The sequence below is a fragment of the Entelurus aequoreus genome, linkage group LG06 (genome assembly GCF_033978785.1).
Source record: "Entelurus aequoreus isolate RoL-2023_Sb linkage group LG06, RoL_Eaeq_v1.1, whole genome shotgun sequence".
Taxonomy (NCBI): Eukaryota; Metazoa; Chordata; class Actinopteri; order Syngnathiformes; family Syngnathidae; genus Entelurus; species Entelurus aequoreus.
In genome coordinates, this window is record NC_084736.1 from 61,948,557 (window position 1) to 62,068,398 (window position 119,842).

The 119,842-nt window shown below is 38.8% G+C and overlaps 3 protein-coding genes across 9 annotated transcripts; 2 read left to right on the top strand and 1 right to left on the bottom strand.

Annotated features, from left to right (window-relative positions):
- Window positions 1-22,467: 22,467 nt before the first annotated feature.
- Window positions 22,468-111,806, bottom strand: LOC133652415 (histone-lysine N-methyltransferase SETD1B-A-like). 7 transcript variants are annotated; one of them, XM_062051149.1, is made up of 23 exons: window positions 111,711-111,806; window positions 111,355-111,507; window positions 111,176-111,280; window positions 104,196-104,466; window positions 103,993-104,105; window positions 100,619-101,593; window positions 99,889-100,515; window positions 99,684-99,782; window positions 99,542-99,602; window positions 99,265-99,461; window positions 98,585-98,696; window positions 98,117-98,494; window positions 95,966-96,904; window positions 92,955-93,115; window positions 92,754-92,873; window positions 90,234-90,353; window positions 89,290-89,427; window positions 87,473-89,219; window positions 85,743-85,833; window positions 76,111-76,228; window positions 57,651-57,847; window positions 56,576-56,818; window positions 22,468-22,575 (listed from the first exon to the last, which is right to left on the bottom strand). In XM_062051149.1, exons 2-18 carry the CDS (start codon window positions 111,490-111,492, stop codon window positions 89,046-89,048), a joined length of 4,728 nt encoding a protein of 1,575 aa, XP_061907133.1. In that variant the 5' UTR covers window positions 111,493-111,507; window positions 111,711-111,806; the 3' UTR covers window positions 22,468-22,575; window positions 56,576-56,818; window positions 57,651-57,847; window positions 76,111-76,228; window positions 85,743-85,833; window positions 87,473-89,045. The 7 variants fall into 7 exon arrangements, with proteins under 7 accessions (XP_061907133.1, XP_061907138.1, XP_061907137.1 ...); XM_062051154.1 differs by lacking the exon at window positions 22,468-22,575 and having other exon boundaries at window positions 56,294-56,818; window positions 95,966-96,880; XM_062051153.1 differs by lacking the exon at window positions 22,468-22,575 and having other exon boundaries at window positions 56,294-56,818; window positions 92,754-92,870.
- Window positions 53,352-55,048, top strand: aplnra (apelin receptor a). Its single transcript, XM_062049596.1, has one exon. The coding sequence runs from the start codon at window positions 53,458-53,460 to the stop codon at window positions 54,541-54,543; it is 1,086 nt and encodes a 361-aa protein (XP_061905580.1). The 5' UTR covers window positions 53,352-53,457; the 3' UTR covers window positions 54,544-55,048.
- hpdb (4-hydroxyphenylpyruvate dioxygenase b) lies at window positions 85,103-88,909 on the top strand. Its single transcript, XM_062051161.1, has 14 exons — window positions 85,103-85,130; window positions 85,232-85,258; window positions 85,364-85,426; window positions 85,695-85,799; window positions 86,010-86,052; window positions 86,537-86,619; window positions 86,695-86,784; window positions 86,864-86,967; window positions 87,056-87,133; window positions 87,498-87,660; window positions 87,731-87,802; window positions 87,869-87,991; window positions 88,052-88,168; window positions 88,244-88,909. Exons 1-14 carry the CDS (start codon window positions 85,128-85,130, stop codon window positions 88,364-88,366), a joined length of 1,194 nt encoding a protein of 397 aa, XP_061907145.1. The 5' UTR covers window positions 85,103-85,127; the 3' UTR covers window positions 88,367-88,909.
- Window positions 111,807-119,842: the final 8,036 nt, after the last annotated feature.

Here is a 119,842-nt window from a genome sequence, read left to right on the forward strand (position 1 = left end):
AGACTTGGACTTTGGCGTGGTTTGTTTTCCCGGAATGCAAAGGAAAGTTGGCGCGGGCAAGACGTGAATGTAAGTACATATTTTATTTTAAACACTAACAGACTACAAAAAAGGAAGCAAACAAAGGGCGCGCACAATGGCGGAGAACAAACTTGACTAATGAAACAAAACTTGCACAAAGGCAGAAACTATGAACAATAAACAACAACTTACTTGGCATGGAACAATGGTAGCATGAAGACAAACAGAGGTAGCAGGGGTGTCAGAAGTAGCATGGTATGATAGGATAATGTCACCAGGACGATCAACTGAAACAGACAGGCTTAAATAGCAGTGACATGATCAGTGAAAACAGGTGCATGACTCAAAACGTGAAACAGGTGAAACTAATGGTTGCTATGGTCACAAAACAAGAGTAGCGTGACGTAGTCAGTTGAACATATACGCAAAGTTCCCTATTGTTTACAATGATGGCCGCATGAAGTGAGAGAGATTCGGACCGAGAAAGCGACAATTTCCCCATTAATTTGAGCGAGGATGAAAGATTTGTGGATGAGTAAAGTGCAAGTGAAGGACTAGTGGGGAGTTGAAGCTATTCAGATAGGGAAGATGCTGTGAGAGCCGGGGGTGACCTGATATTCAGCTGGGAATGACTACAACAGTAAATAAACACAAGACATATATATACTCTATTAGCCACAACACAACCAGGCTTATATTTAATATGCCACAAATTAATCCTGCATAAAAACACCTGTGTGTTTGTTATGCTAGCTCCTCTGCTAGCTCCTAGCTCCATAGAACACGCCAATACAATTCAAACACCTGATCAACACACACAATCACTCAGCCCAAAAGACCGTTCACCTAACCCAAGGTTCATAAAGCTCATATATTTTAAAAAAGTTACGTACGTGACGCGCACGTACGGTCAAGCTATCAAATGTTTAGCAGCCAAGGCTGCATACTCACGGTACCTGGTATTCAGCTGGGAATGACTAAAACAGTAAATAAACACAAGACATATATTTACTCTATTAGCCACAACACAACCAGGCTTATATTTAATATGACACAAATTAATCCTGCATAAAAACACCTACGTCTTTGTTATGCTAACTCCTAGCTCCTATGCTAGCTCCTAGCTCCATAGAACACGCCAATACAATTCAAACACCTGATCAACACACACAATCACTCAGCCCAAAAGACCGTTCACCTAACCCAAGGTTCATAAAGCTCATATATTTTTAAAAAGTTACGTACATACGCAAAAAAAAGTTGCGCACATACGGTCAAGCGATCAAATGTTTAGAAGCCAAAGCTGCATACTCACAGTAGCACGTCTGCGTCTTTGTCATCCAGATCAAAGTAATCCTGGTAAGAGTCTGTGTTGTCCCAGTTCTCTACAGGCGTCTGTGTATCGAAGTCAAAAGTCCTCCTGGTTAGAGTCTCTGTTATCCGAGTTCTTCCATCTTGACTGCATCTTTCGGGAATGTAAACAAAGAAGCGCCAGCTGTGTACTGTTGTTGCTGACTATGTTCGAAAAATACGTCCATTTCGCACCGACAACTTTCTTCTTTGCTTGCTCAGCTTCTTTCTCCATAATGCAATGAACATGATTGCAACAGATTCACGAACACAGATGTCCAGAATACTGTGGAATTATGAAATGAAAACAGAGCTTTTTCGTATTGGCTTCAATGTGGAAGGCATACCCGTGTTCCCCGGGCTACGTCACGCGCATACGTCATCCTCAGAGGCGTTTCGAACCGGAAGTTTAGCGGCAAATTTAAAATGTCACTTTATAAGTTAACCCGGCCGTATTGGCATGTGTTATAATGTTAAGATTTCATCATTGATATATAAACTATCAGACTGCGTGGTCGGTAGTAGTGGGTTTCAGTAGGCCTTTAAGGACAGATACTAGATGTCCATAAAATAAAAACAAAACAATCGCAGCTTACTGCAAGGTTCGTTCCCCAGGCATGCAAACGGACCACTCCGGACAGGACTTGCAGGTAGGAACATGATTTATTTTTGAAAATCAAAGAAGTACAAAACAGAAAACAAGCCGAAGGGACAACGTGCCGATCGCACTGGAAGCTAAGGCTACCACTTAGCATAGACTAAAGACAAGCAATACTCACGTAACAGGTGCATGAAGCAAACAATGAAGCTAGGCTGACTGACCGGCAAAGGAAGGATTAAATAGTCCCTCTGATTAGTGCTCGGGATACAGGTGAGCGTCCCGAGCACCAATCAGAGACAGGTGGAAACAATAAGCACCCATGGTAACTAAAAGCAAACAAGGGTGCACAAAAACAGGAACTTAGGGAGTCCAAAACTAACAGAATATAACAAAAACATGATCCGGGGCCACGGATCATGACAGTGACGGTCAGAAAGTGTTTTGAACGTGGTCCGTAAAAATAAATCTATGCACAATTTTGACCAGAGAACCACCATAACATGTTCTGTACACCGTAAAGTGTTTTAAATATAGACAAAAATCATATTATGACTCCTTTGTGTATGCGTTACACATCAAATCAAATCAAATCAAATCAAATCAACTTTATTTATAAAGCACATTTAAAATTTACCACAGGGGTAGCCAAAGTGCTGTACAATGGGCAGGTTAAAAGATAATACGAGCACCGAGCAAACACAACACAACACAAACAGAACACGATAAAAAATAAATAAATAAAATAAATAAAACATAAAAACAGGTTCACAGCAGGTGTATTATGGGGTGTCATTGCAGGATTGACATAACTCAGTGTTAAAAGCCATGGAATAAAAGTATGTTTTTAAGAGAGATTTAAAAACACGAAGAGAGGAGGCTTGTCTAACACTCAGAGGTAGGTTGTTCCAGAGCTTGGGAGCAGCAGCGGCGAAAGCTCTGTCACCTCTAAGCTTCAGCCTTGTGTCAGGGACCGTCAGTAGCAGCTGATCGGCTGATCTTAGGGATCGGGTGGGGCAGTAAGGCTGAAGGAGGTCGGAGAGATATGTTGGCGCGAGGTTGTTTAGACATTTAAAAACAAATAAAGGAGTTTAAAGTTGATTCTGTAACGCACAGGGAGCCAGGACGCTAATATAGGGGTGATGTGCTCACGTCTGCGGGTCTGTGTTAGCAGACGAGCAGCAGAGTGTATAAATGAAGTAACAAAGGTACTAATGCATATTAAATCAGACACAGATCACTTTCTATATTTTCTAAAAACGTTCTGTTCAACAATTTTGCTTCTTTCACTTGATCAATAGTCATCATCTGCCCTGTCAGGTGCTTTGTGTCTTGGCCCTTGGGGCTTTCTTACCATGACAGGTGAGGCTCCGTTTTTGAACCTCCACCCCCCCGCCAGCTTGTGTGAGTGAGGGCGATGAGTCGCCAGTCACTCTGCTTATGAATAGGCCGGCCTGCCTGTCTTGGTGGAATGTTGAAAGCTGTTTGCCTTTTCGGGTTGTGTGAAAGCATGTCACTCTATAGTGTGGAAGCTGGAGATTATCCTGGAGAAGAGATGGGGTGTCGTCCCTTCTTCATCCCCCATCATGTCAACCTTTGTAGCTTTGATCTTGCCTCATATACAGCCTCCTGTCTCCTGCACTCCAGCTCTGTCTATGCGTATTAAATACTTAATGTTCTGGTAGGAGATGTTTAATGTCTGCAACATGGCTGTGTGAGTACATGTGTGTTTGCAGGCTTGAGAACAGGAGGTAAGAGATCAGGTTTAGACTTGCCCTCTAAGCCCTAACGCTAAAAAGCCCTCAGGCTTGTAGCCTTCTGTTGAGAAAGCTGTCAGTTTCCATGGTTCTCCAAAAAAAATAAACCTCTTCCAGGTTCTGCTCAATTTACAAGTAAAATAGCTGACGGTACAATGCAAGGTAAAGGCTGACCTTTCTGGAGGAACCTGAAGAGCAGGGGGGTCACGCACAAGGCCGCCCCTGCTTGATGAAGATGTACCACCCTAAACAAAGCCCAACAAAGACAGGAAGGGCTGAGCCACTGAACCTTAGACCCAAGCTAAATCCTCACGACCACAGTGAGCGGGTCGAAGTCGTTGTGTGATGGGTAGGGAAGATTGTTTTTCCTGTCGTAGAAGTTATTCTCAGAGGACAGGACGTAAACAACCTGACTCGACACTCTTAAAAATGCACACACTTTTTAACACTTACTGGGTGGAGGAGGCTAATGTCAAAGGTTTTACGGTTCTGGAGAGACAACTTGGAAGAAATACTTAAGTGTCTCCTAACTTGCATTGACTTTTATCGTGGAAAACATTCACTTTTATTATTGACTTGTGATTTAGTGCCAGCCAAAGGTCAAAGTTTTATGATGTTGGACACTTGACTTTTTTTTGCATTAGTCTCAGTGGACATTTGGTGCTCTGTGCACGATCACTTTTTGGCATTGAAGGTTACTGCAAACCTTTTAATGGAGAATCATAGTTTTTTGGGAGTAGACTAAAGTAAAGGCAGTTTGACAAAATCTGCTTACAGAGAAAGTATCGGTTGAAAAAAAGTGTGAGGGGTGTCAGAAAAAGGTTCCAAGACTGGTATTAGAAAAGATGTACAGTAGAACCTCGGTTCTCGGACGCCCCACTTTTTCGGTTATCGACCAACAGTTTTGCCAAAGGTTTTCGTCCACCGTCCTGGTTATTGTGCAGCCAAACCTTTGTCTGGAATCAAAGAATTCCAAACATTGGTGTAGGGTTGTACGAGGCAATGATGAGAGATATAGCAGATTAGTCTCGCTTAACAAGTGGCTGTCTATCTTCTGTAGGCAACAGGGACTAACGTTTATTGATAACTGGCCCTCTTTCTGGGGCAAACCAGGCTTGCTGATGAGAGACGGCCTTCACCCTAACCAGGAAGGCGCCATCATCCTGTCTAGAAACATAGACTACTATTTAAGTCTCACTTGACTGACTACACTAGAGCAAGCCCGGTCACAGGCAATTACAATGTCTGTCAGTCCGGGTGAGGAGTCAGTTAAGCTAGAACTAGCCAGCGCCAGGCTGGATAATCCATGTACGCATAGCAATTCTCTTAGAATAATACACAATTCACATAATGTTTTTTCTGTTGTGTCTGTGTCAGAGGTGGACATGCATTCTACTGAGGTGGCAAATTATGATATGTCCAGTCTATTGCAGCACCAAGCAAACAATCGGAAAATTCCCGTCATATCAATTCCTAGATATGGTCGAAACTATTTAAAGTGCACTAAGCATAATAAACGCAACATTGTTAATATTGCCACTACGGATAATCTTAACAAAAACTCGTCAAAACAGCCCAATACCTATAATATGGGCTTTTTAAACATAAGATCATTGTCTCCCAAGGCGTTATTAGTTAATGAGGTCATTAGAGACAACAATCTTAACGTCATTGGTCTTAGCGAAACCTGGCTCAAACCAGACGAATTTTTTGCGCTCAATGAGGCATCTCCTCCTAACTATACGAATGCGAATGTTGCCCGTCCTCTTAAAAGGGGAGGGGGTGTCGCACTAATATACAATGAAAATTTCAACCTTACCCCTAACCTAAATAATAAATATAAATCGTTTGAGGTGCTTACTATGAGGTCTGTCACACCGCTACCTCTCGACCTGGCTGTTATCTACCGCCCCCCTGGGCCCTATTCGGACTTTATCAGTGAATTCTCAGAGTTCGTTGCTGATCTAGTGACGCACGCCGACAATATAATCATAATGGGGGACTTTAATATCCATATGAATACCCCATCGGACCCTCAGTGCGTGGCGCTCCAAACCATAATTGATAGCTGTGGTCTTACACAAATAATACATGAACCCACGCATCGCAACGGTAATACAATAGATCTAGTGCTTGTCAGGGGTGTCACCACCTCCAAAGTTATGATACTTCCATATACTAAAGTAATGTCCGATCATTACCTTATAAAATTTGAAGTTTTGACTCATTGTCAACAAGCTAATAATAATAATAACTGCTATAGCGGCCGCAACATTAATGCTGCCACAACGATGACTCTTGCTGACCTACTGCCTTCGGTAATGGCACCATTCCCAAATTATGTCGGCTCTATTGATAACCTCACTAACAACTTTGACGATGCCTTGCGCGAAATTATTGATAGTATAGCACCGCTAAAGCAAAAAAGGGCCCCTAAAAGGCGCACCCCATGGTTTACAGAAGAAATTAGAGCTCATAAATTATCATGTAGAAAACTGGAACGCAAATGGCGCGCGACTAAACTTGAGGTTTTCCATCAAGCATGGAGTGATAGTTTAATAACTTATAAACGCATGCTTACCTTAGCTAAAGCTAAATACTACTCAAATCTCATCCGCCTCAACAAAAACGATCCTAAATTTCTGTTTAGTACAGTAGCATCGCTAACCCAACAAGGGACTCCTCCCAGTAGCTCCACCCACTCGGCAGATGATTTTATGAATTTCTTTAATAAGAAAATTGAACTCATTAGAAAGGAGATTAAAGACAACGCATCCCAGCTACAACTGGGTTCTATTAACACAAATACGACTGTATATACGACGGACACTGCCCTCCAAAATAGTCTCTCTATTTTTGATGAAATAACATTAGAGGAATTATTACAGCGTGTAAGTGGGATAAAACAAACAACATGTTTACTTGACCCACTTCCTGGGAAACTTATCAAGGAACTGTTTGTATTATTAGGTCCATCAGTGTTAAATATTATAAACTTATCACTTTCCTCCGGCACTGTTCCCCTAGCATTCAAAAAAGCGGTTATTCATCATCTGCTCAAAACACCTAACCTCGATCCTGACCTCATGGTAAACTACCGACCGGTCTCCCACCTTCCGTTTATTTCCAAAATTCTCGAAAAAATTGTTGCACAGCAGCTAAATGAACACTTAGTGACTAACAATCTCTGTGACCTTTTCAATCCGGTTTCAGGGCAAATCACTCTACGGAGACAGCCCTCGCAAAAATGACTAACGATCTATTGCTAACGATGGATTCTGATGCGTCATCTATGTTGCTGCTTCTTGATCTTAGCGCCGCTTTCGATACCGTCGATCATAATATTTTATTAGAGCGTATCAAAACACGTATTGGTATGTCAGACTTAGCCTTGTCTTGGTTTAACTCTAATCTTACTGACAGGATGCAGTGTGTCTCCCATAACAATGTGACCTCGGACTATGTCAAGGTAACGTGCGGAGTTCCCCAGGGTTCGGTTCTTGGCCCTGCACTCTTTAGTATTTACATGCTGCCGCTGGGTGACATCATACGCAAGTACGGTGTTAGCTTTCACTGTTATGCTGATGACACTCAACTCTACATGCCCCTAAAGCTGACCAACACGCCGGACTGTAGTCAGCTGGAGGCGTGTCTTAATGAAATTAAACAATGGATGTCCGCTAACTTTTTGCAACTCAACGCTAAGAAAACGGAAATGCTGATTATCGGTCCTGCTAGACACCAACATCTATTTAATAATACCACCTTAACATTTGACAACCAAACAATTACACAAGGCGACTCGGTAAAGAATCTGGGTATTATCTTCGACCCAACTCTCTCGTTTGAGTCACACATTAAGAGTGTTACTAAAACGGCCTTCTTTCATCTCCGTAATATCGCTAAAATTCGTTCCATCTTGTCCACTAGCGACGCTGAGATCATTATTCATGCGTTCGTTACGTCTCGTCTCGATTACTGTAACATATTATTTTCGGGTCTCCCTATGTCTAGCATTAGAAGATTACAGTTGGTACAAAATGCGGCTGCAAGGCTTTTGACAAAAACAAGAAAGTTTGATCATATTACGCCTATACTGGCTCACTTGCACTGGCTTCCTGTGCACTTAAGATGCGACTTTAAGGTTTTACTACTTATGTATAAAATACTACACGGTTTAGCTCCAGCCTATCTCGCCGATTGTATTGTACCATATGTCCCGACAAGAAATCTGCGTTCAAAGAACTCCGGCTTATTAGTGATTCCCAGAGCCAAAAAAAAGTCTGCGGGCTATAGAGCGTTTTCTATTCGGGCTCCAGTACTCTGGAATGCCCTCCCGGTAACAGTTAGAGATGCTACCTCAGTAGAAGCATTTAAGTCCCATCTTACAACTCATTTGTATAATCTAGCCTTTAAATAGACCCCCCTTTTTTAGACCAGTTGATCTGCCGTTTCTTTTCTTCTCTCCTCTTCTCCCCTGTCCCTTGCAAGGGGGAGTTGCATAGGTCCGGTGGCCATGGATGAAGTGCTGGCTGTCCAGAGTCGGGACCCCGGGTGGACCACTAGCCTGTGCATCGGTTGGGGACATCTCTGCGCTGCTGACCCGTCTCCGCTCGGGATGGTTTCCTGTTGGCCCCGCTGTGGACTGGACTCCCGCTGATGTGTTGGATCCACTGTGGACTGGACTTTCACAATGTTATGTCAGACCCACTCGACATCCATTGCTTTCGGTCTCCCCTAGAGGGGGGGGGGGGGGGGGGTTTACCCACATATGCGGTCCTCTCCAAGGTTTCTCATAGTCATTCACCGACGTCCCACTGGGGTGAGTTTTTCCTTGCCCGTATGTGGGCTCTGTACCGAGGATGTCGTTGTGGCTTGTACAGCCCTTTGAGACACTTGTGATTTAGGGCTATATAAATAAACATTGATTGATTGATTGATGATACCAGTATTAGTATGGTACCGCGATAATAAGGAATCATATTCTGTACTATTCCGCCTCTGAAAAGTACCGGTACAGTACAGTAGCGTATCTGAACTATACTACTGTGATTACGTCAATATTTTTTAGCAAACATCTTCTTTCGTTTTTTTTTTAAATTTATATCATGTTAATAAACTAAGGAAATATGTCCCTGGACACATGAGGATTTTGAATATGACCAATGTATGATCGTGTAACGACTTGGTATCGGATTGATACCCAAATTTGTGGTATCATCCCAAACTAATGTAAAGTATCAAACAACAGAAGAATAAGTGATTATTACATTTTAACAGAAGTGTAGGTAGAACATGTTAAAAGAGAAAGTAAGCAGATATTAACAGTAAATGAACAAGTAGATTATTATTTGATTTTCTACCACTTGTCCATAGTAATTTTGACAAAATAATAGAATGGAAAATGACACAATATGTTACTGCATACGTCAGCAGACTAATTAGGAGACTTTGTTTGCTTACTTACTACTAAAAGACAAGTTGTCTTGTATGTTCACTATTTCATTTAAGGACAAACTTGCAATAAGAAAAATATGTTTAATGTACCGCAAGATTTTTTGTTAAAATAAAGCCAATAATGCAATTTTTTGTGGTCCCCTTTATTTAGAAAAGTACCGAAAAGTATCGAAATAATTTTGGTACCAATACTAAAATATTGGTATCGGGAGAACACTACATTGGTGACACAGTCTCTGTACACTTTTTATCGAATACAACTGCAAAATAAGCCACAATGAGAGCACTTTGATAAAAAAGGTGCGAAACACTCTTACAATGGTGTCCAAACTTTTTCCACTGAGGGCCGCACATGGGGCCAAGGAAGGGTCTAAGTCATAATTTTTTTTTCAATAAGTCATATATAACTATTAAAAATTGTATTTTATTCAACGCTTAAATCTGTTAATTAACTTATTGTCAATCTGTAGATATTAATTTTTTTTAATGTTTTATTCCCTTTTTGTCAAAACCATGTTTTTATGGCAAAACAAAATATACAATACAATTTTCCTCCCAAATTAGTTTTAAAGTGGAATATTTGATATGTAGTAATTAGAGCCTTATAAAAAGTCAATGATTTATAACACCATTGATTTTATTCATTATTATTTTTTGGGCAATGACCGTTTTTTTGTTTTTTTTTAAGTCGCACTAAAATTCTTGTGGCTCTAAAACGGCCCCACTCATAAACCTGTAAAAATAAGTCATACACTTTTTTTGGATTTTCCCTATCGTTCACAATCAATATGAGAGACAAAAACAAACATGTCTTTTTTTCTACGATTTTAAAGATGATAAAAAAAACACTTGAAAGATGTGGCTAATGGGAGTCACTGTTGTACCCTTCTTTCCTCTAACAAACTTCAGAACCCTGCATCAACGTTTTATATACACACTGCAAGTCTATATATAATGTAGTAACAGACACGTTCATAACAATATGTAATATGTTCAATATTTACCATATTTTGTTCATTTTAATCATTTCCGGGACTGATTTATTCCACGCACTGATTTCTGTTTCCATAGCAATGTCTGACTTCTGGGAACATGTGTGTTCCTATTTCCGGAATCAAACCCGAGTGTGTTTTCTAATCATGGCAGACTTGGTAACAAACAATGAAGACGACTATTTTTGGACAAATGAGGATTCACAACCTTATACTTTTGAAGCTAAATATACTGCTGCTTATAGAAGTGAGCACGAAGGAAGAGTGAGGCGTTAGAGCAGACGGAAGTCGGGAGAGTGTGGTGAAAGTAATGTTGACGCTAAAAATATGGAACTTGGAGCCAAGCTATTTCGACATAAATGGAGTGCTTACCCAAAATCAACAGGAAACATCCTTATAGTCGGAAAAATTCGGTACACAGGTTATGGCATGTAAATTAGGTATTGTTGATGTTTTTTGAATGCATTTTTAAAGTGATTTAGAGGTAGAATGGATTTCTCCTATTAGCTGCATTGCTAGCCACCAACACTGAGCCTATTTTTACATATTAGAAAGCGAAAGCAACAAAAACCATTTGTCTTCTTGTCTCTCATAATGATTGTGAACGATAGGCAAAATTCCCCAAAAAAGTATAGTTCCCCTCTGAGTCTCTAGATCACATTTTCATCAAGTTTTTATTATTTTTAATGTTTTTTGTTTGGCCCTGCGATGAGGTGGCGACTTGTCCAGGGTGTACCCCGCCTTCCGCCCGATTGTAGCTGAGATAGGCTCCAGCGCCCCCCGTGACCCCGAAGGGAATAAGCGGTAGGAAATGGATGGATGGGATGGATGGGTTTTTTGTTTGTTTTTTGCCCATTTTGTCAAAAAAAAACTTAGTTTTATAACTTACCCAAACAATATTTCAAAGTGGAATTTTTGATGTGATGTAAATGGAGCCTCAAATAGGTCAATAATTAACCACATTGATTTTGGTTGATTATTATTTTTTGAGTAATGATATGCAACTTTTTCTCTTTACATTTCACCTGTATGCTATTTTATTACACTTTTTAATGTTTTGTCTTTTTTTGTTTTTACCAATAGTATTTCTAGTTAAAAAGATTAGCTGCAGGCCGCAAATGGCCCCTGTGCCACACTTTAGATTTAAGAAAACACTCGTTATTACAGTTTTTACCAACAAGAGTCTTTAGTGAAGGTAAAAGAAGAACATTGACAAAAAGACATTTCAAAGACTATGTACAGAGGAAGGAATGATTTTCTTCAAGAAGGATCTGAGGAAACAAATTTGGGACAATGTATATAATGAAGATGATGTAGATGATGCATATGGGAATTTTGTCAACACCTTTCTAACACGCTATGATAAACATTGCCCATGGAAAGAACGTAGTAAGAAGCAAAAGAAAAACAACCAACCGTGGATGACAAAAGGACTGAAAAATGCTTGTCACAAAAAAAACACATTGTATCGAATATTTATAACACAAACATCTATAGAGGCAGAAAATAAGTATAAGAAATATAAAAACAAGCTAATTGGTATACTACGAACATGTAAGAAGGAATACTACAGTCAATTATTAAACAAGAACAAAAACAACATGAGAGCAACATGGGGCATCCTAAATAGCATCATTAAAAATGGTGCTAAGAAAGATTACCCCCAGTACTTTCTAGATGGACATACAAAAAATGACAATATGAACCAAATAGCTGAACGTTTCAATGATTATTTTGTTAATATCGGAACAAATCTGGATCAAAGAATTCCAAATGCAGATGATGGGTCAGTTGAGGACTTGAGTGAGCTCATAGACAGAAATCCCAATTCCATGTTTCTTAAAAGTGTAACAAAAGAAGAAATAATCAAAATTGTAAAAAATTGTAAATACAAGACTTCAACTGACTGTGATGGAATAGATATGGTAACGATAAAAAAGGTTATAGAAGACATTTCAGAACCTCTGACATATATCACCAATGTATCATTTTTAACCGGAAAATTCCCAGACAAAATGAAAATTGCAAAAGTCGTACCAATCTATAAGAATGGAGACGTACACCAGTTTACTAACTACAGACCAGTTTCATTACTTCCACAATTCTCCAAAATCATGGAAAAATTATTCAATAGTCGATTAGATTTATTTATTAACAAAAGTGGGACGCTCGTGGAGAACCAATATGGATTTTGAGCAAATATCTCAACATCAATACCATTAATTAAAATAACAGAGGAAATTACCAATGCAATAGATGGTAAAGAATGTGCGACAGCAGTATTCATGGACTTAACAAAAGCATTTGATACAATTAATCATGATATTTTAATACAAAAATTAGAACGATATGGCATCAGAGGTTTGGTATTGAACTGGGTAAGAAGCTATTTAACCAACAGGAAGCAATATGTGAAGATGGGTGAAAATATGTCAACACGGCTAGATATATCCTGTGGTGTGCCGCAGGGATCAATACTGGGACCAAAATTGTTTAATCTTTATATAAACGACATTTGTAAAGTTACAAAGGACTTAAAGTTAGTTTTATTTGCAGATGATACAACTGCTTTCTGTTCAGGAGAGAACACACAGAAGATAATACAAATAATAACAGAAGAAATTAACAAATTAAAAAGATGGTTTGACAAAAACAGACTATCTTTGAATCTCAGTAAAACTAAAATAATGCTATTTGGTAATCGTAGGAAAGAGCATCATACGCAAATACAAATAGACGGAGTAGACATCGAAAGGGTAAAAGAAACCAGATTTTTGGGAGTATTAATAGATGATAAAATGAACTGGAAATCTCATATACAAAACATACAACATAAGGTAGCAAAAAACATTTCAATAATGAATAAAACAAAACACGTCCTGGGCCAAAAATCACTTCATATTCTCTACTGCTCACCAGTGTTACCATATCTGAGTTATTGTGCAGAAATATGGGGAAATAACTACAAATGTGCGCTACATTCGTTAACCATGTTACAAAAAAGATCAGTTAGAATAATACATAATGTTGGATATAGAGAACATACAAACCCTTTATTTATTAAGTCAAAAATATTAAAGTTTGGTGATTTGGTAAAATTGCAAACAGCTAAAATGATGTACAAAGCAATCTATAACCTGCTACCAAAGAATGTACAACATTTCTTCTCAACTAAAGAGGAGAAATATAACCTTGGAGGAAAAAATAATTTAAAACATTTATATGCACGTACAACACTTAAAACTTTTAGCATAACAGTATGTGGAATTAAATTATGGAATGGATTAAGTAAAGAAGTTAAAAATTGTACTGACATGATCCGGTTTAAGAGGTTGTTTAAATTAATAGTGCTTACAAAGTACAAAGAAGAAGAATTATGAGAAAAACTTCCAACCTTATTGAAAATATTCTTCATCTCAGTATGTTAATAATGACTGAATTAATCAATTACATATTACAAACTGTTGTATATACTAATTCATAGATGTTATTTTATTATATAAAAAGGTCAGTAAATGATTTTATATAATTGTAAATGCTTTGAAGTGGGAAAGGGGTAGGATTAAATAAGCTTTGCTTCTTCCTACTCCTTTTCGGGCATGATGTAAATGAAATGATATGAAATTGTGTGATGTATTATGATGTAAATGTGTTCATGTTCGAAATAAACTAAAAGAAAGAAAGAAAGAAAGAAAGTCTTGCTAAATGTTAATTTATATGAAATATATATATATATATATATATATATATATATATATATATATATATATATATATATATATATATATATATATATATATATATATATACATATATTCACAATATGCATGTGTTATTTGTGCATGTAAAACTATAATTATTCTAGTTCGAGTGGGGCTGCAATGATTAGTTCTAGTGGGAAAAAAAAAATCCATTTATATTCTGTTGCTTTAAATTATTGGTTTAATAAGTGTAACTAATAAAAAACAATCAACTTCAGACCGCATAGAGTGCCTGAAACTTAAAACATGCAGATATAGTTTCTGCACAGCCGCTGTAATAGAGCGCACATTAGAGCAGTGGATTGTGGGTACTGTGAACAGCCAACAGTGGAGATTTTTTTTTATTTTTTATTATTAATGCACACATGTTAAAAGTACAATCTCAATGTTGATTATCTGCATTTTTTATTTAAAAAATGAAGTTTATGGGAAGCAAAAAAAGGTTTGTTTGATTCAACTATTTCCCCTAAAATATGCATTGAGGCTCTAACATGTTTTACCCAATTAACTGAACAAACTAATCATTACTAAAATAATCAATAGCTGCAGACCAAAAACCTGACATTTGATTCACACGTGGGTCGAAAGTGTTGCAATCAGTAGAAAATGGCATCCTAATAGGCCCATGCATCTTCTTTTAAAATGGTCTCCTGGAGGTCCATGATCATGACTTCAGTGTGTAAAGTGTGTATGACAAGTGGTTAAACATAGGTACTGCAACGTGTGTATTCGTCCCCAAATGGAAATTCCTGACTTGTGTTCATGTGTGGGGTGTGTGTGTGTGTTTGTGTTAATGTGTGTGTGCACGCAAAGCCAGGCTAAAGTGGCTGAATGCGATATACTGTAGCTCAGACGCACTAAACCCGGGTCTTAGTCTTAAGTTTGAACCCTGCAGGATTTGTCAGAGATAAAAGTAAAAGAAGTGAAACTGAACCGTTGCTGAGCTGTAGTGAATTTCCCTGCTCACAGCAGGAGATTGTCTTTGGAAATAGTTCCTCCAGACTTCTTCACAGTTCCCCGGCCATATGCTAAGCATATATTATGGGTCAGATATTTCATAGAAATAGTATAGGGTAGCACTGTATGACACAATTTATTTGCATCGTTCACTGTTCTATTCCAAAATAAATTTTCTTTTGAGGTGTTTTGTTTTAGTTCATGCTAAATATATTTAATGTGCTCAGGTCTCTTCCACACTAAACTCATCTACAGTAGTCATGATTGTATGGATAGGGGCACACTTTCAGTATGTACTGTGTAGATCAGGGTTATTCAACTGAATTGTTTTGGGGGCCAATTTTACAGAAACCTAAGGACCCTTCACTATTAGTCTTATTTTGTAAATGATGAAGAACCAGCGTCCTCTATAGTGGATTTCCTATCCCATCCTATCTTGCTGATTGTATTGAGTTTGAGTTTGAGTTTATTTCGAACATGCAAGCATACAACATGATACATCACAATTTCCAGTTTCTTTTCAACATGTTCGAAAAGGAGTAGGAAGAAGCAGAGCTTATTTAATCCTACTCCTTTTCTTTACATAACAGTTGCAAAACTTTTTGTTCACTTCCTGTTCACAATTTTTTCACAATAAACTCCATAAGTAATCACAATAAAAATAAATAAATAAATAAATAAATAAATAAATAATAGTAAGAATTTAATAATAATAATTAGTGAAGTAACTCATATTTCATATGATGAGATAAGTAAGATTACTTTAAGAATGAATGAATGGATGGATGAAATAAATTGAGAATGTTTGTCATGGTTCTTCTTCTTTGTACTTTGTAAACACTAAGTTTGAAGAGTTTCTTGAAGTGTATCATATTAGTACATTGTTTGATTGCTTTGCTTAATCCATTCCATAATTGAATTCCACATACTGATATACTGAAGGTCTTAAGTGTTGTACGTGCAAACAAATGTTTTAAATTACGTTTTTCTCTAAGATTATATTTCTCCTCTTTTTTTGAGAAGAATTGTTGTATATTCTTGGGTAGCAGGTTATAGTTTGCTTTGTGCATAATTTTAGCTGTTTGTAAATTCACTATGTCGTGGAATTTCAGTATTTTTGATTCAATAAATAAAGGGTTTGTTTGTTCTCTATATCCAACATTATGTATTATTCTAACTGATCTTTTTTGTAACACCGTTAATGAATGAAGTGTACTTTTGTAATTATTTCCCCATATTTCTACACAGTAGCTCAGATATGGTAACACTAGTGAGCAGTAGAGAATATGAAGGGATTTTTGGTCTAGAACATGTTTTGCTTTATTCATTATTGACGTGTTTCTTGCTACTTTATGTTGTATATTTTTTATGTGAGATTTCCAGTTCAATTTATCATCAATCATTATACCTAGAAATTTGGTTTCGTTTACTCTTTCAATTTCTATTCCGTCTATTTGTATTTGTGTTTGACTTTCTCTTCTACTGTTACCAAATAGCATTATTTTAGTTTTACCAAGATTCAACGATAGTCTGTTTTTGTCAAACCATCTTTTTAATTTGTTAATTTCTTCTGTTATTATTTGTATTATCTCCTGTGTGTTCTCTCCTGAACAAAACGCTGTTGTATCATCCGCAAATAATACTAACTTTAAATCTTTTGTAACTTTACAAATGTCATTTATATAGAGATTGAATAATTTAGGTCCTAGTATTGATCCCTGAGGTACACCACAGGATATATTTAGCGTTGTAGACGTGTGTTCGCCTAGCTTCACGTATTATTTCCTGTTCGTTAGATAACTTCTTATCCAGTTTAAGACTAACCCTCTGATGCCATATCGTTCTAGTTTTTTTATTAAAATATTGTGATTAATTGTGTCAAATGCTTTAGTTTAGTTAGATCCATAAAAACCGCTGCCGCACATTTCTTACTATCTATTGCATTGGTAATTTCTTCTGTAATTTCAATTAAAGCCATTATTGTACCATTATTGTACGTACCATATTGTACGTATTGTACCATACGTCCAGGCAAGAAATCTGTGTTCTAAGAAATCTGTGTTCTAAGAACTCCGGCTTAATAGTGATTCCCAGAGCCCTATAGAGCGTTTTCTATTCGGGCTCCAGTACTCTGGAATGCCCTCCCGGTAACAGTTAGAGATGCTACCTCAGTAGAAGCATTTAAGTCATACTTGCCAACCCTCCCGGTTTTACCGGGAGACTACCGGAATTCAGCGCCTCTCCCGATAACCTCCCGGAAGAAATTTTCTCCCGATAAACTCCCGGAATTCAGCCGGAGCCCTGTCCCCGCCCCGTCCCCGACCACCCCCCACACCCCACCTCCCGGAATCGGAGGTCTCAAGGTTGGCAAGTATGATTTAAGTCCCATCTTAAAGGCCTACTGAAATGATTTTTTTTTATTTAAACGGGAATAGCAGATCCATTCTATGTGTCATACTTGATCATTTCGCAAAATTGCCATATTTTTGCTGAAAGGATTTAGTAGAGAAAATCGACGATAAAGTTCGCAACTTTTGCTCGCTGATAAAAAAAAGCCTTGCCTGTACCGGAAGTAGCGTGACGTCACAGGAGCTAGTATTCCTCACAATTCCCCATTGTTTACAATGGAGCGAGAGAGATTCGGACCGAGAAAGTGATGATTACCCCATTAATTTGAGCGAGGATGAAAGATTCGTAGATGAGGAACGTTACAGTGAAGGACTTGAGAGACAGTGATGGACGTATCTTTTTTCGCTCTGACCATAACTTAGGTACAAGCTGGCTCATTGGATTCCACACTCCTTTTTTTATTGTGGATCACGGATTTGTATTTTAAACCACCTCGGATACTATATCCTCTTGAAAATGAGAGTCGAGAACGCGAAATGGACATTCAGTGCCTTTTATCTCCACGACAATACATTGGTGAAATTCTTTAGCTACGAGCTAACGTGATAGCATCGTGCTTTAACTGCATATAGAAACAAAAAAATAAACCCCTGACTGGAAGGATAGATAGAAAATCAACAATACTATTAAACCGTGGACATGTAAATACACGGTTAATGCTTTCCAGGCTGGCGAAGGTTAACAATGCTGTGCTAACAACGCCATTGAAGCTAACTTAGCAACTTAGCAACGGGACCTCACAGAGCTATGCTAAAAACATTAGCTCTCCACCTACGCCAGCCAGCCCTCATCTACTCATCAACACCCGTGCTCACCTGCGTTCCAGCGATCGGCAGAAGGACGAAGGACTTCACCCGATGCGTTTGGCGGCCCGGAGACGTAGGAAGTCAAGGTGAGGTCGGCGGCTAGCGCGGCTAGCGCGGCTAGCGCGGCTAGCGCGGCTAGCGCGGCTAGCGCTCCAACAAAGTCCTCCTGGTTGTGTTTCTGTAGTCCGCTGCTAATACACCGATCCCACCTACAACTGTCTTCTTTGCAGCCTTCATTGTTCATTAAACAAATTGCAAAAGATGTCCAGAATACTGTGGGATTATGAAATGAAAACAGAGCTTTTTGTATAGGATTCTACGGGTACCATAACTTCCGTTACTCTGACTTCGTCACGCGCATACGTCATCATACCGCGACGTTTCAGCCGGATATTTCCCGGGAAGTTTTAAATGTCACTTTATAAGTTAACCCGGCCGTATTGGCATGTGTTGCAATGTTAAGATTTCATCATTGATATATAAACTATCAGACTGCGTGGTCGGTAGTAGTGGGTTTCAGTAGGCCTTTAAAACTCATTTGTATACGCTAGCCTTTAAATAGACCCCCCTTTCAGACCAGTTGATCTGCCGTCTGTTTTCTGCTCTGCCCCCCCCCCTCCTGCGTGGAGAGGTTACCAGGTGACCACAGATGATGCGCGAGCTGTTCAAAGTCGGAAACCCGGGTTGGACCACTCATCTGTGCATCAGTTGGGGACGTCTCTGCGCTGCTGACTTGTCTCCACTCAAGATGATCCCCTGCTGACCCCACTATGGACTGGACTCTCACACTATTAACTAGATCCACTCGACGTCCATTGCACCGGTCAACCAGGGGGTGGGGTCCCCACATCTGCGACCCCAGTCCAAGGTTTAAAGTTAAAAGTACCAATGATTGTCACACACACACTAGGTGTGGTGAAATTATCCTCTGCATTTTGACCCATCACCCCCTGGGAGGTGAGGGGAGCAGTGAGCAGCAGCGGTGGCCGCACCCGGGAATCATTTTGGTGATTTAACCCCCAATTCCAACCTTTGATGCTGAGTGCCAAGCAGGGAGGTAATGGGTCCCATTTTTTATAGTCTTTCGTATGAACTCACGACCTACCGATCTCAAGGCGGACACGGGTTGAGTATTTTCTTGCCCTGATGTGGGATCTGAGCCGAGGATGTCGTTGAGGCTTGTGCAGCCCTTTGAGACACTTGGGATTAAGGGCTATATAAATAAACGTTGATTGATTGATTGATTGGTTTTGTCAGAGCTACAGGAGTGCTCTGCCATTTTTAAGGACCTTCTGCATAAAAGAAAGATCGCCAAAGATCATCTCTATGACAACACTCTGGTGTTTTTAAGAATCTGCTGCAAAAATGTGAGTCTTTCACAAGTTTTTTTTAACTGAAGTCATAGGCCACCATCTGAAGGGCCCAAATAATGAAAAAAGAGAGGACCTAAAATTGATCCTTGAGGAACACCACTAGTACACGGCAAAAACTGAAATCTAAGTAAGATTAAATATCTCAAATAAGGGTGATATTTGCTTATTTTCTGTCTGATAAGATAATTCTTCCCACTAAGCAGATTTTATGTTAGAGTGTTTTACTTGTTTTAAGGGTTTTGGTCCTAAATGATCTCAGTAAGATATTACAGCTTGTTGCTGAGATTTGATGACCTATATTGAGTAAAACATGCTTGAAACTAGAATATCAACTGTTGCAAAGCTGTGTCACCAACACTCACAAGTATAAAACTACTTTTTTAAAGTAACAATTTCTTACTTCAAGCATGAAAAAAAAAATCATGATGCTGAGAGCATATCATTATGTCAAGATAATGGCACTAGCATTTACTTAATTTAAGAATATTTTTCAACATATTGAGCAAAAAGGTCCCATTTGTTTTTCTACCAAGAAAAGTGCACTTGTTATCAGTGAGAATATACTTATTTTAAGGTATTTTTGGGTTCATTGAGGTTAGCTAATTTTACTTGTTTTGGAAAGTCTTGACAAGCCGAATTTTCTTGTTCTATTGGCAGATAATTTTGCTTAGTTCAAATAAAATACCCCTAATTTTTGTTTTGTTTTTTCTTGTTTTTGAACACTGACTTTTTGCAGTGTACAACTAAAGACATTGAATAAATGATTACTGACTTCATCTGAAAAAAAACCAAGAAAAACTACTGACTTCATCTGAGCTAAACACACTTCAGCAACACCTAAATTACATAAATCATATTGCAGAAAAAAAAATGTGTAACTGCCAAAAAGGAGAGGACTTAAAGTTCTTGTAAATCACAAGTTTGGACCCCAGTGTTCTACGTTTGCTCTCAAGGTTCAAATGTCAAAGCAGGGATCTGCCAATGTGTTCACAGTGGTCCAAGTTCCTCTATACGACAGGAACATTCAAGTATTTGTAGGACTTAGCTGCAAAAATGTTTGGAACTGAATCTGTGGTGTCATTCGCGGGCCAGATTTGCCCCCAGGCCGCCGGTGTGGATGATTTGTGCAGTATTAGAATTGCACATCCCAGTAGCTCAAGGATTAGAGTAAATACTGAATTAGTGTGTGGCCGCCCTTTAACAGTCTTCTCATAAGGTTTATTATTGATACAAGACGTCTCGCTAAATCCCCCCAGCTGTGTTTTCAAGTCTCTAAACGAGAGCGCACCGATGATGTGGATCAGTCCATTTCAGAGGCTGAAATAGCTCGGGGCTTTGTCCAAATATTTTCTTAGCGTCCCTGCTTCATTTTGGTGACAGCTAAGCGACTGACCCACGGCTTTGACATTGACTCTGGGCCTGTTTTGGGATCGTTAAAGGCCAATTTGTCAGCATTCACCACCAGGGAGACGCTGAGAAGTGTTTCAAGGGGCCTCACATCTGGACCTTTTTGGGTTTTAACAGTGTCCTGGTTCCTCCTTTTAGAAACCTGTGGTACTTGTGTGCGTTCTTTGGTCTGAGTGCATGCAGCACAATCCTACCCAAGAGTCACCTGGTCACATATTGTTATATTACTAATCCCAAATGGGAAGTTTAGTGCGTGTAATGTTGAACATGAGCTCGGTAAGAAGAGATGCGATGGGGCCAATCAGTCGTTGTGAGGACAGTGTGAGAGCAGGAATTGGACAGCGTGGAAAATTTGAATCTGTTTTTTAGTTAGTCTGGGTCTGGGGTCAGCAACCCACGGCTCTCGTTAAAAGTAAAGTTAAGTTAAGTTAAAGTTAAGTTAAAGTACCAATGATTGTCACACACACACTAGGTGTGGTGAAATTTGTCCTCTGCATTTGACCCATCCCCTTGTTCACCCCCCGGGAGGTGAGGGGAGCAGTGAGCAGCAGCGGTGGCCGCGCCCACGAATAATTTTTGGTGATTTAACCCCCAATTCCAACCCTTGATGTTGAGTGCCAAGCAGGGAGGTAATGGGTCCCATTTTTATAGTCTTTGGTATGACTCGACTCACAACCTACCGATCTCAGGGCGGACACTCTAACCGTGCGGCTCTTTAGCACCGCCCTAGTGGCTCCCTGGAGCTTTTTAAAAAATGGAAAAAGATGGGGAAAAAATATATTTTTTGTTTAAATAATGTTTCTGTAGGAGGACAAACTGTTACGTGTACAGGGGGGGAGACGGCACAGACAAGAGGGACGTCGTTTAAACTCTATTTATTTATATAATTATGCACAATATATATATGTATATATATAAATAATAAATGAAGTGTGTATTTTAATCAAAGATGGGTATGGTGTGCGACTATGTGTATTAATTAATTGAGTGTTACCGGGAGTGTTCAAAATCTACTTAGTAACTCACCAGTGCCTCCATGGAAATGCCCCCGTCTACCTTAAAGAACTGCTCACCCCCAAATCCTCCACACGACACCTCCGCTCCAAACAGGCTAACCTCCTCCAACCTCCAAGGACAAAGCTACGAACTATGGGAGATCGGGCTTTCTGCTCCGCTGCTCCCAGTCTGTGGAACGCTCTCCCTGACCACCTGAGGGCACCTCAGACTGTGGATGCTTTTAAAAAAGTCTTAAAAACCCATCTTTTAAAAAAATAATTTTTATAGATTTTTATAGATATGCATGCTGGTTCTAGCTATTGGGCTGTTTCTAGTATTATATTTTAATTATTTTTATTATCTTTTATTATTATTAATATTATTACTATTTTCTTTTTCTTTTTTTTAACACTGTGGCACTTTGAGGTTGTTTGCTCAATGTAAAGTGCTTTTATTTTTACAAATAAAATCTATTATTATTATTATTATTATTGTTGAGTGAGCGGTGCCGAAGTCCAAGGGGGGACAAGACAAGCTCGGAGGTCCGTGAGCAGGCAGGAAGTCGGGGGCTATAGCGAGGCGTCGAAGGTCCGTGTCCGGGCGGGAGGTCGAGATCCAAGAGGCAGTGAGGGAAGCAGAGGGAACAAGAGGAGGCGAGGCACACAGCTCGTCACGCGGGAACGGAGGTCTGCTGTTGGAACGACAAGGAGGACACGGGACTATAAACACGACGAGGGAAGAAAACACAGTCAGAGCAGGTTTGCATAAAGTATGATATACGGCTTACTGTACAGGACAGGTAGCTACGTTCTGGCGCGGGATAGCAGGTTGTGCAAGCTTATAAGGGCAGGTCCTTTGATCAGTGACAGGTGACTGCAGCTGCTTGCTGCAGCTGGACTGACACGCGCACACATGAATGCGCACTGGTGTGCGCTCGGGCCGTGACACAAACCTTCCTGATTGTTAGAAAGCCCACTTTTTAATATGTCTGTGTTTATGCTTCATTGATGACAGTATTTGGCCAGCACCGTTTTGTCCGACTAATTTCTCGGTCCTTGAACTAACCATAATTTGTTCACACATACAACTTTCTCCGTCGCTGCCACAGAAAGACGTATTTTAGGCCACTTCTTCTTTGTCTCATTTTGTCCACCAAACGTTTTATGCTGTGCGTGAATGCACAAAGGTGAGCTTTGTTGATGTTATTGCTAATAATCCATGCTAAAGTCCTATTTAGGCTAGCTGTGTGCACATATTGCAACATTATGGCTCGTTTGTAGGTATATTTGAGTTGAATTTAATTTCCTTTACTTATGTCCTCTGTGTATTTAAAGTTGAAGTTAAAAGTTGAAGTACCAATGATTGTCACACACACACACTTGGTGTGGTGAGATTATCGTCTGCATTTGACCCATCACCCTCACCCCCTGGGAGGTGAGGGGAGCAGTGAGCAGCAGCGGTGGCCGTGCCTGGGAATCATTTTGGTGATTTAACCCCCCAATTCCAACCCTTGATGATGAGTGCCAAGCAGGGAGTTAATGGGTCCCACTTTAGTATGGGGAACATATTCACCATTAATTAGTTGCTTATTAACATGCAAATTAGTAACATATTGGCTCTTAACTAGTCATTATTAAGTACCGTATTTTTCGGACTATAAGTCGCTCCGGAGTATAAGTCGCACCGGCCGAAAAAGCATAATAAAGAAGGAAAAAAACATATATAAGTCGCACTGGAGTATAAGTCGCATTCTTGGGGGAAATTTATTTGATAAAACCCAACAGCAAGAATAGACATTTGAAAGGCAATTTAAAATAAATAAAGAATAGTGAACAACAGGCTGAATAAGTGTACGTTATATGACGCATAAATAACCAACTGAGAACGTGCCTGGTATGTTAACGTAACATATTATGGTAAGAGTCATTCAAATAACTATAACATATAGAACATGCTATACGTTTACCAAACAATCTGTCACTCCTAATCGCTAAATCCCATGAAATCTTATACGTCTAGTCTCTTACGTGAATGAGCTAAATAATATTATTTGATATTTTATGGTAATGTGTTAATAATTTCACACATAAGTCGCTCCTGAGTATAAATCGCACCCCCCAAACTATGAAAAAAACTGCGACTTATAGTCCGAAAAATATGGTACTTATAAATGCCTTATTCGGCATGGCCTCATTATAACCCTAACCTTGTACCCCTGGCCCTAACCCTCTAACCCTAACCCTAACCAAATAACTCTGAATTAAGTCTTTGTTACTTAGAATATGTTCTCCATACTAAAGTGTCACCAAAAACATATAACTTTGTCTTGAATTAAAAAAAACAAAAAACATTTTATTTCACTAAAGAAGGGTTCGGTGAATGCGCATATGAAACTGGTGGGGTTCGGTACCTCCAACAAGGTTAAGAACCACTGCCATAGTGGATCCAACATATCAGCGAAAGTCCAGTCCATAGTGGATCCAACATAATAGTGAGAGTCCAGTCCATAGTGGATCTAACATAATAGTGATAGTCCAGTCCATAGTGGATCTAACATAATAGTGAGAGTCCAGTCCATAGTGGGGCCAGCAGGAGACCATCCCGAGCGGAGACGGGTCAGCAGAGCAGAGATGTCCCCAACCGATGCACAGACGAGCGGTCCACACCGGGTCCCGACTCTGGACAGCCAGCACTTCATCCATGGCCACCGGACCTGTGTGTCTCCCCCTCCACAAGGGAGAGGGGGGTGCAGAGGAGAAAAGAAAAGAAACGGCAGATCAACTGGTCTAAAAAGGGGGTCTATTTAAAGGCTAGAGTATACAAATGAGTTTTAAGATGGGACTTAAATGCTTCTACTGAGGTAGCATCTCTAACTGTTACCGGGAGGGCATTCCATAGTATTGGAGCCCGAATAGAAAACGGTCTGTAGCCCGCAGACTTTTTTGGGGCTCTGGGAATCACTAATAAGCCGGAGTTCTTTGAACGCAGATTTCTTGCCGGGACATATGGTACAATACAGTCAGCAAGATAGGATGGAGCTAGACCGTGTAGTATTTTATACGTAAGTAGTAAAACCTTAAAGTCACATTTTAAGTGCACAGGAAGCCAGTGCAGGTGAGCCAGTATAGGCGTAATATGATCAAACTTTCTTGTTCTTGTCAAAAGTCTAGCAGCCGCATTTTGTACCAACTGTAATCTTTTAATGCTAGACATAGGGAGACCCGAAAGTTATACGTTACAGTAAACGAGACGAGACGTAACGAACGCATGAATAATGATCTCAGCGTCACTAGTGGACAAGATGGAACGAATGTTAGCGATATTACGGAGATGAAAGAAGGCCGCTTTAGTAACACTCTTAATGTGTGACTCAAACGAGAGAGTTGGGTCGAAGATAATACCCAGCGTCTTTACCGAGTCGCCTTGTGTAATAATGTCAATAATTCATGTCTCATGACACATTGTCTGTATAGAATAGAATAGAATAGAATAGAAAGTACTTTATTGATCCCTGGGGGATATTCAGCAAGTAACTGTATGTAATATTGGCTGCATTTCTGATTATGTACCGTGTTGTTCCAGACCACAGCAAACGTTACTATGATGTTCCAGACCACAGCAAATGTTACCCAGCTTGCAAAGATTGTAATGAATCTATTAGAAGAAGGCAGCCTGTCCTTTCCTTTAACTTGGACCCACACATCTATACCTTTGGCAGTTTTAATCCAGTAATTTCCAGGAGTTATCTCACCTTCTGGTACACTTACAACACTTATTTAAGGCTTTTAACTTTTTCGGCTCCAGACATATTTGTTTTTTGTATTTTTGGTCCAATATGGCTCTTTCAACATGTTGGGATGCCGAACCCCCTGGTCTGGGTGAAAGCAAGAGCAAAACAGATGCCGAAACAATTAGAGGGAGTCAGGATGTTTTCACTTCCACGCTGCCCCCCAAAACATTGCCGTCCCACATCACACACACTGTGATTGCACATCAAAGCTGTCAACACGTGTAAAAGTTGATTTTATTGTTTACTCCCTGAAGCAGTTGTCAGGTGCCGGGGGGGCCACGGCCTCTGTCTGCCGACAAGCCTTACAATAGAGCGGACCCCGCCTCCTTCGCATCCCTTTGGGGCAGAGTGTCAAGGCGACTCAGCTCTTACAGTAAGACGCATGCTATAACACCATGACTAAACTTTCCTATTATCCCAAACATGTGGCGGCATCCGTAGATGAAGGAAGGAAGACGACACAACACAAACACGCACACACACTTTTTTTTTTTTTTTTGCTGGCGTGTGAGAGGGCCAGTCTAGTCTCAGAGGTGACTGATTTACAGTTTGTTGCTGTCTGTCAAAGAGCTGACAGATGGGAACCAGTGCAGCCTTTGACGCGGCGTCACCACCGTGAGACGCTTTGAGCTTCCGGCAGTGACAAAATAAACATTGCTGTGACTTTCCACCAGACGTTGCCATCAAAATGTTTGTCCACTCATCCAATTTTTATCATTTATTTAGAAAATCCATGCCGCTTTCATGCTGACTTCCCTCCGATCTCAAACTTTTTCCTGGAAAAGTGCGTATAAACACTTTTGAGGCCTTTTTTAAAATACATTTACATATACGTACAGGAAGATTCCCCATTACTATTTGTTGGCCTCCCAGTAGACTGGAATCCCACATCATCCACTCATTTAACAATTCAATACAGTGGAACCTCGATTTACGAACTTCATTGGTTCTTCAACATTGTTGTAAACCGAAAAGTTTGTATAGTAAAGTAGAGTTCCTCATCAGAATCAATGTAAACCTGGTTTTCGTCTTGACAAAAGTACCTGTTCTAGTAAAATAATGCACACTTTGAATACACTATATATATAAAAATAGCCCTGTTATGCCATATATATATATATATATATATATTAATATATATATATATATATATATATATAGACACTATATATATAAAAATAGCCCTGTTATGCCATATATATATACCGGTATACATATATATATTTATATATACATATGTATATATATATATATATATATATATATATATATATATATATATATATATATATATATATATATATATATATATATATATATATATATACAGTATATATACATACATACATATGTATATATATATATATATATATATATATATATATATATATATATATATATATATATATATATATATATATATATATATATATACAGTATATATACATACATACATACATACATACATACATACATACATACATACATACATACATACATACATATATATATATATATATATATATATATATATATATATATATATATATATATATATAAACCCCGGCCGAGTCATACCAAAGATATCTGATGATATCGGACTGCCGATTTTATCGGCCGATAAATGCTTTAAAATGTAATATCGGAAATTATCGGTATCGGTTTCAAAATTATCGGTATCGGTTTTAAAAAGTAAAATTTATGACTTTTTAAAACGCTGCTGTGTACACGGACTTAGGGAGAAGTACAGAGCGCCAATAAACCTTAAAGGCACTGCCTTTGCGTGCCGGCCCAGTCACATAATATCTACGGCTTTTCACACACACAAGTGAATGCAACGCATACTTGGTCAACAGCCATACAGGTCACACTGAGGGTAGCCGTATAAACAACTTTAACACTGTTACAAATGTGCACCACACTGTGAACCCATGCCAAACAAGAATGACAAACGCATTTCGGGAGAACATCCGCACCGTAACACAACATAAACACAACAGAACAAATACCCAGAACCCCTTGCAGCACTAACTCTTCCGGGACGCTACAATATACACCTACCCCTCCACCTCAATCCTGCCCCCCAACCCCGCCCACCTCAACTTCAGGGAGAGCATGTCCCAAATTCCAAGCTGCTGTTTTGAGACATGTTAAAAAAAATAATGCACTTTGTGACTTTAATAATAAATATGGCAGTGCCATGTTGGCACTTTTTTTCCATAACTTGAGTTGGAAAACTTTGTTACATTGTTTAATGCATCCAGCGGGGCATCACAACAAAATTAGGCATAATAATGTGTTAATTCTACGACTGTATATATCGGTATCGGTTGATACTGGTATCGGTAATTAAGAGTTGGACAATATCGGATATCGGCAAAAAAGCCATTATCGGACATCTCTACCAAAGACTATGAAAAATGGCACCCATTACCTCCCTGCTTGGCACTCAGCATCAAGGGTTGGAATTTGGAGTTAAATCACCAAAAATGATTCCCGGGCGCTGCCACCGCTGCTGCTCACTTCTCCCCTCACCTCCCAGGGGGTGATCAAGGGTGATGGGTCAAATGCAGAGAATAATTTCGCCACACCTAGTCTGTGTGTGACAATCATTGGTACTTTAACTTTTTTACATTTAGGTTCAGTCACCATCCAAGCACCAGCGCTATCTTCAAGTATCGTTTTGGTTCCAATGTAAACGATACCATCCCTATATAAGGCAATGGCTGTCAATGATTTTCTCTAAGGAGGAGAATTGTTCTCAGGAAGATATGAGATTCAGACCTAACCTCTGATTGGTTCATAAAAATATAAGTGCACTTAGTCCTTATCTGTCATCACATCCCCTGAGTGTAACTTGGACTCCACTTTTTTATAAATAGTCTGCAGTATTTCCAGCTTGTTGCGGGACTTGGTTTTTTAAAAAGTATTTTCCCTGGCAGAGCTCTGGCAGTTAAAACGCTATAAATTATTGGTGTGCTGCAAGAAAGCAGCTGTGAAAATCCTTCAGAATCGTCATTTTTGAGGGAAAACACTTTGCTTAAATTCATATTTGCGGCGAGGCTGCGTGTTCTGTTCAGGTGTCGGCCTCTGCGCTTTCTCAGTGCCAGTCAGCTCAGCGGCAGCTCTGAAGGAATTCATCGCATTCACAGACCAAGGCTGCGGTTACATCTTGGGAGACCTTTTTTTTTTTTTTTTTTTTGAGAAGGGGGGTAGTAGGGAAATCTGAGCAGCACCTGGTGCTTACTTGGCCGACATATTCAGGGGTTTACCTTCACTTTTTCTAACAGGGACAAGCTTGGGGTGTTAAGGCGCATTAAAAACATTTTTAAAGCAAAGAATCGGGGGGTACGGGGATTTTATTGATCATAATTGATCAAATGGAACAGTTTCCCTTGTGTATCATTAAAGTTTGTCTAAGTCTAAATCTAAGTCTAATCCAGATGCTTCCTGTCCATGCGGAATACACAACCGTTTGTACAAAGCTCAGCAAATTTGAATAGTACACTGCAAAAAGTCAGTGTTCAAAAACAAGAAAATAAAATACCAAAATTAGGGGTATTTTGTTTGAACTAAGCAAAATGATCTGCCAATAGAACAAGAAAATTTGGCTTGTCGAGACTTTCCAAAACTAGTCAAATTAAAGCTGCAAGCAGCGATGGGCGGGACCGGCTTTGAGGGCTCATAAAATCCAAACCGGAGCAGTAATTAAAACTATTTCATCAACTTTTAATCAGAAGGGTTCAATCCCTCTCCTGTGCTAATTTGAAGCCGACACGACAAACGCGCTCAGAGGAGATAATGTTTGAAAAAAGGTGACTGTTTTTACTCAACTTTTGTTTTGAAGGGGGAATTGCAAACTTCCTGTTGATTTTTGCTGGGGGTTGTCAGTGTGTGAAATATAGGTCTAAGTGAGACCTACATAGAGGTTTTTGTTTCATGTCTCTATGACATTCCTACTGGGAGTTAGAGGCAGTTTTGTCTGTGTTTTCTTCCTAGGGGGCGCTAGAGCGCAATTTTGAGTTTTGGGGCTTGGTTTTTTTTATTAGATCGTAATTTTTGTCAGTCCTGATGTGTGTGTCCAATTTGGTGAGTTTTGAAGCATGTTAAGGGGGTCAAATTACAGCTCAAAGAGGCGGCAGTATAATAATAAAATGCTAGAAATACAATAGGGTCCTCTGTCCCAAAGGGACTCTGTCCCTAATTAGCTAACCTCAATGAACCAAAAAATACCTTAAAATAAGTATATTCTCACTAATAACAAGTGCACTTTTCTTGTTAGAAAAAAAAATGAGACCTTTTTGCTCAATATGTTGAAAAATATTCTTAAATCAAGTAAATGCTAGTGCCATTATCTTGACATAATGATATGCGCTCGGCATTACATTTCTTGGAACCAGCAAAGTTATACTAAAAACTAATTTATTGTTCTTAATAACAAACAGGACAAACGCGCTCAGAGGAGATAATGTTTGAAAAAAGGTGACTGTTTTTACTCAACTTTTGTTTTGAAGGGGGAATTGCAAACTTCCTGTTGATTTTTGCTGGGGGTTGTCAGTGTATGAAATATAGGTCTAAGTGAGACCTACATAGAGGTTTTTGTTTCATGTCTCTATGACATTCCTACTGGGAGTTAGAGGCAGTTTTGTCTGTGTTTTCTTCCTAGAGGGCGCTAGAGCGCAATTTTGAGTTTTGGGGCTTGGTTTTTTTGATTAGATCGTAATTTTTGCCAGTCCTGATGTGTGTGTTCAATTTGGTTAGTTTTGAAGCATGTTAAGGGGGTCAAATTATAGCTCAAAGAAGCGGCAGTTTAATAATAAAACGCTAGAAATACAATAGGGTCCTCTGTCCCAAAGGGACTCGGTCCCTAATTAGCTAACCTCAATGAACCAAAAAATACCTTAAAATAAGTATATTCTCACTAATAACAAGTGCACTTTTCTTGGTAGAAAAAAAAAAGAGACCTTTTTGCTCAATACGTTGAAATATATTCTTAAAAGAGGTAAATGCTAGTGCCATTATCTTGACATAATGATATGCGCTCGGCATTACATTTCTTGGAACCAGCAAACTTATACTAAAAACTAATTTATTGTTCTTAATAACAAACACGACAAACGCGCTCAGAGGAGATAATGTTTGAAAAAAGGTGACTGTTTTTACTCAACTTTTGTTTTGAAGGGGGAATTGCAAACTTTCTGTTGATTTTTGCTGGGGGTTGTCAGTGTATGAAATATAGGTCTAAGTGAGACCTACATAGAGGTTTTTGTTTCATGTCTCTATGACATTCCTACTGGGAGTTAGAGGCGGTTTTGTCTGTGTTTTCTTCCTAGGGGGCGCTAGAGCGCAATTTTGAGTTTTGGGGCTTGGTTTTTTTGATTAGATCGTAATTTTTGCCAGTCCTGATGTGTGTGTCTAATTTGGTTAGTTTTGAAGCATGTTAAGGGGGTCAAATTATAGCTCAAAGAAGCGGCAGTTTAATAATAAAACGCTAAAAATACTATAGGGTCCTCTGTCCCAAAAGGACTCGGTCCCTAATTAGCTAACCTCAATGAACCAAAAAATACCTTAAAATAAGTATATTCTCACTAATAACAAGTGCACTTTTCTTGGTAGAAAAAAATAGACCTTTTTGCTCAATATGTTGAAAAATATTCTTAAATCAAGTAAATGCTAGTGCCATTATCTTGACATAATGATATGCGCTCGGCATTACATTTCTTGGAACCAGCAAAGTTATACTAAAAACTAGTTTATTGTTCTTAATGGAAAGGCAACAAGGCAACCGCTTGTTACTCTCGGGGTCTCCTATCCGTTCAGGCAAATCATACGGTCTAAAAATGCATTTTTCCATCGATAAAATGACATCAACGCGCCAAGTCAATTAGTGCGCATATATACAGCCCGGCCAAAAAAATTTTAATTGTAATTTTGAGGAATTTATCTGAATGTGCATGAACTAATTCTGTTCAAAATTGTTTGAAATGTCACATGTTAAATGTTTAAATATCAACTGTCAGTTTACTGTACTGTGCCAACTGTACTACTATATGAGTATGTATGTTCTATTGTTTCATTGAAAATAAAACAGCAAAGTCCATTTGGATGTCATCTGTTTTAATTATGAGAACACAATTGTGTCAAAATCATGATTTTTTTTTTTTTTTCATGCTTGAAGTAAGAAATTATTACTTTAAAAAACTAGTTTTATACTTGTGAGTGTTGATGACACAGCTTTGCAACAGTTGATATTCTAGTTTCAAGCATGTTTTACTCAATATAGGTCATCAAATCTCAGCAACAAGCTGTAATATCTTACTGACATCATTTAGGACCAAAACACTTAAAACAAGTAAAAGACTCTAACATAAAATCTGCTTAGTGAGAAGAATTATCTTATCAGACAGAAAATAAGCAAATAGCACCCTTATTTGAGATATTTAATCTTACTTAGATTTCAGTTTTTGCAGTGTAGCAATACTTTAATCTTGAACAAGATATTAAAGTAATATCCTCCTGAGAACGGTCATCTGCACGCTTTGTTTTGGTCTGTTGCTTTTATCAGAGGTACGTATTAGTACCAGAAGTGGGTAGAGTAGGCAAAAATTGTACTCATGTAAGAGTACCGTCACTTAAGGTGTCAAAACTGTTTTCACTGAGGGTCGCACATTGAACTTTGTTTACACTGCAGGCCTGAATCTAATTTTTTTAAAATGTGATTTGTGATTCCAGCTGGCTGTTTAGACTTCAAGTAAAATGTGATTTTGATCAGACTCCAGTAAAAACGCCCAATATGGCCTCGAGGTCACTTGCATGCGCACTTTGATAAAGGAAGGTGATTGGGAGGAAGTCGCTGGTACTACAATATAAAATAAAAGTCGCAACGCCTTAAAAATTAGTGTTTTTTCACGTGAAAGTACATGAAAGTACCGTATTTTTCTGACTATAAGTTGCAGTTTTTTTCATAGTTTGGCTGGGGGTGCGACTTATACTCAGGAGCGACTTATGTGTGAAATTATTAACACATTACCGTAAAATATCAAATAATATTATTTAGCTCATTCACGTAAGAGACTAGACGTATAAGATTTCATGGGATTTAGCGATTAGGAGTGACAGATTGTTTGGTAAACGTATAGCATGTTCTATATGTTATAGTTATTTGAATGACTCTTACCATAATATGTTACGTTAACATACCAGGCACGTTCTCAGTTGGTTATTTATGCCTCATATAACGTACACTTATTCAGCCTGTTGTTCACTATTCTTTATTTATTTTAAATTGCCTTTCAAATGTCTATTCTTGGTGTTGGGTTTTATTAAATAAATTTCGCCAAAAAATGCGACTTATACTCCAGTGCGACTTATATATGTTTTTTCCTTCTTTATTATGCATTTTCGGCCGGTGCGACTTATGCTCCGGAGCGACTTATACTCAGAAAAATACGGTAATATAATGTACACTATATTGCCAAAAGTATTTGGCCACCCATCCAAATGATCAGAATTAGGTGTCCTAATCACTTGGCCCGGCCACAGGTGTATAAAATCAAGCACTTAGGCATGGAGACAGTTTCTACAAACATTTGTGAAAGAATGGACCGCTCTCAGTGATTTCCAGCGTGGAACTGTCATAGGATGTCACCTGAGCAACAAACCCAGTCGTGAAATTTCCTCGCTCCTAAATATTCCAAAGTAAACTGTCGGCTTTATTATAAGAAAATGGAAGAGTTTGGGAACAACAGCAACTCAGCCACCAAGTGGTAGGCCACGTAAACTGACATAGAGGGGTCAGTGGATGCTGAAGCGCAAAGTGCAAAGACTTTCTGCACAGTCAGTTGCTACAGAGCTCCAAACTTCATGTGACCTTCCAATTAGCCCACATACAGTACGCAGAGAGCTTCATGGAATGGGTTTCCATGGCCGAGCAGCTGCATCAAGCCATACATCATCAAGTCCAATGCAAAGCGTCAGATGCAGTGGTGTAAAGCACGTCGCCACTGGACTCTAGAGCAGTGGAGACGACTTCTCTGGAGTGATGAATCACGCTTTTCCATCTGGCAATCTGATAAACGAGTCTGGGTTTGGAGGTTGCCAGGAGAACGCTACATTTCGGACTGCATTGTGCAGAGTGTGAAATTCGGTGGAGGTGGAATTATGGTTTGGGGTTGTTTTTCAGGAGTTGGGCTTGGCCCCTTAGTTCCAGTGAAAGGAACTTTGAATGCTAAAGCATACCAAAGATTTTGGCCTTCCCAGAAGAGTTGAAGCTGTAATAGCTGCAAAAGGTGGACTGACATCATTTTGGACCCTATGGGTTAGGAATGGGATGGTGTTCTTTCCACAATCGCTATTTCTTCGGAATCAAAATAAATATTCATATATAACATATAGCGTATTATTTGTGCACTATTGACAAGTGAAAATTCAGTCGTCTTAAATAGACTTTGCTCACCGAAAACCGGATGTTGTGATGAAGTATCCACTTCTGCTGGCGACTGCGTCTTTCCTCGAGTGACGTAGCTCTCCCAAAGCCGACATAAAAATGACATTAGACTGCAATGAAGTCACATTTGAAAAGATCAGATTCCAATCGGATTCAGGTCTACCTCCTGATGTGACCTGGGCTCCGAATACTTCCGCTTCAACTGTTGACGTCACGCGCAAACGTCATCATATCAAAACGTTTTCAGCCGGAATTTTACCGGGAAATTTAAAATTGCACTTTATAAGTTAACCCGGCCGTATTGGCATGTGTTGCAATGTTAAGATTTCATCATTGATGCATAAACTATCAGACTGCGTGGTCGGTAGTAGTGGGTTTCAGTAGGCCTTTAATGCGATCATTTTTGTTAACTTGTTATTATTTGATGTAAAATAAATATAATGACATAAATAAATGTAGCGACCGGAATTACATTCACAAAAAATACTCAAGTAAAAGTAAAAAGTATGTTGCATTAAGACTACTCTGACAAGTACAATTTGTACTAAAGGTTATTAAACTTTTTATTAAACTAAAGGACATTGAACTTTTCTCCACAAAACTGAAAAAGTGGCTTAAGGAAAATCAGAAGTGTGAGCACTAGAACTGGATGTAATATAAAAGTTAGAGATGCTACCTTAGTAGAAGCATTTAAGTCCCATCTTAAAACTCATTCGTATACTCTAGCCTTTAAGTAGACCCCCCTTTTTTTAGACCAGTTGATCTGCCGTTTTCTTTTCTCCTTTGCCCCCTCGCCGGGTTATTCCGGTTCCGGTGACCATGGATGAGATGGTGGCTGTCCAGAGTTGGGACCCGGGGTGGACCGCTCGCCTGTGCATCGGTTGGGGACGTCTCTGCGCTACTGACCTGTCTCCGCTCGAGATGGTCTCCTGCTGGCCCCACTATGGACTGGACTCTCACTGTTATGTGGATCCACTAGGGACTGTACTTAGAGGGGGGGTTACCCACATATGCGGTCCCCTCCAAGGTTTCTCATAGTCATTCACATCGACATCCCTTGTGTGGGCTCTGTGCCGAGGATGTCGTTGTGGCTTGTGCAGCCCTTTGAGACTTTTGTGATTTAGGGCTATATAAACAAACATTGATTGATTGATTGATAATATGGACAAATGGGGCCAATTATTTTCCATGTGTTTTTATTTTTGTACTTGTTTTAATCCTTTTGTATCTGTTTTACACTTTTCTCAACTTTAAAATAAAATGCCTGACCAGGGACAAGGGTTGCAAATTAGCCTGTGCCTAGAAGTCCTATGTACTTTGACATCGGTTACCTGTGAGTACCGTATTTTTCGGACTATAAGTCGCAGTTTTTTTCATAGTTTGGCCGGATGGTGCGACTTATACTCAGGAGCGACTTATGTGTGAAATTATTAACACATTACCGTAAAATATCAAATAATATTATTTAGCTCATTCACGTAAGAGACTAGACGTATAAGATTTCATGGGATTTAGCGATTAGGAGTGACAGATTGTTTGGTAAACGTATAGCATGTTCTATATGTTATAGTTATTTGAATGACTCTTACCATAATATGTTACGTTAACATACCAGGCACGTTCTCAGTTGGTTATTTTTGCGTCATATAACGTACACTTATTCAGCCTGTTGTTCACTATTCTGTTTTTATTTTAAATTGCCTTTCAAATGTCTATTCTTGGTGTTGGGTTTTATCAAACGAATGTCCCCAAAAAATGCGACTTATATATGTTTTTTTCTTCTTTATTATGCATTTTTGGCAGGTGCGACTTATACTCCAGTGCGACTTATACTCCGAAAAATATGGTATCATTGTTTAAATGTACTGTCCCTGTCAAATAAATACATAAATAAAAAATGAAAATATAAATGTAATGGAGTGAATGTCGCACGTTACTAGCCACTTCGATCAATCAATCAATCAAAGTGTATTTATATAGCCTTTAATCACAGGTGTCTCAAAGGGCTGCACAAGCCACAACGACATCCTCGGCTCAGATCCCAGTTCTGTGTAATACGGGGGGGGAAAAAATTGCCTTGTAATGCCAAACACAAATGTCCCCCGCAGAGGACGTTGGCTCTCAGAAGGTTACACAATAACACATCTTCATACACACATGCAGAGTCAATTAAAGTGTTAATGTGAGCGAAGGCACATTTTCTCTAATTGAGCCACATGGTTTTTGTTTTGTCATGAGATTTAAGGCCAAATGGAGTCAGGTTCCCGCAGAGGTGGGAGGTAGTGTAGCAGACAGAGCCTTGAGATCCCAGCAGCCTTTAATCCCTGTCATTAAGTCAGCCTTCCCAGCAGCCACGACCCTGTCATCAGCTTCAACACTGTCCCTTTGTCCCCATCTTTCTTCCTCTTTCATTTGACTCATCTCCCGCTTCTTTATTCTCTCCTGTGTTATTGTTTCCTACTTTTTCCACGCCGCTTCCTTCCAGGTCACCCCCTTGACCCTCGCATCTCCTGTGCGCCACCTCCAATGTGTCTTGTAGGTCCATCTGTACTCTTATTTGTTGCAAGTGTTCTTGTCCTACTGTAAACAGCTGCACAACACCAACTGCCCTATTATAGGACATCCTGTGGCGTTCACACAGGCGCGCATATATCGGGGAGAGGATGGGCGCGGGGGTGGTCGGGGTCTCCGAGTGCGGGGAAGGGAAACACCTTGTGACCCCCTTTGCTCCTGACCGAGCTTCTATGGGTGCACGACAACAAGGATGGATGAGAGCTGCAGAGTTATTGCGGCAGAGAGGAGAAAGTGCACACTTTGAACTGATCAGAGGTGAAAGGTTGTAAGGAAAACAATGCATGGCTTCATGTGGCAAGTAAACAAGGCAGAAAGACACTTTTTACATAAACAGTCATGACAAAAACAACATAAAAAAAAATACAGTCGTGCTCATAAGTTTACATACCCTGGGAGAATTTATGATTTCTTGGCCATTCTTCAGAGAATATGAATGATAATACAAAAACCTTTTTTCCACTCATGCTTAATGGTCGTGTGAAGCTATTTATTGGCAAACAACTGTGTTTACTCTTTTTAAATCAAAATTTACAAAACAAAAAAGGTACCCAAATGACCCTGATCAAAAGTTTACATACCCCAGTGACTTTGATCTGATAACACGCACAAAAGTAGACACAAACAGGTTTGAATGGCTAATCAAGGTTCCAATCCTCACCTGTGACATGTTTGTTTGTAATTAATGTGTGTGTATAAAAGGTCAGTGAGTTTCTGGGCTTCTGACAGACCATTGCATCTTTCATCCAGTGCTGTACAGACGTTTCTGGATTCTGAGTCAAGGGGAAGGCAAAAGAATTGTCAAAGGATCTGCAAGAAAAGGTAATTGAACTGCATAAAACAGGAAAAGGGTATAAAAATATATCCAAGGAATTGAGAATGCCGATCAGCAGTGTTCAAACGCTGATTAAGAAGTGGAAAATGAGGGATTCAGGTCTACCAGCAAATATTTCAGCCACAACTGCCAGGAAAATTGTTCGAGATGCAAAGAAAAATCCACAAATAACTTCGGCTGAAATACAGGACTCTCTGAAAAATGGTGGTGTTGCTGTTTCAAGATGCACAATAAGGCTGCATGTTCGAGTCGCCAGAAAAAAGCCATCACTCCAAAATACTTTGTTCCAAAAGTTTTGAGGCTTGTGTCTGAGCTGTATGCCGTAATGTAAGCAGGATACTTTGTAACATTTGCGCAGAAATGGCTTTCTTATATATATATATATATATATATATATATATATATATATATATATATATATATATATATATATATATATATATATATATATATATATATATATATATAATATATATATATATATACAGTATATATATATATATATAATATATATGTTTGTGTGTGTGTATTATATAAACAATATAAATGTTATAAATGTGACGCATCAAGGGGAAACTGTGAAATGCGATATTAAAATGATAATATGAGACTGATAAACGATAATCGTCCCTCACCACATTTCGGATTTTTTAAAAGCATATTCAACATATTTTTGGCCTATATTAAGCATTGGCAGGCATAAAAATGGCCACAATTAACTGAAAAAATATCGATAATACAGTAGTATCTGCCACAAGAGGAGACCAGACCAATCAGAGTGCGTGGTTCAGTATCGTGGCCACTGATTAGCTCAACTTCAGGCGGCATTGCTATATGGGATTAAAAAAGTGCAAAGGGTGTTATTTCATATCTAATATTGAAAATAAAAGGTCTTAAAAAGTTTTTTATGTTTTAGCTATAAAAATATCAGATTTATAATTAATGATTTCTGTTTAGCGGCAATGTGTTTATTGTGGTCATGTCCTGGAACCAATAGACAGTGATAAACCAGGGACACACAAATATGTTTATATTTCTTTCTGCTAAGCCGGCTGCTCCACTGTTATGAATGTTCTAAACATTTTTCTCTGCAAATATTGTGCACATCAATAAAAAAAAAATCAAAAATTGTCTTTAAAAATTACATTTGTAGCAAGTTTCCTGAAAAACTTGAGATTTAATCTGGATCGTGTTAATATTCATGTGTATCATAAATACGTCAAAAGTAAAGTAAACTTTTGGCAGGTTTATTTTATCTTCAGAAGCCTACTTGTAATGTTCAAGTACTTACAGTACTGCACTGAGCATTGATCTAACATACAAAGTATTTTTGTTGTCATATATTTGATTTAATTTCACTTTTTGCAGAGTCAAATGGTTCAGGGAGCAGAAAGGAACAATTAAGTTAAGTTACGGACTAAAGTTTTGTGTGCATTTTAAACACGCTAATCTGATCTGTTAAAACTCGGGCACAGAGGATTGCGTCTTTTATGAAAATAATACACATATTGACTATTCAGCAATATTATTTTATAGTTTAGTAGCTGATGGATGACTTGGGGGCTGATCAAAACAAATCAAAATAATTGATTTTGGTGTCTGCCTATATGAAAAACCTTCTTGCAATATGCATTTTCATGCATTCTTGCATGCATTTCTGGATCATTCCAGACGCACCTTCATAACGCCGGCCTCTCTCAGAGCGCACCTGATTCTGTTGTCGAGATTGCACTTCTACAGTAGAAAAGGGTGTGTGTGCGCTGCATATTCCACAACACAACAAAACAGCACGGGTTGGACCACTGGACCTTATGATGTCATAAATGTCCAGTAAATTTGTGTCTCCATGGCGACACATGCAAAAACCTCATTTAAATAGGGCGGTATGCGCCATTTTTGCACCAGTTATCAATTCTTCACACCAGGGGTCCCCAAACTTTTTGACTCGGGGGCCACATTGGGTTATATATATATATATATATATATATATATATATATATATATATATATATATATATATATATATATATATATATATATATATATATATATATATATATATATATATATATATATATATATATACCGTAATTTCCGGACTATAAGCCGCACCTGACTATAAGCCGCACCAGCTAAATTTAGGGGAAAATACAGATTGCTCCATATATAAGCCGCACCCGACTATAAGCCGCAGGGTTTTGATGTGTAATTACCGTAGTATATAGGGGTTCCTGCTACCACGGAGGGGATTGTCGGGACAGAGATGACTGTTTGGGAACGCAAAGCGTCCCATTTATTAACAATAAATATTTCAATCATTCAATCAAACTTTCACATCTTTGACATGGCGAACAGCATTCGTGCAGAGTACAAATAATACAATGGTGCAAAGTAATACAAAGTGCTCGCCTGTACGTTATCAAAATAACCAGCCTACCGGTATATGAAAAGTCAGTCTTTAATCATTGTGTCATCGTCTTCCTCCTGCGTACTAAAACCACCGAAATCCTCTTCGTCGGTGTCGGAGAAGAACAGGCCGTAAATAAGCCGCACCCTTGTATAAGCCGCAGGGACCAGAACGAGGGGAAAAAGTAGCGGCTTATAGTCCGGAAATTACGGTATATATATATATATATATATATATATATATATATATATATATATATATATATATATATATATATATATATATTAGAGATGCACGGTTTGCGGACACAACCGCGGACTCCGCGGATAATCCGCGGGTCGGGCAGATGCATGACGAAAAAAATTGATTTTAAATAGATTCGGGCGGATGGCGGTTGAACCAATTCAGAAAAAAAAAATACATACCGTATTTTTCTAACTATAAGTCACAGTTTTTTTCATAGTTTGGCCATGGGTGCGACGTATACTCCAGAGTGACTTTTGTGTGAAATTATTAACACATTATTGTAAAATATCAAATAATATTATTTATCTCATTCGCGTCAGCGACGAGGCAAATGGCAGCCATCGTCACACACACGCCAACCAATAAGAATTCGGCGGGGGGCGGGTCATGGCAGAGATGCATTGTGGGTTTTGGAATGCTAACTGCTATATGCTATACACTACTGCCGGAGCTATTAAAATGGATCACATCAACGTTGGCGGTAACTTATAAAAACCGAGAAGGACTGAACTAAAATGGCACCGAAAAGGAAATCATATACTGCAGATTACAAGCTGGACGTAGTGAAATATGCAGCAGAAAACGGCGATCGAGCAGCAGGAAGAAAGGACGCTGGGGGGGGGGGGGGGGGGGGTTTGTGGGGGGGGGGGGGATTTGGCGTGACAGCTGCAGCGGTGCCTGATGAATAATTGCCTGTTTCAAAGAGTGCTGCTCGTTTTTCGTATGTGGGTAACAACATTTAACTATGTATTTTTTGGCACGCATTGAATGTTTCTGCTGCATTGGATCAGTCTCCTTTCTGCCTTGCATCGTCTATATTAGATATATAACAACGGGTGGGTGGCGGGCGGTTGTGGTTTTGATAAAATGTTAGTTCGGGTGGATGGCGGGTGAATGACGACTTTTGTGATGCGGTTGCGGATGAAATAATTGCCTATCCGCGCATCTCTAATATATATATATATATATATATATATATATATATATATATATATATATATATATATATATATATATATATATATATATATATATATATATATATATATATATATACACTACCGTTCAAAAGTTTGGGGTCACATTGAAATGTCCTTATTTTTGAAGGAAAAGCACTGTACTTTTCAATGAAGATAACTTTAAACTAGTCTTAACTTTAAAGAAATACACTCTATACATTGCTAATGTGGTAAATGACTATTCTAGCTGCAAATGTCTGGTTTTTGGTGCAATATCTACATAGGTGTATAGAGGCCCATTTCCAGCAACTATCACTCCAGTGTTCTAATGGTACAATGTGTTTGCTCATTGGCTCAGAAGGCTAATTGATGATTAGAAAACCCTTGTGCAATCATGTTCACACATCTGAAAACAGTTTAGCTCGTTACAGAAGCTACAAAACTGACCTTCCTTTGAGCAGATTGAGTTTCTGGAGCATCACATTTGTGGGGTCAATTAAACGCTCAAAATGGCCAGAAAAAGAGAACTTTCATCTGAAACTCGACAGTCTATTCTTGTTCTTAGAAATGAAGGCTATTCCACAAAATTGTTTGGGTGACCCCAAACTTTTGAACGGTAGTGTATATATATCCGTTAGAAAGTGCTCAATACCGGGGTAGAGGGGAATATTTGTTAGGTCAGGAAAAAACATGGAGGCTATTTCATCCCTACAAGCCTGCTACACAGGTTTCCCTGCTCTTCAGGGGATTTTCCTCAGGTTTTCCCAGGTTTCCCTGCTCTATATTGTATATATACATATATATATGTATATATACAATATATAACCCAAAACAGGCTTGTAGGGATGAAATACCCTCCGTGTTTTTTCCTGACCTAACGTATATATAAATAAATAATGATAAATGGGTTATACTTGTATAGCGCTTTTCTACCTTCAAGGTACTCAAAGCGCTTTGACAGTATTTCCACATTTACCCATTCACACACACATTCACACACTGATGGAGGGAGCTGCCATGCAAGGCGCTAACCAGCAGCCACCAGAGGCAAAGGGTGAAGTGTCTTGCCCAAGGACACAACGGACGTGACTAGGAAGGTAGAAGGTGGGAATTGAACCCCAGTAACCAGCAACACTCCGATTGCTGGCACAGCCACTCTACCAACTTCGCCACGCCGTCCCTACAAGCCTGTTACGCAGGTTACCCTGCTCTTCAGGGGATTTTCCCCAGAAATCCCCTGAAGAGCAGGGAAACCTGGGAAAAGCTGAGGAAAATCCCCTGAAGAGCAGGGAAACCTGTGTCGCAGGCTTGTAATGATGAAATATCCTCCGTGTTTTTTCCTGACCTAACGAATATTTATCCCTACAAGCCTGTTTCGCAGGTTACCCTGCTCTTCAGGGGATTTTTTCCCAGAAATCCCCTGAAGAGCAGGGAAACCTGGGAAAACCTGAGGGAAATCCCCTGAAGAGCAGGGAAACCTGTGTAGCAGGCTTGTAGGGATGAAATAGCCTCTGTGTTTTTTCCTGACCTAACAAATATTCCGCTCTACCCCGGTATTGAGCACTTTCTAACGAATATATATATATATATATATATATATATATATATATATATATATATATATATATATATATATATATATATATATATATATATATATATATATATATATATATATATATATCCTCGCGCACTAATTGACTGAAATAGCGTGCACTTTCCGCGCGCTCGCCCGACACTGTGGCGCAAGCGCAATGTCCAATGTCACATTATCGATGGGAAAATGCATTTTTAGACAATATGATTTGCCTGAGTGGCTAGGAGACCCAGAGAGTAACAAGTGGTAGAAAATGGATTAGAAAGGACCGATTAAAAAAATAATAATAATAATTTTTTAACGGGCCAGATTTTGGACCATGTAGGGCCGAATCCAACCCGCGGGGCGTAGTTTGGGGATCCCTGGTTTACACAGTCTTAGCAGACCACACACAACACACCCACTAATAGTACACACAATGTTAAGTTTGCACACGCAGTTTAGTGCGTGGTATTTGGATCTTAGTAGATCAGGAAGATTGTAGACGGCTTCAAGTTTAAGACAATAGCCTCTGTAGTGTTTTATGAAGCGGCGCGTGAGTGTGATGGCGGTGAAAATGCACACACACGTTAGTACAAATCATTGTGTGGACACAACAACAAGAAGGGGTTAACAAGAGGTTTTGCTGATCAGCAGGAGCAGCGCCCTCGCACATATGGGCCTTGGCTCCGTGGCACGACGGTGTGACTCCGTCTGACACAGCAGAGTCGGCACTTAGCAGGCGAGTGCGAAAGCCGACTCCAATAAGGATTCTTGTTGAAACCCATGAAATAATTGTTTTCATCCGATACCGAGACGGTGCACGTTGATTCAAGCGACACTGCTCTGTGACCCTGAACCCAGCGAGCAACCTTTGACCTTTGCGAATGCCTGGTGTATGATTTGTAGGCCACCAAATCACACGCAGGGAAGCGTGTGTGCCCCAGGAACACTTCAAACAATCCCTGCAGTCACTTTATCTGCGCCTCGGCTCAGACTGCAGCTGATTAATGTTAGATGTATGCACAGATGAATATCTGCAACTTGTAACGGTCATGGGAGCCACGGCAAATGCTGCGCAGTAACGGCAGACGTGATTTAACGAAAGAAAAGTGAGTAAATCCTCACTCCCAGATGAAAAGAAAACACTCCCACTGCTGTAAAACCGACCCGCGGATCAGCAGCAGGACTTTATCTTGACCACCTATGGGGGCTATGATTAACAAGTAAGGAGGTCTTCAAAAGATATTCAAGACACCGGTCTAATCTGACCATCTGTTTCTTATCATCTTGCTTTTATTTTGGAAATCTGCAAATTTATTTGTCCAAGGCATGCGAGCAGCAGGCGGCCAATCCCCTCCCTGCAGGAGTGAGGTGGAGGTGGGACCTCTACCTGCTGGGTGGCTGCTCGGCCTTCTTTCCAATCAAACCATGAGATTTTGCTGTTTTATATATTCAATTGTGATGAGCTAAAAAAGGTCAGCGAGCATTAATTAATTTTGATAAAGCAAAGGTGGAGTTCAGTTCAGTTTCAGTTTATTTCGAACATGCATACGATACAATGTAATGTAATGCAGCACATATTTCCAGTTGTTTTATTACAGCACGTCCGAAAAGGAGTAGGAAGAAGCAGAGCTTATTTAATCCTACCTCTTTTCATACCATTGCAATTTTATCCAATTTCCTTGTTCTCCGTAACAGAACAGTGAACAAATAAATAATAAATAAATAATATACCATAGTAAGCAAACAAATATTGTATACATAAATAATCTTTGTCTCAATAAAAAAACAAATATAAATATTTATAAATTAAGTGTCCTGGAAAAGGCTTCAGTAACTGCTTGGAGGAAAAATGCACTACTGTAGGCACAACTATTGGGTCTTACTTCTGACACATTTATTAAAATAAATCAAAATAAAACCTAACGTTATTCAAATGGTCATTGATTAATATATTCAGTCTATTTAGGTGCAATTCTCAAAATGATTATGGTCTGACTGCTTAATGTAGAAGTGCTTAAAGTGCAATTAAAAAAATAATATTACTCGGCCATTACACCAAATCTGTGTATTTTTATTGTTTTTTCGAAATAGTAATGTAAATTAATGAATTTAAATTGAAATATCTCATGTTGAAGTCTTATCTAAAAAAAAGGTAGGTGTGATTGAAAATGAGAATAATTACACAAAATAATTACAGATCATAATTAATCACTCATTTTTTAAGTCACTTGACAACATTAAATAACATTAACTGTCAAATATCAAGCAAAATGTCCTTAACATTGATCTGATTGCATAACTAAAAAAGACAATTTAACAGATTAATTTAAACTGACTTTAACACCGGAAAAACCTTTGCTGTCCATACCCACTCCCTAAATTTGGACTTTATTATGAAATATAATAATTTAAAATTATTCAGGAAGGGTATATGTGATTAGTGCTGTCAAACATTAAAATATTTTAACTACATTAATCACACTTGTGATATTTGATTAATCACAATTAATAAAAAATAAAAAATGTTTATGTTTTATTTCAATGCACGTAATTATTTTCCCCAAAATTTGGGAACAGATTTATCGAAAGTACCGTGTATTTTGAGGTGGAATTTGCCTCTCTTCTCTCATCTATGCACTGACGTATGCAATGACCTGATCACTGACCATATAACAACACGGCCGCCTTTCAGGTAACCATTCACATTTAAGGTAAAGGATATATTAATGACACTTTAAAAATGACTAAGATTTCACAGCATTCACCAGTATTTTTTTTAACAGAAAAATGCTGTCATCAATATTCACTGTAACGTTACAACAAATTATTGTAAAAAAATGATATAATGATATATGTCACAGCAAATAATAGCAATTGATTGTTATTCCACATTAAAATTACTGTAAATGTGATTGTGAAAGTAATGCAATTATTAGCCAGCAATTTGCAGTGAATTTGCAATGAACATTTTTACAGTGCATGTTTATTTATGATTAGTGTGATACTATGGAGTTATTAATCGCATGACTTAATGCTTTTAATTGAACAGTCCTAATTGCTTTATATATTTGTCTGACTCATAATACCAAAGATACTTTGTCCACATTCTTTTTTTTCAGTTAAAATTCACTTTTTAATGTTTTCACTCAGTTCTGTACACACATCACCCCCTGCCCGAATAAAACAATTACAAAAATTCCAAAAGTCACATGAAGTTGGAGTTAAAATTCAAACGTAGTCCTGTTACCTAAATTATTTATTATTTTTCTTCATTATTTATTTATTTTTAAATAACTGTATTGTGCTTAGTGTCAACATTCTACAACAGTGTGGTTATATTTCATGGATTTGCTCATTCTATGCCAAAAAACTCACTCCTGTTACGTATAGGAGGAACCTTGTACAAAAGCGTTAAAAAAAAGTTGCCTGAGATTTTGCGTAGTTCAAATATGTCTCATTATTTCACTGTGTCAGATTTAGTGTTGTAAATTTATTTAAAGGGGAACTGTGTTTTTTTTATGTTGCCTATCAATCACAAGCCTTACGTAAGACAAGAATACATTTATTTTTAAATGCATTCTAATTCGTAAAATACGGCAAGACGAGTTGCTAACTATGCAGCAAACGGGAGTAATCTATTCCGCCCATAAAGACCCCTAAAAAAACATCGAAAAACCGCCAACAATACCCCATTTACATCTAGTGACCTGAATATTAAGTATAAGCGATATTGTTATTATAAGCGTTAACACAGATGAACTACTTTTAGCGGCGCAGTGATCACAGACAGCTATCTTATGCAGCTACAGTATTTACATACTCAGCTGATAAACTGCTGCATTACCTCTGAGTTTGTGAAAGTTAATTCTAGATTATAAACCATGCCTCTCACTTGCACAGTGGAACGTTGTTGTCATAAACCAAAAAGTTGGTCAATATTGACATTCAATGTAGGTCCAGAGATGGCGAAAAAGACACAAAAAAAGCTTGTTTGCTGCACTTTTTTATTTTTTTATTTTACCTATGTGAGGTATGTAATGATTGTTCATCTGAACGGGAAGATATAAACATTACATCAGTCAGCATCCCAGTGAGAGCAGACATTGTACAGTAAGTGATCGTTTTATTATCCTCATAGTTTCTATTTCTTGTTTCGCACTTATCAGTAGTGCTACTTGCTGAAACTGCTTATCACTCAGCTTCTAAAACTTGTAGATAGTCCTCTGTATATTCAGACTCAAAATATAGGGTTCTGGATCATCATTTAGTAGTCGTTGTTGGCTGTCATGAAGTCTGTCATGAGTAGTTGTTGTTGTTTTTCAAAGAAAAAGCCAACCTTGTGATGCGTCTGTAAAATGAACACGATTCCGTATGCTTAAAAATGAGCAAAATCTGTGAATATTACCTTATTATGAATGTGCCTGTCACTACATTACATATATACTTACAGCGTGTGGATAAAATGTTTTAAATAAAACCTTTTACAAGAAAATGGCACCAATTTGGTGCAACGGTTACTTACGATTGATTCCTATTTCTGCTTTTAGATGCCAGCTTGTCTTTATCATGACATGAAATATGATGGATGCAGCAAAATCAGAGGGGAGATTTGTGATTAATAAAAAAATATTTGATTAAATATTACACGCATTTGCATTGTCGCCTCCGACAAAAAGTTAAGATGTAGATTTTTTTCAGATATTTTAGCGTTATTTGACCGAGAGTGTAAGGTGTTTGTCATCTTTAATCTTATTTTTAAGCATTCTATATGTCGTCATATTCGAATCTTAATTTTTTTTTACCTCGCTGGATAAAGTTAGGACCCCCCCTGATAAAAGAGGCTTTAAAAGCATGCCGTCAATGTGAAGTTTCCTTTTGTTTTTGTTTCCAACTGTTGTGTTTGTGTGCTCTCTTCTTATGGAAATCAATCCCCAGACTTGACAATTGAATTCACGCATGTCCTGCTGACTTTTAATCTGATCTTCAAACACTTAGACCTCCTAATTGCCACAAAGACGCTTTACATTTTGCAACATTTCGTACAATTTGAGGTTGGGTTTAGTCCGCGCTTTTTTTTGTTCTCTGTCTGGCAAACGTCCGACTATTAACACTTTTAACAACCGTCTAATTGGCTTTATTGTGATGGAAAAGACAAGACAGGAGAAGTCAAGACATGTTCTGATGCCGTGCAGAACATGTCTTGATAGAGCATCTTAAAGATGTCTAATACCAGATAAAATCTTATTTTTAAATATTATATATATGCCATCATATTCAAATTATATGGTTGATCATATTTTATGAGCATAGTACTTACTTTATTGATTCAGAGGCAGTTTTCCAGGTTAGTAAGTTTGCAAATTCTTCTAATTCCACATTATTTGAAGAATAGCAATAAAGTGGCACAGAAAATGAGACAATGGGGACATTTTGTATTCAAGCTGGTATTTAAAAAAGGTGCATGGACATTCTACATGAACAAAATGGTGCAAAAGTTGGATTGATTGTGCAGTTCTGTTACTACCATAGCATCACTGACAAGTTCTCTTTATGTCTTTTTTGCTCCTGAAAATGAATCTGGCAGTCATTTCCCATAATATCAATTATTATTATTTCCGCCATCCTAGTCACTGCCGTTGTGTCCTTGGGCAAGACACTTTACCCACCTGCTCCCAGTGCCACCCACACTGGTTTAAATGTAACTTAGATATTGGGTTTCACTATGTAAAGCGCTTTGAGTCACTAGAGAAAAAGCGCTATATAAATATAATTCACTTCACTTCACTTCACTATTAATAACTAAATAATTAAAAAATATATATATAATAATAATAATAATAAATAAATAATAACTAACTGTACCCTGGAGAGCCCCCTTGGTATGCCGCCCCTCTTGGTGTGACGTCATCTACAGAACTGAGCCTGTTTTCCTGCTTATATATGTGAATAAAGGCATGTACAACTAATATGTTGACCACTTCATCACATGTGTTTGTTGATTACTTCAAAATGTATATGGTTAACATTTTTACCCCCAAAAAAAGGTAAAATATTTGCCATTTCCGGTCTTCTAAGCTCTTGCATCTCCTCTTTCATAGACACCAAAGCCTGTGTTTCCTGAAGCATCTTGAGGAAAACATCAGTAGAAGAGGATGCAAAATAGAATACTTTTCTTTTTCTCTCATTGTTGTTTGCCAAGTCGCCAAGAAAAATCATAGACATGTCGTCCATTCAGCAATATACACTACCGTTCAAAAGTTTGGGGTCACATTGAAATGTCCTTATTTTTGAAGGAAAAGCACTGTACTTTTCAATGAAGATAACTTTAAACTAGTCTTAACTTTAAAGAAATACACTCTATACATTGCTAATGTGGTAAATGACTATTCTAGCTGCAAACGTCTGGTTTTTGGTGCAATATCTACATAGGTGTATAGAGGCCCATTTCCAGCAACTATCACTCCGGTGTTCTAATGGTACAATGTGTTTGCTCATTGGCTCAGAAGGCTAATTGATGATTAGAAAACCCTTGTGCAATCATGTTCACACATCTGAAAACAGTTTAGCTCGTTACAGAAGCTACAAAACTGACCTTCCTTTGAGCAGATTGAGTTTTTGGAGCATCACATTTGTGGGGTCAAGTAAACACTCAAAATGGCCAGAAAAAGAGAACTTTCATCTGAAACTCGACAGTCTATTCGTGTTCTTTGAAATGAAGGCTATTTCACAAAATTGTTTGGGTGACCCCAAACTTTTGAACGGTAGTGTAAATGTATAATTTTATGGCTCCTGGATGACTTAAGGGGCTGATTAAAACAAATTAAATCGATGCGTTTCAGTGTCTACAGATGTTGTTGTTTTTTTATGTCGTTTGTTTTTTCATATAGAAAATGTATTTTTATCATTTATATTCCATATGAGAAAACATCTTTTAGTGTGTATTTTATTGCGTTTGGGTGATTCCAAAGTCATGCTGTTGTCGTGATGGTCCACCGCATCCCTGCAAAGTGGGCTGAAAATAGTTTCTGTTGTCTATAGATTGGGATTCTGTCTTGCAGAAAAGGTGGTACAGATAATAGATGTGTGTTGATAGTTGAACAACATCACACAGAGGTTGGACAGCACAATTACATGAATGTGGAGGGCAAATAACACCAATAGTACGTGTAAAAAAACGCATTTAAAGTCTGCACCACTTTTCAATTGTACATGCAGTCTTAGTAGATCACACTCATTAGTATGTACAATTTCATATTTTGCACATGCTGTTTAACACGTGTTATTCGGATCTCAGTCGATTCGGCCCCTACCATAAAACGTGAAATTGCCTCCAGTCTTCTGTAGGTGACATCAGCAGGCTGTGCCCACATTTTGGAGGTAAAAGTTGGCCTTCCAAAATGAGCCGAAACTCGTTAGAAAACAAGCCTCAAATCACTACTGTGTCTATTTTGGGGGTAATTTTCATCATTTGAGGTCCAAAACTATGAGATAAGTGCAAATCTGGTCAGCATTAGAGGGGTCCTATAAGTCAGGGATTCTTAACCTTTTTGACCTCGGGGCCCGATTTTTCCACTACACAGGGGCCCGAGACCCAATTAGATATTAACACTGATATAGTCATCTTACTCTTGGTTTTAATGGTATTCAATAATTATATGTAACCGACTTACAGTTGACAACCATGTCAAATGATATGAAACAATGTGTTAATCACAAATATAAGTACTTATTTAACACAGAAACCTTAGGTTTAGGTCAGGCTGATTAGAAAAAATAAGTATATAGTAACCAAATATACTGCATAAGAAGGTACTCTTAAATAACTGATGAAAAATAAATATACATAATGTACAATTTTTTTGTGCAAAAATAAATAAAATATATTAATAATACATGTGTTTCCTAATTAATCTGTCAATAAAATTAAAGTGCAAATGAAAATACAGCTTTACCACTGTAGTCATATTTTTTGCACTTAAGAAACTTCTCTCTGACTTTAGCTCAAAACTTCATTTGTTTGATTGAGATTGTCATTACTTCCACAGGTGGTGGAAAAATTAATTGCAACTGATGCCCATATGAACCACAACTGAGAAGTAGATATTTGTTGGCGGCCCTCGCGGCCCAAAAATGGGCTCCAGTCCTATGGTTAAGAAACACTGCTATATATTATATATCCTCCAGAGAACTAGCATCCACTGCAGTGGACATTTGCAAAGGAAGGTTATTTTTTCCTAAAAATGTGTAACTCCATCCATCCATTTTCTACACTGCTTATCCTCGTTAGCGTCACGGGTCACCTGGAGCCTTTGAAATGTGTGCAAACAAACGTCCGCTGAATAAAGCTAAACATGCATTGGACCAAAAATCACTCCATATTCTCTACTGCTCGCTAGTGTTACCATATCTGAGTTATTGTGCAGAAATATGGGGAAATAACTACAAAACTACACTTCATCCCCACCTTCTACCATCCTAGTCACGTCTGTTGTGTCCTTGGGCAAGACACTTCACCCTTGCTCCTGATGGGTGCTGGTAGCGCCTTGCATGGCAGCTCCCTCCATCAGTGTGTGAATGTGTGTGTGAATGGGTGAATGTGGAAATACTGTCAAAGCGCTTTGAGTACCTTGAAGGTAGAAAAGCACCATACAAGTATAACCATTTATTTATCATTCATTACAAAAAAGATCAGTTAGAATAATACATAATGTTGGATATAGAGAACAGTCAAACCCTTTATTCATTGAATCGAAAATACTGAATTTCACGACATAGTGAATTTGCAAACAGCTCACATTATGCACAAAGCAAACTATAACATACTACCCAAGAATGTACAACAATTCTTCTCAACAAAAGAGGAAAAATATAATCTTAGAGAAGAATGTAATTGAAAATATTTTTTCGCACGCACAACACTTAAAACCTTTAATATATAAGTATGTGGAATTAAATTATGGAATGGATTAAGCAAAGAAATCAAACAATGTACTAATATGATTCCAATTCAAGAAACTATTCCAACTTAAAGTGTTTACAAAGTACAAAGAAGAAGAACCATGATAAACATTCTACATTTATTTCATCCATCCATTCATTTTCTAGACCGAATCCGGCACGCCAACGTCCAAAATCCGGCCCGTGGGAAGTCCCAAGTTTAGAAAAAATAAATTATTTTTTAATATTTTTTAAAAATCTGTCTTTTTTAAATTTATTTTATACCGCTTGTTATTTTTTGGTGTCTCCTAGCCGCTAAGGGAAATCATATTGTCTAAAAATGCATTGCAAATTGCTCCGCAGTGTCGGGTGAGCGCGCGGGAAGTGTGCGGTTGTTCAGTCAAATAGTGCGCAAGGAATATTTATATATATATATATATATATATATATATATATATATATATATATATATATATATATATATATATATATATATATATATATATATATATATATATATACTGTATATGTATATATATATATATATATATATATATATATATATACTGTATATGTATATATATATATATATATATATATATATATATATATATATATATATATATATATATATGTATATATATATATATACACATACATATATATATATATACATATATATACATATTACATATACATACATGTATACAATATATATACATATGTATATATATATATATATACATATATATACATATTACATATACATACATATATACAATATATATACATATGTATATATATATATACATATATATACATATATATACATACATATATATATATATATATATATATATATATATATATATATATATATATATATATATATACTGTATATGTATATATATACATATACATATATATATATATATATATATGTATATATATATATATATATATATACACAGCCCGGCCCCTGGCCAATGCGGCCCCCGAATCAAAAAGTTTGGGGACCCCTGTTCTAGATAATCTTATGTATCTCACCATGTGACATATAATGTACTTCACTAATTATTATTTATTTATGTATTTTTTTTAATGTCATTACTTATGGAGTATAATGTGAATAAATTGAGAACAGGAAGTTAATTAGCAACTGCTATGTAAAGGAAAAGGGGTAGGATTAAATAAACTCTGCTTCTTCCTACTCCTTTTCGAACATGTTGAATAGAGAACCTGGAAATTGTGAAATTACATGTTGTATGCATGCATGTTCCAAATAAACTCAAACTCAAACTGCACAGGACGCTGGTTCTCAGGAGATTTAGCGAGAAAGATGAAGACGGCGATGTGTGAACTACGGCACGTTTATAAAAATCCTGTACGCTATTTCATTTACTGACTGTGATGTCATTCTGAGGACTTTTTTGGGGGGGTGATTAGGGAGCAAAAACACAACCCAGATCAGGTTTGACTTGTCTGAACAAGAAGAACATATTCCTCAGAGAACGGGGGAGGGCTGAGAGATGTTTTACTGCAGGAGGGGGAGGAGAGGAGTGGTGGGTGGGTGAGTGGGGGGGTGCGGTCATCCTGGGGGGGGGGTGTAGGGGTGTGAGCAGGAGTGTGTGTGTGGGGGGGGGCTGAGTTTAAAAAGGCAGCCAGCCGCCAACAGTCACTCACACACAAGCGTCCCTCTCCTCCAGCAGCAGGACGTCCAGCTCCTGTTGTGTTCGCTGCACCTCAGAGGCCTTCGGGACGCGTGCGGGACTTTTACCTCCTGAGGGGGACTTTCGCAGCATGGAGGCCCCCACTGCGGAATACGCGGACAACTACGAGTACTACGACGACAACGAGACGGTGTGCGATTTCTCCGAATGGGAGCCCTCCTACTCCCTCATCCCGGTCCTCTACATGCTCATCTTCATCCTGGGTCTGTCCGGGAACGGCGTGGTCATCTTCACCGTCTGGAGGTCCAAATGCAAACGTCGGGCGGCGGACGTCTACATCGGAAACCTGGCCCTGGCCGACCTCACCTTTGTGGCGACCCTTCCCCTGTGGGCCGTGTACACGGCGCTGGGCTACCACTGGCCCTTCGGCGTGGCCCTGTGCAAGATCAGCAGCTACGTGGTCCTGGTCAACATGTACGCCAGCGTCTTCTGCCTCACCTGCCTCAGCTTCGACCGCTACCTGGCCATCGTGCACTCTCTGTCCAGCAGCAGGCTGAGGTCCAGGGGGACCATGCTAGCGTCGCTGGGCGCCATATGGCTGCTGTCCGGGATGCTGGCCGTGCCCACGCTGCTTTTCCGCACCACGGTGAGCGACCAGAACAACAACCGGACCACCTGCGCCATGGACTTCAGCTTGGTGACCATCAACCAGAGGCACGACTACCTCTGGATCGCGGGGCTCAGTCTGTCCTCTTCGGCTTTGGGCTTTCTTCTGCCCTTCCTGGCCATGACCATCTTCTACTGCTTCATCGGCTGCACCGTCACACGCCACTTCAACAACCTGCGCAAGGAGGACCAGAAGAAGAAAAGGCTGCTGAAGATCATCACCACACTGGTGGTGGTCTTCGCCCTCTGCTGGACGCCCTTCCACGTCCTGAAGAGCATGGACGCCCTCTCCTACCTGAACCTGGCGCCCAACTCCTGCGGCTTCCTGCGCTTCCTGCTGCTGGCCCACCCGTACGCCACCTGCCTGGCCTACGTCAACAGCTGCCTCAATCCCTTCCTCTACGCCTTCTTTGACCTGCGGTTCCGCTCGCAGTGCCTGTGCCTGCTCAACCTGAAGAAGGCCATGCACGGCCACATGAGCTCCATGTCGTCCACGCTGAGCGCCCAGACTCAGAAGTCAGAGATTCAGTCCCTGGCTACCAAGGTCTAGAGACGGAGGACAGGGTGCTTAAGGGGGACTGGAACACTTGTAGCAAAATAATACAGACTCTACGTGTCCATGAGATAAGACCATGAACTTTGACCTGCTCCGACTTGGAAGGCCGGAGCCAGCTGGCTGAGCTCCTTCGCTGCTTTCCTCCTTCTTCTTCTCGAATTGGAAGAGGACATGAGTTTGATGTTTGAAAAAAAAAAAAAGATGACACTGGTTGAAACTTGTACAGTATTTTCATACCTTAGCATTTCTCCAGACGTTTGTTTCAGACGCACTTGCTCCCGATTGAAAGTCGTTAAAAAGAGGCAAGAGGAGCAAAGGCGTTGAAGCTTAATGATACGGTTTTTGTAAAAAAAAAAAAAAAAAGGGGGATGGAGGCAGATGGCAGATGACAAATGTTGCTGGAGTTGGGGGGTGGGCTTCTTAATGGAGAGCATCATCATAATTGTTGAATTTGTACATATTTTATTTTGGACATCACTGTAACTAACTACTGTATTAAAAAATGTGTTCAATGAAGCCAAAATCTCTCATTTCTTGAGTGTTACTTTGCAGCTCGTAGAAACTAATGCGGCCTTTAAAAGTTTCAGTTTCATGACACCGTCTTCTTGTTTGGGTGATGATTATCTCCAGAGGGTTTTAGCTTTGTTATGAAGAAGGCTCTGCAGTTGGTTTACACCTTCAGACTAATAGATCTCTAATCTCTATTGATTCACAGTCAGTATCCAGACTGTAACCAGATTATGCAAAGTGCAGACCATCTTGAAGGTGCGTATTCAGAGCTCAAAAGGGGCTCTAATTTAGATGGGGTAATATATTCAAATGTATTAGCCGTTTCAAAAGGATGTGCCTCTAAAGACATTTATTAACTATTTTTATACACAGTTTTTTTTAATTGACTGAAAAAAATCTATATCAATAAGTGGGGCAGTATATTTAAGTATATTTGTATATCAACTGAAAAGGAAGTATCTGCAAAACTATTAACTATTTGCATCCACATATTAAAGCTTTATTTTTTTATTAAATAATGATGTAACAAATGATTAAACGAACAATACAAAAACATTTTAGTAGGGGCAAAATATGTTCAGTACTTCAATTGAAAACTCATAAACAACTATTTTTACCTATGGTTTGTAAAGAAAAAAAATGACCACACAAAAAATATTAAACTTTTATTTATTAATTTCTTTTATTGAGGCAATATTTTGAAATGCATTTAGTATATCATTTTAAAATGATGTATCTGTAAACATATTGTATTGATAATTGCATGGATTCAACTAAATAAAAAAATTAAGCGAGGCAATATATTGAAATATGTATTTAGTATATCAATTAAAAAGGATGCATCTCCAAAATAAGTGTATTAACTATTTTTACCATATATATTTTTTTTATTTCACCCCAAAAAATAAAAAAAATAATTTAGCAGTGCATATTTCTATGTATTTAGCACATCAATTGAAAATGATTTATCTGCAAAATATTTTACCGATTATATCTGGATTAAAATGAAGAAAAAGTAAAAAAATTTCAGGAAAAATGATCAAATATAAATCGTATATCAATCGGAAAGGACTGATCGGGGGGGAAAAAATATTTATTTTTATTTTTTCTAACATTTTGTAAAAGAAAATAAGAGATCATTCGAAGGGGGACTCCACTTTTTTATTGGAATTTTGCCTATTGTTCACAATCATTATGTGACAAGAAGGAAAAAGGTGTTTGTTTTTTTCCGCTTTCTAACATAAAAATCGTCTCGTTCTAGGTGGCTACCAATGCAGCTAATGGGAGCACAATTCCACCTCTAAATCACTTAAAAAATGCAACACGAAACACGTTTGATTTTGTAATGCACAACACTTTGATAGGACACCAATCTTTACATTATCTGTAAAGTATTAGCCCACATTTCATGTTTTGTTTGTACACAGTTAGCCAGACAACGTACAGTATGTACTGTAGTTGTAATAACACGCACGACATGCTGTGCGTATCATGATCGATATAAAGTGATACTCACTCGATGGACAGTTGTTCGTCTGGTCCAGCTGGCCGGGGACGTTTGATGTTGATTTTGGGTAAGCACTCCATTTATGTCTAAACAGCCTGTCTCCAAGTTCCATATTTATAAGGTTGTAAATCCTCATTTGTCCAAAAAGAGTCGTCTTCGTTGTCTGTTACCAAGTCTGCCATGATTAGAACACACTTGTGTTTGATTCCGGATTTAGGAACTCACATGTCGCCAGAAGTCAGACGTGTGTTGCTATGGAAACAGAAACCAATGCACGGAATAAATCAGTCCCGGAAATGATCAAAATGATCAAAATACAGTAAATATTGTACATATTACATATTGTTATGAACGTGTCTGTTACTACATTATATATAGACTTGCAGTGTGTATATAAAACAGTGATGGAGGGTTTTGAAGTTGTTTTAGAGGGCTTTGAAGGCTACAACGGTGACTACCATTAGCCACAAGCGTTTTTTATCATCTTTAAAATCCTAAAAAAAGACATGTGTTCTTGTCTCTCATAATGATTGTGAACGAATGGCAAAAATCCAGAAAAAACTGCAGTTCCCCTTTAAAGAAAGAAGAAAACATTTTTTACAAAACACAAACGAAAAAATGTATGTGGGGTAATATATTCAGATATATTTAGTAAATCAATTAAAAAGAGTCTCCTAAAACATTATATTAACTATCGTTACCCTCCAAAAAATGGACAAAAAATTATGTTTTGGGTGGAGCAATATAGTCAAGTATATGTAGTATTTCGATTAAAAAGGATGTATCTCCAAAAACATTTTTGTTATCTATTCTTGTCCCCACCGCTCCACAATTTTTTTATTTTACAAACATTTTAAACATAATTTTTGACTTTGGGCAAAAAATAAAAATAAATAAATAAATACTAAATAAAAATTTGGGTGGGGCAATATATTCAAATACATTTAGTATTTCAATTAAAAAAATAATGTTTCCAAAGAATCAATTTATTAACTGTTCTTACCCATATATATACTTTATTTCCCCCACCCAAAAAAAAGGTTAGACAAAAGATAATAATAATAAAAAATAAAGTGAGACTGACTCGATGGACAGTTGTTCGTTTGGTCCAGCTGGCCGGGGACGTTTGCTGTTGGTTTTGGGTAAGAATTCCATTTATGTCGAAACAGCCTGGCTCCAAGTTCCATATTTATAGCGTCAAAATCGCTTTCACCTCACTCTCCTGTGAGTCTTCGTTTTTTGTTGCCAAGTCTGCCATGATTGGAACACACATCAGTCCCCCTTTAAAGAAATAATAAACAAATAAATGGGGTGCATTCAGATATATTTAGTAAATCAATTAAAAAGAGTTTCCAAAAACATTTTATTAACTATTCTTACCCTCCAAAAAATGGACAAAAAATGACATTTTGGGTGGAGCAATAAAGTCAAGTATATGTAATATTTCAATTAAAAAGGATGTATCTCCAAAAACATTTTGTTATCTTTTCTTGTCCCACGCACTCCACAATTTTTTATTTTTTTACAAAATTGAAAAAATAACATTTGAGTTTGGGAAAGACATTAACATAAATACATACTAAAACATTTGGGTGGGGCAATATATTCAAATACATTTAGTATTTCAATTAAAAAAGAATGTTTACAAACAATCAATTTATTAACTGTTCTTACCCATATATATATTTTATTTCCCCCTCCAAAAAAGGTTAAACAAAAAATAATAATAATGTAAAATTTGGCGACTGAATATATGTAAATATATTTACTTGAAAATAATTTATTTATATACTGTATACATTTCATTCACTATTTGTACCCACATTTTATTAGCCTTTCTTTGTTTTATAATTTCAAATAGAGTCAATGAAAATTGAATCAAACATACTTGAAAAATAACGGATTAAAAATAAATGAAATAAAAAAATAAGTTGTCTACAAAATGGAGATGCATGCTTTTCATTCCGCAAAATATGTGTTTTTCAAGCCTGTGACTCTTCAGAGGAGTGCTTTGATTTGTGGAGACAAAATGAGTGTTTAGACTGGGAAGGGAGGAAGTGGGACTCTCATCCTGGCAGAAGCTGGGCCACTGAACAAGTCAATATTTGTCTGTGGCGACAAGAGATTGCAGTTAGAGCGGTCGTTTGGGTGCAGGGGCAGGGCGAGGCAGCGCTGAGGAGGGGGGGCGGTTGCACATGAGAGAAAAAGACTAGTGGGGGAACAGCTCCACACCTGTGGGTCTTGCATCACATCTGAAGGCAGCAACATGTGCAACTGTCAAGTCCAATCCTTCATCGTGGCCCTTGTTGCATCACATGTTACATTTTGTACCTCCTGGATGTTGAAATCTATTTCAGCTGGCCAGTGCGCAGAGGTGTTGGCCTCACATCCACCGCTCACTCCAAAAGCCTTTTGGTTGGGGATTTATGAGCCGCGGCATCAAGAGTTTAAAGGCAAACAAACTCCAAACACACTTTTACAGCGCCCTAAAGCGATATCACCCCGAGAAAGCCCTCATCTGCTTCATATTTACACTCCGCAGCCAATATCATATCGAGCCAATCATGCATGCAGGACTGGCTGTTGTTGTCGGTGGGATGAGCTGCACTCACAACTTGTCGGATGCTGTTAGCCTTGCGAGTTCAATTTGGGCTAAGTCACCCAGAAGACTAGCTGACCCAAGCACTGCGAAAAAGGAGGGCGGGAGGGGAGCGGAGGGGAGGTGTAAGGGAAATGGCCCTGCTCGGAAAAACAACAGTCGTATGCTACAGAAAACACTTAAATGTTGTCTATGCGTGTGTGTGGTCCGAGTGTGTGTGGGAGAACCATCCCAACACTTATGGCCGAGTTCAAGTGTTGAAGATGAGCCGTTTAATTGCATTAGTGAAATATGTGCTTGACAAGATAGACATTTTAATTTTGGGGGTACAGTATAAGGCTGCAGCTAACGATTATTTTTCTATCGATTAATCTATAGATTATTTTTTTCGATTAATCGGTTAATCTATAGATTATTTTTTTCGATTAATCTATAGATTATTTTTCCTTTTACCGATTATTTTTTTATTCAAAATGATGAAAAAATAAATGTAGGCCCGTTTTTTCAAAAGGCATGGCTTTTATTTACAAAAAAAAAGAAGTATGGCCACTCAGTCAACATTGACAACAACATGACTAAATATTCTGTAACAATGTAAACATTTAAAACTTTTAACATTTAAAAAAATTAAAAGTAGCTTATTTGCTTTTTAATGTGCAAATATAAAAGTCAACATCCAGTGCAAATCTTAATATTCTGCAATAGTATAAGCATTTCAAAAGTAAAAGTATTGCTTATTTTGCTTTAAAATGTGCAAAAATAAAGATAAACATCCAATACAAAAAAGTGCAAAACGAATATTCTGTAACAGTGTAAACATTTCAACAAAAGTGAAAGTATTGCTTATTTGCTAAAATGTGCAAAAATAAAGATAAACATCCAATACAAAAAAGTGCCAATATAAATATTCTGGAGCACTGTAAACATTAAGTATTGCTTTTAAAATGTGCAAAATAAACATCCAGTCCAACACAGTACACAATAACCAATTCTACTCATTCCAGTGAGTGACTAACAGTTGTAATGAAGAAAGGTTAGCATGTCTACATGCTTTGGTTCTTTTCTTGTTTACAATATTCCCAGCAGCTGAAAATAGGCGCTCAGAAGGGGTCGATGTGGCTGGAACTGAGAGCTAATTAGCCTTCACCTCAAGCCAGGATTGCGAGTGAGCTGAGCTGCAGTTTAAGTTTCTAGAAGGTCAACGGGCTCATAGTGATGTTACTAGTAGTTGACTGGGAGGTGTTTATTATCATTTGGGGAGAGTCCGCTGCCTGATGCTCACCTGCTAAACACCTATCTGCTCCACCCTGAAGCGCTGACTACATGCGCTCTGAATACGCACTGCTGATTGGCTGATAATGCTTCGTGTGTACCAATCAGATGGTTGTGTGGGTGGGACAATGCTGCGTGTGTACCAATCAGATGGTTGTGTGGGTGGGACAATGCTGCGTGCTGAGACAGAGGCAGACGGAGCAAAGCAGCTTGTTAAGACTTTAGCTTAGAAACTCGTTCGGTACACCCCCGTACCGAACCGAAAGCCCCGTACCGAAACGGTTCAATACAAAACACGTACCGTTACACCCCTAGCAGATACAAATGACACATTCATGTTTTTGTGTAATGATGACAACGTATGCTCGCGCGGACGATTGACTAGTTGATGGTTTTCTTTTCAAATGTTCGTTCATAGCCGTTGTGCTGCTATGATAGGCCATTTCCGCTCGACACAGTGTGCATACAACAACATTATTAGGCCGTTTATTGAAATACTCCCACACTTTTGACCACTTTTGGCATGCTTTTCCCCCCTCGCTCGCACCGCTCGCATCGTCTTCTTTGATCGTCTGCTTTGCGCTTCGCCATGACGGTAATGTGACGTCATTATGCGACGCGTCGACGCACAAAAACGGCGTCGACGTATTTACGTAACCGATGACGTCGACTATGTCGACGCGTCGTTTCAGCCTTAGTACAGTATTGCATCCACTTGGGACTTTTCCTCAGTGTTACTTAATAAGATGACATTATTACAGTGGTGCCCTGGGTTTCATTACTTCTGCCAAGAGTTTGTGTGAACACTGCTGCTGGTTTTTCCTGTTAGTTTAGTTAGTGATTGCAGGACTTTTTTTTTACTATCACTGTGCTCCCCCGACTATATCATTTGTTTGGTATATCCTTTCCTGTCCTGGTGCTCTTGTTCTGATAGTCTTTCCTGTTTGGTTTCTGTGTTTTGCTGTACCTTTACTTTCTGTTCCTTGTCCTACCTGCACACCTCTTCCACATAGTTTTGTTTATTTCTACTTTGTTCTCTATTTCAGTGCTGGTTCATTAACTAGTGTATGCCATAGTGTTGTTCTGTTACTTCTCTTCTGCCTGATACTTGATTAAACTACCTTCTGCCTGCACGTCGCTTGCCTTCTCTGCATTCTCGGTTCACACCAACAGCTACTTTGCGCCACGTCACACTGTTAGTAATCCATTCCAAAGGTTCAGGAAAGAAGTGAATTGTATGAAAAGTGGAGGAAAAAAATTTCATCAGAAACGCATACAAAAAAATCGAGGACCAAGGTTTCCCTCGCTCGGACGCCCCTCTAGAGCCAGGCATGGAGGTGGGGCTCGATGGTGAGCGCCTGGTGGGGAGGCAACGTGGGTCCCCCCTCCAATGGGCTCACCACCGATAGGAGGGGGCATAGAAGTCGGGTGCTCTGTGAGCTGGGCAGCAGTCGGAAGCAGGGCCCTTGGCGGTCCGATCCTCGGCTACAGAAACTTGCTCTTAGGACGTGGAATGTCACCTCGCTGAGGGTAAGAGAGCCTGAGCTGGTGCGCGAGGTACTGAAGTTCCGGCTGAATCTAGTCTGTCTCACTTTGGCCCTGGAACCAGACCTCTCAATAGGGGCTATACTCTATTCCACTATGGCGTTGCCAGTAGTGAGAGGCAACGAACGGGGGTGGAAATACTCGTTGCCCCGCGGTTTGGAGCCTGCATGTTGGAGTTTAACCGAGTAGACGAAAGGGTAGTTTTCTTCCGCCTCCGGGTCGGGGGACGGGTTCTAACCGTTGTTTGTGCTTACGCACCAAACAACAGTTCAGAGTACCTGCACTTTTTGGAGTCCCTAGAGGGAGTACTGGAGAGTTCTCCCTCTCGCGATTCCCTTCTTTTACCGGGAGACTTCAACGCTCACGTTGGCAAAGACAGTGAGACCTGGTCAGGCGTGAGTGGTGTTTTGTTATTGGACTTTTGTGAACGTCACAAATTGTCCATAACAAACATCATGTTCAAACATAAGGGTGTCCATATGTGCACTTGGCACTAGGACACCCTAGGCCACAGTTCGATGATCGACTTTGTGGTTGTATCATTGGATTTGCGGTCTCATTTTTTGGACACTCGGGTGAAGAAAGGGGCGGCGCTTTCAACCGATCACCACCTGGTGGTGAGTCGGCTCCGATGGTGGGGGAGTATGCCGCAGAGACCTGGCAGGCCTAAACGCATTGTGAGAGTCTGCTGGGAATGTTCAGCAGAGTCTATCGTCAGAGAAAGTTTCAATTCACACATCCGGAGAACTTCGAACATGTTACAAGGGAGGCGCTGGATATCCTACCTACACATCTTCCAATGAGGAAGCAGTGCCTGGGGACTCCGCGGTGGGCTCTTCTATATCTGGGGCTGAGGTTGCCTAGGTAGTTAAGAAGCTCCACGGTGGCATGGCCTCGGGGGTGGATAAGATTCCTTATGGCTCTGGATGCTGTGGAGCTGTCGTGGATGACAAGACTCTGCAGCATTGCATGGACATCGGAGGCGGTGCATATGGATTGGCAGACAGGGATGGTTCCTCTATTTAAAAAGGGGAACCGGAGGGATTATCTTGGGATCACACTCCTCAGCCTTCCTGGTAAGGTCTATTCAGGAATCTAACCTCGGATTTAGGAAGAGCAGTGTCGTTTCGTCTTGGTGGACCAATTCTGTACTCTCGGGAGGGTCCTTGAGGGTTTTCCCAAACAGTCTACATGTGTTTGGTGGACTTGGAGAAGACATTCGACCATGTCCCTCGGGGAGTCGTGTGGAGAGTGCTCAGAGAGTATGGGGTATCGGAACGCCTGATTGTGGCGATCCGCTCCCTGTATGATCAGTCTCAGAGCTTGGTCCGCATTGTCGGCGGTAAATCGAACCAGTTTCCAGTGAGGGTTGGACTCCGCTATGGCTGCCCTTTGTTACCGATTCTGTTCACAACTTTTATGGACAGAAATTCTAGGCGCAGTCAGGGCGTTAAGGGGATCTGGGTTGGTGGCTGCAGGATTAGGTCTCTGCTTTTTGCAGATGATGTGGTTCTGCTGGCTTCATCTGACCAGGATCTTCAGCTCTCACTGGATTGATTCGCAGCTGAGTGTGAAGCGACTGGGGTTGAAAATCATCACTTACAAGTCCAAGTCCATGGTTCTCGCTCTGAAAGGGTGGAGTGCCATCTCCATGTTGGGGAGGACATCCTGCCCCAAGTGGAGGAGCTCAAGTACCTCGATTTACAAGGTACTTGAGGTACTCGGTTCACGAGTGAGGAAAGAGTGGATCGTGAGATCGACAGGCGGATCGGTGCAGCGTCTACAGTGATGCGGACTCTGTATCGGCCCGTTGTGGTGAAGAAAGAGCTAAGCCAAAAGGTAAAGCTTTCAAAAGATAGAACTCTTTGGCGTGAATGCCAGGCATCGTGTTTGGAGAAAACCAAGCACCACTCACTACCAGGCCAATACCATCCCTACAGTGAAGAATGGAGGTGGCAGCATCATACTGTGGAGATGTTTTTCAGCGGCAGAAACTGGGAGACTAGTCAGGATAGAGAGAAAGATGAATGCAGCAATGTAAAGAGACATCCTGAATGAAAACAAACGCTTCCCATCCAACCTGATGGAGCTTAAGAGGTGCTGCAAAGAGGGATGGGTGAAACTGCCCAAAGATAGGTGTGCCAAGTTTGTGGCATCGTATTCAAAAAGACTTGTAGCCCGGATCATGTTTTGACTTCCTCAGTTCTGTTTTCTGCACCCCTGGGTTTGTGTTTTTCAGTTACCACGGGTGCTTATTGGTTTCACCTGCCTCTGGTTAGTGTTTGGCACGCTCACCTGCTGGCAAGCACTAATCAGAGAGCTATTTAGTGCTGCCTTTTCCAGTCAGTCAGTCTGGCTTCCTAATTTGCTCCACGCAACAGTTGACGACGGTTTTTTCCTGTTCTTGTATGCTAGCTCCCGCGCTAGCCTCCTTAAGCTTTGCTTCCTGTGCTATGAGCACACTTTTGTTTGTTCCTGCCTGATTTATTGGTAAAATAAATAATTTTGTACCTGCACGCTGTGTCCGGAGTCCGTCTGCATCTTGGGAGAATGACCCCCCCCCCCCCCCATTACCATGCAACCCGATCGTCACATTGAGCATGAAATTTCTGCCAAAGGTGATTCAACAAAGTATTGAGCAAATGTTTTGAATATTTATGTACAAGTGATTTTTAAATTTTTAATAAACTTAGTAAATTAAAAAATAATGTTGACATTGTCATTAGGAGGTATTGTCTATAGAGGTTTGAGGACAAAAAGGAATGTATTCCATTTTGGAACAGGGCTGTAACATAACAAAATGTGAAAAAGTAAAACACTGTGAATACTTTTCGAATGCACTGTATGAATACAAACTTGCTGCCTGTCACATTTTCATGTGTCTAGAAAGTTTGCTTTAGCTTGAGCCGGGAGAATGTGTATGAAGCAATGTTGCTGTTATGGAAGTCATGTGATGAACACTTCACATTTGCGCCAGCAGCGGTGCAGCTAATGCCTTGTTAATAGTTTTTTGAAGCGCAGCAGAGGAGGCGGAGGTCAGTTTGTGAGAGCTGGACTGAACAAACACACACAGGTGCTTGCTCCTGTTGCCGTCATGGGAGCTGTCGCAGCCCAAATGGGCCTTGTGAACAGTGTCACCAAAACACAAGTGTTTGCCTCTCACATCTCCCTGCTGGTCTATCCCACCCAAGCAGTGCCAAATGCACAGTGTGTGTGTGTGTGTGTGTGTGTGTGTGTGTGTGTGTGTGTGTGTGTGTGTGTGTGTGTGTGTGTGTGTGTGTGTGTGTGTGTGTGTGTGTGTGTGTGTGTGTGTGTGTGTGTGTGTGTGTGTGTGTGTGTGTTAATATGCATATGGACACCAAGATCTGATACATTCCGCATGCTGTCAACACTAACCCGACTTTCTCAGTAGCGTCCATCCACCTGTTGTCAGAACACACACACACATGCACACACACACACGCACAAAATACACATTTGCACACAACTACTTACTGAGTAAACAGTTGAAATTTAGTTTATATAGTGTTAAGTTTCATTAAACCCTTTATTTTTACCATTTTACTCACTATTCAGTGAAATCACTTTCTTGATGGAAAATCATTCATTTTCCAGTTTATCATCAATCAAACTATATTTATACAGCACTTTTCATTCACAGGCAAGTGACAACACAAAGTGCTTTACGCCAGTAAGAAAAAAACAAGAAGAAAAGAAGACCCACGCAAGCACGCACGCACACACAGTACTATTGACAATAACAAAACATGGATTGGGGGAAAAAATGCCACCTTTGAAGCATCCACACTGGAGAATAACTAACAAAGTAATGCCATCTCAAAAAATACTATAAAAAATATTTGAAAATATATTTGAAAATAAAATACAGATGATGAATTAAATACAAATATAAAATACTGAGAAAAATAGTAGTAATAATAGCAATAAATAAAATTGAAAATTACAGAATACAAATTAAGAACCTCAGAAGAGTTTAAAATGTTCAGTAACAATTCTGATTAAAAAGGTTTGCAGCTAACCTTTTTTTCTTAAAAAAAAGAATATCAACGGCCTCTGGAGTCCTGAGGCTCCTTGGCAGGTTGTTCCACAGGCTGGAGCCATCATATTGGCTTTTATTATTAGTGATAAATACAGTCCTAAATCTTTCTTGCGGTGTGCCATAGGGACCTATACTGAGACCAAGATTGTTCAATCTCTAGAGTCTATACAAACAACAATTGTAAAGGTACAAAATACTTCAATCAATCAAAGTCAATCAATCAATCAAAGTTTATTTATATAGCCCTTAATCACAAGTGTCTCAAAGGGCTGCACAAGCCACAATGATATTCTCGGCTCAGATCCCACATAAAGGCAAGAAAAAACTCAACCCAATGGGAACAACGAGAAACCTTGGAGGGGACCGCAGATGTCGAGTGGATCTAGTTAATAATGTTAACTTACAGTTAATACTATTTGCAGACAATGTGACGCATTTTGTTCAGGACAGAACACATGGAAGCTAATACAAATAATAATAATGAATGAATAAATCAAAGACATAGTTTGACAAAAACATCCTTGACTCGAAATAAAACTTTACCAAAATACATGATGTATGATATGTATATGTTTATTGCTCAGGTATATACATTGTTCAAGGTAATGTTACTTGTGTATCTAATCTTCATTCTTGTATCATTAATTATGTTAAAGTTATATCACACATTCTGTACTCATCTATTACAGAACAACGTTTCTGTCAACTCTTAGTCTTTCATTTGTTGATGTACTTATATTATTGTAAATGCTACAAACTATTAACTCTACTATCATTGTAAACTAGTACATATTGAACCCAGGAAGTAAACAAATGATTAGTTATTGTGGTGACTCAGAGAAGGGGTAGGATTAAATGAGCTCTGCTTCTTTCTACTCCTTTTCGGACATGTTGATTGATGAAACCCTTGAAGTTGTTATGAATGCTCAAATAAAATAAACTATTACCATTTGGTTTTGACCATCTTAAAGGATGTTAAAATAGACCAGTTTGTCATGAGGTGTTGTTTTGCCAGATGAGAATTATCGAGGCTGCTCCTGCTCAGCGAGGGGATTGACGCTTGTTATGAGTAACTGTCCGAGGGATTAAGACTCACAATGTACAGTTAATAACATAAAGCGTCTGGGTAGGGGGTCTGAAAAGAGGGGGTACAGTGGCAGTCTAGACAATAAGCATCTGATCCACCAAAACAAGCACTCCCATCCTGATGCAGACCCTAGCAATATAACATTTTCCATCAGTCATAACCAAGCCCCTTCTTCCTAAAGCGGCCATGATTGCAATTTTCCTCAGTTTCAACGTATGTATAGGTCTAATATGTATATGTATATGTTTATGTTTAAAAGCACACATGCTTTATTGACTGAATTCTCTGCCTGTTTTCAAATGGTAGTCGTTATCTGTGGATAACGGGTAAATATGGAGTTTGGAGTTATATTTATGCCCGGATTTGGAGGTAAAAGGCACATTTTGAGCACATAAAACTATATTTTGCAACCACATTCATTATATTATGAGACAAATGTAACTCAAGCAAAAATACAATTGTTTAAATGTTTGTTTCCCTTCAAAATATAATGTATGTGCTTGCAAATACTATTTTTCTGTGCTTAAAATCTGCCTTTGCCACCTCAGAATTAAGGCACAACTATAACTCTATAGATGCATGCATACTTCACATGCTGTACTGCTTCAATATGTTTTAAATATATCTGCCACTATTACTATTGAATGTGTATTTATCAATACACAATTATTTGTATTATATTTTTATTACAGTTGCATACATGGCTGTGAGAAAAGTGGTGATTGCACTACAGAGACAGACGTCCTCCGTCCTAGGTGTGTGTCTAGCTATTTGGACCGTCAGAAAACAAAATTAAACATTGTCTAGTCAGCATTTTCCTTTTATAATTGTACAGCTGCTGGATGAGGTTAGGGGCTGATCAAAACAAATTCATTTTGGGTCCTATAGTGTTTTTTTTTATAGGCAAACATTCTTCACATAGAATATATATTTTTAACATATTTTTTCTATATGAAAAACATTTTAGAGTAAGCATTTTTTTGGCGTATTGAGCGCATTAAGTGCAGCATCTCTCCATGAGCACATGGATGCACCGCAGGACTGCTTCTAAAAAAAGTGGTACATGTCTTAAAAAATAAAATTGTATTTATTTATTTTTTTTGTCATTAAAAATACAATCATGTGTGCTTACGGACTGTATTCCTGCAGACTGTATTGATTTATATTGATATATAATGTAGGAACCAGAAATATTAATAACAGAAAGAAACAGCACTTTTGTGCGAATGAGTGTGAATGAGTGTAAATGGGGGAGGGAGGTTTTTTGGGTTGGTGCACTAATTGTAAGTGTATCTTGTGTTTTTTATGTTGATTTAATAAAAAAAACAAAAACAAAAAAAACATTTTTTTAATTTTTATTTTATTATTTTTTATTTCTTGTGCGGCCCGGTACCAATCGATCCACGGACCAGTACCGGGCCGCGGCCCGGTGGTTGGGGACCACTGCATTAAATGACAGAGTGTCTTCGACTTTGTGGTAAAGCTGCATAGTACACGCAAAAACCTCATAAACTTTTTTCGAATAAGGTGGTCTGCCCCAGTTATTAATTGCACGTGCAATATTAGTAAATTGCATGCAACACCTGCGATGAGGTGGCGACTTGTCCAGGATGTACCCCGCCTTCCGCCCGATTGTAGCTGAGATAGGCTCCAGCGCCCCCCCCCCCCCCCCCCCCCCGCGATCCCGAAGGGAATAAGCGGTAGAAAATGGATGGATGGATGGATGCATGCAACACGGCCACTAATACAGTGCATCCTGAAAGTATTTACTGCACTACATAAGATTCAATGGGAAGCGTTGGTTTTCATCCAGGATGTCTTTGTACATTGCTGCATTCATCTTAGTCTAGTCAGAGAGCTGACCAAAAACCCACAGGTCACTTTGTCAGAGCTACTCCTCTGTGGAGAGAGGAGAACCTCACAGAAGGGCAAACCACCAATCAGGCCTGTATGGTAAAGTAGCCAGACGGAAGCAAATTTTAAGGAAAGTTTGCCAAAATGCATCAAAAGACTCTCAGAGCACGAGAACCAAAATTATCTGGTCTAATGAGACAAAGATTGAAATGTTTGGCGTGAATGCCAGGCGTCATGTTTGGAGAAAACCCGGCACCACTCATTACCAGGCCAATACCGTCCCTACAGTGAGGCATGGTGGTGGCAGCATCATGCTGTGGGGATGCAGGAGACTGGACAGGATAGTGAGAAAGATGAAAACAGCAATGTGCTGAGGCATCCCGGATAAAAACCAAAGCTTCTCCTCCAACCTAATGGAGCTTGAGAGGTGCTGCAACGAAGAATGATCGGATCGTCATCAAAAAGACTTGAGGCTGTAATTGCTGCCAAGGGTACATCAACAAAGTATTCAGCAAATGCTGTAAATACTTACAAACATGTGATTTTAGATTTTTTTATTTTTAATGAATTTATAAATTTTTTGCAATTTAATTTGAAAAAAAACAAAAACTTTCACTGTGTCTTTATGGGGTATTGTCTGTAGAATTGTATGGACAAAATGAATGTATTCCATTTTGGAATAAGGCTGTAACATAACAAAATGTGGAAAAAGTGAAACGCTGTGAATACTTTCCGGATGTGATCCACGCTATTTTATAGATAACACACTGTTTAGCACATGGTATTTGGATTTTAGTAGATCAGACTCTTAGTGATGCCAATTTGTGTTGAACAGTTGGCTGTACTGTACTGTACAGTATGTAAGGCATGTGCATATTCCCATCATTTTGCAAAGCTTGCCTGTTGACCTTAAAAGCACCATCATTTATCTACACACATCTTTCCCTTATGTTGATTGTATCAATTAATAGCGCTGACTGCTATCCTTGACATCTTTGAAACCAAAGCCAAATGGCTTCAATAACAGGGTTACGGTACACGTCTAAATGTGCCTTAAAAAACAGTCTTCCCACGGGTGCACCAATACACAAACCACCTCCCTTCTTCCCATTCGATGGCCGCAAATTGCTTGCATATCTACTCAAGGATCCCAGAAATCAACACGCCCATGAAAACTGTTTAGGTTTCCAGAAAAGCCGAGGAAAGTGAAGCATTAGCATCAGTTTTAATGGTAAGTTAGCTTTTTGTGAGCAGGAATTCAGACTAAATAATCTAAGTCGTCCCCTCCTATCATTGTCATTCAGGGTAAGTATCACTCCACCCGGCTCTACATTAGACCAACGTAATGTATGACAAATACGTAACTAAATATACAGTTTGGAATATCCCCCACCCACTAGGATCATTTGTTAGAACTTGACAACTCAAGAAGGGCTACAAACGGTTGGTTGGTTGGTTGGTTGGTTGGTTGGTTGGTTGTTCTGATTTTTGAATTTTCTTCCTAAAAGATTCATCATCTTGGATGAGACTTAGCAACTTTAGGTGGGAACATTAGGCATGGATGGAAATATTACAGTAAAAGATTACACCAGATTCCTTGGAGTAGAAGAAGAATCTACTATGAGCTGGTGGACTCGAACCGGGGTGTATTGAGGGCCACATCATAGTTATGGCTGCACTCAGAGGGACGCTTCTAAAACTGAATATATATATAAATCTAAATGTACAAAAATGTCACTAATTATATTTTTACACAAATGTTTTACATTGTAAAAATCTGTAGATTTTGCTCATTCACTTGAATTTTACGGTAAAAATTGTTGTTTACAGCATATTACTGTAAATGGATACAAAGCATCACTGTTTTTATATGTATGTTTTTAAATGTCTGACAACTGAGCTGCCAGTTTTTTTTACTGTAAAATCTAAGTGTGTTGGTTTTACAGTGTATCACTGTAAATGAAAAAAACAGCACCATTATTTTTGTTATTAAAGTTAAAGTACCAATGATTGTCACACACACTAGGTGTGGTGAAATTTGTCCTCTGCATTTGACCCATCACCCTTTATCACCCCTTGGGAGGTGAGGGGAGAAGTGGGCAGCAGCGGTGCCGCGCCCGGGAATAATTTTTTGTGATTTAACCCCCAATTCCAACCCTTGATACTGAGTGCCAAGCAAGGAGGTAATAGGTCCCATTTTTATAGTCTTTGGTATGACTCGGCCGGGGTTTGAACTCACAACCTACCGATCTCAGGGCGGACACTCTAACCACTAGGCCACTGAGTAGGTAAAAAAACTGGCAGCTCAGTTGCCAGAATTGCATCCATCCATCCATTTCCTACCGCTTGTCCCTCTCTGGGATGCGGGGGGTGCTGGAGCTTATCCTAGCTGCATTCGGGCGGAAGGCGGGGTACACCCTGAACAAGTCGCCACCTCATCGCAGGGCCAACACATATAGACAGACAACATTCACACTCACAATCACACACTAGGGACAATGTAGTCTTGACAATCAGTTGCCAGAATTGTACCGTAAAAAAACAGTGGTTCTGTTTTTCCATTTACAGTTATATGCTGTAAAAACCTCTGCCAAACTTGACCATAAAATCTAGTAATTTTTACAGCGTACAATTTGATGGATAACTTGCTTTGAAATCATAAGTCAAGCAGATATATATATATATATATATATATATATATATATATATATATATATATATATATATATATATATATATATATATATATATATATATATATATATATATATATATATATATATATATATATATACTTTTTTTAACTATATATTGTTTGCAATGTATATGTTGCATTATTCGATAATGTTAAAGTTGGAAAGGAATGCAATTGCATGCAATACATGTATTTTTTCCCGTCAAACTGGTAATACGTTTAGTAAGAATAGATTAAGTACTTTATTTGCGCAAATGCGGCAACGTGGCTCGGTTGGTAGAGTGGCCATGCCAGCGACCCAGGGGTTCCAGGTTCGATTCCCGATTCCGCCATCCTAGTCACTGCTTGGGAAGGACACTTTACCCACCTGCTCCCAGTGTCACCCACACTGGTTTAAATGTAGCTTTTAAAAAATTTGATTTCAATATGTAAAGCACTTTGAGTTTCTGGAGAAAAGCGCTATATAAATATTTACAAACATACTTTCACATACAGTAATATTTCAAGGCGTTTGCGGCCCACATACAATGTCCCCCGGGCTTTGAGTTGGATACATCTGGACTAGAGTCTAACTAGACTGTCTTGGTTTTTTTTAAAAGATAAACAAATATACAGTAAGACATGCCAATTTGTTTTTTGTATATGTAAATGTGAGTGTGAATGTTGTCTGTCTATCTGTGTTGGCCCTGCGATGAGGTGGCGACTTGTCCAGGGTGAACCCCGCCTTCCACCCGAATGCAGCTGCGATAGGCTCCAGCACCCCCCGCGACCCCCCAAAAAAAGGGACAAGCGGTAGAAAATGGATGGATGTACCATATTTTGTACGGCCAAACATTTGCCTGCAACCGTGTGCCCTAAATGAACAATCCCATATGTTGGTGGCTCACTTTCTGTGCTCCTTTTACTGAGCGTGACAGCAAAACATTCCACCACAGGGCCAAAGAAAGTTGCGAGTGGCATCACTTGGATAAAGAGGGTGAGAAACACTATTAATTTCAAAAAAATAACTTGCAGCAAAATACGAATGTGGCGTTCCCTTGGCTCTCCCCTTTCCTCTCCTGATTGTGTAGATCAGTGGGTCTCAAATTATTTTTTTTTTTTACCAATTACCACCTCAAAAACACTTGGCTCTCCAAGTATCATCATAATGACCAAGATTAAAACCCAGTTGCGTAGTAGACCAAAGTATTAATTAAAAACAAAGGCAGAAATTGTATTTAACAAGTGTATTTTATATGTTTGGCCACTGTAACATTACATAGTTTGAACAGTAACACTGTGTTTGAATATAAGATAATAAAACATTGTGCTTAAATAATGACTCAAATCTTTGGCGTACCACTCAATGGCGCCCACGTACCACTAGTAGTACACGTACTACAGTTTGAGATTCCTGGCGTAGATGGTTCGTTGTGTTCGATATAAATTGGTGAACTTAACTAAAATGTTCAATTGTGGTTTATATGTATTTTGTATTTTCTGCATGCAAATCTATAATTATTCTCTAGAAAATATGTTTTGTGTTTATAATTTTGTGTGTCGAACAAATTAATCAGATTTACATTATTTTTGGTGGGGATAACAGCTATGTTTCGGACTTTTTGAAACGAAAACCGAGGCACATGTGATTGCACATAACAGAATCATAATATCATAATAAATGCATAATGTTGTAATTATATTGTTTAGGCCAAATGTTCCGCCATCTGTATGAAGGAGAGGCCAGAGAGGTGCTGCATGGTAATGAGCAAAGCTCCTGGTTATCATTTAGGCCAGAGATGCTGCTTCCGAAGACAGCGACGGCTTGGCCAGACCTGAATGTGCTGCCCTTGCATCCCTTCCGGATACGGTTGCTCTCGGGGCTCATCAGCCCTTAGGACACAAAGATCCTCTTCACGCGCTTCTCTATCCAGCCCATTGTGAGCCTCTCCTGCTCCAGGCCTAAATGCAGCATCTGTCACTATAGCTGGCCCTGGAGCCAGTTCAGCTGCTGGCTGGTGCACTCAGGTGCTCAGGTCTCCATGCTAAATCACCAGAGGTTAATAAAGCTGGATTAATTTTGCAGCACAAGCTGAGCCTTAAAGGGATGTATTATGACCCCCTCATGCATTGGCAGATACATGTTGTGATTCAAATGTCATATTAAGGGTCTTATACAATATATTTGGGGATAGTGAGGAACATTTACACCGAAGAATGTTGCAGGTTGAAAGTAATGGTATTGTTTAACAAGAAAAAAAAAGAAAGCAGAGTCCATCCATCTCATGTTTAACTGTGGAAAAAGGTGAAGGTCTACTTTCAGTGAATGGACATACCACTGCCAATGGTTTGCTGCCCTCTGTTGGCAAGACAGTAGAACTACATCAACATTGGGAAAATGAATTTCAGACCAAAAAGAAAATTGTCATTGATAAATAATAGAATACTCAATTGCAGGTTACAATTTAGGATAGATAACTGAGTCAGTAAACAGAGACTTCTTCCCTACAGCTATGACTTAAACCTTTTTTTTTTTCTTTTTTTTTTTTTTTCATATAATGACCTTTTATTGCCTAATGAACAGGTGTCAGATCTGGCCTGGCACATCATGGAAATTATGTGCGCCAATAAAGTACTTAATCTATTCTTCCTAAATGTATTCCTTCTTTCAATTTTGAAAAAAAATACATGTAGCGCATGCAGTTGCATATCTTGCAATTTTAATGCTTTACAATAATATAACAAATATTATCAATCCATTCCAAACATTTTCAAAATAAAAAATAAAGATTTAAATATCTGTATATATTTATATAGCGCTTTTCTCTCGAGACTCAAAGCGCTTTACATAATGAAACCCATTATCTACATATTTAAGCTGCATTTAAACCTGTGTGGGTGGCACTGAGAGCAGGTGGGTAAAGTGTCTTGCCCAAGGACACAACGGCAGTGACAAGGATGGCGGAAGCGGGGATCGAACCTGGAACCCTCAAGTTGCTGGCACCAACCGAGCCACGCTGCCCAAATGTTGCTTAAATGTAGATAAGCACTTTGAGTCACTAGAGAAAAAGCGCTAAATAGATATAATTCACTTCACTAATTACCAAAATTGGAAGAATTCACAGCAATATACCATAAAAACTGTATATTTTACAGTAAAAAAAAAAAGGCAGCTCAGTATAATAATGTTACCTTAAAAAACTGTGGTGCCATTTTTCCATTAACAGTAAAACGCCGTAAAAATAACAAACATATATTTTATAGTAAAAAAACTAACTGTCAGCTTAGTCACCATTTTACCTTAAAAACAACAATTGTGGTACCGTTTTTGGCTCCACGGTAATAATCTGTGAGGTTCAAGGCTCAAGGTGACTTTATTTGTACCCAAAGGTAGATTTGTTGTGGAGAAAGATATCTATACATTAAAACAATACATTTTTTTAAAGTATTAAAACGAAACAAATCACAACATAACAAAGTACTCAACAGGCTGCCTGGGACTAGGACCGGGAAAATAAGAAATTAAGTCACATTAGGATAAAACAGTAAGATAAAATGAGCATGAATAAATAAATATGTGCAATATAGCTATAATTTGTTTAAAAGAATAGCTGTTCCTATCCTGAGATGTTTTGCATCTTGGTACCCTAAGCCAGTGGTTCTCAAATGGGGGTATGTGTACCCCTGGGGGTACTTGAAGGTATGCCAAGGGGTACGTGAGATTTTTTTTTAATATTCTAAAAATAGCAACAATTCAAAAATCCTTTATAAATATATTTATTGAATAATACTTCGACAAAATATGAATGTAAGTTCATAATCTGAACATATAATCAAGTAGGCTATTCCATTCATTACCATAAAGCCAGAGTTTCCCCCATGCCATGATGGTTTGACCCTACCAGGCGGTGCCACACGGCACCAACTGTCAATCAACTATCCATGTAGAAAACAATGGAGGCTTGGTTAAAGCGTAGCAGTAATGCAGCTGAGACATGTGGACATGTTCCATAAATATTGATGTTAAAGATTTCTTTTTTTGTGAAGAAATGTTGAGAATGAAGTTCATGAATCCAGATGGATCTCTATTACAATCCCCAAAAAGGGCACTTTAAGTTGATTACTTCTATGTGTAGAAATCTTTATTTATAATTGAATCACTTGTTTATTTTTCAACAAGTTTTTAGTTATTTTTATATCTTTTTTTCCAATTAGTTCAAGAAAGACCACTACAAATGAGCAATATTTTGCGCTGTTTTACAATTTAATAAATCAGAAGCTGATGACATAGTGCTGTATTTTACTTCTTTATCTCTTTTTTTCAACCAAAAATACTTTGCTCTGATTACGGGGTACTTCAATTAAAAAAATGTTCACAGGGGGTACATCACTGAAAAAAGGTTGAGAACCACTGCCCTAAGCCACCAACCAGACGGTAGGAGCTAGAACTCACCATAAAGAGGGTGAGAGACTTCTGCTGTAATCGAGTTGGCATTCCATTGTACCTGCCTGGACTCCAAACTCAGCTGGGGCTTAGTCTGTTTCCGTCCTTCAGGGGCAGAACTCCAAACCTTGACACCAGACAAAAAGATAAAGCCGATTCAATAAAAGCACTATAAAGCAAAATCGTCATGGTTTCATCAACATGAAAGAAGGACATTTTCCTTTAAACAGTTAAGACACTGGTGACCCCTTTTGCATACTGCATCACAGTTATCCTTAAAATTCTAAATACTGTCAATAACGGTCCCAATAAAATTGCACACATTTGACGGTTTGTCCCTTAATAATGGAGCCCTCATATGTAATTCCTGCCTGCTTTCTATAATCAATAATCATATTTGGTTTTGGAACTGTTCACTTGTAGATATGAACCTTCACACCATTTGATAAAGTCATTAATAATGTTTGTTCTCATTGCCCTGAAGGAGACTGACAATTACTGTGTCTTCTGCACACTTTAAAACAGTCAGATTTTTAAAAGTGCTCTGACACATATGTGTGCTCTGTTTCTTTAAAATCCAGCCCGTAAGGTTATTACTTAAGTTAAAGTGTCCTAAAAATGATGATTTAAAATGTGAGGTAGAATCATAATAAAAGCAGATGAAAAGTCAATGAATAAAAGCCAGGCATCACACCCATTTCCCTCCAGGTGTTTAAAAAGCAAATTAAGCAGAGGGAGTGTAGTGTCCTCCACTCCTCTCTTAGGCCAAGCAAACTGCATTGGATCATACTTAATGTTTTTTAAAAGTTCTGATTGCACCAGTCAAGGGGTTTTATTGGCAGTGACGTAAAGGGCTTTTGGTCTAAAATTGTTTAAAATGGTAGGACGCCTGGATTTAGGGCCTGTAAAAACAACAATCGTATATTATACGGTAAAAAAAAACTGGCAGCTAGTAGCTAGACTTTTACCTAAAAAAAACTGTGGTACCATTTTCCGTTTAAAGTACGGTAATACACCATAAAAACAATAAACGTATATTTTACGGTAAAAAACTGTGACCTATAAATTTACCTTAAAGAAAACATGGTATTGTTTTTGCGTAATATACTTGAGGCATGAGGCAAATCCTTATGTTGTTTGTCACAGCATATTTGGATAGATGTGGACAGGCTTTACACCATTAGTGGGAGTTAGGTCAGTGGTAATCACGTCACACTGGGAAAGTAAAACCTCACCGTTGTTAGAGAAAGTGATTGTTGTCACACTTTTTGAGAGATTCCAATAAAATGTTGACTCGGGACATGCCCCTGAAATGACCCTAAAAGTAGTCCATTTGCAGGACTGGTTGCAGGTCTCCATTTTTTTTTAACTGTAAGAGCCTTGGCAAGGTGTACTCTTCAGGGGCCCACTTATAGACCTGTTGGCCTTCCTCTTTACAAAGTTTTTGAGAGTAGGTGGTGCTAGGTCATTAGGAATGTTATATACAAGAACTGAATTAGCATACTTAATAAATTGTTCCTTATTGAGGAGATTGTATTTCCCTAGTATTCTGGAATGGTGATACATGATGGGCCTTTTAATGCTTTTTTATAAATAACTTCCACCAGTTTTAGTGTGAATTTTTTGTCAGTGTTCAGCTTGTGATACAGTAATTTAAATGTGGCACAATCATGGAATTAAAATACAATTGTGCGAAGTTCGTTGTTAAATTATTTTATATATATATGAAATTTTATGTTATATTTGATTTAATTCACTGGTTTTTAACATGCTGCTTAAAAGATAATTGTGAATCCAGCACAACTCCCAGATACTTAACATCTTGAATGACCCTTGAATGTTTTGTTTCATTTGTTTGATATGTTTACAGTTGGGTCATTTAGCACAGTGATTCCCAACCACTGTCCCGCAGTATTTTAAAATTGGGAAACATTGATGTAGTGGTTCACACAACCTATTTTCATATTATATTGGACTGATTCCATCTCAATGACAATCAGTGTGAATGATAGTTTGTCTATTGATACCAAAGTGTAGTCAGATGTTTACCCACAGTCAGCTGCTCCAGCTTCATCTAAACTTATCCTAATCCTTCATTTAAATTTCAGCGCCTTGTAAAAGCTACCATATTTTTGTTATTAATATCTGCCCGGGGCTGTTGGGAAAAGGCTGAATTAATCAATTATTAACAGTGTGCAAATTTCCACACTTGGACACATTTTCTATTTTCTCTTTTCTTTTTACATTTTTAAGCGACTGCAAAAAGATAGATCTGTCTCAAATAGATCTGTTGCCATGGGCTTTGCTATTCTCAGAAACACTTCAGAATGTCCAAACCATTTAACCTCTAATTGTCCAATTAAGTATTGAAATAAAAAATTGGTCGTCATCTTTCTAATACTTATTCGCTATGAAAAAAAACCCTCACCTAAGTGCATTACTGTACTTTGTTCATGCAAATTAATCCGCCAAAATTCATCAACTGAATTACAAAATGGAACACATTTATGTAATTAGTAGATTTTTATTGATTTTTCATGCACGACATTACCAGTGCTAACAAAATAATGTAGATCTTGATATTAGATCACAAAGCAGATAGTTACACTTGCATGCAATAACATTAACAGGTCATTATTTCAGTAGTTTGTTTCTTATTATTTCCATGGACTGCTATCCAGTCCTTCTCCTACTTTAGGTTTTGGCCTGATGGTCTTGCTCTGGTGCCACGGAGGGCAAGCGGGTGGGAGGGGCTTGCGATTCTGGTAAGATTTGCTCCCTGTTGACGAAATCACAGATCCTGTCGGCAGAATTCGAGAGTTTTCCCCTTTTGAAGACGTTAGAGTCTCTGATCTGGCACGTGGGCCGACAATGATAGACGCACATGTCTTGGGGATGATGGTGGTCATCGTCCGAGTCAGAGCCCGCCCTCTCCTGGACAGGGTCGTTGCTGGAGGCTTCTGTTTCTTGTCGTGACTTTTCCCTTCATGTTCTTTGAGAGTCGCCATCTGCATTTTGCATTCCAATTCTTTCAGGGCACGGTCCGTGTAGGTCTGCATCTCTTTACGCACCTGTGAAAGCTGCTTTTCAAATTCATCTCTTAGAGACATTTTGGTGTCTTCTAACTTCTTTTCAAAGATAGCACGCAAAGCGTTTTCTCTGGGATCCGCTCCATCCTTGCTCTTGCCTTCTTCGTTCTTCTCCTCACCCACGTCCTCCTCCAAAGACTGTCTCTCTTTGAGTCGGTTCACTAGCTCCATTATGCTGCTCTTCGAAGTCCTCACGCCCACTTGCGATCGGATCTGGCTCCGTACCTGCTGGAAGACAGATTGCACCTTTGCCTGCGTCTCCTTGTCTGCAGCATCACCTTCATCCACACTTTCACCATAAGTGTTGATGTGCTCTTCCTGCACCCTTCCTCCTTCTTGCTGTTCTTCATCATTCATCTGCATTTGTGGATACATCTCATTTGATGGTTCACTCATGTCTCTTCTGCTGATGTAATGCTTCTCCCAGCTGTACTACGATGATATGAGTACTGTGGGCTTGGGAGGAGCCCGACTGACTGTCTTATTCCCAATAGGCAGGCTGAACACTTGGGGATTTGAAACTACAATTGAGTGTAGTACAATATGTATTAAGTCAAATCAAACAGACAATAAGCGTCAGTTATGTAAGATTCATACAAGCACACCTTTAATCAAATTGAGCTCTTCTGCTATGAATAAAACACATCCAATGATTCCATCTATCATGTAATGTTGTTTCACCTGCATACGCATGCAGTTGTGTAGTCCTGCATCCCATGACAGCAGATGGCCCCCTGGTAACAACGGGAAAAACAAAGATCCCTAAGGGACAGTGGAAAGTGTACATTATAGAGTGGTTTCAATAGTGGTTTGTGTTTGGCACTTGGACCAACCCAAATATTGGTTCAGTCCTGTGTTTGTTTGAAATTAACATACATGCATATTGTCTTAAGTGTGAGCACTTTGGAAACTTGCATTACGGGTTGTTGCAACAGTGAGGTTGGTGTAACTTCTTCCTTTTTCACTATTTTCTTTTCAGCCTGACGGATTTTTAGAATGTTATTATTTTTTTACTGCAAGGGATATGAAAACTTGGATTTGGCATTTGACAAGTTTTGCTCAAACTAAGCAGGTGAGCAGCACAAATAAGGAATTTAGTGTCAAATTCATGAGCAGCGCTGTAATGAAATAAAGTCGAAAAAGAAATATAAGAATCACAGACTCATCTCAACATCGAAAATCAAACTAACAAAGTTATGACCGATGTCATCGATCGCCAACAATTTGCAGCATCTAACAAAAGCATTTGATACGCTGAATTATTAATATTTGAATCAACATGCTATGACTTTGTTGATGTGGTTCTCAACTTGGTAAAAAGCAGCTTACCAAACAGTAAGAACTTTGTTAGATTAAGAGACCACACATCTGCATGCCAACACATATCTTGCAGAGTGCACGGGTCGTTTCTGGGACCAAAACTGTTTAAGCCAGTGGTGCCCAAACATTTTGCCTCCAAGGGCCAAAGTGAAAATGTGCCAATGGGCCCGATCGGGTACGGCAGCAGCCTGGAGCCTCCAGTGTCATGCATTCCCGTCTAATGTCTGGACATGTCCCACAGTAAGCTCAGAGGGTCAAAAAGAAGACATTGTGAATCATTTTATGATGGAGTCAGAGTTAAAGGGAAACTGCACTTTCATTTGGAATTTTGCATATCATTCACAATCATTATAATAGACAGGACGACGGATGTATTTTATTAAAAGCATTTTAGCTTGTAAATACGTGTAAATAGAAGTCCGCTTACAACGGAGCCAATGGGAGGTCCTCTATTCCACCCATACAACCCAATAAATAACCATCCAAAATCATTTACATTTCACGACTTGAATATAAGTATTTGTGATATTGTTATTATTAGCGATAACACAGACGAATAATTTATAGCAGGGCCGTGATCACTAGCGTGTGTGCCTATGTTGACATTGTTAGCTGGTGAGCTGCTTTCTCGCCTCAAAGCTTGTGGAAGTGTATTGTAGATCATAAATAATGCCTCTCAACTAGATAGTAGAAGGATGAGGACGTAATCCGACAAGTTGGTACACTTTGACAACCAAATAATACCCGAGAAAAACGAGAAAGACTAAGACGCTTGGTTCAAACCCTTTTTCTTTGCGAAGATTATGAGACATTCTTCGTCTAAACGGGGGTATAACAAGATTCTATCAGTCGGCATCCTAATAACAGCAGACATTTAAGGATTCAAGTATTCAAGGAGCTTTATCGTACACATTTTCACATATGCGGTACGAAATTTGGACTTAGGTCCCGGCAAGTATTAAGAAAAACAGTAATAAATAGGAAATACAAAAACATTGTACAGTGAGTGATATTTTAATGTGTTTGTTGGCTCTCAAGAAGTCTGCAGTGAGCAGTAATCAGTGATGCGAACGTTGTGATGCATATTTTCATATTAATGCTTCGCGTATGCTTAAAATGAGTAAAATACGTAAATATTACATGTTATTGTGAGTGTTCCTGTTACTTCATTACATATATGCTTACAGCATGTATATAGAACCGTAATTGAGGTGTTTTGATGTTTTTTTAAGCATTTATAGGCAGAATAGAATAACTCCTATAGGCTCCATCGTAAGCGGACTTTTGATCGCATGTATTTTCTATTTAGAATGCATTAAAAAAAACATGTGTTCTTGTCTTCCATAAGGATTGTGAATTATAAGCAACATACCCCAAAAAATGTGCTGTTCGACTTTAAGTTAATTTGTTGCAATCAATTTAGACAGGTTTCAATTGTTATAATTAACAATTTTGGCCTACATAATATACTGTATGTACATATGTAGCCACAGTGTGACTATGGTTAAACAGCGCTTGTTGCTGGCATTAGGTGGCATATGCAGGTTGCTTTAAGAAACGCAAAGAGCTCTGAAGAATGCTGCATAGTGTCATTGGAGTGCAATGTAATTTGAATTGTCAAAGATAATCAATTAATAAATGTTCATAGGCTGTTTGTATATTTTATTTTAACCACGTAGTGTATGCATAACAATGTTCGCTAATTGTTGTGAGCCCAAAACATACTTCAAGTGACAGTTTATAGACAAAAGTGCACTTTTTCTGTATTAAACTCACTTGTAATTTTTGATGTAGTAATTAGACTATGCCTACACCCTAACCCTACTCTAACCCAACTCTATTTTTACAGTACTCATTCGTATGTAGTTTGTATTTATTTTCAAGACAGATATTCTTTAAGTATTTATTCGTTTTTTATAATTGCAGTTACTGTTTAGTTAAAAAAAACCACAAGAGGGAAAGAGACTTTTACTTTTACTTTGAAAAGTATAGAATCTTGCAGAAGGCCCTAGTCTGAGGCATGAGACGGTAGACATGACCCGGAAGGTCTCCAAGCTGCAGGCCAGAATGAGTCGCGGGCAGAAACAGCAATTATAAGCATACATTTGCATTATGAGTGAGAAGTTTATATTTTAAAGAGTTGGAGATCATTATGTTCAATAGACTAGTTGGCCTTGCAGATATGCCGACAATGGGCCCCATTCAGCAATAAGTTCCTAACTTTTCCTCTTATCTTTTTCCTAAGTGATTTCCTAAGACGAGTCCATTCAAATTCATGACGTGTTCTTGAACGGCCAAATTGTTCCCACCTGCTGTTTTTAAGTTGCTGAATGCCAAATGGTTAGCGTGTGCGTGTCTATCATAATTTGCACGTAAACACAGCCTTATTTCCCCAATATGCATATGTAAACACCCTTCATTTCGTAATTTGCATAAGTAAACGCCCTTAATTCCCCATATAAGGGCACAATTCCGGCAGAAAAGCCAAACATCAAACACACGGAGAAAACACAAACAGATTACAGAAGAGAAATTGGTATCATCCCGCGGGGGAAATACATAATGTCAAAACGTGAGTTTAAGAAAGGGAGGGCTGCTGAGGTAGCCTAAAGTGTTCAAATAAATATTCTTCACTTCGGGCAAATAGGTCTACATGGTCGTGAAATATGCGCTCCCTCCCCAGGACACGATCTGCGGCATCTTGCAGTAGCAGCAAAAGTATTGCCATTGTGTGAGTTGAGTTCCAACAGGGTGTGAGAGGCCTGTTGGTCTTTTAAAGAGTCACCAATCACTAAATCAACGCCCCGGTAATTGATGATTATGTTTGTGTGTGTGTGTGTGTGTGTGTGTGTGTGTGTGTGTGTGTGTGTGTGTGTGTGTGTGTGTGTGTGTGTGTGTGTGTGTGTGTGTGTGTGTGTGTGTGTGGGTGTGTGTGTGTGAGTGAGTGTGTGCGTGTGCGTGTTTGTGTGTGTGTGTATACACAGTATTTTAAAATGTTTATATATTGCTCATTTTGCTATATGTCTGTCTGTCTGTCTTATCTATATCTATCTATCTATCTATCTATCTATCTATCTATCTATCTATCTATCTATCTATCTATCTATATATCTATCTATCTATCTATCTATCTATCTATGATATTAATTTAACATTAGACAATAAAAGTAAGGGAACTTGTCACACTTAAGAACAAATAGGTCACTTTAAGAGTGCTCTGGAGCACTCGTAGATTTTGTTCTTACCTACGAACAAATCCCAGCTAAGAAAACATTGGGGAAAACAAAAATCTCCTTAAAAACTTTGTAAGTGGGCCTAAGAACAAAATGTGTTCATAACGACAGTTGCTGAATGGGGCCCATTGATTGTGTGAGCTTCAAAGGGGTTAGCATGAGTATTACATTAGGGAAGCCATCCATTGGCGGGCCAAATGAAATGACTCGGTGGGCCAAATTTGGCCACTAGTTCCCAATTTGGGCAACCCTGGTTTACGCTATATTATATTTTAACTTATATAACCACTTGTCCAGCCTTCCCTCATCACTGGTTCCCTACAGCTTGAGGTTAAGTTGTGTGTCAGACAATGCCAATAACCCGCTTCTTCCTGAACACCTTTGACCTCACCGGTCCTTTGATGTTCCTGAGCTTCGCACAAATGTGCTGGAGTGGTTCCCCACTTTGGTCTAAGTTTGCCTGCCATGCTTCTGTTTCTTGTTTCCCACCACACCTCATCAAGCCGCATATGTTGCTGACAAGACACCCCGCCTCTTGTCGTGGATAGCTTTTCTAAGTTAACTCATTTCCAGCTCCCTTCCGCCATAGACACCGTCGGTCTAATTGTCGAGCATGTTTTCCATCTCCATGGCGTATCATCACGAGTGGCTGTCCGACAGTGGAAACCAATTCTTCTCTGTCCTCTGCAGCATTTTTATATTTTGCAACATTTTCCCTTTGTATGTGTTTTATTTTGTTTGTGTGTTTCTGTTTTTGGATCATTACTGTGTCTGGAGACTTTGGTAGTTGCTGCGGCTTAGCCCCTATCGGCCACTGGAGCTTTGGGGTCCAAAGACAGGACGTTCCACTGACAGTTAAGCGTGTTTCCTTGAGGGGTGAGCTGCCGGCGAGCCAATGAGAGTGCTGAAAGGGTGAGCCTCCTCTCACCGCTAAACACAAACATATGGACTTCTACAAAAACGTAGCTGTAATTCTAAACCTGTCTGTACACCTCCCACACACAATATACAATAAAACATTAGCTTTTTGTTTTATCATTATATTGATATTATATGTGTAAGTGTCAAAGGGACACAAAATATGGAGAGGTAATCTGCAAAATGTGTTTTAATTAGCTCTTATTTGCATATGGACTTTTAAATATTTGGGTCTTTATAAGATGATGCTATAGGGTCTCCAATTGGCAACGAGTGTGTGTTGACACGATTTCTTATTGTCATCATTGTGTAACACAGAGAGTAGAACTAAGCACTCTTCCTCATCGCCACTCCTCCTCTTGTCAATCTCCTCCTCTCTTTCTGGGTATGGGTTTAAAAAGGTTAAATCAGCTAACCTAAATTCACAAGTTCATCCTGACAACCTGGAGTGATCAGCAGGAGAAACATGGTAAGGGATTTTAGAATTCTGGGTTTATTTACTGTATTGTGGGGTAGTTTTATTTTGATATTTCGTTAATATATTGAATTTGATTTGCTTTTTGTTTGCAGACAACATATACTGACAAAGGCGAGAAGGTATATAATGGACATATGTGGAGTTTGACTTTGCTTTTAAGTGTGATATAAAAATATTTGAGAATGCGTTTAAAATTACTTGCATTTATGTCTTCTTGTCTGTAGCATGAGCAGGGACAGATGCTCTGCTTTGATCACTTGAGATTCTGGGTTGGGAATGCAAAACAGGTATGTCATAGGTATCAGAATCATGTTGTCCCAATTTGTTTCTCTAGCTGGACGAAATTTTAGTTAAACAAACAAACCATTTTAGGGTACTGTATTTTATACATTCAGCAATACTATTGGTTCTTTCAAGGGGTGGGGGGGACCCAGCATGTTAACCCTATCCATATAATCATCTCACCTGTCACCAGCAGATGGCGCAATATGTCAGTATAAAATCAATTTACTGCATTCTTCTCATAAATGAAATATCATTATTTTCTTTCAACAGGCAGCATCATATTACTGCAATAAAATGGGATTTGAGCCCTTCGCTTACCAGGGTTTGGAGACAGGCAGTCGAGATGTCGTGTCGCACGTCGTCAAACAAGGAAAGGTGAAGAAACTTGGAAGTACACCATCCATCACACCTGCATACAAATATAATATACAATAATATTGATTTCTTGTCCACAAAGTTACAATAGTTAGTTGCATTTTTGCTGTGCACATTTTTTTTTATTTGTGAAAGTACCAAGGCAGCTTAATATACACAAATATTCATTATCAAGTGTGATAGTTTTTCAATTTGCCTTTGTATCCACAGATCATTTATGTGTTCTCATCTGCCCTGAATCCTGGAAACAAAGGTACAACAACTGACTTTAATAATCTGAATCGCACAATTATGTTTTATTTATTTGGTTTTATTTAATGGCTGAAGTTTTTATGCACTTTTTTCCAACTTTGATTAGATTGTATTGTGTTGTATTGTATTGTAAGTATTTATTTTGGATGTGTTTAATAAAAAAAGAAAAAAAGTAGACCAAAAAACAACAAAAAGAGTAATGAAAATAAAATAATAACATTATCATGATGTGTTTTGAACATGTATACAGTTACATTGTGTACATGGCATTTTTACAGTTACACATTCTAACATGTCCGAAAAGGAATAGGGAGCTTATTTAAGCCTTACCCCTTTTCCATCTAGAAATAATTTCCACCAAAATTTTTCACTTTTTTTTCAACCTTCGACACAACAACAAATAAATGAATAAATATTAGTACGGTCAATTCTCTCACAATTAATAATGCACATTGTTTACTGGTGTCCTTTTAACAATTTCTCAGAGATGGGAGCTCATTTAGTCAAGCATGGGGATGGAGTGAAAGACATTGCATTTACTGTGGAAAACTGTGACTTCTTAGTGCAGGTAATGCAACGTTTTTTTTGTTGCAAGAGCATATTTTAACAGCCTAAAATGTTAACCTCACTGATATTTTTGCAGAAAGCCAAAGAGCGAGGAGCAGTAGTAGTCAAGGAGCCCTACAGTCTGGAGGACAAGCATGGGAAAGTCAGACTTGCTGTGTTGCAAACAGTAAGAGAACAGTCGTTCATTAAGTTGAATGATTCAAAAGTCTTCTTCAAACATGATAGACTTGCTTGTTCTGCAACAGTACGGCGACACCACACACACATTAGTGGAAAGAACAGGATACAGCGGTTTGTTTCTACCAGGCTTCCAACCGCCTCTATTCAAGGACCCCTCGTTAGTCAAATTGTGAGTAGGGTAGTTATTACAGTAGTGTTGGACACAAAATAGGTTGTTATATGTGTGAATTGTTTACTTGAGTTTGCTTTCACTACAGACCAGAGGGAAAACTGAACTTTATCGATCATGTTGTGGGGAACCAACCAGACGATGAAATGGTTTCAGTGGTGGAATGGTAAGTGATTATTAGAAAAAAAGACTTGTGGCTGAAGAATTATGCTTTCAGATCTGCAACGGCTAAAACTTTTTTCAACACTTCAGAGATCAGCATCATGTGGTGTTTTGCGTTAAGAACCTCTAGAGGTTGTCAACATCTGGACCATGTTTAGACTGTAACAAGCAGGGCAGTTCTCTAAATGAAGCTGGTGATTGGCTGCTCTGTAAAGAGGTGGTGCCACAGAGGGAGGCAGTTTCTCACACATTAAAAAGCCATAACTGCAGCCGTTTGTTTTAATCAAGTTGCAGCCAGGGTGGAATTCAGCAAGTTCAAAGAACCAAAAAGGCCTGACCTTACCTTATATCACTTACCACCTAAAAAGGTACAGGAAGAACCTCCTCTTTCACCGTTTTTGGTCAGTGGATGACAAGCAGCTGCAGACTGAGTTCAGTGCTCTTCGCTCCATTGTTGTGGCCAACTATGAAGAGACTGTAAAGATGCCAATCAACGAACCTGCAATGGGCAAAAAAAAGTCTCAAATCCAGGTCTGATTCATGAACGTGGTCCATTTAGAACCACAATGAAATCATGAATGCATGTTCTCCTACCTTACAGGAGTATGTGGAGTACTATGGAGGTGCAGGAGTGCAGCATATTGCCATGAACACATCAAATATCATCACAGCAGTGAGTTCATTAAAACATAATTGTGTCGCATCCCAGAAAAAAATTATATGGATGACATTTTTGCAGATTAGAAACCTAAAAGAGCGTGGAACAGAGTTTATGTCTGTGCCGGACACCTACTACGACCAACTGCGGGAGAAGTTAAAACACTTCAAGGTGGAAATTGAAGAGGATTTGGATGTCCTGCAGGTACGATCAAAACATTTTGAGGTAATCAAACAAAAAGGTCATGTTGCGCTATCTATCCAGGAGCTGAAGATCCTGGTGGACTATGACGACAACGGCTACTTACTTCAGATCTTCACTAAGCCAGTTCAGGACCGACCCACTGTCTTCTTGGAAGTCATTCAAAGACATAATCACCAGGTAAGGACGAATGGGTTGCAAATCTCCAAAGCTTCCATTTACTCACGCCTAAAATACATTGTGTTTGACCCACAGGGCTTTGGTGCGGGAAACTTCAAGGCCCTTTTTGAAGCCATTGAAGCTGACCAACAAGCCAGAGGAAATTTGACCATCCTGACACCCAATGGTGTGACTGACCAATATCATGTGATCCATTAACAAACATATTACCAGTGAGTGTATTTGGGTTTTTTTTGTGTAATATATGTCGACCTCACTTATGGTTTACCCTCGGATAGTATCCAGCTCACCTGTGAAACTAATGAGGACAAGCCGTACAAGGTAAATTGAATGTACAGGTAGCGTTGAGAAGCGCGATCCAAACACACAGCCAATGTAGGCCTAACTGATTCTGGTACTTTTCATGATGTCTTCTTACAATTTATTTTAAATCTCTGGGGTTAAAATAACTTTTTGAAAACATTTCTGAGTCTTGACTGCACACTATTGAAAAGGGTGTGTTATGATATCAGATCATACAGTTTTGTATACAACATTTTTTTTTTGTTTTGTTTGAGGAATACAAAAAATTAAACAATGGCTACATTATACATACTTTGGTGTTTGCCTTTACAATGTCTGACTGTATTTACTTTGATTAAATCATTGACAAAAGTACTCATAGTACATTTTATGATACAGTAGCTTATAAGTGCTGGTTAGAAAAGTTCCTGATTGGTGCAGCTCTCACCTTTTGTCCAAGTCCAGTGAGCGCCTGCCTGCTCATGTCTGAATATGATTAAAAAGGTAGATCTTCAGTGTCTGTGTTTATTTTAAACAGTACCTCAGGCAGCACCGGCTCCTTTCTGAGATGTAAGAAGGGCCTCTCCAGCTGTTATTAGTTCAAAGATCCCCGGCAGCTTTCAGCTCCACACAAACAAGGAATCTTTGTGTCTTCAATGGGAAACTTGTAATCATATGTTATTTCTTCGTTGATGTGTATCGGCTGTCGCGAGTAAATCACTATCTTCTTTTGAGACTCTACCGTGATGATCTTTGCATAGCAATTGGGCTGCAGGACACATATACACAGTTTTGAAATTGATTTATACAATAATTAATAAAAAACATGTCTTACTCACATTACAGCTGTGGTTGATGAATCTGGCTAAATTCCCGCATTTAGTGGCATCAATAATGGTGTCTTGATCGACCCGAAACAAATAGCTGCTGCCAATGCCCTGCTCCTCGTATCTGTGCTCTCTCATGTCAGCGATGTTCTGAGGAGAAAGACAGTACACACATTCCTCAGTACACACAGGGGTCACAAATCAACAGCCCACTGTGCATGTTCATAACTGATAACTAGAGATGTCCGATAATATCGGCAAAAATGTAATATCGGAAATTATCAGTATCGTTTTTTTATTTATTTATTTATTTATTTTATTTTTTTATTAAATCAACATAAAAAACACAAAATACACTTACAAGTAGTACACTAACCCAAAAAACCTCCCTCCCCCATTTACACTCATTCACACTCATTCACACAAAAGGGTTGTTTCTTTCTGTTATTAATATTCTGGTTCCTACATTATATATCAATATATATCAATACAGTCTGCAAGGGATACAATCCGTGATTGTGTGTGCTGCTGGTCCACTAATAGTACTAACCTTTAACAGTTGATTTTACTCATTTTCATTAATTACTAGTTTCTATGTAACTGTTTTTATATTGTTTTATTTTCTTATTTATTCAAGAAAATGTTTTTAATTTATTTATCTTATTTTATTTTATTAATTTTTTTAATAAGGACCTTATCTTAACTATACCTGGTTGTCCAAATTAGGCATAATAATGTGTTAATTCCACGACTGTATATATCGGTATCGGTTGATATCGGTATCGGTTGATAACGGTATCGGTAATTAAGAGTTGGACAATATCGGAATATCGGATATCGGCAAAAAGCCATTATCGGACATCCCTACTGATAACCACTCTTTACAGCATTATGAAAGGTGACATTTGTAGGGGGTAGTAGTGCAGTGTTGTGAGTACACCTTGTTTTTGTCTTACCTGTCTGATAATTTGGCCTACGTATTCAATCACCATTTCATCAGCTGCTATTTGCTCCATGGCAAACAGACCCCAATCGTGGATGTGACTTCGACTGAAGCGAATCCTCTTCTTTCGGAACTGAAAGAAGAAAAAAGAAAAAGAATACCGTAATGTGTTCAGTAAGTAAAGCCTATTCAGTGGTCCCATGGTTTTTGTTAGTAATCAATTTCAATAGGTCAGATAAAACTGATATCAGAGGAAAACCTATATAGGGTAATGATTTTCCAGAATAAATCTAATTAAACCGTTCCAGACAGACAGACAGACAAAAATATCAACAGAACTACTGTAGCACCAACCAAAACATGGTAAGAATGACACGGTGATGGTTGACTAACATGGAGGGCCAGATGGCACTAAATTAAATAATTAAATCGTTAAATGATTGGTTAAATGTGCCATCAATCAATTATAATTGGAATTAAATACATCAATGTATTATTAAATGTGTCATTAATGTATTTAATGTAAAATTACAATAAATTATTTTATCATTTAATTATTTATACATTTTGTTATTTCATTATTGAATTAATTATTGATTTAATTATTTATGATTATATGTTAAACTCACCTGTCAAAGTCAGTGGACGGGACTAACACAAATCTGCAGTAGTGCAATCATTGCTTTGGTTTTAAAGGGGAACTGCACTTTTTTTTAAACTTTGCTTATCGTTCAGAATCATTATGAGAGACAAGAACACAGACATCTTTTTTTGGTTGGGGGATTTTAAAGATGATCAAATATGCTTGGAAGATGCGGCAAATGGGAGTCACCGTTGTAGCCTTCAAAGCCCTCTAAAAGAACTTCAAAACCCTCCATCAACGTTTTGTATACACACTGCAAGTATATATGCAATGTATTAACAGACACGTTCATACCTACCGTAATTTCCGGACTATAAGCCGCAACTGACTATAAGCTGCACCAGCTAAATTTAGGGGAAAATACAGATTGCTCCATATATAAGCCGCACCCGACTATAAGCCGCAGGGTTTTGATGTGTAATTACCGTAGCATATAGGGGTTCCTGCTATCACGGAGGGGATTGTCGGGACAGAGATGACTGTTTGGGAACGCAAAGCGTCCCATTTATTAACAATAAATCTTTCAATCATTCAATCAAACTTTCACATCTTTGACATGGCGAACAGCATTCGTGCAGAGTACAAATAATACAACGGTGCAAAGTAATACAAAGTGCTCGCCTGTACTTTATCAAAATAACCAGCCTACCGGTATCTGAAAAGTCAGTCTTTAATCATTGTGTCATCGTCTTCCTCCTGCGTACTAAAACCACCGAAATCCTCTTCGTCGGTGTCAGAGAAGAACAGGCCGTATATAAGCCGCACCGTTGTATAAGCCGCAGGGACCAGAACGAGGGGAAAAAGTAGCGGCTTATAGTCCGGAAATTACGGTATATGTAATATGTACAATATTTACCGTATTTTGGTCATTTTAATCATTGCCGGAACTAATTCTTCGCCATATTTATTTCCGTTTCCATTGCAGCGCAAGTCCGACAATGTGTGTTCCTACTTCCGGATACGAAATGCTTGTGTGTGTTGTCATCATGTCAGACTTGGTAACAAACAACAAAGATGACTATTTTTGGACAATTGAGGATCCACAACCTTATCTTTTTTAATCTGAATTTATGGAGGATCAACTACTGCTTCTAGAAGCCAGGACAAAGGAAGAGTGAGACGTTGGGGCAGACACAAGCAGACAGAGTGAGGTGAAAGTGAATCAAAGCTGCAAAGCGAGGAACTTGAAGCCAAGCTATTTCGACATAAATGCCGTGCTTACCCAAAGTTAACCAGAAAAAACGTCCCTGGCCAGTTGGATCAAAGAGACAACTGTCCATAGAGTGAGTCACACTTTATATTGATCATGATACATGCAGCACGTCATTCGTGTATCATGACAGACAGCATACAGGTTGGTCATTATACAGGTTACGGAATGTAAATTAGGTATTGTTGATGGTCTTTGAATGGATTTTTAAAAAAAATTATTTAGTGGTATTTGTATTTTGCAACAAATTCTTCTCTGAAGTGTATCTCACCTTTTTATCAAAGTGCTGCCACTTGCATAGTTCTATAGCACTATGGCAGCTTATTTTGCAGGTGCACTCAATAAAAAAAATACAGAATTTTTGTTCGGGCACTCAATTCCACAGAATGATATGGTATAACCGAGGCAGTATACAAAACTGGAGCATTAAAAAACAATCGTACGAAAAACGATTTACTGCATAAAAAACTATTTACTTCAATTGTCTAATTCTCTTTTTCCAATTAAGAAATCAAAATAATTTATATATTTTTATCCACAAAATAAACAAACACCAATCACAAACAGTAAAGTCTGTTAAGATTGAGTGTAAACTTTGACCTCAAAAGATGCATCTTGTTTCAAACTTGGTGTTGGACTCAGCTCATGCTTTATCTTCATATTAATGTGTGTTCACTAACTTTCAGCTGGTTAAACTTGACCAGGTCACTATCGCAGCTGAAAGATGACAGCAGACGACGCTGTTCCGACCTGAAGTCTGATCCAGAGCGAAGTGAGGTGGGCTGTGTCAAACGTTCCTGCTGGGACAAGACCCGCACTTATGTTACATACATATACAGTAGTACTGAATGGCACACATACGGCACTGCTGTAGTTAATACCTGAGAGACTGCAGAAGGAAGCTCACTGCTTCTGGCTTTGCTGAGGTATTCAAGTTTTTCCCTCCAGTGGATTTTGTAGAAGCCTTCACTGCGGGCTGAGCCGGTTTTGTGTTTATGTTGCCATAATTGGAGTCCTTCATTCTTTTCTACAACTTTAGTCAGTGAGTGGCAGTTAAGCGTGTCAACACAAAAAATGTAACCATGACTAATCTGTTAAAATATTTTATGTGGAAACTGAGGTTAACATGCAAAAGAAAAATGACTATATTGCTACGGTTTTCACGTGGAGGGCAAACACTTCAATATGGCCACCAGTATTTCAGGTCAAAGCATAAGAATTTCGTGAATGTAGCAAGAAGTGCTTTGAGTACATTATGCTAGTGCAAGGTACTTTTTTGGAACCGTTGTTTTCTTAGCGCAGTCAGACAGGATGTGGTGCACCACGCTATTATTGTGAAGGAGGAAGTGTGCCGTGCTGTTGTTCTGTGCAGTGAACACAGAAATCATATGCTAATCATATTGATTAGGCATACTAGGGGTGTGTTAAATAAAGAGTAGCAACCATGGTGCGATCCCAAACTTATAGTAGACATGCTCTTTTTTCACTCATTTGATCCTTATCTGTTTCACTGTCACAAGCTCCGGAATTTGCGTGCATGTTGCCTATTAATCGTTTTCTTTTTTCTATTATTATATTTTCATAATCGTGAGAAGCCATAATCAAAGTAGAAATTATCATTTAATTAACTGTCCAGCCCTATATTGTAAAGATTTAGAAGTGAATATTCCAGCCATATGGGAGTGGATCCATACACTCTTAAAGAGGAACTGCACTTTTTTGTAATTTTGCCTATTGTTCACAATCATTATGAGAGACAAGAACACACATGTCCTTTTTTTTAGGATTTTAAAGGTGACAAAAAATTGCTTGGAAGATGTGGCTAATAGGAGTCATCGTTGTAGCCTTCAAAGCCCTCTAAAACAACTTTAAGACCCTCCATCAATGTTTTATATACACACTGCAAGTATATATATAATGTAGTAACAGACACGTTCATACCAATATTTAATATGTACAATATTTACCGTATTTTGGTCATTTTAAGTATTGCCGGAACTAATTCCTCGCCGCATTTATTTCTTTCCATTTCGATAGCAGCACGTCCGGCAACAAATTTGTGTTCCTACTTCCGGAAACAAACGTGAGTGTTTTTTTAATCATGGCAGACTTTGTAACAGACAACAAAGATGACTATTTTTGGGCAAATGAGGATTCACAACCTTATCTTTTTAAAGCTGAATATACGGCGGATGAAGAAGCAAGCGCGAAGAGAGCGTAAAACGGAGCGGACGGAAGACGAGATAGTGAGGTCGGCGTCACTTTAACACTCCAAATGTGGAACTTTGAGCCAAGCTGTGCCGAAATAAATGGCGTGCGTACCCAAATCCACTGGAAACGTCCCCGGCCAGCTGGACCAAAAGGAACAACTGTCGATCCAGTGAGTCACTATAATATCGATCACGATACATGCAGCATATCATGGTTGTTATTACAACTATATAAACGCTGTCGAGCTAGATGTGTACAAACAAAACTTGAAATGTGGGCTAATACTATTCAGATACTGTAATATGATTGTTTATGTTCTTCAGTCAATACAGATTGGTGCCCTATTGCATTGTGTTGTGCATTACAAAAGCTATTTGGGTGCTGATGTAGAAGCTACCTTACCTCTCACCGTAGCTAGCTCACGGCTAATATCGTAGCACACCGATGTGTTAGTATGCTGGAAAAAAAGTTCCTCAGCGTTCGCTCTTACAATAACAATGTCATTACAGCTTGGTTATTATACAGAATGATGTATTGTTGCCGTTTTAAAGTGATTTAGAGGCCGAATGGATTTTACCAATTAGCTGCATTGCTAGCCACCTAGAACGAGACGAGTTTTACATGTTAGAATGCAAAAAAAACAAAAGAAAACCTTTGTCTTCTTGTCTCTCATAAGAATTGTGAACGATAAGCAACATTTTTTTAAAAAGTGCAGTTCCCTTTAAAAAAAAAATACTTTACACAAAATGTTCTAACGTCATCAAAATGGACTTTTCAAACTAGCTGGAGGACCACACTTTCTTCTACACTCGCAAGGCGTTCAAGACATAATTTATTTACATCTGGTTGGGTCTGTAAATTAAGCATTTAGCCATGAAAGACAAGGTTGGATTATATCAGGGGTGTCCAAATAATAGCCGCATACAGAAAGATTGAAGGATCGGGGGACACTTTGATACATTTTGTACATTATACTAAGATACTAAGACTGATTGATTGATTGATTGAGACTTTTATTAGTAGGTTGCACAGTGAAGTACATATTCCGAACAATTGACCACTAAATGGTAACACCCGAATAAGTTTTTCAACTTGTTTAAGTCGGGGTCTATTACAATGTGGGTTAAACATAATATGGTAAACTGAACATCATCCATGTTTTAGCAAATGTGTGTTTTTTACCTTTTCATCTATTTTTTTGTATTATTATTCCACCAACTAAAACCACACAAAGACTCACAGAAATCATCAAGACGCACAGGTCAACGGACATTTTGGCTTTCAGATCCCATTTTGGGGGGGAATTTGGCTGGTTTCATTTTAATTTTTCGTGTGTGTAATGTTCTAAGTGGGGTTGTGTTATTTTGTCCGTAGAATGTGTGTGACTATATCATACTACAATAATCAATCAATCTCTCATAGTCTGCCTAGCCAATTGTAACGACATACTGTATGTTGATATCGCTAAACGTTTACACATGCTGTAACTTTTACATCTAACAGAAACATGCAAGAACAGTGCATATACAGTTTGCACCGTTTTCCGTCTGCTTTAACTTGACTTCTTGCTTTGAATACGTTTGTTTGCCCACCAAGTGCTTGAGACCGAGACGACTGAAACCAAATGTGACATCACTTTCGGCTGCAACGCTTACAAGGACATTGAAGAAGAAAAGGATATAAGGATGAGGTATCCAGAGGGTGTCACTTATCCAGCTGCGACCATCATCTTCCTCTTGCAATCTTTCATAAGTGCACTGCAGCAGCCTTGCATCCTCTTCATCAAGGCCGTCCTTCCATACACTGTGAAGTATCCTGTTCTGCTCACGCACTGAACAATGCCTTGGAGACAGATTAAAAAAACGACGGCTCTTTCTCCACCTCCTTTTTCGTCTCTTCCACTGTTTTCGCCTCACTGTCGTGTCACTTGAACGTCCCTCAAGGAGAAGACCCGGCATGTTCTCCAGTCCTTGCAGGGGTATCGCTCTCACACCTAAACATGTTTGCACTCCTCTGCCATCAGATGAAGACTCCGAGAGGCCACATGGAGATGATGTTCCAAGGAATTTGTCATCTAAGATGGTTTGTGAGGTGTGCGTCTTTCTTCTGTGCACTACTGCTCTCCGTGGTATAAAAAAATCTCTCCCAGGAGTCTTTGGTGCTGATAAAAATGGATTGCTAAACAGTGATGAATTAGTTAATGGGTTTCTAAAGTGAGGGTATGTTTGACTGGGATCCTCTGGTGCCAATTCCTCGCATCCTGCTGAGCCTGGTGCCCTAACTTTATTGTTACAGGTCCACGATCTTGTGTCTTCTCTACCGGGGGTTTTGGGTCTTTCCTGGGCTGGTGACATAGAGTGTGAAAGATGGAACTCACTGTTGGTTAGCAAGAGGTCATCTGCCGATTCTTCGCTTCCTAATTGAGCTGCTATCCCCTTGCCTGGGGTTTGTGGCCGTTCTACCTCCTCAACAGCTGGAGATGTTGGTTTGCTTCTGATCACCAGGTCTGAGTCACTGTCAATCAAGCAGCCAGTAGGAGTGAGAGGTCTCATGATGTTCTTCGGAGACCCCAAGGTCCATGCATTGCTCTCGAATTCTGCATCAAGTTCAATGTCAACTGCTACAGAGATGATTGAGAAGACCACATCAAACAAATGTATGCTGATATCATTAACTGTTTAAATCTGCAGGAAAATGTATCCACTCCCTGATTTTATCACACTTTGAATTCTCTCTCTCGCCTGTTCCTCAACCCTCAAAGCAGTTGAAAGACTCTATAAGGAAGCAGTCAGTTTTGATTAAAATAAATAAATGTCAAATTCTTATAAAGCATAAGCTTCTAAACTTTAAAAACTAAACTACTTCATTCATGAGGCACTTCACAATCTTGCCTCTCTTCCTCTGATGGATTTTTAAAATATAACAAGAATAAAGTCTTGCATAGAGTCACCAGTGCCTTAACCAGAGGAGACGTGGTAATACTGCACAAGTGCATCACTTTTGGTCAATCTGTTTTGTCAGTCCGGGGTTGGAAGCTGTGGAACGACCTACCTCACATATTATGTGAATATCCCACTGGAATGTAAAAATGTATGTAAAAAATTACTATGGACAAATCAGAAATGTACCCACCTGTATGTAATTGTCAAACTAAGTGTATTTGCAGGTGACTTTGCAGGGGGGTTTTTGTGATTGCGGTGGCCTAAAAATTTGCAGCAGCTTTTTGGAACGTTGCAGCAAAAGTTGCAATATTTTGAGGATTTTTTGTTATCAAACTTTTAAGTGGTCCGTGTAATCTGAACCTTTTTACAAAAATTGGAAAACAAATACCGTATTGATGTTTTACTCGTTTCATACCTCACGACTCAAAAGTAGACACAGGATGGCAGTAAAAGCACATATTGAAATAGTAAAATAATGATACTATTTTCAATAATTATAACTAATAACAATAATAACTAATTAGAATTACAAACACCACCAAATGCTTTGTTATTGTACATTCTCTGCTCAGTCATGCACAAGTTGCAGAAATTCTCTTTGTATGTTTTAAGCAAACCAATATATGAAATTGTGTTTGTGGTACTTCAGTGTGATTCCGAGGCATTATTTAGTAAGGTAATGTTCTACCTATCTGTGTTGTATTATGTATCCCAGTGTTTTCATGTATTTGTAATGTTGTAACCCTGTCTGCTTGCATGTGTAGGGACCACGGATGGAAATTATCTTTTGGCTAGAATCCGGTGTGTTTACATTTGAATCCTAAATGTAGAGAAATGTTTATTGACATGCTATGTCCCTCACAAATAAAACTTAATTGAATTGAAATTACCTGGAAGCCCAATAGGAAACTGGGGCTCTAACTCCTGAGGCGTGTTGATATGCAGCTCCATCATTACATCGTGTTGGCTCATGCAGTGGTTCACCTCTGCTTCCTCCCTATTGTCTGACCAGTCCTCTGGGGTCAGTTCCAGTTGAGCACCGGGAGTGAGGGGGGTTGAAGGGGTAACAGGGGGGTCAAGCTCCATGGACTCCTCATCTGACGATAGTACAATACATTCCTCAGCTTCACTGTTCATTAAATTGTCTTCCATATCGTCATCCTCAGTGTACGAGGAATCCTCATAGCTCTCTGAGGTAAAAGAGTCAGAGGACTCCAAGTTGGACGAGCAGTCGGTGTCCTCTGAAGAGCTGCACTCTGAATACGTCTCTACAAAGACACAACAAAAATAGAACCTACTGAAAGCAATGCATTTATTTGTCAGCTCTCAGTAGCATGTGTCATACTTAAATAACATACCACTGCTGGAGTACAGCACTTCACAGGAAGCCTGACACAAGTCTTCAACCTGCATGTGTTTTTCCGTTTTCTCTCTCTCGTCTTCATTTTCAACATGATCTCTTGTGCCAAACTGAAATACAAAAACATTACCGTCATCAATTTCTGTTAAAATGTGTTAAGGTTGCACTGTAACCTAAACTGATACCTTTTTTATTTGTGCTGAATGTATGTAACTGTTGTGTTTTACACAGGATATGAACAAAACTCTTGGGACACACTTCTTCATCTATTTATTATTAAGTCAAGTTTTAATTAATTAATTATTTTCTTCCGGACAATTTTACACTTCCAACATATTTGAAGAAGGCCTTTTTCTATTCTAGCACTCAGCAAAGCCAAAAAAGACATGTTGGATGAGTTTGGGGTGAAAAACTTTGACAACCCTGACCTCAAACCCATCAAACACCTCAAAAATTTTAAACCAGCAAGTCCTCTCTTGGTTCCAAATTTAGTGACCTCTAACCCCACAAATGTTCTTTTGAATTAATTAATTGGAAGTGTTTTATAGCACGTTTCCACATAATATAACCTGTTATTAATATAATATTGTTCCTTTACATTCTCTTGTTTTTTCTAAATAAAAAAATTACCAATTACAGCATTCATTAATAGTTACTTCTCATGCAACACATATTTACCATAAAGTGGACATTATCAACTGTGGACTCTGTTGGTTCCTCTTTGTCTGATATAGTTTCCCTTTCCTCCTCTTGATGAGTCTTACAGTCTTTGTCTTCATTATCATCCTCATCACTATCAAGCTCAAGTGGTCTTGCATGTCTGTGTTTACGCTCCTCACATGTTGGCTTCACCATAATGTCACCTTCAGTCCTACCTATAAAACACACATGAAACATATATCATGGAACATATCAAGAACGGTACAAAACCAGTGTTGGAAATACCTGAACTTACCAGTGTGGTTACTTTCAATTGCTTCTGATATTACAGGGTTGTTTTCATTTTTCTTCTTCACCTGCATTGCAAGACATTTTGCATCATGTTAACGTTCAGTTCCGCTTTTTTTCAGTTCCATTAATGATCTTATTTTTCTTACCTTAAATGAGGGGAGTGGAGGTTTTTTGCGCTCACCCATAATGTCATTCAGATTATTTTTAAGTAGTTTTTTTTTATCCATCAAAGGCAAAACTGGTGGCTTTGGTAGATCAAAAATGAATAATGAGTCAAAAGAGGTGTATCTCTCACCAAAGTGGCAAAAATTACCACTCACAATGAAAAAAAAATAAGGATGAAGTATTTACCTTTGTTTTCTTCTCTTGATTGTCCCACCAGTACTCAAACGCTTTGAATGCAACACCCTCAATCATTCTTCGTGTGATGTCCTTCTTGAGGATTGACTTCAGTTCTTCTACGAGCACATCTAAAACTTTTTCAACTGTAACTTTATGAAGGTTGTCTGTTATGTGAGGGTAGTCTGGTGAGGGCAGCAAAGGATTGAAACAATGGAAAGGTGGAGCGGTCCAGGTTGGTGGACAAGGCGTTAAGGGTACACTTTCAAGCCTTGGTATATTGCCCCTGGTACTTGCGGGTTGTAAGGATAAGGGGTATGTGTGCACAGAGGGTAGCATCAAAGGAGGTGGGGGTACCAGGAAACTAGAAGGTGGTGGAATTGAGACTGGACGTATGCAGATGTCATTATGATGACCTGGAGGTTGGATCCAGGCTGGAGGTGGAATAGAAATTATGCCATTTGGGAGGCGAGGTGGCGCAGGGAGTAAAGACGGAATGGAGAAAGATAAAGGTGTAAATGGTGAACAGAACTCTCCAGATTTATTGCCAAATGATGGTTTGGATTGGTGAGCGTTGCAGGGAGCCTGACGAAGAGATTGTGTTGATTGTACTTCGCCTTTATTTGATGAGTGAAGCTCCTAAAAAGAGACATGATCTGTGTGAACTCACAACTTAAGGAAATTAGCCAGATAATACAACAACTTAATACCACTACTTTTGCTCCTGAAACTGAAATATTACCTTTGAATATGATGCCAGATACCTCTCTGGATGTGTTGTTCTGTTTACATCCTCCATTCCTTCAGAATATGTCAAATCAAATGCAGAGGAAGCCTCTGTATCTCTTTGGGATGAAAGACAGAGCACAGGTTGGGACATTTCCTCATCTTCAGAGAGCGGTGCTGGACTGACATCTTCCAAACCAGAGTATGGCGAGTTCTGGGGTGAACAGGGTGAAGTTGGGCTGTCCTGAGAGTAGATATCAGCCTTCAAGGTATTCCCAAATAAACTGTCAGAACTTTGGATGTTTGTCAACAAACTTTGAATGCGGGAGTCCAAAGTCTCTGCCTCTGGTTGGGGATTTCTGGTTATACTGGTGTCAAATGACTGAAGTAACGCTGCCCTGCTGGCTTGTGTGTCAGGTGGGAAGGTCACTTCAGCCTTCTTGTTGGTTGCTAAGCCAACACTCAAGATGCTCAAAGAGTTTATAGGTAAATCTTTTGAGGTAGTGTCAACCCCATTCCTGGACTTTGGAGCAGAGGATATAACTTGAAAGGAATGCTTTTTGTCATTGGGCCCGGATGTGTTTCCATTGGTAGTCCTTTGTGGAAGAACCTGCCTGTTACTTTGGGTAAACAGCGGGAGGGAAGGCTGTGGTTGGCAGTGCTTTAAAACAAACTTTACATCAGAGACTTCACCAGATCCCCCTTGAAACCTCGAGAATTTACGACAATAGAGCTCTTTTCTCAAAGGTTTGTGAATACTGTAAGTCAAGGGTTCCCCCTGGAAGATTGGAGTGCCCTGAAGACTTGAGTAGCATGAGTCCTGCGAGAGAGGAGTCCCAGTAAAGCAAGGAGTGACCGGGGTTCCTTGCGAACGAGGCGTCAACCCAAAGCTACAAGGTGTATCCTGACACATACTGGAATATGCTGTGTCTAGAGAGAGTGGGGAAGCAATGCTGTTTGGGCTCCCTTGTCCCTGTGTGGCTGCATTGCACTGAAACAAATACGTAAATATGCTCAACAATACAAAAATATTTTATACTTAGAGATAATGTAGATTAATACAAATAATATTATCCCCCTGTCCCAAAAAGGCAAATTACAACAGACTTGCAGCTAACCTTGAAGATGTTTTTATGAATAAGTTGCTGAGAGAGACGGGCTAGATGGGCTCATATTTGTATATTTTATTTGTAAAAAAGCTTAAAAAAATGTGATATATAGTTAAAAACAAAGCTTTGCGTTATTAAATATTAATATAAACATTTCAGCTTTTTTCTCGTGACATGGGGCCTTTTGCCCTATTTTCCCATTTTTAGTTGGTTTAATTAGATTTTTTTACAATGTGCCGTGGGCTAATACTGTCATGGACCATTGTCATGTCATGTCTTGTGTTGTATTTTCATTATTATTTGCAGTTTAGTGTTCTGTTTTGTCCTCAGCGCTCATTTCTCTGTTTTCTTTTCTTGTTGGCATGGGCACTTAATGAACACACCTTTCTTAAGTTTATGATTACTACTTCCACCTATCTCCTTGGTTAATCATTAATTTTATATTCTTTGGTCAGCCAGCTTTAGTTGCTGGATCAATGTTTGCTACTCGCCACAGTTGTGTTTTGTTGTTCTCGCCACGCTTAAGTGTTTTTCCACGCTTAAAGACTTTCATGCTGTTTGCCCTGTTTGTGTTTTTAGCTCCACGTTATGCTCGCGTCTAAGTTTTTGTATTTTTTTCCTTGCCTTGTAGAATTAAAATGCATTCTTACCTGCTCACTGTTCCTGCTGCTTCCTGCTTTGTTTTTTTGGCCTCCGTTAGAACACAACCCTTGCAGCTATGCAACTTGCGAACGCAACAAATAACATACGGATCATTTGCAACAGTTGGCCTCTGTACCACATTCTGGACACCCCTGCTTTTATAGTTCATCGTCAATTTTGGGTGTGTGACATGATGTCCATTTTGTCAGTTATTCGGATTGTTATTTACATTCATAGCTGGTGAACGATTGTAATTAAACAGATAAGTCAAGTGTTAATGCAGCTGGAACTAATTGATGCGTTCTAACAGTCACTTTATAATATTACAACAGTGTCTGCCCTCTAAACTACTCGTGTACAGGCAGGAAATCATGTACTACAAGCCAAACAGACACAGCCCTTCTGTGTCGCCTGAACGTGAGGAATTTTTCTTCTTTTGGTATTTAATGGTCAAAATGTGTATGACAGCAGGGCTGCTACAACAAATAGTTAAAACATAAAAATGCTACTGTACAGGTGGTCTTTAGTTTTCAATTATTCGAGTTACGATGTTTGGTGATTATAAACACACTCCCATAAATTATTTTAAAATTTAATTTTGGCTACGTAAACATGAAACTAGCTTGAGAACTAGTCACAGCACTCACATGCCGCACAAGTATAAACTATGTGCTCAATATTGGCCACACTTGTCTCAACCACTACTATTGTATGTTGTATTGGTTGTGTTAGGATGACGGAGAGATGGTTGATGAACTATTTCTTTATTGCATATTGAAAACACAGGCTAATGTTAACTGCAACCACACCAAAACAACATCAGCAAGCTCAACTGTCCTCTCTGCACGCACACAGACGCATGCCAGTTTCATGGCCTTACAGAGAAAACATAGCATAAACACATAACTGCCAGGTCGCTATACACCTATGGTTAAAGGATCTGCTCCTGTGAAAGCGGCATTCATAACTAAACAGCATAGTGGTTTTATTAATGAAGTGAAAAGAATGCAAGTGCTGGAGGACCAGAATCAACGCTTTCTCCTACAACTTATTTTGCCGCTGCTACTTCCTCTTCCCAATAAGCAACAAGGATAAAGATTTATTTTCTTCGAGTTTTCTGATTTCAGTGTAAGGATGGGCCCTCATAACACCATTAGCATTGCAACACTAGGCTAGCCAGTAGCCACAACAACAACAACACAGCACTTCTACATTATGCACCAATGACAGCTATGGCGAGAGAGATTGCAAACATTCCAATTCACTAAAGTAATTTTTTTTTCATATTCTCTATTTTTGTAGGACACTTTTTGTAGATTATATTTCTTACTTTTGAATGTAATACATAGTTAATATTTCAATTACTAGTCTGTTAAACTTCAATAACACAAAATTCCATTAAAATAAAAAGCCATTGTTTTTTTGTTTTTGTTTTTAATTTGGATGTTTTTCATTTAGTATTGGCACCGTTTTTAAACTTATGTTTTGATATTAGTATTGGTTAAAATGTAAACGATCCCCATCTCTTTTTGCAGCATGATATTTTCTTTAAGTTGAGCTTCTTGCATAAGAAAGGTTTAATATTTCTTAGAGCAGACAAAAATAACAGCACTTATAGAAAATATTAGTTTCTGATTACCAGTAAATTGTCAATTAGGTTTTGCAGACTTTGCTCACTGTTGCCCAGTGGTAGGGTCCATGGAGTGTAGAAGCCGCTATAGAGGAGCTGTAGGTAGCGCACCCTGTTTTCACCTGTGGAGAAATAATTCAATCCATCCAAAAATTGGTAACATTTATTAATCATTAATCACAATAAAACGGGCAAACCACAACTTTCATTACCTTTTGGATCGATTTCCACATGAATGATGTTGCCCATCACTGATGTCTGATCGAGGTGATGAACGGAGTCCTTTGCAGCACTCACAGTATCAAAAACAACTTTCGCGATGCCTAAATGTTTCTTGTTCTTTGGGTTATAGAAAATCTCCACTTCTTCAGTGTGACCATATTTCATGCACATATTAGTCAGGAAGGCCTTGCTTATATTGTCATTCAACCTGGAAAATGTCACTTCTTTGTGAAGAATAGGCCCAACGTAGTACTCGTCTATCTAAAGGGACAAATGTAAGTAACAACATGTGTTATTATCATGGGTCGGGACGTAACTCTTACCGTTGTTAATAATAAACAACCAACAGTTAGTATTACCATTTCAAATTACAATTACTGTAAAACTGTAATTGATAAACGCACTTCGATAAATTTATGGGCAGATGATCCTGCTCATTTCCTGGAGAGCTAGTGCCCTGATCGCGGTTATTGTGACCAAAACTATTACGGTAATCATTAATATCACGGAATTGTTGAAAGTGCTCAAAAAGTACTCATAAACACACTCTGAAATCTTTCAAACAACCTTTATTTAAAAAAACTAAATGAACAGACAAACTATATATATATATATATATATATATATATATATATATATATATATATATATATATATATATATATATATATATATATATATATACGTATTAAGGCTGTCAAGCAATACATTTTTTTTTTATAATCACACTCTAGAACTGTGATTAATCATGAATAATCACGGGTTATTATTTGCTTGCATAAATAAATTTTTCCTGTAGAAAGTAACCCAATGAAAACATATTTCAAGTGTATTATATATATATATATATATATATATATATATATATATATATATATATATATATATATATATATATATATATATATATATATATATATATATATATATATATATGGTTGCTGTGGTTTATCCGTTAAACAGTGCTCAATACCGGAGTAGAGCGGAATATTCCTCAGGTCAGGAAAAAACACAGATAATTTTTAAAAAAATTTCAGGCAAAGGTTACATCTTTTAGTTGCACTGTTGTATCATGAACTAGTGCAACTAAAAGATGTAACTTTTGCCTGAAAGAAAAAATGTTTAGTATATACCACCCCAGCATGTCCACATTAAACAAACGCAACGAATTGGTCTCATCATGTCGGCACAGAGGCAGGGACCTAAGGAATATATATACATTACCGTTCAAAAGTTTGGGGTCACCCAAACCATTTTGTGGAATAGCCTTCATTTCTAAGAACAAGAATAGACTGTCGAGTTTCAGATGAAAGTTCTCTTTTTCTGGCCATTTTGAGCGTTTAATTGACCCCACAAATGTGATGCTCCAGAAACTCAATCTGCTCAAAGGAAGGTCAGTTTTGTAGCTTTTGTAACGAGCTAAACTGTTTTCAGATGTGTGAACATGATTGCACAAGGGTTTTCTAATCATCAATTAGCCTTCTGAGCCAATGAGCAAACACATTGTACCATTAGAACACTGGAGTGATATTTGCTGGAAATGGGCCTCTATACACCTATGTAGATATTGCACCAAAAACCAGACATTTGCAGCTAGAATAGTCATTTACCACATTAGCAGTGTATAGAGTGTATTTTTTTAAAGTTAAGACTAGTTTAAAATTATCTTCATTGAAAAGTACAGTGCTTTTCCTTAAAAAATAAGGACATTTCAATGTGACCCCAAACTTTTGAACGGTAGTGTATATATACTGTATATATATATCAGTGGAGGCTGGTGACTTCCAGAATTGAGGAGGCCATTTTTTTCCGCTTGCTCACTTCACTCGCGATGGAATGTTCCCTGTTCTCTTATCTGTCTTTGTGCTGGCCAAAGGCATACTATTTGGAGTGTAAGCTACAGTCAGAAAGTTCTTGCTGATGCAATTCATTGTGCAGAGCTTAGCCTTGTGCCTTCCTGAAGAAATTACATTGCTGTAAGTCTATGAGCCTGCCTGATAATTAAGCTGAGAAATGACATTTGGATGTTATATAAACGCCAAGTGAACATGTGTAAAAGGCAGGAATTTTAATTATGTAGTTAAAAACAATTTTGTTTAGCTTACATTTTTCATTCTTCTACAGCTTCAACATGTAATCACCAATTTAATCAAGTTTAGCATATAAAAAAGATAAGATAACACTTTCTTTATCATATGTAGTTTTATTCAATATATTTAATATAAAATATGTAAAAATATGGTTCCAGTTGGCTTTATCTGCTGAGAAACACAGACAAAATGGAGTGTTATTACTACTGAGAACTAGTGGTGTAACACTGGTAGAGACATCTAATTAGTTCAACTCACATCTGGTTTAGCTGAGGGGCGGCATGCTCTCTCCATCCTCCTCTTCCACTGGATTCGGACCCAAGCCACCACCACAAGCACCTGTTCCATGTACATTTTCCTCTCTCACATCCATTTTGCCTGGCTAATCTAGGCTTGCTCGAACACACACAGCTAACTGGATGGAAAACAATGAGCTAAACTTCAACTGTAAAAATGTCCAAACTACAGAGATAAATGTCAATGAGCGATTAGCAGCAGCAGCAGCTTTTGCTTTCGAAATCTGTCTCAGAGATGTTGTCAACTCAAGGAGAAATGCCTAGAGTGAAGGGTTTAACGTTAACGCATATCTATCTCCAGCCCAAGATCTCAAATTGCGCCAGAATCTCGCCGATTTCCGAGGTCGTTTTAAGCAAAAGTATTTGGCTATATGAGCTATAAACTTCACGGATGATAGCCAGGGGTGTTCTCTAAATTTCCTGAAAAGCACAAGTTGATAGGACACTCGTAGCCACTATGGCGAGTGTTTGTTTGACTGAAGTGGCTGGCGAATTCTCAAAATGGCTTCTGTGTTGATTAGGAAAGGAAAGGATTGATTCCAAATGAACCAGTAGCATGTGATTGGACGAACAAAATGTCAATCTTTCAGCCCTGGACACAATGCATGGTGAGGCCAGGCCTCCGTTGCCCACCCATTTTCAGTGATCTGGCCAATCACATATTGGCATGAAAAAGCATGCATTACATTGACTTCTATGAGAAGCTAATTTCCTAGGGGAGGCCTGGCCTCCCTTAATACAAACTGATAGGGAAATCTGGCCTGTTGCTTTACAATTGCAATATTGGGTTTTAGCCATGGGAACATTTAGATTTATGAACAAAACTAAAATAATATGAATATAAAAAATAAAAAATATGTTTTTTGTTAAAATAAATAAATAAAATAAATATATTTATTGTTTTTTTTAAATCTCTCTCTTCTCTCAAATTATTGGGGAGGCCAGGCCTCCTCCACCTCTATGGAGGAGCCTCCACTGATATATATATATATATATATAGCCATCCATCCATCCATACATCCATCTTCTTCCGCTTATCCGAGGTCCAGTCGCGGGGGCAGCAGCCTAAGCAGGGAAGCCCAGACTCCCACTCCCCAGCCAATTCGTCTAGCTCCTCCCGGGGGATCCCGAGATATTCCAAGGCCAGCCGAGAGTCATAGTCTCCCCAACGTGTCCTGGGTCTTCCTCATGGCATCCTACCAGTCGAAAGTGCCCTAAACTACTACCCAGGGAGGCGGCCGGGGTACATCCTGACCAGATGCCAAAACCACCTCATCTGTCTCCTTTTGATGTGGAGGATTGCCTGTCGATCTCACAATCCACTCTTCCCTCACTCGTGAACAAGACTCCGAGGTAATTGAACTCCTCCACTTGGGGCAAGATCTCCCCCCAACCCGGAGATGGCACCCATTTCTGGGCAAAAATCATGGACTTGGACTTGGAGGTGCTGATTCCCATGCCAGTCATTTCACACTCGGCTGCGAACCGATCCAGTGAGAGCTGAAGATCCTGGCCAGATAAAGCCATCAGGACCACATCATCTGCAAAAAGCAGAGACCTAATCTTACAGCCAACGCCCTGACTGCGCCTAGACATTATGTCCATAAAAACTATGAACAGAATTGGTGACAAAGGGCAGCAATGGCGGAGTCTAACCCTCACTGGAAACGGATCAGACATACTGCCAGCAATGCGGACCAAGTTCTGACACTGATCATACAGAGAGCGGACCGCCACAATCAGACGGTCCGATACCCCATACTGGCTGAGCAGTCCCCACAAGACTTCCCGAGGGACACGGTCGAAGGCCTTCTCCAAGTCCACAAAGCACATGTAGACTGGTTGGGCAAACTCCCATGCACCCTCGAGAATTCTGCCGAGAGTTTAGAGCTGGTCCACAGTTCCACGACCAAGACGAAAACCACACTGTATTTCAATAAAGTTGGGTCAAATATTTCAATGTTCGTATAAGTACTTTTAGAGCACATTCAACAATAAAGTGATAATAATGATATCTGGGGGAAAAAATATGTTCATACAGTTACATCTAGAGATGTCCGATAATTGCTTTTTTGCCGATATCCGATATTGGCCAACTCTTAATTACCGATTCCGATATCAACCGATACCGATATATACAGTCGTGGAATTAACACATTATTATGCCTAATTTTGTTGTGATGCCCCGCTGGATGCATTAAACAATGTAACTTTACCATTAATTGATTAACGTGGACCCCGACTTAAACAAGTTGAAAAACTTATTCGGGTGTTACCATTTAGTGGTCAATTGTACGGAATATGTACTGTACTGTGCAATCTACTAATAAAAGTTTCAATCAATCAATCAATCAAAAACAAGGTTTTCCAAAATAAGAGAACAACTTCAACTCCAGTTATGGAAAAAAGTGCCAACATGGCACTGCCATATTTATTATTGAAGTCACAAAGTGCATTATTTTTTTTAACATGCCTCAAAACAGCAGCTTGTAATTTGGGACATGCTCTCCCTGAGATGATCCTAATACCCACTACAACTATGGGAAATACTATACTTTGACTTTCACAAAGTGCATTATTTTTTAAAATTTTTTAACATGCCTCAAAACAACAGCTACAAAAACAATGAAGGCACACAGCTTCAGTCCAGAGTATACTAGAGCATACTTGCCAACCTTGAGACTTCCGTATTCCAGAGATGGGGGTTGGGGGGTTGGTGGTAGCGGGGGGGGTGTTCTGTTGTGTTTATGTTGTGTTACGGTGCGGATGTTCTCCCGAAATGTGTTTGTCATTCTTGTGTGGTGTGGGTTCACAGTGTGGTGCATATTTGTAACAGTGTTAAAGTTGTTTATACGGCTACCCTCAGTGTGACCTGTATGGCTGTTGATCAAGTATGCATTGCATTCACTTAAGTGTGTGTAAAAGCCACATATATTATGTGACGGTGACGGCACGCTGTTTGTATGGAGGAAAAGCGGACGTGACGACAGGTTGTAGAGGACGCTAAAGGCAGTGCCTTTAAAGCTTTAAAGGCCTACTGAAACCCACTACTACCGACCACGCAGTCTGATAGTTTATATATCAATGATGAAATCTTAACATTGCAACACATGCCAATACGGCCGGGTTAACGAAAAAAGTGCAATTTTAAATTTCCCGCTAAACTTCCGGTTGAAAACGTCTTTGTATGATGACGTATGCGAGTGACGTCCCTAGTTAAACGGAAGTATTGGTACATCTTTGAATACAATACAAAAAAGCTCTGTTTTCATCTCAAAATTCCACAGTATTCTGGACATCTGTGTTGGTGAATCTTTTGCAATTTGTTTAATGAACAATGAAGACTGCAAAGAAGAAAGTTGTAGGTGGGATCGGTGTATTAGCGGCTGGCTGTAGCAACACAACCAGGAGGACTTTGACTTGGATAGCAGACGCGCTAGCCGACACTAGCCGCCGACCGCACGGATGATCGGGTGAAGTCCTTCGTCCTTCCGTCGATCGCTGGAACGCAGGTGAGCACGGGTGTTGATGAGCAGATGAGGGCTGGCTGGCGTAGGTGGAGCGCTAATGTTTTTATCATAGCTCTGTGAGGTCCCGTTGCTAAGTTAGCTTCAATGGCGTCGTTAGCAACAGCATTGTTAATCTTCGCCAAGCTGGAAAGCATTAACTGTGTATTTACATGTCCAGGGTTTAATAGTATTGTTGATTTTCTGTCTATCCTTCCACTCAGGGGTTTATTTCTTTTGTTTATATCTGCATTTGAGCCCAATGCTATCACGTTAGCTCCGTAGCTAAAGTGTTTCGCCGATGTATTGTCGTGGAGATAAAAGTCACTGTGAATGTCCATTTCGCGTTCTCGACTCTCATTTTCAAGAGGATATAGTATCCGAGTTGGTTTAAAATACAAATCTGTGATCCACAATAGAAAAAGGAGAAAGTATGGAATCCAATGAACCCTTGTACCTAAGTTACGGTCAGAGCGAAAAAAGATACGTCCTGCACTGCACTATAGTCCTTCACTCTCACTTTCCTCATCCACGAATCTTTCATCCTCGCTCAAATTAATGGGGTAATCGTCGCTTTCTCGGTCCGAATCTCTCTCGCTGCTGGTGTAAACAATAGGGAAATGTGAGCAGCACTCCAGCTTGTGACGTCACGCTACTTACTTCCGGTACAGGCAAGGCTTTTTTTTATCAGCGACCAAAAGTTGCGAACTTTATCGTCGTTGTTCTCTACTAAATCCTTTCAGCAAAAATATGGCACTATCGTGAAATGATCAAGTATGACACATAGAATGGATCTGTTAACCCCGTTTAAATAAAAACATTTCATTTCAGTAGGCCTTTAAGGCACGCCCCCAATAATGTTGTCCGGGTGTAAATCGGGAGAATGGTTGCCCCGGGAGATTTTCGGGAGGGGCACTGAAATTCGGTAGTCTACCAGGAAAATCGGGAGGTTGAAACCGATACCGATAATTTCCGATATTACATTTTAAAGCATTTATCGCCCGATAATATCGGACATCTCTAGTTACATCTTTATATGTGTAAGATGTTTATTATGACTGTATTTAGGCTGCCATACCTTATATCTAGGAACTGCAAGGTTCGTTTGGGTGCATTTGCTCCACAGGCGGCAGATGCGTGGATCCCTCACAGACTCCACTGGAAACAAGCCTATGTCGTCAACCTGAAATAAATAAATAAAACTTCCGTTATATGTTTACTTATAATGAATAAACATGTATGTTATATAACGCTCACGGGTATGTTAAAGTAGTGCCCATCGTAGCGGTACACTTTGTACAGTCCTTTTGTCAAAGTGGGATCAATCATCAACTTGAAACTTCTCCAGGGATGATGCGGCGGGTCTCTCTCTGAAACGTTTGTTTCGCTTTCCATTACATTCGTCAAAACCTGCAAATATGAGAGAAAAAAAACACGCCATATGCTGTTATTTGAACGGGGATAATTAGCGGTTAGCTATAGCCATACACGCCCCAACAGGTGACGTGCTGATGCTGAGAGCATCACCTGTAATGTTGTTTCGCCAGAATACCTCTTTAAAGACAAAAAACAACACCCTTAAAAAACTAAATTAAGTACATTACCAGACTTACCTAAACAGACATTGTATCCCTTCATGGACCAACATTCTTTTCCAGGCGTTGTTTTTTTTCCGGTAGCTTTTCTGTTGCCAGGTTGTTTACAGATCCATCCGCCAAGACTACTGTAACTGTCACCCCGGCGGAGGAACACACAATAAACTGGAGGCGCTAATAGGTGCAAGGTGTGACTACTAAAGTGTAAGTAAAGCAAGGCACACACACACCTGTAATAACCACCAATAGAGTGTCTGATTGTACAGTAATTTGCAGTGTTTGTGTTATTGTCTAATAGTGGGAATATTATATCTGCATACAACTTAAACAATCTTTTTATACCCACGTTGAAGGTGATTTTTGTACACTGATTTGTTGATGCAAACATTACATAACAGCATTCATGTAATAGTAGACCTTATTTATGAACAATGCATGCATAATAATGCTTATGGACTTAATTAAACATTATTAAACATGTGTGATACATATATTCTTAAAAACCTTACCTCAACTTACAAACTTAATTGGTTCTGTGACAGAGCTCTTCTCTCAAAAACGCTTGTATCTCAAATACCATTAAAATGAACAGGTAACATGCTTTTTAGAAAAAAAAACTTTAAGTAACACATATCGTATACAAATAATACAATGAAATGTATTACAAACAACAACAACAGTTTTATGAAGTATTGCATAAGTGTACAGCTCTGGTAATGGGTACATTCGCACCCACCTGCACAAATGTACTTCAAAATGTAACAATCAAAATAAATATGACTTTTTTTTTTGTTTACTAGGGCATGCATATATAATATGCATTAGTTTGACCATTTAAAATCAACGATAATAAAAAGGAGATGCTTGGAAATAGCATAAAAATGCCCCAAAAACTTAGAAAAACGCGATTTATGGCATTACTTTTTGGTGTAACCATCATGAGCGTTCTGGTCAGGTATATTTCTTTTATATTTTGATAAATCATCATATTTATGTATTACTAAATTTAAATAGGTATTGATCTATCTTTAAGCTGTGTGTATTTGATTTCAGTTTGCTTTTGTCATCTTATTTAGAATTGTAGTTGAAACTTTTACAACCTTGTGTTGCGCTCATGATGGCGTACAACCAAACTAGATTTTATTTAATTATCTTATTTTGAATATTTATTCCTTTTTTACATTTAGTATATTTAAATATTCATTTATAAACATTGAATACATTTCAAATATCAATAAAATGCAATTGCCTTCATCTTATATTGTAATGTTTAGTTACACCAAGTAATGAGTGTAACACTAAGCTTCATCACTTTGACTTGTAATATCTCTAATTCTGGTGGTGTTTTATGCTTTTTTCTTTTTGGAACATGTACTATACATATAATACAATAAAGTCCCATATAAAATTATGTTTCTAGCAATACTTTAATGTTGCCTTTGAAAGTAATACTCCAATGTCCATTAATGGAGCTGTACACATAAATAATGTACACACACTAAAAAATGCTGGGTTGTTTTGATAACCCAATTTATGAGTTGCGAGTGTCGGGTTAAATATTAGAGTTATTTTTATGAAGATCAATCCATTTTTTGGGTTATAAGGGAATTATTTTTAACTCAATTTCTGGGTTTTCAAAACTATGAACCATTTTTAGGTTGTTTTTCAATGAGTAACGCATTTTTGGGTGAAAAGCTTTTTTTTTTATTAAAAAGGTACTTTTATTAATGATTAATCTCATTAACATTATTTACAATCACACATCTTATTTACTGTACATGAAAATATTTGAGCATGCTGTATAGAACTACTGTGACCATACACGGCAATTCTTGTAAAAAAAAAAAATGTCACTCATATCTTGCTTTTGAGTATATTTTAATGGAATAAATATAATTTTGATCAGTTGGGAAGGAGTAGGACAAACCAGCAGTAAAATGTATAATTTTTAGCCAACTATTGGGTCAAGGAGCGCTAAATTGCGCAACCCAATAGTTGGGTTTGGAATAACACAAAATTGTATTGCCTGCGAGAGGCAATGATGAGAGATATAGCAGATTAGTCTCGCTTAACAAGTGGTTGGCTAGCTACTGTAGGCAGCAGGAACTAACGTTTATTGATAACTGGCCCTCTTTCTGGGGCAAACCAGGCTTGCTGATGAGAGACGGCCTTCACCCTAACCAGGAAGGCGCCATCATCCTGTCTAGAAACATAGACTACTATTTAAGTCTCACTTGACTGACTACACTAGAGCAAGCCCGGTCACAGGCAATTACAATGTCTGTTAGTCCGGGTGAGGAGTCAGTTAAGCTAGAACTAGCCAGCGCCAGGCTGGATAATCCATGTACGCATAGCAATTCTCTTAGAATAATACACAATTCACATAATGTTTTTTCTGTTGTGTCTGTGTCAGAGGTGGACATGCATTCTACTGAGGTGGCAAATTATGATATGTCCAGTCTATTGCAGCACCAAGCAAACAATCGGAAAATTCCCGTCATATCAATTCCTAGATATGGTCGAAACTATTTAAAGTGCACTACGCATAATAAACGCAACATTGTTAATATTGCCACTACGGATAATCTTAACAAAAACTCGTCAAAACAGCCCAATACCTATAATATGGGCTTTTTAAACATAAGATCATTGTCTCCCAAGGCGTTATTGGTTAATGAGGTCATTAGAGACAACAATCTTAACGTCATTGGTCTTAGCGAAACCTGGCTCAAACCGGACGAATTTTTTGCGCTCAATGAGGCATCTCCTCCTAACTATACGAATGCGCATGTTGCCCGCCCTCTTAAAAGGGGAGGGGGTGTCGCACTAATATACAATGAAAATTTCAACCTTACCCCTAACCTAAATAATAAATATAAATCGTTTGAGGTGCTTACTATGAGGTCTGTCACACCGCTACCTCTCGACCTGGCTGTTATCTACCGCCCCCCTGGGCCCTATTCGGACTTTATCAGTGAATTCTCAGAGTTCGTTGCTGATCTAGTGACGCACGCCGACAATATAATCATAATGGGGGACTTTAATATCCATATGAATACCCCATCGGACCCTCAGTGCGTGGCGCTCCAAACCATAATTGATAGCTGTGGTCTTACACAAATAATACATGAACCCACGCATCGCAACGGTAATACAATAGATCTAGTGCTTGTCAGGGGTGTCACCACCTCCAAAGTTATGATACTTCCATATACTAAAGTAATGTCCGATCATTACCTTATAAAATTTGAAGTTTTGACTCTTTGTCAACAAGCTAATAATAATAATAACTGCTATAGCGGCCGCAACATTAATGCTGCCACAACGATGACTCTTGCTGACCTACTGCCTTCGGTAATAGCACCATTCCCAAATTATGTCGGCTCTATTGATAAACTCACTAACAACTTTGACGATGCCTTGCGCGAAATTATTGATAGTATAGCACCGCTAAAGCAAAAAAGGGCCCCTAAAAGGCGCACCCCATGGTTTACAGAAGAAATTAGAGCTCATAAATTATCATGTAGAAAACTGGAACGCAAATGGCGCGCGACTAAACTTGAGGTTTTCCATCAAGCATGGAGTGATAGTTTAATAACTTATAAACGCATGCTTACCTTAGCTAAAGCTAAATACTACTCAAATCTCATCCGCCTCAACAAAAACGATCCTAAATTTCTGTTTAGTACAGTAGCATCGCTAACCCAACAAGGGACTCCTCCCAGTAGCTCCACCCACTCGGCAGATGATTTTATGAATTTCTTTAATAAGAAAATTGAACTCATTAGAAAGGAGATTAAAGACAACGCATCCCAGCTACAACTGGGCTCTATTAACACAAATACGACTGTATATACGACGGACACTGCCCTCCAAAATAGTCTCTCTATTTTTGATGAAATAACATTAGAGGAATTATTACAGCGTGTAAGTGGGATAAAACAAACAACATGTTTACTTGACCCACTTCCTGGGAAACTTATCAAGGAACTGTTTGTATTATTAGGTCCATCAGTGTTAAATATTATAAACTTATCACTTTCCTCCGGCACTGTTCCCCTAGCATTCAAAAAAGCGGTTATTCATCCTCTGCTCAAAAGACCTAACCTCGATCCTGACCTCATGGTAAACTACCGACCGGTCTCCCACCTTCCGTTTATTTCCAAAATTCTCGAAAAAACTGTTGCACAGCAGCTAAATGAACACTTAGTGACTAACAATCTCTGCGAACCTTTTCAATCCGGTTTCAGGGCAAATCACTCTACGGAGACAGCCCTCGCAAAAATGACTAATGATCTATTGCTAACGATGGATTCTGATGCGTCATCTATGTTGCTGCTTCTTGATCTTAGCGCCGCTTTCGATACCGTCGATCATAATATTTTATTAGAGCGTATCAAAACAGGTATTGGTATGTCAGACTTAGCCTTGTCTTGGTTTAACTCTTATCTTACTGACAGGATGCAGTGCGTCTCCCATAACAATGTGACCTCGGACTATGTCAAGGTAACGTGCGGAGTTCCCCAGGGTTTGGTTCTTGGCCCTGCACTCTTTAGTATTTACATGCTGCCGCTGGGTGACATCATACGCAAGTACGGTGTTAGCTTTCACTGTTATGCTGATGACACTCAACTCTACATGCCCCTAAAGCTGACCAACACGCCGGACTGTAGTCAGCTGGAGGCGTGTCTTAATGAAATTAAACAATGGATGTCCGCTAACTTTTTGCAACTCAACGCTAAGAAAACGGAAATGCTGATTATCGGTCCTGCTAGACACCAACATCTATTTAATAATACCACCTTAACATTTGACAACCAAACAATTAAACAAGGAGACTCGGTAAAGAATCTGGGTATTATCTTCGACCCAACTCTCTCGTTTGAGTCACACATTAAGAGTGTTACTAAAACGGCCTTCTTTCATCTCCGTAATATCGCTAAAATTCGTTCCATCTTGTCCACTAGCGACGCTGAGATCATTATTCATGCGTTCGTTACGTCTCGTCTCGATTACTGTAACGTATTATTTTCGGGCCTCCCTATGTCTAGCATTAAAAGATTACAGTTGGTACAAAATGCGGCTGCAAGGCTTTTGACAAAAACAAGAAAGTTTGATCATATTACGCCTATACTGGCTCACTTGCACTGGCTTCCTGTGCACTTAAGATGCGACTTTAAGGTTTTACTACTTACGTATAAAATATTACACGGTTTAGCTCCAGCCTATCTCGCCGATTGTATTGTACCATATGTCCCGACAAGAAATCTGCGTTCAAAGAACTCCGGCTTATTAGTGATTCCCAGAGCCAAAAAAAAGTCTGCGGGCTATAGAGCGTTTTCTATTCGGGCTCCAGTACTCTGGAATGCCCTCCCGGTAACAGTTAGAGATGCTACCTCAGTAGAAGCATTTAAGTCCCATCTTAAAACTCATTTGTATAATCTAGCCTTTAAATAGACCCCCCTTTTTTTAGACCAGTTGATCTGCCGTTTCTTTTCTTCTCTCCTCTTCTCCCCTGTCCCTTGCGAGGGGGAGTTGCATAGGTCCGGTGGCCATGGATGAAGTGCTGGCTGTCCAGAGCCGGGACCCCGGGTGGACCACTAGCCTGTGCATCGGTTGGGGACATCTCTGCGCTGCTGACCCGTCTCCGCTCGGGATGGTTTCCTGTTGGCCCCGCTGTGGACTGGACTCCCGCTGATGTGTTGGATCCACTGTGGACTGGACTTTCACAATGTTATGTCAGACCCACTCGACATCCGTTGCTTTCGGTCTCCCCTAGAGGGGGGGGGTTACCCACATATGCGGTCCTCTCCAAGGTTTCTCATAGTCATTCACCGACGTCCCACTGGGGTGAGTTTTTCCTTGCCCGTATGTGGGCTCTGTACCGAGGATGTCGTTGTGGCTTGTACAGCCCTTTGAGACACTTGTGATTTAGGGCTATATAAATAAACATTGATTGATTGATTGATATTGTAGTATAACTCAGTTTTTGGGTTGAATAAATTCAACCCAATAGTTGTATTATGAATCAACCAACATTGAGTTAGTATAACTTAACTTTTGGGTTAAATAATTCAACCCAATAGTTTGGTTGGGAATAACCCCATATATTAAGTTATCATAATTTAAATTTTTGGTTAAATAATTCAATGCAAAAGTTGGGTTGAAAAAATTTACCCAAAATGTTGAGTTAAAATAAGTGAAATAAGGGGTTAGTACTTTTCTGAACCAGCAGATAGGTTAAAATGTGGTTATTTTTTTTAACCCAACATGTTTTAGTGTGTACAGCATCTACTTCTACCAAATCTCCTTGCAGCTGCTTCTGCGTCTAATACACCATCAGCAGCTTCTCTCATATTTTCATGGATAAACGTCCACCATTTATATGTTATTTTAACACTCTTGGCTGGCGTTAGGCTCATTCTGCTTCAGTATGGTGCAGACCGACGTGCTCAAATTGCTTTGCCAAGTTGGAGACACATATTTTCATGATTTCTTTTGAACTCAATTAATATCATCCGCTTCTTCTTCTCAGCCCTGTCCTTCACACTCAATGTTTGACACACTAGGTTATGTAATCGGAATATTGTTATTATTCTATTCTTGCAGAGGGAAAACAACAACAGTAAAAATGTAGGAAAAAAGAGCAAAAAACTCAGAACGTAGAAAAACCTGAAATATTCTGACTAATAGGTAAAAATAATATGCAGTACTTATAGTCGCCTATAACACAGAGCTGACACAAAGTTTTGTCTCTAAATATATATAATATCGGTCTTCAGCATGTTTTCTTTTTGTGTGTGTGTGCGTACAAAAATAAAGAAATATCAAAATGGCCCCTGCATACTTTGACTTTTCAGTATGCGGTGTTAAGGTTTGTACAGGGGAAGAAGACGACACAGACAACAGGGACGTCGTTTAACTCTATGTTTATTTATATATATACATAATATTTATGAATAATATATGAAGTGTGTACTAACCCAAATATGTGTATAGTGTGCGACCATGTGTAGGAATTAAATGTTGAGTGTTACCAAAAGTGTTGAGCGAGAGGCGGAAGTCCAAGAGAGACAGGCTGGCTCGGAAGTCCATGAGCAGACGTGAGGTCGAGGGGAGGAAAGAGGCGTCAAAGTCTGTGTCCAGGTGGAAGGTCGAGATCCAAGACGCAGCCATGGAAGCAGAGGGAATACAGGGAGACGAGACACACAGCTCATGACGCGGGAACGGAGGTACACTGCTGGAAGGCGACAAAGAGGACACGAGACAAATGAACACGACGGGGGAGAAACACAGAGAGAGAAAGAGTGCATAGAGCTTGCTAGGTTCGGCTTTACTGTACAGGACAGGTCGCTACGTTCTTGCCCCGGATAGCAGATTCTGCTGGTTTAAGAAGGCAGGTCTTCTCATTAGCGACAGGTGCGTTGATTGCTGCCGATTGATTGCAGCTGCTTGCTGCAGCCGGACTGGCGCGCGCCTGCCGCGCTCTTGGAGGTGCGCCCAGCGAAGCGCACAGAGGAATGCGGCCCTTGGTGGAAAACGTTGATCTAAAATATTAGAAGCTCTCAAAATAAAATTAAACAAATATATGAACACAGTTTAGTTAGTTAGTTAGTTAGTTAGTAAATACAAATTTAAATAATAGTTATTAATTAATTAATTTGAACATTACAACAACAATATTAAAAACTGTAACTAAACATTCATATTTTTGTACAGGCAGAATTGTTGACACACTAAGTTATGTAATTGTAATATCATTATTGTTCTATTCTTACAGGGGCAAAACAACCACAGTAAAAATGTAAGAAAAAAGAGCAAATTAATCGGAATGTAATGAGAAAAAGCTGAAATGTTCTAATAGGTGATAATAATACACAATACTTTGTCAAAATTGTCACTCACAGAGCTGACACAACGTTGTGTCTTTAAATATACTGTACATAATATTTGTTTTTAGCATTTTTTTAATTACATTTTTTACCAAAAATAAAAAAATATCAAAATGGACTTTTCAGTATGCGGCCATTAGTAGGAAAAGTTTGGACACCCTTGCTTTAATTACAATAGTTTTCAAATACTCATATTGCTGTAATACATATATTCCTCTTAAACATACAAATATAAGAACATCGTATCGTTGTCCTATT

What these genes read in the sequence shown, in the direction of transcription:
- aplnra (XM_062049596.1), top strand. Translation starts at nt 53,458, where the DNA reads ATGGAGGCCCCCACTGCGGAATACGCGGACAACTACGAGTACTACGAC.
- hpdb (XM_062051161.1), top strand. An exon ending in ATACTGACAAAGGCGAGAAG is followed by an intron (nt 85,259 to 85,363) that starts GTATATAATGGA and finishes TCTTGTCTGTAG; the next exon opens with CATGAGCAGGGACAGATGCT. An exon ending in ACTGTGACTTCTTAGTGCAG is followed by an intron (nt 86,620 to 86,694) that starts GTAATGCAACGT and finishes ATATTTTTGCAG; the next exon opens with AAAGCCAAAGAGCGAGGAGC.
- LOC133652415 (XM_062051149.1), bottom strand. Translation starts at nt 111,492, where the DNA reads ATGGAAAGCGAAACAAACGTTTCAGAGAGAGACCCGCCGCATCATCCC. An exon ending in ATCTGGCATCATATTCAAAG is followed by an intron (nt 100,516 to 100,618) that starts GTAATATTTCAG and finishes GTCTCTTTTTAG; the next exon opens with GAGCTTCACTCATCAAATAA. An exon ending in TCAAGTTTAACCAGCTGAAA is followed by an intron (nt 90,354 to 92,753) that starts GTTAGTGAACAC and finishes TTCTTCTTTCAG; the next exon opens with TTCCGAAAGAAGAGGATTCG.